The 131,845-nt window shown below is 41.5% G+C and overlaps 1 protein-coding gene and 1 pseudogene across 5 annotated transcripts; one reads left to right on the top strand and one right to left on the bottom strand.

The window, feature by feature from the left end:
* The first annotated feature begins 50,696 nt into the window (after positions 1-50,696).
* RUBCNL (rubicon like autophagy enhancer) lies at positions 50,697-130,579 on the top strand. Of its 5 annotated transcripts, none has more exons than XM_070407482.1 (14): positions 50,697-50,846; positions 81,258-81,871; positions 84,878-84,960; positions 85,675-85,885; positions 101,916-102,017; positions 102,514-102,574; positions 103,138-103,270; positions 105,332-105,477; positions 108,411-108,475; positions 120,184-120,422; positions 121,377-121,438; positions 126,789-126,942; positions 127,905-127,995; positions 130,085-130,579. In XM_070407482.1, exons 2-14 carry the CDS (start codon positions 81,352-81,354, stop codon positions 130,195-130,197), a joined length of 1,980 nt encoding a protein of 659 aa, XP_070263583.1. In that variant the 5' UTR covers positions 50,697-50,846; positions 81,258-81,351; the 3' UTR covers positions 130,198-130,579. The 5 variants fall into 5 exon arrangements, with proteins under 5 accessions (XP_070263583.1, XP_070263585.1, XP_070263586.1 ...); XM_070407483.1 differs by lacking the exon at positions 50,697-50,846 and adding an exon at positions 55,380-55,436; XM_070407484.1 differs by lacking the exon at positions 101,916-102,017.
* Positions 72,705-75,220, bottom strand: LOC139006254 (F-box only protein 31 pseudogene; annotated as a pseudogene).
* Positions 130,580-131,845: the final 1,266 nt, after the last annotated feature.

Here is a 131,845-nt window from a genome sequence, read left to right as displayed (position 1 = left end):
TCTTAAGGGAAACGCTTTTAGTTTTTGCACATTGAGTATGATGTTGCCTGTAGGTTTTTCATAAATGGCCTTTATTATGTTGAGATATGATGTCTCTATTCCCACTTTTCTGAAAGTTCTTATCATGAATGGGAGCTGGATTTTATCAAATATCTTTTCTGCATCTATTGATGTGATCTTATGATTTTTATCCTTCATTTTGTTTATGAGCTGTATCATGATTATTGATTTGTGAATATTGTACTAACCTTGCATCCCTGGAATAAATCCCACTTGATCATGCTATATGATTTTTTAATGTATTGTTGTATCTGGTTTGCTAATATTTTGTTGAGGATTTTAGCATCTATGTTCATCAGAGGTATAGACCTATAGTTGTCTTTCTTTGTTGTGTCTTTATCTGGTTTTGGAATTGGGGTAATATTGGCCTCATAAAAAGAGCTTGGAAGTTTTCTCTCTATTTAATTTTTTGGAATAGTTTGAGAAGGTTATATGTTAGTTTTTCTTTAAATTTTTGGTAAAATTCACCTGTAAAGCCATCTGGTCCACAACTTTTGTTTGTTGGGAGTTTCTTACTATTGCTTCAATTTCATTAGCTTTACTCAATCTATTCAGGTTTTCTGATTCTTCCTGATTCAGTTTTAGAAGACTATATGTTTCTAGAAATTTATTCATTTTCTCAAGGTTGTCAAATTTGTTGGTATACAGTTGTAAGTAATATTTTCTTACAATCCATTGTATTTCTCTGATGTCAGTTTTTTTGCTTTTTGTTTTTTGCCTCTTTCATTCTGTTTTTATTCATTTGGGTTCTCCCTCTTTTTTTCTGGATGAATCTGGTTAAGGATTCATTAATCTTGTTTACCTTGTCAAAGAATCAGCTCTTAGGTTCATTGATTTTTTTATTTTTATTTTTTGGTTCTATGTCACTTATTTCTGCTCTGATCTTTATTGTTTCCTTTCTTCTATTTAATCTTGGCTGTTCTCTATTCTGTTAGATGTAGGGTTAGATTATTTATTTGAGATTTGTCTTGCTTCTTGAGGTAGGACTGTAATGATATGAACATCCCTCTCAGGATTGCCTTTTCTGTGTCTCACAGGTTTGGGGTTGTTGTGTATTCATTTTCATTTGTTTTCAGCTAATTTTTTGTTACTTCTTTGATATCATTGGTAACCTATTCATTGTTTAATAACATTCTATTTAGCCTCCATGTGTTTGAATGTGTTTCAGTTTTTCTATTGTAGTTGATTTCTAATTTCATGCTATTGTGATTGGAGAAGATGCTTGATATGATTTCAATCTTTTTGAATTTGTTAAGACTTACTTTGTGTCCTAACATGTGGTCTATCTTTGAGAATGCTTCATGTGCACTAGAGAAGAATATATATTCTGCTGCTTTTAGACAAAATGTTCTGTAATTATCAATTAAATCCATTCAATCCAGGGTCATTTAAGGTCTCCATTTCCTTGTTGAATTTTTGTCTGGAAGATCTCTCCATTGATGACAGTGGGGTGTTAAAAACATTCTACTATGATTGTATTGATCTTTCCCTTAATGTCTACCAAGATTTGCTTTACATATTCAGGTCCTCCTATGTTGGGTGCATAAATGTTTAACAGGGTTATATCCTCTTGTTTGATCATTCTTTTTAGTATTATGTAGTGATCTTCTTTGTCTCCTGTTTTTGCATTTGTTTTGAAGTAATTTTGTCAGATATAATTACTGCTACCCCAGCTTTGTTGTTTGTTTTCATTTGCATGGAATGTTTTTCCCATCCCTTCACTTTCAATCTTTTATCTTTTGTTCTGAAGTGCATCTCTTATAGACAGAATAATGTATGGGTCACGTTTTTTATCGATTCAACTACCCTATGTGTTTTGTTTTTAAGAGTTTATTTATTTGTTTATTTATTAATATATTTTATTGGTTTTTTACAGAGAGGAAGGGGGAAGGATAGAGAGTTAGAAACATCGATAAGAGAGAAACATCGATCAGCTGCCTCCTGCACACTCCCCACTGGGGAGGTGCCAGCAACTAAGGTACATACCCTTGACCAGAATCGAACCTGGGACCCTTCAGTCCGCAGGCCGACGCTCTATCCGCTGAGCCAAACCGGCCAGGGCTACCCTATGTTTTTTTATTGGAGCATTTAATCCATTTACATTTAAGGTTTTTATTGATAGGTACTTTTTTATTGCCATTTTATTCTTTATTCCTATGTTCCCTCACTCAATTTTTTCTTCTTCTTAAAGCAGATCTTTTAACATTTCTTACAATACTAATTTGGTAGTAGTGAAAGAAATGCTTTAGCTTTTTTATTATTTGGGAAGCTCTTTATTTTTCCTTCAATTTTAAATGATAGCCTTGCTGGATGGTGTAGTCTTGGTTGTATGTCCTTGCTTCTCATCAGTTTGAATATTTTGCTTCTCATCAGTTTGAATATTACATGCCAATTCATTGTGGCCAGCAGTGTCTGTTGAGAAATCAGCTGATAGTGTATGGGAGCTCCCTTATAGGTAACTAACTGTTTTTTTTTTTCTGGCTGCTTTTAAGATTCTCTCATTATCTTTTACCATTTGCATTTTAATTATGATATATCTTTGTGTGGGTTTCTTTGGATTCATATTGATTGGAAGTCTCTGTGCTTCCTGAACTTGTGTGACTTTTTTCTTCACCAGGTTAGGAAATTTTTCAGCTACTATTTCTTCAAACAGGTTCTCTATCCTTTTCTCACTCTCTTCTCCTTCTGGTACCCCATATGATGTGGGTGTTGTTATGCTTTATTTTATCCCAGAGATGTCTTCAACTTCCCTCATGTTTTAAAATTCTCTTTTCTATTTGTTGGTCTGCTTGTGTGCTTACTGTTATCTTGTCCTCTAAATTGCTGATTCAATCCTCTGCTTCATCTAGCCTGCTATTGATTCTTTCTAGTGTATTACTTATTTCAGATAATGTATTCTTCATTTCTGACTGGTTCTTTTTAATAGTTTCTATGTCCTTTTTAATGGTTGCTATCTCTTTGTTTAAAGTCTCACTGAGAAAATCCATTCTTTGCCTAAGGTCCATGTGTATCCTTATAACCATTTTTAAAAAATCCTCATCCAATGATATGTTTTTATTCATTTTTGAAAGTGAGAGAGAGAAACATTGATATGAGAAAGAAAATCAATTGGTTGCTTCCCATACATGCCTGACTGGGATCTAACCTGCAACATTTTGGTGCACAGGTTAGATTCCAATCAACTGAGCCACCTGGCCAGGGCATAACCATTGTTTTAAACTCTGCATATGGTATTTTTGTCAATTCCATTTCATTTAATTTTTTTCTGGGGATTTCCCCTGTTCTTACATTTGAGGCATATTTTTTTTTTGTCTCACCATTTTGTCTCTGTGTATTATGTCGATCTGATATGACTCCCAAACTTCTTATTATGGCTTTATGATGAAGGTGTCTTGTTGGGCTCAGTAGCACAGTCTTTCAGATCACCTGATCTCCGTGCTCCAGAAATGATTCTTGTGGGTTATGTGTACCCTCCTGTTGCAGTTGAGTCTTGAATGCTGTTGGCCCTTTTGTGGGTGGTGTTAACCCTTCAGCCTGGCTGACTATAAGGGTAAACCTCAATCACTATTTATGAGACACTGTGCAGAAGCTACACCCTAAAGCAGAATTGTTCCCAGCAAGATCTGGTGCCTGCCAGAATCTTCCTTTGGGTATGCTATTCATGTAGCTAGTTGGGTAAGGCTCTGGTGTGGTCTGAAGTCCAAGACTGGTTGTGTTGGTTCTGGGTTCACTTGGGTGGAGTTCAGGTACAGGTCAATGTCAGACATTGTGTGTAACCAGCCTTGGGCTACCTGTTTGGAGCTACCATCTGTTCACTGTTTGTTGCTGTGTCCACTGGGCCTGGGTGTACATTAGAGGGACCAATCTGTGTGTAAGGGTCAACTTCCTCGAGCTTAGAGCTGGGGGCAGATCTATAAAAGAGCCAAGGCGCCCTGATATTTGCCTCCACCTTCAGCAACTGTGCCTCCCTCTGAGGTTGTCTTGTCTTTCTGAGCCTTCCAAAGAAAAGTATAGATGCAACCAGGCTTGCTGAGACCTACAGACTCTTTCACAGGTTAGGAGTTCAATTAGGGTGGGGCAACCTGATTCAGCAGGATGGGACCAGAGGGTCCCCTTCTTAGGAATCATGCATTCAGGCACCTAATGAGGGAAATATGACCCATGGCCCCTACTTTAGTGCCAAACTCCTCAGTCTCTGCCAGCATCTCCAACTCTAGTTCCCCCAGGGGGGTGTACCACAGGTTCAGGTTGGGTCCAGCCAGCTATCCCCTCTGCAGGAGCAAGCTCAACCTGGCAAAGTCATTGGACTTAGGAGAACAGATCAGAAAAGCCTACCATTGTAGGTGATGTGGTCCCAGCCCACAGAAGGGGGCTAAGCACTTTATTCTGGTCCTAGACAATAGCCTCACAGGCACTCACACATTGGATGTCCTGTCTCTGAGCTGCCCTCCCTTCCTCTCACAGAACTGAACTTGGCGGTGGGGGCAGGGCGGGGCAGGGGAGCAGGTTCTAGGACTTGGCAAGACTGATCCAAACACTATCCCATTTGGGGTGGTGCCCACAAGCCTGTAAAAGGGTGGTAGTCACTTAATCTCCTTCCCAGGATAGTAAGAGTTGAGCTTGCAGGACAGATAGGGTTGTCCCCCCTCAATGTAGCCACCCAACCCAGCATCCACCCATCTGATTCCCAGACAAAAGCTTCCCTGGGAGACATGTTCAAAAAATCTTACCTCTGCATGGTAAGGCTCCCTGAGATCTGCCTCCACCTTCAGCTACTGTACCACCTCTGAGATTGTCTAGTCCCCATGAGGGTCTGAACTCAGCAGTATAGGGCCAGCCAAGTAATTCAAATATATAGTGGGATGCCAGCTGTGTGCTTGAGGTAGGGGATCCTAGTTCCCTTTCCAAAGCCACACACTTTATTTTTTTTAATTTTTAAAACATTTCAAGAAAAACTATTTTAAATATAATAATATCACATGCCATAAACATTAATATTTCAGAAAAATATTTTAAATATAATATTACCAAAACTGTACTAACATAGTATATCACAAAAGTTGTAGGAAATATTAAAAATATGCAAATAACAGGATTACTTCTATTATATTCTAAAATATTTTTTTTCCTCTGGCTCTATTTTTGTTCATCAGTTTATGTTGTTCATTATATCCCACAAATGAGTGAGAGCATGTGATACTTATCTTTCTCTGGCTGACTTATTTCGCTTAGCATAATGCTCTCCAGATCCATCCATGCTGTTGCAAATGGCAAGAGTTCTTTTTTTACCGCAGCATAGTATTCCATTGTATAGATGTACCACAGTTTTTTAATCCACTCATATGCTGATGGGCACTTAGGCTGTTTCCAAATCTTAGCTATGGTGAATTGTGCTGCTATGAACACAAGGGTGCATATATCCTTTCTGATTGGTGTTTCTGATTTCTTGGGATATATTCCTAGAAGTGGGATTACTGAGTCAAATGGAAGTTCTATTTTTAACTTTTTGAGGAAACTCCATACTGTTTTCCACAGTAGCTGCACCAGTCTGCATTCCCATCAGCAGTGCCCAAGGGTTCCTTTTTTTCCACATTCTCATCAGCACTTGTCATTTGTTGATTTGTTGATGATAGCCATTCTGACAGGTGTGAGATGGTACCTCATTGTTGTTTTGATTTGTATCTCTTGGATGATTAGTGACTTTGAGCATGTTTTCATATGTCTCTTGGCCTTCTGTATGTCCTTTTTCGAAAAGTATCTATGTACGTCTTTTGCCCACTTTTTGATTGGATTGTTTATCTTCCTTTAGTTAAGTTGTATGAGTTCCCTGTAAATTTTGGAGTTTAAACCCTTATCGGAGATAACATTGGCAAATATGTTCTCCCATGCAGTGGGCTTTTTTGTTGTGTTGTTGATGGTTTCTTTTGCTGTGCAAAAGCTTTTTATTTTGATGTAGTCCCATTTGTTTATTTTCTCCTTAGTTTCCATTGCCCTATGAGCTGTATCGGTAAAGATATTTCTATGACATAGGTCTGAAATTTTGCTGCTTATGGATTCTTCTAAGATTTTTATGGTTTCCCATCTTATGTTTAAGTCCTTTGTCCATTTTAAGTTTATTTTTGTGTATGGTGAAAGTTGGTGGTCTAGTTTCATTTTTCTGCATGTATCTCTCCAATCTTCCCAACACCATTTATTGAAGAGGCTCTCTTGACTCCATTGTATGCTCTTGCCTTCTTTGTCAAATATTAATTGAGCATAATGGCTTGAATCAATTTCTGGGCTCTCTTTTCTGTTCCATTGGTCTATATGTCTCTTCTTGTGCCAGTACCAGGCAGTTTTGAGAACAGTGGCTTTGTAATATAGCTTGATACCTGGTATTGTGATCCCTCCAACTTTGTTCTTCTTTCTCAGGATTGCTGTGGCTATTTGGGGTCTTTTTTTTTTTTTCTTTCATATAAATTTCTGGAGAGTTTGTTCTAGGTCTGTGAAATATGTACTTGGTATTTTAATGGGGACTGCCTTGAATCTATAAATTGCTTTGGGTTGTATGAACATTTTAATGATGTTCATTCTACCAATCGATGAACACGGTATGTTCTTCCATTTGTTTATGTCTTCCTCTATCTCTTTTTTCAATGTCTTGTAGTTTTCCCAGTATAGTTTTTTTGTTTATTTTTTTTTACCTCATTAGTTAAGTTTATTCCTAGGTATCTTAATTTTTTTTGTTGCAATGGTAAATGGGATTGTTATTTTAGTTTCTCTTTCTGTGAGTTTATTATTGGTGTAAAAGCCATAGATTTCTGGGTGTTAATTTTGTATTCTCCTACATTGCCAAATTCATTTATTAAGTCTAGTAGTTTTTTTTATGGAGTCTTTAGGGTTTTCTACCATATGTATAATATCATGTCATCTGCGAATAATGACAGTTTTACTTCTTTTCCAATTCGGATACCTTTTATTTCTTCTTGTCTGATCGCTATGGCTAACACTTCTAGTACTACTGGTATGTCGAACAGGAGTGGTGAACATGGGCATCCCTGTCTTGTTCCTTATCTAGGGGAAATGGTTTCAGTTCTTGCCCATTGAGTATCATGTTGGCTGTAGGTTTGTCATATAAGGTTTTTATTATATTGAGGTATTATCTTTCTATTCCCACTTTGCTGAGACTTTTTATCAATAAAGGGTGTTGGATCTGTCAAATGCTTTTTCTGCATCAATTGATATAATTACGTGATTTTTGTTGCTCAATTTGTTTATGTTATGTATCATATCTATTGATTTGCAGATATTGTACTAGCCTTGCATCCCCGGAATAAATCCCACTTGGTCATGGTGTATGATCTTTCTAATGTAATGCTGGATACAATTTGCTAGAATTTTGTTGAGCATTTTAGCATCTATGTTCATCAAGGATATTGGCCTGTAATTCTCTTTATTTGTAGTGTCTTTATCTGGTTTTTGGAATTAGGGTAATACTGGTTTCATACAAAGAGCTTGGAAGTGTGCCTTCCTCTTGAATTTTTTAGAATAATCTGAGGAGGATAGGTTTTAGTTCTTCTCTGAATGTTTAGTAAAACTCCCTTGTAAAGCCATCCAGATCAGGGCTTTTGTTTGCTGGAAGATTTTTGATTTCCTCTTCAATTTCACTGGTAGTTATCGGTCTATTCAGGTTTTTTGATTCTTCCTGATTGAGTTTTGGAAGCTTCTATTTTCCTAAGAATATGTCCATTTTGTCTAGGTTGTCCATTTTTTTGGAGTAGAGTTGTTCATAGTATTTCTTTACACTCCTTTGTATTTCTGTGGGGTCTGTTGTTACTTCACTGTTTTCATTTCTGATTTTGTTTATTTGGGTCCTCTCTCTTTGTTTCTTGGTGAGCCTGGCTAGAGGCTCATCAATCTTGTTTATCCTTTCAAAGAACAAGCTCTTTGTTTTATTCATATTTTGTATTGTTTTCTGCTAAGTTTCTTATCTCCATTTTCTTAAGCTCCTCTTCTAGAGAAACCTCTTGTTCTTTCATTTCAGGCTTATTTTTTGTCTTCCCATTTTTGTGTTTGTGTTTGATGTATTAGTTATATCTGCTATGCCTCCCACACTCTAGTGCAGGACAATGGCAGAAGCTGTTTCTGACTGGCCCTGATCCCCTGTTTGAAGTTGTTAGCTATCCACATATTGTGGCTGCCTCTGCTGGGGCTGGGTAACGTTGGAAAGGACCAAGGTGTGCACCAGGCTCTGCTTTTCCTTGCCTCGGGCCCATAAGGAGATCAGGCAAAGATTCAAATCCTCTAGAGACCTGCCTCTACCTGCAATCTGATTGTTATTATCAGAGTCATAATTTCTCTCAGGCTCTAGACCACAAGGAGGGGTGAGAGGTCTTCCAACAGGGTTGGACAACTGCCTTTCTCCCAGGCAAAAGCCTCCTAGATAGCATAGGTTTACAGCCTGAGAAAGATATCCTCTGCAGCATGAGGGAATGACTCACCACATGAAATGGGGTGCCTGCCATCCAAGCTCCAGCCCCAGAGTCCCCAACCCTGGACTCTCCTCACACAGCTCCAGTCTATTCTGCCCTCCCTCTGCTGGAGCCTAAGGTGAATGGCTGCACACAAAATTTTGTGTGTTGGCCCTTTAAGAAGCCTGTATTTCCAGCCTTCTCTTGCTAGCAGACAGTAACCCTGCTGCTTTCCACAGCTCATTGTTCTCTGGGCTCCTTTCTCAGTTCTGGTTCTTGTGGCTGGGGAGCCAAGCTTGGGATTTAGACCCCAGAGTTCTCAGTGGGAATACCCCTCAAGGAAAATTGTGTTTCAATAGAACCTATAACACACAGTTGTAGATATTAAACTATAGTTCATTTAATTATCTGTAAAATATTATTTTTCACCTATGAATTAGACTGGATCCTGAGTTTTTCTAGTTTTCTAAAATATTTTGGCTACAACCTCCTAACTTTTATGGAAATGGAAGAAAAATTGACAGTGGGGAATTGTAACCCACACCATGATTCTTTTGACATTATTTCTATAAATGCTGATGCTGACTAATATGTAGCTTATAGATAAACAACATGTCTGTATAAGAATCCTAGGAACTAACTTCTGAAGATGCAGACCCCACCCTTCAGTCATCCAGTTCTGGGAGAGTTGCTGACTTTCAACTGTAGAACCAGGATAATGTAGATCCAGGATGAGGAAGACCAGGATGACACACACCAAACTATCACTTAACAAGTTTCAAGGTTCTTATCAGAATAGACTGTGCTGTCCTGCATGTAAAATCCCCTTGATTTTATTGTTCTGATTTCCGGTTTTCCTCTTATGAAAACCTCTACCTGCACTGAAATGGAGAGATGAGCTTTGGACAAGAGTCCCCCTTCTTCTCAGGTGGCCAACACTTGAATAAACCTCTTTCCTTTTTCACCAGCACCTGTCTCCCAGTTTGGTTTCTGTGGCAGCAGGCAGCCAAACCTGGATTTTAGTTACAACCCCACAGAGCAAGATTTATTTCATTGGGGCACTAGTGCCTGCTGAATCTTCCCCTTTAGTGTGTCCCTTTTGGAGGAGGTTGAGTGGTGCTTTGATGTAGTCTGAAGCTCTCCACAAGGTGAGCTGGCACTGGGGCCTCCTGGGAAATGCAGGCCAAGGAAAGCTGCCATCTGTGCCCAGCCCAGGGCTACCTGAGATGAGCTACAAAGTGATATTCAGATAGCTCCTACTTGTCCTGGGTTTGGAGGTACCCAGTAGAGGTCAAGCTGTGAACCAATGCTGGCTCCCATAAGTGTCAGGCTGGGGGTCACATTGCAACAGGCATGTGGTAGGCCAAGGTCAGATGCTGCTTCTTTTAGAGATTTTAGGAAAGTCCGAATCATGATCCATACAAATCATGACCATTTGTATGGCAAAGCCACTGGAAATGTCTTGGGTTGGGCCGCAAGTTGGGTGGTGCAGGGTCTCAGGGAATCAGGTTAGGGGACAACAGTTTTAGCCATGTTGATAGATACTCAAATATGGTGCTTGCCTGTTGGCTCTTTTGGAGGAGGGCCCAGGAAAGAAGCAATTTTCTCTGCTAGCATGTCTGTCTGAGAAGTTGCCCTCCACCTCTCCTCTTATGCCAGACTACAGACTACTCAGTTCCTCCTTATATGTCCTGGTGCTCCAGTACTGGAACTCAGAGTGAGTGAGTTTGAGTAAATCTGTGCTCAAACCTTTTAAGAGGAAAGCCTGAGACTCTAGCAGCCCTTGTCTCACCTAGCCACAATCTGAGCTGTCTGCATCTCCAGCCTTTTTACCATCTCAATGTGGCTTCTTTTTTATATCCTTAGTTGTAGGATTTCTGTTCAGCCATATTTCAGGAAGTTCTGAATGGTGGTTGTTCTGTAGTTTAGTTGTAATTTTTATGTGGTTGTGGGAGCATTAAAGTACTGTATTTACCTATGCCGCCATGTTTACCAGAACTCTGTACTGTTTTTCAAAGTGGTTGTACAATTTTATCTTTCCACTAGCAGTTTTTGAGAATTCCAGTTCTTTCACAAATGTACCAGCACTTTGTATGTCAGTCTTTTTAACTTTTGCCATTGTAATATGTGTTGTTTATGAAATCTGGCAATCAAAATGTTTTGATAATCTTTAGAAAGTATTTCCATGTAGTTGTGGGTACACAAGCCAGACTGCAATGAGCAAAAAGGGCAGAAGTTAAGCAGTGGAGTCAATGAGTTTAGGCTGTTTTCAGAGACTTTGGGCTATAAGGGAAGGCTCCAAGTTCATGTGAAATTCATGATCATATAATCAAAATAGGTCTACACTATACCTGAATTACAACTTTTTAAAGTTTATTATTTGCCCAGTATACCATGTGAACAGTTAACTGGGGTATTACTGAATAAAACATTTCTTTTGAATTTTACCAGATCACAAGGTAATGCTGGTTCTCAAACAATATCTAAGTGTTAAGGTTAAATAAAAATCAGCTGGAATTTCTCACAGTCCTTTAATCAAGCTTTAAATATGTCACAAGTGTCTTTTTCCCTTCCAACAGGAAGACAAATAGAAGACAAAGAAGCTGGAAAAGGGAGACAAAGACAGAGTGAGAATTACATAGGGTGACCATCTGTCGCAGTTTGCTGGGGACTATCCCAGTTTTATCATAAAATGTCTTGAGTCTGTGAGTGTGTGTCTCACTTTAGTCAGAGCTAAAGAAATTCAAATCAATGAAGCCTGAAGACTTGGGTGGAGGAAATAAGATATCACACAACCTCAAATTGGTTTTGAGAATATTTCTTACTTCTCTCTAACCATGGGAAGTATAACTTTACAAATCAACAATGTGGTACGTGTGGAAGAGTCATATAAAAACTAGGGGTCTGTAAGGTGGAAAATATTTCAGAGCTGCACACTGAAGTGAATAGATCCATTAAAAGCAGGCACAAGGCCAAGATGAATTCAGGACTCCTCCCCCCTGCCCACCTCTTTTTATTCCGTGGCCACCAGCTTCTCCTACCTTTTGGGATGCCGTTGTGTCCCACTCCCTCAAAAAATATATTGAAGTCCTAACCCCAGCTTCCTTTGAATATGACCTATTCAGAGATGGGTCTTTTGATGTCATCAAGTTAAAATAAAATCATACTGGATTAGGGTAGGCCCTAATCCAATGAGTGGTGTCCTTATAAGAAGAGAGAAATTTGGACACAGAAACACATACAAGGGAACAAGGCCATGTGATAATGAAGGCAGAGATTGAAATGATGTATTTATAAGCTAAGGAATACCCAGGATTGCTATCAGCCACCATGAGCTAGGAGAGGGGAAGATTCTCCCTCAGAGCACCCCAAAAAGAAGCAACCCTGACTAACACCTGCATTTGGACTTCTAGCCTCCAGAACTGTGAAATAATAAATTGCTGTTTTGTTAACCCACCCAGTTTATAGTACTTTGTTATGGCAGCCCTAGGAAACCAATACAGATGCTTTCACATATGTATCTCCAGTGTTCATTTATGTTCTGAATATTTGTTTAACAAAAATTTATTGAATAACTATAATGTTCCAAGGTTCTGAACCATCTCTCTGGGCATCAAGAATAACCTGAATGGCTTTTAAAACATACTAATGTTCTGCTGAATTGAGATTCCGAGTCCATGAATTTATGGTAGAATGAGGGCATGTTGTAAGTTTCACAAGTGATTCTGACATTCAGGGTAGGGACTCTCTGGAAGGGTACTTCTCCTCCTTGGAGTTTTCACGGCACCCTGTGACTACTTCAGCCATAGCACCCTCAGTATACTATTGAACTGAAACTGATGTGCTTCTTCTTTTTTTTAAATCCTCACCCAAAAATATGTTTATTGATCTTAGATAAAGAGGAGGGAAGAGATGAAGGAGAGAGAGAGAGAGAGAGAGAGAGAGAGAGAGAGAAGCATTGAATAGTTGCCTCCTGTACATGCCCAACCTGAAACCTAGGTGTGTGCCCTGCTTTCAGAGAATCAAACCCACAATCTTTTTGGTATATAAGATGACACTCCAGCCAACTGAGACACCTGTCTGGGACTGATGTGCTTCTTTTTTTCTACTAGAAGAACCTTTCTCAACTTTGGCTCCACAATCAAATCACCTAGGCAGTTAAAATTTCTCATGTACCTGACCAATCCCAGACCAATTGAATCAGAATCTCCCCAAGTGACTGCAATTTACATCCAAGTTTGAGAACTACTGTACTAGATCATAAACTCTTTGGGGGCAGAATTCTGAGAAGACACTCACTCTAGGAAAGGCCCACAGTATTGGAGATCCACTGAGGGGAAGAGTGACTAATTAACTCCAGCTCTGCTTTCTCCTAAATTCAAATGTAAGTGCTATTTCCCTCACTACTTTAATTGTATGCTCTCCCTTTTGGCCAAAAACATATAATAAAATCTTATATCCTATATAATAAAAAGATAATATGCAAATTAACCCTCACACCCTCACAAGATGGCTGCCTACGACCAGCCTGGCAGGGGGGGTTAGTGAGGGACGACCACATGATTGAACAAACAGGCTTGTGGGGTGACCAGGCCAGCAAAAGGGTTAGTGAGGGATGACCAAACGACTGAACAGCAGGCTGCGTGGGGTGACCAGGCCAGCAGGGGGGGGACAGTTGGGGGCAACCAGGCCAGCAGGGGGGGAAGTTGGAGATGACCAGGCCAGCGGGGGGGGGGGGGGCAGTTAGGGGTGACTAGGCTGGCAGAGGGGGCCAGTTTGGGGCGACTAGGCTGGCGGGGGTGGGCAGTAAGAGGTGACCAGATTGGCGGGGGTGGGGGAACAGTTAGGGGCGACCAGGCTGGCAGGTGAACGATTATGAGCCAGCAGTCCAGGATTGTGAGAGGGATGTCCCCCAAGGGATCCCAGATTGGAGAGGGTTCAGGCTGAGCTGAGGGGAACCCCCTGCACGAATTTTGTGCACCGGGCCTCTAGTGTGTATATAATTCCATTCCTCTGTTACAGCAAACAGCTTTGTGAGAGAGAAGAAAAAAGCTTACTTATTGTGAGATAAAGGATTGCTTTTCGAATGGGAACAGGGTTAGAGCTGCTATTGGGGTTAAACAGTCATGGAAACAAAGTCATGACTCTCAAAGCTATTTTTTATTTGTGTTATCAATTGTTTTCTTTCAGCCTTCTCCATACATTAGAGTTAATGGCTACCAATGATTTAGAACACCTGCTTATAGTTTTATTTCTAAACTAAAGGGAATATAAAACTAAAGAAAACATAAAACTTCTTTAAGTTCCAATTTGGAAAACCACAAAGGAATGACACTGGCTGATCATTTTGGGTTTTTTTGGTAGAGGATAGGTGGCATACTGTGGTTGGTAGCCTTCTTCATAGGTAAAGGATTGGAGCAGAGAGAAACAGCCACCAAAAGACAAAGGTGGTCTCCCTGAAAGATCATTAAAGCCTGAATGACACTCATGCAAATAAGTACAAAAGAGAGAAACTCAGTAATTAATTGGGTGAGAATTACTAGAGAAAGGGAGGCCTTAAAAATGACTTGAGAGTTCAAGTTTTGATGACTGGTAAAGCCATAGTGCCATTATGATTAATGGAGGCTGCAAGAGGAGAAACTCGTCTGAGGATAAAGCAAAATGTCTGATTCCAGATGTGCTGTTTGAATTGATGCTCCAGGACATAGATGATGATTTGTGCACTGATGATTGAACTAGGAGGCTAGTGTCAACATTAAAAGAGAACTATAGAAAGAAAAAAAAGAAGAAAAGGCTGAACCTTGGGGGAGCCCCTATATGTAAAGAGTCAGAAGAAGAGAAATATGCCTAGAAGGAACAGTTGAGGGAGAAGGACTGTGTGATGCTGAAATATCTGAAGGTGTGACTGATTTTTGAACCTTGCCCAGGAGGAGGATGTGGTATGAGTAGATTTCATGGACTTCAAAAGAGAAGCAGGATGATAGATGTTGATGGGGTCCACTTCTTTCTAAGCTCCTCCCATGCCTTCCCCACCCCTCCCTAGTCCTATTGCTCTTTTCCCAGCCTATGTATTGACAGGTAGCAGCAGGTACCAGCAGATGGTAAGAGGATGGGACACATGTCTTCTAGCCCATAGATACCTGAGCCTTCGTTATCCTTTCTCTGGCTTGTTCCTCTGATACTTATTAGCAATATAGCTGAGATCATGAACATAATCAATTACAATTATACTTAGTGCCAGTCTTCATAAAGATGTAGGCCGCTATTTATTACAGGTACAATTTCCTGTGATCCTACTTAACTTATAGCGGATGCCTGAATTCCACTATTGAAGTTAAATATTGTTAGCTTTGTTCCTTGTGGGGACACAGATCCCATTGGGGGAACAAACACATGCATCTGCTATCAGTACATGATTCTGTTAGAGTATTTGTTATACTACTTCACAGTTCTTTACTTGATTGTCTATCTCTTCAACCAGTCCATGCATTAGTCTATAAGGGCATGAACTGTGTTTTATTTACCTCTGAACCCCAGTCCTTAGCCCAGCCAATGATGTGTCAGCTTGCACCCTTGTGCTCTTCTCTTCCCAGTTCTGTGTTCAATAGCATCACATTAGTAGCTGGATATCACCCATGGTGGGAGTATTTGCACAAAAATTGGTAAATGCTATAAATAGAGCTTTTGGTTTGTTAATTACCACTACACCATTCCCTGTCCTTTTATTTTTTCTTAATCCTTACCTGTGGATATGTTTTACTGATTTTAGATAGAGTTGAAGAGAGAGAGAGAGAGAGAGAGAGAGAGAAAATTGATGTGAGAGAGAAATACTGATCACTTGCCTTCTGTACTGGCCCCAACCAGGGATTAAACCAGCAACCTAGGTATATGCCCTGACTAGGAATTGAAACCACAATCTTTTGTGGTATAGGGGCGATGCTCCAACTGAGAAGGAAAATAGGAGGCAACTTTGGAGGCTTACAGCCTAGTTCAGTATCTAGTTAAACAGTAATCTTACAAGCCCCATTCTAACTGACTTGAGGGGAACTCCGAAGCCCACCCTGAGGGGCCTGCCACAAGAAGATATATATTTATATCCCCACATTGTCAGTTCAGGCTTTGGAACAGAATCCCCTGGACTAGCAGCACTGTGTAATAAAGATTTTACTTTCCTGATTCCTCTGAGTGCTGACTGATCGTTCTCCTGGGCCATTTGAAGACTTGCTGCCACAACTCAACCAACTGAGCCACTCGGCCAAGACTCCCCTGTTTTTTAGACTAACAGCTTATTTTTCCATTGAACTTGTGGGCCTACAATAGATTGATTATAATTTGTTCTTATTATCTATAATAATAAAAGGGTAATATGCTAATTAGACCGGACATCATTCCAGACGTCTTTCCTGACGAAGCTAGGGCCAGAGGGAAGCTAGCTCAGGTCCCAGGCACCGGAGGGCGGCTGGAGGAGGGAAGCAGCCTGGGTCCCAGGTGCCAGAGAGAAGCTGGTGCCGGCAGCCTGAGGAAGGAAGACCTACTCTTGCACGAATTTTCGTGCATTGGGCCTCTAGTAAAATAATAATAATGATCGCTGACATTTCCATAAAACTTTATAGTTAATCTCTATGTTTCATCATCTGGCCTCTCTAACTCTAAGGTAGGCCAGGGAGATTATTGAGTTGTCTGTTTATGTGGGGATCTTGTCAGGAATGTGACAAGCTGAGTCAACTCTCAATGCAAGAGGGGAACTCTCCAGGGTGGCAGGATAGGAAGAACAGGAAGGCATCTCTCCCAGCCTCTCAGAGAGCAGGTCTGGCCATTGAGCTGCAAACATCCTCTTTGCTCCTTTTCTCAAATGTTTTTAGCTTTTAACATCTAAGAACAAAAGTTGGCTTCTGCTTTGGACTAAGTGACACTCCCAGAATGCATACTTGAACAGTTAAGGGATCACTTTGAATATGCAAAAAAGCAGGCCACAGGGTAGACAGGATGTAAGAAATTACCAACCTTATCCTGCATGATTCTATGGCAGTGATGGCAAACCTATGACACGCGTGTCAGAGGTGACATGCGAACTCATTTTTTTGGTTGATTTTCTTTGTTAAATGGCATTTAAATATATAAAATAGGAGAAACCAAGATGGCAGCATAGGTAAACACCAGAAATTGCTGCCTCCCACAACAACTTCAAAAATACAATGAAAAGACAAAACGGACATCATCCAGAATCACAGGAAGGCTGGCTGAGTGGAAATTCTACAACTAGAAGAAAAGAGAAAAGCACACTGAGACTCAGAGGAGCTGTGGCAGTAAAGTGCAGAGGTATGGAGGCTCAAGCGAGCACGAAAAGGGGCTAGCACCTGAGGACGCAGCTGTCTTTTTGAATCGGGAGGTAGTCACAAGCCCCCGAGTGCTCTGAACTCCAGTTCTGGGAAGTCTCTGGGGACCCAGGACTCATACGGGGAGAAACTGGACTGTCTGGCAGTGGGAAGAACTCAGAACTTGAGGACAGCTTTCTCTCAGAGGTGCTTGCATCGATTACCAGGACACTGAGACGCTGGGCCACTTAGGGCAGGACTGAGGATCAGCCATAGCTGTTTGCTCTGCCCTGTTGATTCCCTGAGACCACGCCCCACCCAGGCTGCAGCAGAGGCTTTTGCATATGAATGCCCTGGCCCTTTGCAATCTGAAAATTACCTAATAAACTGCAGCTGGGCCAGACAGACCTAGAACTTCCAAGAGAAGGCCCAAGGCCCCACAGCAGCTTGCATTGCTTCACAGCTGGGCCTCATTTAGGCACCTCCAAACTCCAAACAAGGAAGGGGAATCTGCAGATCTCTTCGTAGCTCCTGCTGTGTAGCCTCAAGCAGAGGCTAAATTAGCACCTCCCTAGATCTAAGAGCCAGTGTACCCAGTGGTCAGAGTGGCACCATCCAGATTAAAACTCCTCAGATCCATAAGGGACACACTCAGGGGACAGACTCAGTGAGCACCAAAGCCGCACTGAAGCAAGTCTTGCCCCAGAAGGGTGTCTTCAGCACAGAAGTTCTCCCACTGCAGACACAGCTGATTCTCACAGCCAATTGGCCTGGAGGTCAATTCCTCCCAGTGATACCTACAGCAATCATGGCTTAACTACAATAAGACTACAACAAGACTGTGCACAAAGGGGTGCACCAAGAGTGTCCACCTCAGGTGATTGGGGAGGCTGAGCCACTGGGCCCTATAGGACACCTAGCACACAAAGCCACTCTACCAACACAGGGAAGCATAAAAAATGCGGAGACAAAGAAACCGGTCACAAATGACAGAAATGGAGGAAAGCAAACAGCTGGATATAGAGTTCAAAACCACACTTTTAAGGTTTTTCAAGAATTTTCTGGAAACCGCCGATAAATTTAGTGAGACCCTGGAGGATATGAAAAAAGACCAACTAGAAATTAAGCATACACTGACTGAAATAAAGAATAATATACAGAGATCCAACAGCAGACAAGAGGATCCCAAGAATCAAGTCAAAGATTTGAAATATGAAGAAACAAAATATCCAACCGGAAAAGCAAAAAGAAAAAAGAACCCCAAAATATGAAGATAGTGTAAGGAGCCTCTGGGACAACTTTAAGCGTACCAACATCCAAATTATAGGGGTGCCAGAAGGAGAGAGAGGGCAAGATATTGAAAACCTATTTGAAGAAATAATGACAGAAAACTTCCCCTACCTGGTGAAAGAAATAGACTTACAAGTCCAGGAAACGCAGAGAACCCCAAACAAAAGGAATCCAAAGAGGACCACACCAAGACACATCATAATTAAAATGCCAAGAGCAAAAGACAAAGAGAGAATCTTAAAAACAGTAAGAGAAAAAAAGTCAGTTACCTACAAGGGAGTACCCATACGACTGTCAGCTGATTTCTCAACAGAAACTATGCAGGCCAGAAGAGTGTGGCAAGAAATATTCAAAGTGATGAATGCCAAGAACCTACAACCAAGATTACTTTATCCAGCAAAGCTATCATTCAGAATTGAAGGTCAGATAAAGAGCTTCACAGTTAAGAAAAACTAAAGGAGTTCATCACCACCAAACCAGCATTATATGAAATGCTGAAAGGTATTCTTTAAGAAGAGGAAGAAGAAAAAGGTAAAGATAAAAATTGTGAACAGCAAATACATATCTATCAACATGTGAATCTAAAAATCAAGTGAATAAAAAATCTGATGAACAGAGTAAACTGGTGAATATAATAGAACCAGGGGCATAGAAAGGGAGTGGACTGACAATTCTTGGGGGGGAAGGGGTGTGGGGGTGCAGGAAGAGACTGGACAAAAATCGTATACCTATGGATGAGGACAGTGGGAGGGGTAAGGGCAGAGGGTGGGGTGGGAACTGGGTGAAGGAGAGCTATGGGGGGAAAAAAGAGGAACAATTGTAATAATCTGAACAATAAAGACTTAATTAAAAAAAGAAATAAAAGTTATATGAAAAACTCAAAAAATATATATAAAATAAATATCAAAAATATAAATCTTTGTTTTACTATGGTTGCAAATATCAAAAAATTTCTATATGTGACATGGCACCAGAGTTAAGTTAGGGTTTTTCAAAATGCTGACACACCGAGCTCAAAAAGTTCGCCATCACTGTTCTATGGCTTTCAATGATCAGTGTTCCAGAAGGTCTGTCATATCAGATGACTCTAAGTTGGCTATTGACAAATACAATGTGTTCCAGACTTCTTTTGTGGCTGAGGCAGTTTCTCTGCATGGTAGGTCTTTGTGTACTACAACCTCAAGACAATTAGAATGAGGCAGCCATCTTAAGCTAGGAAGAGAAAATCCAGTAGCATTCTCTATCTTTGATGTGCTTCAAGTGGTATGTTATTAATCATAGTAAAGGATCCAAACCAGAGATCTGAGGCTTCCTTGGGGAAAAGGCACTTGACTCAGAAAATTGAATCATGTGTTTTAAATGAATAATTTCTGGCTCTGCTGCCTGGCTCTGACTTCTGACATTCCTGGGATCAAACTCCAGGTTGGCTCCACTTAGACTTAGAGTCATGTCCTCTGATGGGTTCTGCCAAGCCTGCACCACTGTGATAACAGGTCAGGTACCTCAGCCCCTTAAGGACTGGGCTGTTCCCTGTCTTCCCAGTTTTCCCTGGTCCTGAGCCATGTCCAACAGCTAGACCTTAATCACAGGCCTCATTTCTGCCTTTTTCTGCACTTGAGAGCTCCTTTCAGACTGCTGGTAACTTCTCATTTTGAGGTCTTTCTATTTTTCTTTCTCTAGAAGAGCATCTCTCATTATTCTTAAACAGCACCCCTCCCAAGCCACTCTTAATTATCTTGTCTTATTTTCTTGATAATACCATGTGGAATTACCTGCTTCATTGTATAATTACTAATTTATCATCTGTCTCTCCTGCCTCTTCTCTTCCTCCCAGAATGTAAATTCCAGGAAGATAGGGACTGTTTTGCTTACACTGGATTTCCAATTCCTAGGATAGCATCTGGACCATAGTACCTCTCAATAAGTATTTAAAAGAATGAATCCTTAGACAACTCTGCCCAGTCACTTACTCTGTCACTTCTCACATTACCTTCATTTGGGACTCCAAGTCCTGCTGCCATCATAGTAGGTGTGTGTACTTTTGAGTTCCCATTTGTCTCTCCTTCCCCAGCTCAGTTAAGCCCATGCCAGGAGACTAAACTTCACATGTTGTAAGCTCTAAGTTTCCATTCTGAAAATTTGCCAGTATTCATAGATGTCTACATTTAAATTTGCCTGCCTTATTTTGACACATAGTCTTGTTCTTACCACCAATAGCTCTGCCTACTTTACCTTTGGCTCCCACTATGACCTCTGGTCCCCCTGGCCTGCACTGTATCTTCCCCCTCTCCTACCTTGCTCCCCAACCTTTTGTCCAGCCCTCCTCATTCCAGCTCCTGTCCTTGCCACCTATTGTCTCAGGAATAACAGGAGAAGCCAGCATCAAGGTCAGTGGCTCTCTCAGCTGCTAATCCTAAATTGAAGGACTTCAGGGATCTTCAAGTGAGAATTTCACTCTGGTACAACCCAGAGTATGCCAGTCACTAAATAGTCAATGATGCCCAAGTCTCATCCTTGAGAAAGTGTTTCTCTTCCTAGGGAAGATTAGTGTATACATTTTTAAAGTAATTTTTTTAAAATTGTGAAATAAAGCATGTACTCAGAGAAAAAAATGTATAAAATACTTGTGTATCATATAATGAATAATTATATAGCAAACACCTATATTGCCACCACACAGATTAGTTTTACCCAAGCATAACCTGTTCCCACCTCATTTTCTAGTGGAAACCATGACACTGACTTTTGTGTTTATTTCATTTTTTCTTTGTAGCTGTACAACTTATGAATATATCCCTAAAATATAGGGTTGAGTTTTATCTACTTTGAACTTTATAAGCATGAAAACAAAACATATATATCTTTTTATGTCTACTTCTTTGATGGTGACTATTTTTTTTATGAGAAAGTTGTTGTTTCTGTTTTTGTGTATGTGTTTTTTGTTAATCCTCACCCAAGGATATTTTTCAATTGATCTTTTGCAGAGAGTGGAAGAGAGGAAAAGACAGAGAAACATCGATGTGAGAGAAACACATCTACTGGTTGCCCTCTGCATGCCCTGACCAGGGAGGAGCCTGCAACCACAGTATGTGCCCTTGACCAGAATCCCTTTGGTCCACAGTCCAATGCTCTATCCATTGAGTCAAACTGGCTAGGGAGAGAAAGTTGTTTTTAAAACACATTCTTCTTTTTGGTCATCTTGCCTATTCCAGCAGGATGTAGCAAGAATCATTATTGCTAAGGCTACCCTTTTCTCATTCCAGGCTTCCTTGGAACGTGACTTGCAATTTCCGGGCAGGGTTATAGCTACGTTTCCAGATAGCTTGGTAGTAAATCCAATTCTGGTGTGCGGACCCTTAGTCACTCCTAGCTACCTACTAGCTTCTCATCAAATAAAGCAGTAAGATGCTTTTTTATCTCTACATTTGCACATTTATGATAGAGATTCAAATGCTCCATGACTTGCATTGGTGGCTAGTATGCACAAGCTCTTATTCTACAGAAAAATGGAAAGATAATGACTGAGACCATTGTCCTGAAGTGGGAAAAGACTGTTGAAGAGTTGGCTAATCTTGGATAAAAATAATCAATTTGAAGTAGCTAACCACTAAATCCCTTGTAAAAAGAAACTTTTTATTTAGGGCTTTCAAAGGGGAACAAACTATATACTTTAAAGTATCCAATTCTACAGTACATTCATATCACTTAAAGAATGTTGCCCAGTTGGCATGGCTCAGTGGTTGAGCATCGACCTGTGAACGAGGAGGTCATGGTTCCATTCCCAGTCAGGAAACATGCCCAGGTTGCAGACTCAATACCCAGTGTGGGGCAGGCAGGAGGCAGCCAATCAATGACTCTCTCTCATCATTGATGCTATCTCACTCTCCCTTTCCCTTCCTTTCTGAAATCAATAAAAACATATATATTTTAAAAAGTTGAGCCTGACCAGTGCGGCTCAGTGGTTGAATGTCAACCTATGAATCAGGAGGTCATGGTTCAATTCCCGGTCAGGGTCATGTGCCTGGGTTGTGGGCTCAAGGCAGCCAATCAATGATTCTCTCTCATCATTGATGTTTCTATCTCTCTCTCCCTCTCCCTTCTCTTCTGGGGGGGGAAATATATATATATATATACCCCAATCCTGATGCCCTGATTGTCCCTCAGGAGCAGAAGGAGGTGGGGAACCCTCAGGGGCGATCAGGGCCGGCAGCTACCGCTTGCACCACTGATGGCACCGAGTGATCAGGACTGGCACCAGGCACCGGCAGCGGGTGCAAGTGCCAGGTGGGACTGTGGCGTATGGGAGCAAAGAATTTTCAGTAACCACCAGAGGCTCGCCCCAATGACAGTGACCAGCGCCCCATCTTGGTCTGGTGCCCCCGTTCACCTGCTCCACCATCCTGCTGCGGCCAATGCCCACCATGTTTTGCATATGCCCCCTGGTGGTCAGTGCACGTCATAGTGACCGATTATTTGGTTGTTCAGTTGTTCGGTTGTTCTGGTTATTCCACCATTCCATCTATTTGCATATTAGCCTTGCACACACACACACATATATACTAGAGGCCCGGTGCACGAAATTCGTGCACTGAGGGGTGGGGTTCCCTCAGCCCAGCCTGTCCCTCAGTCCGGGAGCCCTCAGTGGATGTCCTACTGACGGCCACAGTCTGGCAGCAGAGGCTCAGAGCAGGCGTCCCGTGTGTGTATGTGTGTGTGTGTGTGTGTGTGTCTGCTGGGGCCTGCCCCCAGCCACACCATGGAGCCTTGGAGCAGGCACCCCTCTCTGTTGATCTCTCAGGCTCCTGGCCTCCACTGCGTGTTGTACTCTCCCTTGAGCTGTGGCCAGGGTGGGGTGCTGCCTTCAGGCCGCCCTTTCCTGCTCTGGGATCGCCATGGCGACCCAGCAGCAGGCGCACATGGGGGGGCTATCTGCAGGCCGCCCTTTCCTGCTCTGGGATCGCCATGGCGACCCAGGAGCAGGCCTTGCTGTGTGCTGCCTACTGACCGCACTTTCCTGCTCACCGATGGCTGGATCGCCAGGGCACCCAGGGTCAGGCCCTGCTGGGTGCTGCCTGTGGGTGGCACTTTCCTGCTCTCTAATTGCCATGGGGTCCTGGCTGGGGGCGGGGCTTAGGCGGCCCGGGGCTTAGGCAGCACACAGAAGTCCGGGATGGGGACAGGGCTTAGGCAGCACACGGGGGTCCCGGCTGGGGGCGGGGCTGCACACAGGGCCTGGATGGCGGCTCGCACTGTCCTGCCCTGCCTGCAGTATGCAAATTAGCCGCCATCTTTGTTGGTGGCTAATTTGCATATCGTGCTGATTAGCCAATGGGAGGCATAGCAAAGGTACAGTCAATTACCATCTTTGTCTATTATTAGATAGGATATATATAATAGACAAAGAATGTTGAGATCATCTCATTCTAGAATATAGCATTTAAAAAAATAGTGGTATGAGTGAGTCTTTTGATTCAAAATAAAATTTTTAGTAAGCCTATTTGTGCAATTGTGTTTATGTTGCACCATTTTGTAAATAAGGCCTGAATGTATTCTCTGGGTTAAAATGAATCATGAAATTTATGCCTCTTATTGTTGTTCCAAAGTAGCTTTTTAAATCAGTGGTGTCACCAGAACTGACTTATATGTTGACAGTGGTCATGCAGAGGCAAAGAATGAGAGAAAAAAATTTCATTCTGGCAATCAAGTCAGAAGCTCCCATTGTGGTTCTGAGAAACTGCATAAATCCACTCACTGTTCTGAGCTCATTCATACTGTGCACTAGGGTAGTTTGGCCCACTGTGGAGTAATTACAAAGGGCTGTGTCAGCAGGTTCTATTTCTTACCCATGCTCCCAGCTACTAAAGTGTGTGTGTGTGTGTGTGTGTGTGTGTGTAACAAAAAGAAACTTCACTGGTACATTTTGATGGGGAATCTTAGCAAAATACTCTCTTACTCTCAGGAATAAGTCCCTGAAGCCCAGAATCCTCAGGTGTACCCACACACCCCAGTTGCCTCTGTGTTTATAGCCCTGGAACAAATATTCTCTTACCAATAGAGGAAGAAGGAAAGTATGAGATTAACTTTCACATAATGATCTCAGGGATATCAAATATAGGAAAAAGAAGGAAATAAAATGTGAAGTTTATGATGGCCTCTTGGTGCTCAGGCCACACTTCCTTAGTGTCAGGACCTCTCCTTCCTAGATTTCTCTTATCATTGGGTCACTCCATACTGAGGGAGATTGGGTGACTGCAAAACAGAGCTGAAAATTGTCTGGAGCACCCACAGAGAGAAAAGGTCCCATGGCTGCTGGAAAGCCACAAAGAGTAGAATTTAGTGTGAAAATACCCTTCAAAGAGTCAGTGCAGGGAGTTCAATTTTAGAGATGATTTTCCTGTGCAATTCAGGAACATACCCAAGTGGAGCTGAAAGGGTGTTCTCTGTCCTCTCCCTGGCTACCATCATACTGAAAAAGAAAAGTCCTATTATAATGTTAAGTGATTAGAGTCCTACCTCACCCCTTCTTGCCTTCTTCTCACCCCTCTCCCAAACAAAATTTCACTTCATTTCCATTTGCCCTCCTTAAAATCAGTCCATATACATCCACACCCCATCAGAAGGTAGTGTGGCTTGGTACACTACTTCTTTTGAGTGCATTGGATAAATATTGAGATTCTTATAGTTATTAGTATTTTATAGTCAATTATTTTTACCCTCAACCCCTCCATTAATAACATGGGTCTTGAGACTAGCATTGAGCAGAAGGCCCCTCAGAAACCCATCTCCAGAGGGCCCAGTGGTGCTCACAGCTGGGATGGCGGGGTATGAGGGGTGGCATAGACTAGTGAGTGTAGTCGGCTCAGGGTGAACTTGTACAATGCCAGTAAAACATTTTTAATGGAAGAAAATCAGTTGACACCTCATCTTTGAAAATAAAAAACAGAGGTGGGGGTGTTTAAGATTTATGAGAAGAGTTTATATTTAAATTAGTGTGACTATCCCTTTTATTTAACTGTAAATATAGCTCTCCTCTCAAATTAGATTTTATTTTTCCACAACTCAGACTGGCCAAGGGGAACAGCAATACATGGTAGGAGTTTAGTTTATCAAATGAAAAAATAATTTATTCACCACCAGGGCTTTTACTTCTTTAGTATTCTCTGGGAATATGTGAGTAAAAAACTAAATATAAGGCTCTAAGTAAAAACTTAGCAAGTATTAATTTCCTTTGGCAAACATATCAGTCACTATATGACCCCCTTCAGCCAAACTTTAGAGATCATGACAGAAAGAAACTCAAAATTCTTATTTGCTGTCATTTCTTACGTATCTACATTGCAGGTATAAAACTCTAAGGTATTCTTTTGCCTCGAACTGTATAAATAGAGCTTGGCCCACCCTTTGCATAAAGAGTAAACTATACCCCAGGAAGATAATATATATTAGACACTACTAGAGATGCAGTTTTTTCTTTCTATAAGATGGAACCCTGTGGTTGAAAGATAATTTTATCATCTGAAGCAGTGAGTGTTACTTAAATAAATAAAATAAATCATGGCTCATTCATATAATCGACTATTACACAGTCACTTAAAATCAACTTTTTTAAGTGAACAAGAAATAGAAATGCTGATGCTATAATGTGATTGTAAGAATAGTGTTTTTTATTTATTTTTAAATATATTTTTATTGATTTCAGAGAGGAAGGGAGAGGGAGAGAGGGATAGAAACATAAATGAGAGAGAATCATTGGTCGGCTGCCTCCTGCACACCCCCCACTGGGGATCGAACTCGCAACCAGGGCATATGCTGTTGACCGGAATCAAACCTGGGACCCTTCAGTTCACAGGCTGACATTCTATCCACTGAGCCAAACTTGCCAGTGCAATAATGTTATTTTTAAAAGCCAGGTAATACTGAAAATTTAGAATATTTTTCCATTCCAACTATTCTACAATGAATATATTTTATTTAACATCAGAAAAAAATTCCACATTTTAAATATTTTTAAGAATTATAACTCCCAAAGTATCTAAACTATTTTCTGGTAACTACATTGGGAAAATAGGACAACTTTCTTTTTTATGATTTGGATATTTTAAAGAGATAACCAGTTGTTTAAAGAAAGAACAGGATTGCATTCAATATCCATATTATCTACTTTAATTTTCATAACCACTCAGACTGAGGATCTATAAAGACCTTAAATATTGTGTCCAAGGTTAAATAAACACATAATTTATACTCCACTGCTTCATGTTATTGACATACACACATGTGGAAGGGGGGAAATTTATTGAGTAATTTATTATATTTAGCTGCTTGAACAAATGCCTCTTGTTAAAAAAAGAAACTTTAATTGGGACACATTACCACATTACCAAGTTACTCATAAATCTAAATATGAAAGTCTGTCAGAAAAGGATGATATCTGATTCACTGAAAGGAAAATGACCTGAGAGCTGATGGATTAAGACAAAGACTGTAGAGAGCACCTGGAAGAGCACCTGAGCAAAGGTCATCAGCTGAATCCAGCTGTGTCCGCAGAGCCATTTCCTGGAAACATACCTCACCAAGGCAGGAATGTTGTGAGTACTGACCTTTAGCTCAGGCGCCAGGGGGTGGGTGCCATTAAGTAGGTCCAGCCAGGCCTGACAATTATGCGAAGCCACAAGAATGAAGAATGTAGACTGATCTTTAAGCATGATTTAACATAATTCCCTTTGTCTTAAACTCTAGTAAAAGTTCTTGGTATCATGCTGTATATAATAAACGCACAGCACTAGCTCTGAGTCATTGTCTCTCCATCCAAGAACAGTGTCCCACCTGGTCCCAGCTTTACTTACTGTCTCTGTGTGTCTGTCTCTTTCTTTTTCTCAATCCCCAGACACCCTTACTCAGGACTTGTTCACTCTCTAGCTGCGCTGGACATGGTTAAAACCCATAAAGACCAGTTGGGCTTTAGGGCAATTAGTGGAGGAGAAAGAACAACACTATAAGTGATTTTTTATGCTTCAGATTATATAGCTTATAATTTCCATTTGCATTAGAAAAAACAAATCAATGGACCCAGGATAAATAGCATATCCCCCCTTTCCCACCTCACCAAGTAGAATTTTAGTCAAAGAAAAGGATACATTAAAAATAACACTCATTTTTACCTGTCCAATAAGTTTGATTGTGCAAACCTCTATGGCTGAACCTGAACCTTTCAGAAGACCTGAAGCACTGCACAGGTTCATGAAAGAATGTATAGATTTTTCTCCTTATTTAATAGTATCAATGCTGACTAAGGGAAATCATGCATGTATGAGTGTGTGTGTGTGTGTGTGTGTGTGTGTGTAGGGCTAATGAAGCAAACAACTTACAGACATTTGTTCAAAAAGCTAAATTTATTAAGTTCTTACTATGTATCAGAAAGTGTACCACACATTTTAAAATATATCTCATTTAATCTTCATAAACACCTATAGAATATGTACTATTATCCTCTTTTATAGGTAGAAAAATTAAGTTATAATGAAATTATCAGCATTATTAATAAATACTGTTTTGAGTGTTTATTATAGGACAGGCTATACTATATATACACATTATCTATTTTAATCTTCATAATCACCATATTGAAATAGATACTCCTATCAAGCAGCATACTATACAAATAAGCAAACTGAGGCTTACAGACCTTAAATATCTTGTCTAATGTCAAATAACGTACATAATTTATACTATCTATAGCTTTGTGTCCTTGACAAAGTACAAAAATTAGTCCTAAGCATATCTCAGAGAAACATATACCAATACCAGATAGACAAATTTTGGAAAGTTATTTTTTCATTTATGATAATTGGTGAAAGGCTGGGATAAAGAAGGTTTTATGTCTTCAAACTTGCATCTCAGTCTATTAAGGGTGCCTATTTTTCCTTAGTTTCCATAAAAATGTGATGTGCACAGGTATTTGGGACACTAGGAAGCTTAGATGCTGGGAGTCAAGAAGAGTTTGATTGACCATAAAGCATTTGAGGGTTGATCCTTAAGAAACATAAATGTAAGGCAAAAAATAGAGTGCAGTTCTGCTGTATGAGAGCCATGTTCTTCATACAAATAGTTAACTTCATGCCAGACCCTGTGCTAAGATCTGGATGTCTAACCCCATGTGCTGGATGTTATTAGTATTATGTCCATTTTATAAAGAAGGTAACTAAGACTCAGAGAGAAGTATCTTACCCGGGGCATATAGCTGGTAAGTGGCAAAAGGAGGATAAAAACCTCCAGAGCTATAGCACTAAACTTCAGCTCTACTATATTTCAGAAAACTAAACTGAGGGAAGGCTGCTGGTTAAAAAAGAGAGACTGGATTTATAAACCAATCTTGTTTTAGTTTGTTCTCATTGTTAATTTTGAAAAGGAGGAAACCAAAAACAATAAGAGGAAGATGAGGACCTATGGAAGAAATCAAAATGGGTAAATAGTATAAAGAAGAATCATGGTGTCATGAAAATTCCAGAAATTTTCTACCTTATTATCCTCTTTTCTGATAGTATAATCTAATGTATAATTGCACAAATGATGGCCTTAAGTTTGATGGTGAATGGCCTGCTGAAAAAGGTTTGAAAAAGACATCAGTGCTATAGCTAGGATGGTCACATGACTCAAAATAATGCTGAAAACTTCATTATGAACTGAATCCACTTACAGCCAGTTTTTGTTCTATCCTATTGCTTTTTAGGGAGGATTCTAAAAATGATTTCAGGTACTTTCCCTGTAGTATCTTTGCCATAGACATCTTTGCTGCACATATTTTCACCACACAACTCATTGGCCATGAGGCCATTTTGCCATAAAAGGGATGAAATAACTGGTTGACAGTTTGGATTTTTTTGTTTGTTTGGTTGGTTTCATTTCTCCACTGATAAATTAACCAACCACCATGAAAAAAAATTAAAAACTGGTTGACAGTTCTTCATTTTTTTTTGTTTTTTGTTTGGTTTCATTTCTCCATTGATGATCAACCACCTTGACTGACTTAATATATTTAAGTTAGTTGTCAGTTTGGTTTCATTTCTATATTGATGAAATTCTCACAGTAACTCTAATTTTTGTGTTATATATAAATCTTAGCTACTCCTCATAATAGTCTATATATAAAGTGATGAATAGACTATTGGTGGTGATGATGGTTTTAAAACAATTAGCCTTTCTTCTAGATTATAAGGATTTACCCCAAGAGTTGGTTTATTATCTTGAAACACATTACATGGAAAGAGAAGGAAAAAGAGAGGCCAGGATCCTCATTGAAGGCACAGAGTTGAACCCACATTTTCCATAGAATGAAGACAGGTGCTTAGGTACAATCCACAAAATAAAATCAGCTATTTGTTTAGTACTGCCATGAAGCTAAAGCACAAATATTTTATTTTTTCTTTCTCTTTATTCATTTATTTCCCCATCAGCATTTATGCTCCATATACCCTCTTCCACCTCCACACTTTCCTTCTTCTCCAATCACCACACTGTTTTCCATGTCCATGAGTTCTGCTTCTTGCCATAATTCTATTGTCATAACAGGGAATAGAAGTTCATCAAAATCATATCCTCTTCCTTCTTATCATCATCACCATGATAGCTATGGTGTGTTCAGCATCTACCATGTGCGAGGGACTATTCTAAGTGCTTTACACGAGTTTCTTTACTTAACTCTCTCAACCTCTCTATAAAGCATGTAATCCTATATAATAAAAGGCTAATATGCAAACAGACCAAACAACAGAATGACTGGTCACTATGACATGCATTGACCACCAGGGGGCAGATGCTCAATGCAGGAGCTGCCCCATGGTGGTCAGTGTACTCCCCTGCTTAGCCAGAAGCCAGGCTCATTGCTGGTGAGAGCAGCAGTGGTGGCAGGAGCCTCTCCCACCTCAGTGGCAGCACTAAGGATGTCCGACTGCCAGACATCCCTCAAGGGTTCTCAGACTGTGAGAGGGGGCAGGCCAGGCTGAGGGTCCCCCCCACCCCGAGTGCACAAATTTCATGCACCAGGCCTCTAGTATGATAATAATAGCTACCATAAATACTAATATCTAACAAAATAGACTTTAAAACAAAGGCTATCATAAGAGACAAAGAAGGACACTACATAATGATAAAGGGGGCAACCCAACAACAAGACATAACCCTTGTAAAAATTTATGCACCCAACATAAGAATACCTAAATATGTAAAGTAATATCTTGATGGATATCAAGGGAGAGTCTGACAGTAATACAATCATAGTAGGAGATTTTAGCACTCCATTGACATGAATGAATAGATCTTTAAGACAGAAAATCAACAAGCATATGGCAGCCTTAAATGACATACTAGATCAAATGGATTTAATTGATATCTTCAGAGCATTTCACCTCAAAGCAGCAGAATATACATTCTTTTCAAGTGCCCATGGAATGTTTTCTAGGATAGACCACATGTTAGTACACAAAACAAGTCTCAATACATTTAAGAATGTTGAAATCATATCAAGCATCTTCTCTGACCATAATGCTATGAAACTTAAAATCAATCACAAGAAGAGAACTGGAAAACTTACAAAGACATGGAGGCTAAATAACATGTTACTAAACAATGAATGGGTTAACCATGAGATCAAGGAAGATATCAAAAGATACCTTGAAACAAATGAAAATGAGAGCCTAACAACACAAAATCTGTGGTACACAGAGAAAGTAGTCCTAAGAGGGAAATTAATAGTATCACAGGCCTATCATAAAAAAAAAGAAACAAGAAAAAGCTCAAATAAACAATCTAACCTTACATTTAAAAGAACTTGAAAAAGAACAACCAAAGACCAGAGAGAGTAGAAGGAAGGAAATAATAAACACCAAAGCAGAAATAGAGTGTAAAAAATACAAATAAAGTAGAGTGTAAAAAACAAATACAAAAGGTCAATGAAACCAAGAGCTGGTTTTTTAAAAAGATAAACAAGATTGACAAATCTTTAACCAGACTCATCAAGAAAAAAAGAGAGAGGACCCAACTAGGTAAAATCAGGAATGAAAGAGGCAAAGTAACAACTGACACCACAGAAATACAAAGGATTGTAAGAAAATATTATGAACAACTATAAGCCAACAAATTGGACAATCTGGAAGAAATGGACAAATTTCTAGAAACATAATCAGGAAGAATCAGAAAATCTAAATAGACACATTACAAATAGTGAAATTGAGGCTGTAATAAAAACAACTCCCAAACACAAATGCCCTCAACCAGATGGTTTTACGGGTGACTTTTACCAAACTTTGAAAGAAGAACTAACAACCTATCCTTCTCAGACTATTCCAAAAAATTCAAGAGGAGGGAAAACTCCTAGGCTCATTTTCTGAGGCCAGCATTATCCTAATTCTAAAACCAGATAAAGAAACAACAAAGAAAGAAAATTATAGGCCAATATCCCTGATGAACATAGATACTAAAAATATATTAGCAAACCGAATCTAGCAATACATTTATGTGTGTGTGTTTTTATGAATTGCATTTTTCATTTATTCAATACTGTTAATTTTCAGTGTTTTGTTTTGTTTTTAATCCTCACCTAAGAATATATTTCCATTGATTTTTAGAGAGAGTGGAAAAGAGAGGGAAAGATGGAGAGAAATATCGGTGTGAGAGAAACACATTGATTGGTTGCCTCCTGCACATGCCCCACCAGGCCTGGAAGGAGCCTGCAATGGAGGTACGTGCCCGTGACTATAATAGAACCTGGGACCTTTCGATCCACAGGCCGACACTCATTCCACTGAGCCAGACCAGCTAGGGCTCCAGCAATATATTTAAAAGATCATACACCATGATCAAGTGGGATTTATTCTAGAGATGCAAGGTTGGTACAATATCTGCAAAACAATAAACATGATACATCACATAAACAAAATGAAGGATAAAAAAATCACATAATCATATCAATAGATGCAGAAAAAGCACTTATAAAATTCAGCACCCATTTATGACGATAAAAACTCTCAGCAAATAGGAATAGTGGGAACATACCTCAATGTAGTAAAGGACATATGACAAACCCACAAGCCAACTCATATGCAATTGGTAAAAACTACAAGCAAATGGGGAGAAAGATAGGGATATCTGCTTTCACCACTCTATTCAACATAGTGCTGGAAGACCTAACCACAGCAATCAGACAAGAAGAAGAAATAAAAGGCATCCAAACTGGGAAGGAAGAAGGAAAACTGTCATTATTTGCAGATGACATTATACTGTATACAGAGAACCCTAAAGATTCCACCAAAAACTGCTAGAGCTGATAAATGAATTCAGTAAAGTAGCAGGATACAAAACAAATACCCAGAACTCAGTTGCATTTTTATACACCAATAATGAACCATATAACGGGAAACTAAAAAACAATCCCATTCACAATTGCTTCAAAAAGAATAAAATACCTAGGAATAAATTTAACCAAGGATGTAAAAGTCCTGTAGTCAGAAAATTATAAGACTGAAGGAAGAAATTGAAGAAGATACCAATAAGTAGAAGCATATACCATGTTCATCGGTAGAAAGAATTAACATCATTAAAATGCCCATATTGCCCAAAGCAATCTGCAGATTCAATGCAATTCCTATCAAAATATCATTGGTGGCCCTGACTGGTTTGGCTCAGTGAATAGTGTGTTGGCCTGCGGACTGAAGGATCCCAGGTTCGATTCCGGTCAAGGGCATGTACCTTGGTTGCGGGCACATCCCCAGTAGGAGGTGTGCAGGAGGCAGCTGATGGATGTTTCTCTCACATAGATGTTTCTAACTCTCTATCCCTCTCCCTTCCTCTCTGTGAAAAATCAATAATATATATATATTTTTAAATACCATTGGTGTGTTTCACAGAACTAGAGGAAATATTCCATAAACTTATATGGAATCACAAAATACCCCAAATAGCAACAGTGATCTTGAGAAAGAAAAACAAGGAAGAGGAATCATGTTACCTGATATCAAACTATACTACAAAGGCATAGTAACCAAAACAGCATGGTACTGGCATAAAAACAGGCATATAGATCAATGGAACAGAACAGAAAGCTCATAAATAAACCTATGCCTTTATAGTCAATTAATATTGGACAAAGGAGGCAAAAATGTACAATAGGTGTATGATAGCCTATTCTATAAATGGTGTTAGAGAAATTGGATATATGTGTGTAAAAAAATGTAACTAGACCACTTTTTTTTTTTTTTTTTTTTTTTTTTTTTTTACAATGCACACAAGAATAAATTCAAGCCCTGGCTGGTTTTGCTCAGTGGATAGAGCATTGGCCTCTGGACTGAAGTGTCCTGGGTTTGATTCACAGTCAGGACACATGCCTGGGTTGTGGGTTCAATCCCCAGTGGGGGGCATGCAGAAGACCCATTCACAATTGCTTCAAAAAGAATAAAATACCTAGGAATAAATAAATAAATTTAAGCAATGATTCTCTCTCATCATTGATGTTTCTATCTCTCTCTCCCTCTCTCTTCCTCTCTGAAATCAATAAAAATATATTTAAAAAAAATAAACTCAAAATGGATTAATGATTTAAGACTTGAAGCCATAAAAATCCTAGAAGAAGATATAGACAATAAAATCTTGGTCATTTCTTATAGAAATATTTTTTCTGATATATCTCCTCAGGCAAGAGAAAAGAAAGAAAAAAATAAACAAATTGGACTACATCAAACTAAAATGTTTTTGCAATAGTCCTAGCTAGCTGATTTGGCTCAGTGGATAGAGCATCGGCCTGTGGACTACAGGGTCCCGGGTTTGATTCTGGGCCTTGGTTGTGGGCTCAATCCCCAGTAGCGGGCATGCAGGAGGCAGCCAATCTATGATTCTCTCATCATTGATGTTTCTATCTCTCTCTTCCTCTCTGAAATCAATAAAAATATATTTTAAATAAATAAAATGTTTTTGCAATAAAAGAAAACCATCCACAAAATAAAAAAACAACCAACTGAATGGGAGAATATATTCACCAATACATCTGATATGGGGTTAATATCCAAAATTAATAAACAACCTATAAAACTCAACACCAGGAAAACAAACCATCTAATTAAAAAAAAAGATGGGCAAAGGCTTGGCCAGCATGGCTCAGTGGTTGAGCGTCAACCTATGAACCAGGAGGTCACGGTTTGATTCCTAGTCAGGGTACATGCCCCGGTTGTGGGCTTGATCCCCAGTGGGGGTTGTGCAGGAGGCAGCCAATCAATGATCTCTCATCATTGATGTTTCTCTCTCTCTCTCTCTCTCTCTCTCTCTCTCTCTCTCTTCCTCTCTGAAATCAATAAAAAAAGGGCAAAGGACCTAAATAGAGACTTCTCCAAATAAGACATACAGATGGCAAATAGACATATGAAAAGATGTTCAATGTCACTAATCATCAGAGGAATGGAAATTAAAACCACAATGATATATCACCTCACATCTGTCATAATGGCTATCATCAATAAATCAACAAACAACAAATGTTGGCAGGGATGTGGAGAAAAGGGAACCCTTGTGCACTGTTGGTGGGAATGCCGATTGGTGTAGCCATTTGGAAAGCAGTATGGAGATACCTCAAAAAATTAAAAATGGAACTGCCTTATGACCCAGCAATTCCACTTTTGGAAATTTATCTGAAGAAATTCAAAACACTATTTTGAAAGAATATGTGCACCCCTATGGTCAGCATTATTTACAGTATTCAAGATTTGGAAGCAGCCCATGTATCCATCAGTAGATGAGTGGATAAACAGCTATGGTAGAATTACACAATGGAATACTACTTGACCATAAAAAGGATGAAAATTGTACCATTTGTGACAGCATGGATGGACCTGGAGAACATTATTATGCTAAGTGAAATAAGTCAGTCAAAGAAAGACAAATACCATATGATTTCACTCATATATAGAATTTATTGAACAAACTGAACTAACAAGCATAATAGAGACAGACTCATAGATAGAAGACAGGCAGACAGCTCTGGCAAGGAAGGAGGTGTTGGAGGCATGGAGGAAGTGAGCAAAAAAAAGAGAAAGAGCTCATGGACACAGAGAAGAGTGTGGTTGTGAGAGGGAGGGTGGCAGTGGAGGTGGATGGGGGTGTAGGGGTGATAAATAGTGATGGAAAAATAGAATAAAGATAATGATAGCTACCATATACTGGATACTTCCTGTGAGCTAGACACTGTGCTAAGTACTTAACATTTATTATTTCATTTATACTATACAATGGTGTATTATATATGCTACTAGAGGCCCGGTGCACAAAAATTTGTGCACTGGGGGGGGGGGGGGGGTCCCCCAGCCCGGCCTGTGCCCTCTCGCAGTCTGGGACCCCTCGGGAGATAACGACCTGCTGGCTTAGGCCTGCTTCCGGGTGGCAGAGGGCAGGCCCAATCCCTAGGTGCAGCCCCTGGTCAGGCTCAGAGCAGGGCCGATTGGGGAGTTGGGACACCGCCCCGTCATGCACAGAGCAGGGAGGATCGGGAGCTTGTGATGCCACCCTCAGTCACGCTCAGGGTAGGGCTGATTGGGGGGTTGGGGCACCGCCCCCATCACACTCAAGGCAGGGTCGATGGGGAGGTTGCGGCGCCACCCCCTGTCATGCACAGAGCAGGGCTGATCAGGGGGTTGAGGAGCTCCCCCCTGTCACTCACAGAGTAGGGCCGATAGGGGAGTTGGGTCACCACCCCCTGTCACACACAGAGCAGGGCGGATCAGGGGGTTGGGGTGCTGCACCCTGTCACACTCAGGGTAGGGCCAATGAGGAGGTTATGGCTCTACCCTGTCACACACAGAGCAAGGCCCGTGGAGGGGGGTTGGGGCTCCACCCTCTATCACCCACAGAGCAGGGCCGATCAGGGGGTTGGGGCGCCGCCACTGTCACACTCGGGGCAGGGCTGATGGAGTGGTTATGGCTCTACCCTGTCACACACAGAGCAGGGCCCATGGGGGGGGGGGGGGTTTGGGGCGCCGCACCCTTTCAAACACAGAGTTGCAGGGCAATCAGGGGATTGGGGAGCTCCCCCTATCAGGCACAGAGCAGGGCAGATAGGGAGGTTGTGGCCCCGCCCCCTGTCACACACAAAGCCGCAAGGCGATCAGGGGATTGGGGAGCTTCCCCCTGTCACACACAGAGCCACAGGGCAATCAGGGGGTTTGGGCGCTGCCCCCTGTCACGCTGATCCCGGTGCCGGGAGCCTCGCTGCTCCGCTGATCCCGGTGCTGGGAGGCATATTACCCTTTTACTATATAGGATAGAGGCCTGGTACACGGATGGGGGCCGGCTGGTTTGCCCTGAAGGGTGTCCTGGATCAGGATGGGGGTCCCCACTGGGGTGCCTGGCCAGTCTGGGTGAGGGGCTGAGGGCTGTTTTCCGGAAGTGAGTGACTGAAGCTTCCAACTGCTCCTTGTTTTCTTTTTTTCTTTTTTTATTCTGGGCCAGCTTTAGCTCTGAGGCCTTGCCTCTGAAAACATCAATACAATGTTGCTAAAGCCCGGCTGAATGAAAGCTGGTTTCTGGAGTTTTGTTTTAGTTTCTTATTTGCAACATAGTACATAGTTGCTTAGAGTTGCAGCTGAGAGGCCAGCAAGTTAGGCGGGGAACGTTGGAGTCCGCAGTCACTGAAGCAAGCAAACCTCCCTGCTCGCTTCAGTGCATGACTGCCGGCCTCCATCTTGGCTGACAGTTAATTTGCATATACCCACTGATTAGCCAATGAAAAGGGTAGTGGTCGTACGCTAATTACCATGTTTCTCTTTTATTAGTGTAGATATTGACAAAACAAAGACTAGAAGAATCCTGTGTTTCTTCCTGCAACATCAGTTTAAAGGAACCTAATTTATTGATTTGCAACCTTCCTTCAAATCCTCTCCTGGGAGCTTGTTGCAGCATCCAGGGGCTCCAGCTGAGAACTACTGGATCAGAATCCGCATTTTATCAAGGTTTACAATGATTCTTATGCACTTTAAAGTTTGAGAACTTAAGAAATACTAATTGTGCCGTGCCAGCACAGCCAAGGGTTTGGTGAGCCTGAAGGGAGGTGGCAAAGGATTAAAGAAAAGACAGCCAAAGAGAATATAGCTGGGGCTCAGTGGATCAACTGTGCCTGGATGAGGCCACAGAGAAGGATCCAGCCAGCAAGCTGAGGCTTTATTTTATAGTCAGAGAAAAACAAGGTAGTAATCAACATAGTTACAATGTTCTTGTGAGTTTCACTTGTTTTGGCAGCACTTGCTGCATCTCCCACAGCCCATTAGCTACCTCGGAAGGAACTAGGGAGCAGCCATAAGGTCAAGCTTAATAATGCTAAGAGGGCTCTGCCCTCTAAGCTGGGACTTGTTTGTGGCTCTGCCACAGGTCAATCAGAGGCTTAACTCTAGAGCAGCTTCCTACACTAATCATCAAGAAAGAGACATACAAACATTAGTAGGCTCCAAATTTGATCATGTCCAACTGTTCAGAACCCTTCAGTAGCTACCACTGCCCTCAAAATAAGGCTCCAACTCCTTACTACAGCTTTAGACTCTCATGTCTAGCTTCCTCTCCTTATGCTTCTTCCCTCTCATAGTCCAGTCAAATGCAACTTAGAGCAGCAAAACATTCCAGCCAGGCTTTCTTTTCGCCCTTTGTGTTGCACATATTTTTGCTGACTGAAATAGGACTGTTTTAAAGCTAAAGAAATACATCATTTGTTAGGAATAGTGAGCATTTAAAAAAAAAGGTGTCATGGCCCACAAGGCCCAGTAATGTGGCTGGATCAGTGCATCAGCTCTGCTCACAGCTAGCTCAATTGGAGAGGCACATCTCTTCCCAAGAGGGTTTTTAAGTCAGCAACTCTCAACCAATGGCGTGTTTCAAGGGACCTTTTTATTTACACTTGGTTTGACTCTCTGACAGCAACTCCAAAACTACAGAATGACAATGGGACCCTTGGGAGGCCTTCTGAGCTGACCAAATGTTGTAATGATTCGTTGAAATGTTCTATTTGTCTTTCCTTATTCAAATGTGCCTAGTGGTTAGTGTTGTACATGATATGGTGTCAGCTGTGTTTGCAAGAATGTCGCAAGCCAGACTAAAGAGCTTCTGATCCCCTCAGAATAGAAATGAAGCTTCCTCTTCTATGAGGAAGTATTTACTGGCAGTAAATACTATATGCTAAGACTAGGCATTGACTTTTAAACTAAATCGACATTTTCCCTGTAAGTAAAAAAGAGAGCCAGGTATTAGCATCACAATTTCTCTGCTACTTTAAGTCCATATAATTTAACTACCAATTTCTTGATAGTAAAGACATTCATTCACAACTAGTTAGAGAGAGAGATAGTTAATACTTAAAGTTTTTAGACTACAGAAAATATACCAGTCATGCTCACAGTCTGTATATTTTGCCAAAACTCATTTATTCAATATATATATATTTAAGAACCTATATTATGTTCCAAGCATTTTGATGATTAGAAAGAGAAAAAACTGAGATATTTCCAAGGGATTCCAGGAAGCCAATTGGCAGAGATACTACATTGCAGTTCCAGGAACTACATTTCATCAGTGCATTCTCTTGGGATTTGTACTAGTTTTCCATTGCTATAATAGCAATAGTTCCTTACTATATAACTATAACTAGAGCCCAGGTGCACGAAATGCGTGCATGGGGTGGGGTCTCCTCAGCCCAGCCTGCACCCTCTTTAATCCCAGACCCTTTGGGGGATGTCCGATTCTTGGTTTAGGCCTGATCCCAGGATAGGGCCTAAACTGGCAGTCAGACATCCCTCTCACAATCCTGGGCCACTGTCTCCTAATCACTCACCTGCCTGCCTGCCTGGTCGCCCTTAACTGTCCCCTCCCCCCCGCCGACCTGATCACCCCTCACTGCCTCTGCATGCTGACCTGATCGCTCCAACTGCCCCCTCTCTGTCGGCCTGGTCACTCCTAACTACCCCTGCCACTGGCCTGGTCACCCCTTACTGCCCCCCCTGCTGGCTTGGTCACCCCCAACTGCCCCCCTCTGCTGGCCTAGTTGCCCTTAACTGCTCCCCCCTGCTGGCCTGGTTACCCCCAACTACTCCTCCTGCTGGCCTGGTCACCCCTCACAGCCCTCACACTGGCCTGGTCACCCCACGCAGCCTGCTTGTTCAGTCATTTGGTTATCCCCCACTAACACCTGCTGACCTGGTCACCCCACGCAGCCTGCTTGTTCAGTCGTTTGGTTGTCCCTTACTAACCCCCTTGCCAATCTGGTTGTAGGCAGCCATCTTTGTGAGGGCATGAGGGTTAATTTGCATATTACCCCTTTATTATATAGGATGGTTTCCTATTGCTGTTTCATATTACTTACTATGAATTTGGTGGCTTAAAGCAGTACAGATTTATTATATAGTTCTGGAGGTCATAAATCAGAAATGGCTCTCACTGGCTAAAATCAAGGTGTCAGCAGGGCTGTGTTCCTTTTGGGGGCTCTAGGAAAGAATCTAATTCTTTATCTGTTCCAACTTCTAGAGGTGCCTGCATTCTTTGGCTCATGGCCTCCTTTTATCTTCAAAGCTAGAGATGATGGCTGCTAGAATCACTCACATGGCATCACTGACTCTCCTGTCTCCTTCTTTCACTTATAAAAACCCCTGTGATCACACTGGGTCCATGTGGATCATTGGGGAGAATCTCATCTCAGTGTCAGTTGATTAGCAACCTTAAGTCTATCTGCAAACTAAATTCCCCATTGCCAGTAATGACACAATTATAGGTTCTGGGGATTAGGATGTGGACATCTTTGGGGACTCATTATTCTCCCTATCACAGAATCTGATTTACTCTGACCAAACTTACTGGAAATTAATATATAATATATAAGCAAGTATAATAATTTATTACTCTTTACCACGAAAAATATAACTTTGGGGGAGTAGAGTAGGTGGAAATGTCCTTGTTGGCTGGTCAGCACCTTCTTTTTCCTTAAGCAAATTGATACAGAAAATCTATTTTTAAATAGAAGATATCTTGGAGAGCATGAAATCAGAGCATAAAATCAAGCTGAATGCCTGTAAAGGCTGGTGAATTGAGTCAGTGAGAGAAAAGCTGGCCTTAACTGGTTTGGCTCAGTGGATAGAGCATTGGCCTGTGGACTGAAGAGTCCCAGGTTCGATTCTGGTCAAGGGCATGTACATTGGTTGCGGGCACATCCCCAGTAGGAGGTGTGCAGGAGGCCGCTGATCGGTGTTTCTTTTTCATTGATGTTTCTAATTCTCTATCCCTCTCCCTTCCTCTCTGTAAAAAATCAATAAGAGAGAAACCAAGATGGCGGTATAGGTAAACACCAGAAATTGCTGCCTCCCACAACAAATTCAAAAATACAACTAAAAGACAAAACAGACATCATCCAGAACCAAAGGAAGGCTGGCTGAGTGGAAATTCTACAACTAGAAGGAAAGAGAAAAGCACACTGAGACTCAGAGGAGCTGCAGAAGTGCAGAAGTACGGAGGCAGGCACACGCGGCAAGGGCTGGCACCTGAGGACGCTGCTGTCTTTTTGAATTAGGAGGGAGTCACAAGCCCCTGAGTGCTCTGAACTCCAGTTCTAGGTGAGTCTCTGGGGACCCAGACTCATACAGGGAGAAACTGGACTGTCTGGCAGTGGGCAGAACTTGGAACTCGAGGGCGGCTTTCTCTCAAAGGTGCTTGCAGCGATTACCAGGACACTGAGACGCCGGGCCCCTTAGGGCAGGGCTGAGGATCAGCCATAGCTGCTTGCTCCACCCTATTGATTCCCTGAGACCCCGCCTCACCCAGGCTGCGGCAGAAGCTTTTGCATATGAATGCCCTGGCCCTTTGCAGTCTGAAAATTACCTAACAAACTTCAGCTGGGCCAGACAGACCCAGAACTTCCAAGAGAAGGCCCAAGGCCCCACAGCAGCTTGCATTGCTTCACAGCTGGGCCTCATTTGGGCACCTCCAAACCCCAAACAAGGAAGGGGAATCTGCAGATCTCTTCGTAGCTCCTGCTGGGTAGCCTCAGGCACAGGCTAAATTAGCACCTCCTTATATTCAAGAGCCAGTGTACCCAGTGGTCAGAGTGGGACCATCCAATTAAAACTCCTCAGATCCATAAGGGACACACTCAGGGGGCAGACTCAGTGAGCACCAAAGCCCTACTGAAGCAAGTCTTGCCTCATAAGGGTGTCTGCAGCACAGAAGTTCTCCCACCATAGACACAGTTGATTCTCAAAGCCAATTGGCCTGGAGGTCAATTCCTCCAAGTGATAACTACAACAATCAAGGCTTAACTACAATAAGACTACAACAAGACTGTGCACAAAGCCCACAAAGGGGTGCACCAAGAGTGTCCACCTCAGGTGATTGGGGAGGCTGAGCCACTGGGCCCTATAGGACACCTAGCACACAAAGTCACTCTACCAACACAGGGAAGCATAAAAAATGCGGAGACAAAGAAACCGGTCACAAATGACAGAAATGGAGGAAAGCAAATGACTGGATATAGAGTTCAAAACCACACTTTTAAGGTTTTTCAAGAACTTTCTAGAAACCGCCGACAAATTTAGTAAGACCCTCAAAAAGATGGGTGAGACTGCCGATAAATGTAGTGAGATCCTCAAGAAATCTAGTGAGACCATCAACGGTATGAAAAAGGACCAACTAGAAATTAAGCATACACTGACTGAAATAAAGGATATTATGCAGAGTTCTAACAGCAGACTAGAGGATCACAAGAATCAAGTCAAAGATTTGCAATACGAAGAAGCAAAAAACACCCAACCAGAAAAGCAAAATGAAAAAAGAATCCAAAAATACGAAGATAGTGTAAGGAGCCTCTGGGACAGCTTCAAGCATACCAACATCCGAATTATAGGGGTGCCAGAAGAAGAGAGAGAGCAAGATATTGAAAACCTATTTAAAGAAATAATGACAGAGAACTTCCCCTACCTGGTGAAAGAAATAGACTTACAAGTCCAGGAAGCCCAGAGAACCCCAAACAAAAGGAATCCAAAGAGGATCACACCAAGACACATCATAATTAAAATGCCAAGAGCAAAAGACAAAGACAGAATCTTAAAAGCAGCAAGAGAAAGACAGTCAGTTACCTACAAGGGAGTACCCATACGACGGTCAGCTGATTTCTCAATAGAAACTTTGCAGGCCAGAAGGGAGTGGCAAGAAATATTCAAAGTGATGAATGCCAAGAACCTACAACCAAGATTACTTTATCCAGCAAAGCTATCATTCAGAATTGAAGGTCAGATAAAGAGCTTCACAAATAAGGGAAAGCTAAAGAGTTCATCACCACCAAACCAGTATTATATGAAATGCTGAAAGGTATCCTTTAAGAAGAGGAAGAAGAAGAAGGTAAAGATACAAATTATGAACAACAAATACACATCTATCAACAAGTGAATCTAAAAATCAAGTGAATAAATAATCTGATGAACAGAATAAACTGGTGATTATAATAGAATCAGGGGCATAGAAAGGGAGTGGACTGACTATTCTTGGGGGGGAAAGGGGTGTGGGGGACTCGGGAAGAGACTGGACAAAAATCGTGCACCTATGGATGAGGACAGTGGGGGGGGGTAGGTGAGGGCGGAGGGTGGGGTGGGAACCAGGTGGAGGGGAGCTATGGGGGGAAAAAAGAGGAACAACTGTAATAATCTGAACAATAAAGATTTAATTTTAAAAAATAAATAAGCAATAAGATATATTTTTTTTAAAAAGCTGTTGGTTGGACCTATTGGTGATATAATTTCTATGGAGACAGGAGACCAGTATCCGTTGGTATTCATTGTATTGGTGCATTAAAAAATTTTAACTTATTGTAGCAAAAAATTTATTGACAAATTCATTTGTATCTTGTCGCTGATTATTTATTGAGTATTTCATTTATTTTGTTTTTATTGCTTTGTAGACAAATTTGAATAAATGAAAGCATTTTTCTCTCACCTCCCTGAGGAGGGCTAGCAGGACTTTGAGTTCCCTAGGGCAGAGCTGAGATTTTTGTATTTAACTAAATTATAGTTCTGTGGCATTGTAAGCAAAAAGGCAGAAGTTATCAGAGTGGAAAGTACTTTCTTCAAGTAGGAGCTAAGAAAAAGGAATTTTTTTCTTATGGAAAGGGTGAAGAGGGTCTGTGAGAAAGGGGTAGACTCTCTGAAAGGGCAGCATTTGGATGCTGAATGACTGAACATAAGAACCGGGTGAAGGATGCCTGTACCCACACTTGGCATAGACCGATAGAACTATCCACATTAATAGACTTCATAAATGAGAATCTCAGCAGTGACTATGATGGAACAAAGACCAGAAATATTTCCTCAGATGTTATATAAACACCTGGGGAGCGGGGAAGGCCCTTCAACACATGACAGATTTTTTTTTTTCTTGTCACTTATTCAAGTACGGAGACCAGGTCAACTTAATTTGATTTTGAAAAAAATTGAGAAAAATAAGACAATATTTTGGCACCAGAGTTGCAGAGGAAATTTCATACTAGCCACACAGGAGTTTATCTAGGTGTTTCAACTTTTCCTTACTAAGCAGTCCAGGTGGAAATGACTGGGGAAATTGTTTAAACTGGGCTAGAAGTCTACTGCAAAAACTAATGAAATGTAGACATGAAATGCTGAAGCACCAGGGAAGATGTAAAAAAAATGTATATAAGACAGTGATGGCGAACCTTTTGAGCTCAGCGTGTCAGCATTTTGAAAAAAAACCCTAACTTAACTCTGGTGCCGTGTCACATATAGAAATTTTTTGATATTTGCAACCATAGTAAAACAAAGACTTATATTTTTGATATTTATTTTAGATATTTAAATGCCATTTAACAAAGAAAAATCAACCAAAAAAATGAGTTACCCACGGGGGAAGAAAAGACAGTCATGTGTCATAGGTTCGCCATGACTGATATAAGATGTAGTCAATGGCATAAAGGTATAAAGGTAGGGAAATGTGAAGAATGTTCCAAGAGCAATTGGTGAGCCATTGTGTGTTTTAGGGTAAATGAGGCAGGAGTGAAAGAAAAAAATGAAAATTGCGTTGAGATTACTGTAATGAACACTTTATCTGTGAAGCTCCTGATTTCACCTTCAATTTTGAATGATAGCCTTGCTGGGTATAGTATTATTGGATTCAGTCCTTTGCTTTGCATCACTTTATATATTTCATTCCACTCCTTTCTGGCCTAATGTGTTTCTGTTGAGAAATCAGTGGATAGTCTAATGGGAGATCCCCTGTGGGTAACTTTCTGTCTCTCTCTGGCAGCCTTTAAGATTCTTACTTTGTCATTGATGTTTGCCAATTTAATTATGATGTGTCTTGATGTGGGTCTTTTTGGATTCATCTTGTTTGGGACTCTATGTGCTTCTTGGACTTGTGTGGCTTTTTTCTTCCCAACATCAGGGAAGATTTCTGTCATTATTTCTTCAAACAGGTTTTCTATTCCTTGCTTAGCTTCCTCCCCTTCTAGCACCCCTATTATGTAGATGTTGTTTCGTTTCATGTTGTCCCAGAGCTCCCTTAGGCTCTCCTGCTTTTTAAGTTTTTTTTTTTCCCAGTTGCTGCTCTGCTTGGGTGTTTTTCTACCTTGTCTTCTAACTCGCTGATGTGGTCCTCAGCTTCGTCTAGTCTACTGTTGAAGCCTTCCATTGTGTTCTTTATTGCAGCTATGTCATTCTTCATTTCCTCTTGATTCCTTTTCATGTTGATGACATTCTCATTCAGTTTTTTATAATTCTCATTGAGTTGTGTGTATTTGTCATCCAGAGGTTTGAGCATCCTTATAACTATTACTCTGAATTCTTTCTCTGACAAGTTACTTGCCTTCATTTAATTCCTTTTCTGGTGATGTCTCTTTTTCTTTCCTTTGGGGATTGTTTTTTTTGTTTGTTTGTTTTTTTGTAATGTTTTGTTTCTATGTCTTAAATCCAACTGCTTTGCTACCCTGGTTCTTTTAGGGGGTGGTCCTATGTAGATGGTGATTTTTGGGACCCAGTCGTGCAGTCTCTCAGATCTCCTGAGCTTGGTAATCTAGTGGAGCCCCCTACTTGAGCTATTTGGGTTCTGCTGATGTAGTTGAGTCTTGAATGTTAGTTTCTTATTTGTGGATAAAGTCTCACCATGGATTGTCTGGCAATGTGACTCACCCCAGCCTTGTTGTGCATGCTGTTGTGGATTTGATCATGGTTCCAGCTCTTGTGGAAAGGGTTGCCTGAGGTCTCACTGGTATGTGCTCACTATGAGATACCAGAGTTCACGGCCTGGGAGGAATGGGTCTTGGGGCCTTGAGGCTCAGGAACTATGACTGTGGCCAGTGTTGTGAGACTCTTGCTAAGGTAGTGTCACTCTACAACTCACTATGAGGGTCCTGGAGCCCGTGATGGTGGGAGGCATCTGTCTCATAGTCTGCGGTTGAGGCAGTGGGACTCTGGACAGAGTGCTATCCCTCTGCGAATCATGAGGGGGTCCAGAAGCCAGCAGCTGGGGATATGGGAATCTCAGAGTGTGTGGCTGAAACAGCATGACCTTGCTCAGGGAGACGAGTCCTCAGTAACTCACCAAGGTGTCCAGGAACAGGCAGCCAGAAGCGGGGATGTCATGGATACTGCTGAGGGAGCTATGCGTCCTTGGCTGAAGAGGCACGTGCCCAGTGGCAGCTCACAGAGGGGCCCAGGAGCCATCTGCTGGGGATGTGGGCTCGCAGGGCCCACATGCTGGAGCAGTGCCACTGTGGTGTCTAGAAGCCTGCTGATAGGGAGGGGGAAGTCCCAGTTTCTGCTTTGGGAGCTGCACATCCTTGGTTGGGTACACTTGCTCCTTACAGCAGCTCACAGAGGCACCCAGGAAATGCCTGCCAGAACATATGGCTCAGGGCCCCGTGCGCTGGATTGGCATGACTGCGGTGTCTGGAGGTCAGCAGCTGGGGAGGGGGAAGTCTCAGTTTCTGCTGTGGTGGCCATGCACCCTTGGAGGTGGACATCCTGGGGTCTGAGGTGAGGCAGCACAACTTGGGCTGGTGTGGCTGCAGGGTCCCAGGCAGTGTCCAAGCCAGTCTGGGTGGTGGTGATGATGGGTTCCTAGAGGAGGCCACTCTCCCCTTCAAGATGGCGTGGGCTCTGTTCCCAAGTCCCGCAGCCCAGGGAGCACCCACAGCGGTGGCAGGGACTCCCTATCCAGGAGAGCCTGGTCTGCCAGCCCCTGATACTCCTGCAGAATCTAACTGTCCTTCACTCACACACACACCACACACGTCCACATACACCTCTTACTCACTCATACTCTCTCCCTCACCTTTATCCCACCAGGTGCCATCTTCAGTAATGAAACTAAATGCTAGATTGAAAAACTGAGCAGCACAATTCACCATAGCTAAGATCTGGAAACAGCCTAAGTGCCCATCAGTAGATGAATGGATTAGAAAACTGTGGTACATCTACACTATGGAATACTATGCTGCTGTAAAAAAGAAGGAACTCATACCATTTGCAACAGCATGGATGGAACTGGAGAGCATTATGCTAAGTGAAATAAGCCAGTCAATGAAGGAAAAACACCACATGATCTCACTCATTCATGGATAATAAAGACCATTACAAACTTTTGAACAATAATAGATACAGAGGCAGAGCTGCCTCAAACTGATTGTCAAACTGCAGTGGGAAGGACAGGGAGGGTTGGGGGACAGGAGGGAGGGGAGTAAGAGATCAACCGAAGGACTTGTATGCATCTATATAAGCATAACTAATGGACATAAGACACTGGGGGGTAAGGGAGGGCAGGGGTTTGTCAAGGGTGGGGGGGATAAAAAGGGCACTTATGTAATACCCTTTGTAATACTTTTAGCAAAAAAAAAAAAATTAAAAAAAAAAAAGAAAAACTGAGCTTTGTATACATTAACTGTTTCCAAACATGTAATAATCTTAATGTCTCCCTCTTTGTAGGATGGATTCAAATCACCCCAAAGCCATGTGAGCAATTAAAAATTGTATGAAACACCTGAAACATGTAAAGTACAGGGTTAGGTCCTGGGGCAGGGAGTTGTAGGGGAAGGAATTCAGAAATGAGTAAGGTCCTCCTAGGTCCACAATGTAGAGGACAAGACAGAATACAAACAACTTGCTATTTGAACTTATTCATTCAAATATCAGATTACTGTTTACCATTGCACTCATGCAAGATCCCAAATTTGTATGTATGCCATCTTGCTGATCATGAAAATAGACCACAGAACAGGTGCAGCTTCTGATTTCTACTAATCCAGCTAAAGACATCTTCAAAGAGAAAATGTGGGAACTGTGTAATGAGAGGAGGAGAACTAAGGACAAGGTTTACTTATCTGTCAGACGAAAGGCACATACTCCTGGCCCTATCATCTCTATGGGAAAGGCTGACCCTGGGATCAGCATTTACCTGAAGCTATGGGGTTGTATCTCTGGCATTCCTAGATGGTTGGAAGTAAACAGTATTTTTGCCTAGGTCCACAATCCTTTTGTGTTAACTTTATCTCTTCAAGGTAAAGAGCCTCTTTCAGAGCATGGCATCTCTGAATATGCCTCATACACCGCAAACTACCTATCACCAGCAGAAGCAAATAGTAAAATGGCAGAACTATTCTTCCTTGTGAATGGGGGAGTGCACCAACCCAAAAATGGGCTCATACATCCCTAAAGGCAGGCAAAATAGGGCAAAATTTGTTAATATTCAAGGAAAGAATTTTTCTTTCCTATACTCCAAAGAAGTATTACATCATTAAAATGCATATATATTATTATAGTAATATATATATATAAACAAGTTCACTATTTTAACCCTTTTTAAGCATACAATTCAATGGCATTAAGTATATCACCCAGGACTTTCTCATTGCAACAGACACTCTGTGCCCATAAAACAATAACTCCCACTCGTCCAGTGTGGCTGTGTTTGAGGCTTGACCTATGAACCAGGAGGTCATAGTTCAATTCTTGGTCAGGCCACAAGCCTGGGTTGTGGGCTCAATCCCCAGTAGGGGGTGTGCAGGAAGCAGCAGATCCATGATTCTCATCATTGATGTTTCTCTCTCCCTCTTCCTCTCCCTCTCCCTCTCCCTTCCTCTCTGAAATTATATATATTAAAAAAACAAAAAACAAAAAACAAAAAACCCAGTAACTTCTCATTTTCCCTCCCCCAGCCCTTGGTAACTATCCTATTTTCTGTCTCTATGCATTTGCCTATTCTAGGTTCCTCATGTAAGTGGAATTCAATTTGTCCTTTTGTGGACAACGGATGTTTCAGACTGACAGGAAGGAGGAAAAGAAACTGAGACAAGCCAAATGCAGCTTCCCTTAGTTCTTTCACGCTCTGAGGCATGTCTAGGCTTCCCTTCTCTGGAGAGCTGCTTGGTAATGATGCCAAGAGGCTCCTTCTTGTAGCTTGTTATGCAGTTTATCTCATCTCAGTTCCGTCCTCTTTTGTACAGAGACTGATTTTCCCTTTGCTGACTCCATCAGTTGAGGCCCCAAACAGGGTCACATATCTGCTTATGGCACAAATTGCTTCTTGTGAAGCCTGAGGGAGGGCAGCTTCTACTCTCCTAAGAAGCTGTCGTGGCCACAATGGAACTTTGTGTATGACGAACGGGTGCTGGGTGTGAGCCAGGCTGGATGAAGTGGTGAGTTGTTCCTGATACTCAAGCCCTGAATTTTGGAGGGTACTCTGATCTGGAAGATGACTTTCCTCATGAAAAATAAAATGAAACCAGCCTCTGCTTTTCCTGCATGGTGCTTGGTTTGCAATTACCAATAACTTACTCAGAACTGACCAATCAACTTGACAATCTTGGAAAGCCCGTCCATCAGCATTTAGCACTTGGGAAATTCTACTTCCAGATCCCACTGGAGACAAAGCAGATTTCCCATGGGTATTCCTAATTCGAAAAAGTCTGTCCTCGAACTTCCTTAGTTTTAGAGCTACCTTTCCAGAATGCGAGCCTCCTATATCTGTGGATAGATGTTCTATGTGTATGTTTAAATATATAGGATGCCACACACAATAAATAGTTCACAGGCCAGACTATGGCATTTTTGGTTAAGATAGTTTCAAATTGGCTTCAATGGGAACTAACTAGATCTTACAGTCATGCTCCAAAATCTCTTAGTCTCCTTATAAGAATGCTTTTCTTGCATTGGACTATGTCCAGTCTGCTATGTTGCTACAGGTTGTTGTTGGTTGGCTAGTAGACTCAGTGATGTACTTTGCATGACATTTGCTCTTATTTTAAGACTAGAGGCCTGGTGCATGATATTTGTGCACTGGCGGGGGGGTGGGGGGGGATGTCCCTCAGCCCAGCCTGCACCCTCTCCAAGTTGGGACCCCTTGAGGGATGTCCCACAGGGATCAGGCCTAAACCAGCAGTCGGACATCCCTCCCACAATCCAGCACTGCTGGCTCCCAACCATTCGCTTGCCTGCCTGCCTGATTGCCCCCTAATCACTCCCCTGCCAGCCTGATTGATGCCTAACTGCTCCCCTGCCAGCCCAATTGCCCCCAACTGCCCTCCCCTGCCAGCCATCTTGTGACCACATGGGAGTGGCCATCTTGTGCCAGAGTGTGACATTCAATTTGCATATTACCTCTTTATTATACAGGATTCTTTCTCTTGGCATCTTCTTGATTCCTCTTCTCTTTTTCATATCCTGAAACAGGCTCTTACTTGGTCCCTTCATTTCATTATTCTCTGTCTTGCTAGTGGAGATAGGTGTCTTGCTTTGGTGTTAGATACATCTGCTTTCAAAGCCTGACTCTGCTACTTACTAGTTGTGTGACCTTGGGCAAGTAACTGAACCTCTCTAAGCCATAGATTCCTCCTCTGCAAAACAGGAATAAATGATTTGCTATTCTCAGAGATGTTGATAGGATTGCCTAAGATAATTAGGAAAAGTACCTGGCACATAGCAGATACTTAACAAATATTAGCACACATCCCACACCCACTTCTTTTGATTTAGTTTAATGTAAGCCCTTCCCAGTCAGTCTGAACTCCTGAGACAGAACCCCAAATGTCCAGAGTTCGTTTAGGTCTAAGCTACACACAGCTGCTCTCAACGGAAGCTGCGTGATTGACAGTTACTATTCACCTGGCTTTGCGATATTGGTTCCTGCTGTCTTCATCCGAACCAGCAGCAACTACGCAGTGCTGCGCCTTAAACTCCCCGCCAGGTTACGCCAGGGAGGGTGGTGTTCCACCGGTAAATTTACCCCCAAATACTTGTGATGTGGTTCCACATGTGAAAGTGACAAAGAACAAAGCTAAGGAACCATAGTTAGTGCGATAAGGTGTGTTTTCACCAAGTTGAAGGGACGCTTCTAAGCAAGCCAGGACTGGCTCACCTGCGCTTGTCACGGGGCAGGTAACTGGGAGATTCTTTCTCCAAGACAGGCGAGGGCGCTTCTGCAGCGCGCTGAACGCCCTGGGGGCGGCGGATGGCGTGCGCTCAGCTTTACTAACAGTAAGGGCTTCGGTTTCTGTTTGTGAAACTTTCTGTATTGTTTGGCAGCTTCTCCCCAGCACCCACCCGATCTGGACGCTCTCCGTGGCACAGCTGTGATGGGATTCCAAACCTTCGCCGCCAGTGGACAAATACTGACAGTGCAGTCCTCGGAATGGGGCTCCGGGCCAGCTGAGGTCTGAAAACACTCGGCTCCGTAATGGGTAAGTCCTAGCTCCCTGCTGGGCCCATTGATGTCGGTGCAGACTTTAACCCAAATTACTCACGAGGATCATTATTCATTTCAGGCAATTGTACCAAATGCTAAACACTGCTGCTTGGGGCGTTTTGGGTTGGGAATTTATGTCTTCCACGTCTACATACCGCTCTTTTCGACCTCTGAAAGCGCGGTCCCGTCTGGGCCCCCAGCGAGGGCAGGGCGAGATTTTGGGAGGGAGGACGACAAGAGGGGAGCACAGCTGCTTCCGGCTGTCCCCTGCCCACGTCGTCCAGGGCCCTGGGGAGGGACGAGGCAGAGGATACAGCAGCGAGGGGAAGGGGAGGGAGATGGGGGCCCAAGTTCCTTCCAGCTCTTTCCCGGCATCTCCTCGTGCAGTCAGCGCCGCGCTCCCGGGGAGCTTCTGGGGTTGCCTCGCAAGCCCCGATTCCCTGGGCTGGGGGAGGGGCGTGGCGGAGCCCCGGCTCCGCTCCTCGTTCCCGCTGTCTCTACAGCCGGGGAGCGCGGGGCTCTCGCTCCGCTGCTGGACCCGCGCGAGCCAAGACCAACGCGTCGCGCACAGGGAGCAGCTTTCCATCTCCCGGTGGGTCGCGCGGTGCGGGTGGCGAGAGAAGTGGGATGGGTTGGGTGGGAGGTGAGGGGGGAGGATGGGCGCCAGAGCCTCAGGGATCTCAGGGTAGGTCTTGGCAGCTGTGCGGGCCCTTGCAGAAGGTAGGAAGCGGCTCCCCTGCAGGGGTGGCGGATTTTTTTGTATTGACTTGCAAAGGGAGGGTGACTCTGCTGGCCTGGGTCTGGAAGGGCCAGAACGGGACCTCAAAGCACTTTTGCGGGGGACGACTATCGGCACAGAGCCTGCGCCCCGCTTGGTTCCAGGCGCCGTGTTCCGGATTCGATGGCTTTTCTCGGTTCCTCAAAAGTGCGCCCGCAGAGGACCCTCTCCCGAACTTAAACTAAGCCAGGCTGCAGCATGAAAGCACCAAGTCCGCTTTGGTCTGAGCGCACCTGCAGAGACTGCCCAGGAAAAAGCGGGGTTGCTGCATTTTATCCTTGCCCCACCCACCTGACCGGGACTGCGAGGTGGGATGGGATTTGCTACAGACCCCTGCGAAATTGATAGTTTATAGAACGAGGAGAACTTTCGGAGGAGGGGTTATTTAGCCCTAATAGGAATTAAGACTCAAAGGAAAGGGCGTACCCAGTAGCTGCCCTTTGGAAGGAATTTGGAAGGATCTTTGAGTGAAGTTGTGGTGGGAAAGTGCAAAGAAGTGAGGGGTCGGGAAACGAGTTTCTTAGACTCTTTCCTAAGGCCGAATAGCAGTGAACTTCGGTTTGCTCTTGAACTTCACTTGCTGTTGTGAGAAGTGGGAAAGGAGGATAACTGGAGGGAGGGTAGTATTTTGAAAAGTATAAAGTGTGGTCTCTACACATTGCTGTCCACACCTTCCTCTTGGCTACCAACAGAACCTGTTGAGAACACAGAGTTAAGGCAGCAACCCCCCGGCAGTGCTGGAGTTTTCCATATTACCTGTCAAAAGTGGCCGGATGTGCCTGTTTCTCAGTCTCTTGCTTCAGTTCCTCTTCACTGCACTACCATGTGAAACTGCCCATCATGGCGTGTCACCAGGGGAGGAGAACTTTGCCCTTTTTTTAAAATTTTTTTTTTGTCAGCTTCTCGAGGGCCTGTACAAAGTGGGGGAACTGCTAGGATCCTAGATGAAAACTGAGAGCCGTGGCCTCTGGGGAGTTAGATTTGATTAGACATGTTGTTCGGGAGACCTGTTTAACTCTGAAAATATTGCTTGCTTTCTAAAGTTGGAGTTCTTGATTTCTGACATGGAAGATTCTGTCAGAGCCAAGGATAAATATCAAGAATGTCATTTTCATTTGAATGGTCTTTAGAGGAAGATAAGTCAAATGCTCCAGAAAGAGTATTACCCGCCCCCCCCCCATCTGAAGGCATACAAATAATAATAGCATTGACAACTTTGAATAGTTTCCCTCATTACTAAATTTAGATTGATATGGAAAAGAGATGCACATGGTTGGGTGTGTTACTGTTAAAATTTAAGCAATTATTTTTAGATAAGCATGTCCAGCCTGCCAGAGATTATAATCATGAGCGATACTAGTGCCTGTGTGTCATATTGTATCTTACCATGATTCCAAATAAGGCTTCTGATTGTTTTTTCCATTTTAATTAACAAACAGGAGTTGAAGGATCCCTCAGTTAAGAGGTTGGAAAATAAACCTAGATCTCCTTAATTATGCTGACTTAAACTAAACTATAAGTCTTTATAAAATCACACTGATGGTGATGATAAAGCTAAATTTTATAGTATATTGTGTGTCAGACTGAGATATGCATGATACAATTCATCTAGTTCTCACAATAATCCTGTAAAGAAACTGAAGCAGAGAACCTTGCCCAAGATGACAGGGCTAATAATTCATTTCTCTCAGACTGGTATAAAAATTAAAATTGGGACTTTTTTTTAACTTCTGTATTGTGTTTAATCCCACACATAGGGGTGGACTGAGGGGTGCCACTAAAGGCTCTGGAACAAAGTTCCAGAGTTTGTACCCTGAGAATGCCACTGGGTTGCTATGTGGTGTTTACTTTTCTTCCTTTTTCTTCCCCTCCATTTTTTTTTCATCTACAAAATGATGATAATGATTCCATATTGACTGAATGCTTTATTTCTCACTAGAAGTATGAACTGTGGAAGTGAAATAATTCTGAGAGATAAAAATCAAGAGTCACATATTTTTGTCATCTATAACATTAGGCTGGAAAATGGCAAATGAATAGAAGGTAAAAATTGTTATGGAGCTGAAGGGGTTTGTTTGCCTGCACACATCAAATCCCAATAAAATGCCAACAGGAGTTTGCAGCAAAGAAAGTAAGGGTTTATCTAAGGAAGTGGCACCAAGCCCAGAGACACAGGTGAGCTAGTTCTCTAAAACCTGGCTCCCCCGTGGTTTCTAGGGGATGGGTTATACAGGGGAAAACAATAATCATGATGAATAAGGGAGTTAGGGTCATGCATTTGGTCCTGATGTCAGCCATAGGACCATTCTGCCTGGCCTAGCAAGGGTGTGGTCAGTAGGGTTGTTCTGCCTTTCTGAGTGTGGAGCTGAAACACAACTGGGCCTAGATGTTATCTTTAGTTTGACTGAAACTCTGTCTCTATATCAGAAGACCCAGCCTTTATTCCTAGACTGTTAGATGCCAACCAGAATCTGGTGTCCTAAGGGCTAAATGACTAAGAGAGTAGACAGGCAAGGAAAGAGGGAGGCAGGTGAGTCATGGTGCTCCTAGACTGGACAAGGACATTTTGAATCAAGAGGAAACAAAGAAGAAAAGGTCATATTGAAGAGAGGAAATTGCTGCAGTTACAAAATTACCAACACACTTCATGTGATTTGCCTGAATTAAGTTTGAACATTGTTGATTCCCCTCCCCCCCAAAATACCTTGAGTTTTGTTCTTGAATCATCTGCCCTTCATTTATTAAAAGAGTTAAATATAAATGAAACTTCAAAGGTTTTGTTGTTGTTGTTGTTTTTGCTTTGTCAAAGAGGAGGCATTTCCTCTACCCGTTTAGGTTCTTCTGGCTGGTCTAATAGTCAAATTGACATGAGACAGATTAGCAGGAGAAAAACAAGTTAAAGTTTAATAACATGTCTACCTCTTGTATAGATGGGAGAGACCCAGGAAAACGAAATAACTTATCAAAATGTCAGAAGCCACCACCTTAAATACCACTTTCAGCTAAAGACAAAAGAAATTGAGAGTAAAGAATCAGATATGGGAGGTTAGCAGGAATAGCATAGCAAACAGTAAGATTATTATGTAGATTTAGGTCCTTGCTTTCTTCATTGACAACTTATTCTAGAGATTTAGATAGCCTCTGCTTCCTGGTACAGTGAGAGAAACACTTTTAAAAATTGAGATTTCCTCTACAAATGTCCTTAGATAAATCTCCTTTTACAAAGGGTAACTTCTGCTTGGTTTTCAGAGCTTCTCTATGTCTGTTTTTTTTTTAAATTAACCAGTCTAAAATAATCAATATCCCAAAGAAGCATATTTTGGGATGGCAATTCTACTTACTCCTCTTCACAGGTAACATTGAAAAGCACCCACAGTCAGCAGGTGCTTTTCTCTAGTTTATTCAGGTGATGAAAATTGGAGGGTGGAGTTTATATTTTTATCTTTACACTTTTTCCTACCTTCTTGTGTTCTAACAAAGTATAATAGATCAGAAATCAACTGAGTCCTGAAAATATATATAAAGTACTTTCCTATTCTCTCTTTATTTGAAAACTAGAGGCCCAGTGCATGAAATTCATGTGCTTGGGGCAGCGGGGGTCCCTCAGCCCAGATTGCAAGAGGACACAGTCCAGGCCGCGGGACCCCACCAGTGCACAATCGGGGCTGGGGAGGGACGCAGGAGGTTGGCCAGCTGGAGAGGGACCATGAGAGGGCTCCAGGACGTGTCTGGCCCATCTTGCTCAGTCCTGATCAGCCGGACCCCAGCAGCAAGCTAACCTCCGGTTGGAGCGTCTTCCCCCTGATGGTGAGTGCATGTCATAGCGAGATCTCTGGATCTATTTTTGTTCATCAGTTTTTGTTATGTTTATTATATTCCACAAATGAGTGAGATCATGAGCAACCTTAGCATATCAGCATATTACTCTTTGATTGGTTGAATGGCTGACCGGATGACCAGACACTTAGCATATTAGGCTTTTATTATATAGGATTGTTCTTAGAAGACAGCTTTTGGTACATATGGCCACTTTAAATCTGGTAGGTGAGGAGACTTGAACATTTGTGAATGCATATTTTAAGAGTGTTTTAAACAATATTGCTCAATTGTTAAATTATTTTGAGGAGACTGAGGGAAGCTAGATAGGGACTGGGATCATGGAGGAGGAGGGAGGGGAAAGACAGGAACCCAACTAGATGGAGTTACTAAGGCACCCCAACTTGGTGGGGATGGAAGGGCACATGCAAGAGGCATGAACTTTATGACAGGCAGCTTGCAGGTAACCAATCAGAAGACAGTGAGGCATCTAACCAATCCCAAGAATGTTATTAAGGCAGAATTCTTTGAAAAGACCAATCAGGAACTAGTAAGGCTGCCTCTCCTCCCCTGCATGCTAGGTTCTTGAGTTGATGGCAGTTGTGGCTTATGGCCATGTGGGACTTCGCACGTGGACTTAGACTTTAATTAGCTTGGATGCTGAACTACTCCTGACTGTAACGTGGAAAGGAAGCTCTGGACACTGGCCTGCTCTTGGTACCCCAGCTGCACCTTTTCCAGGACTGGCTTTTCTCAATAAACTTCCGTACCACTGACTGTTTTTGTCTGAGACTTCATTCTTTGATTTTGCAAGATAACAAATTCAGACTCAAATGCCATATTTTGGTTTCAATTTAAACTGCCCTAGTACCTATATAAAATCTTTGGGGTTTTTTTAATGCAGCATTTATTTTTATTTTATTTTCACATGTAAAATTATGATTTTATTTATTTATTATTTAAAAAAAATTTTATTGTTTAAAGTATAACATATGTCCCCTTTCCCCCCCCCATTGACCTCTTCAAGCCCGCCCACACCTCCGAGCCCAGGTCTTCACCCCCCTATTGTCTGTGTCCATTGGTTATATTGGTTATGCTTATATGCATACACATTCTTTGATCTCTTACCCTTCTCCCTCCCAAAGACCCGCCCCCCTCCCGCCCAGACTCTCTCCTGCATTCCCTCTTGAGGTTTGATGATCGGTTCGATGTTTCTATGTCTCTGGATCTATTTTTGTTCATCAGTTTATGTTATGTTTATTATATTCCACAAATGAGTGAGATCATGTCATACTTATCTTTCTCTGACTGGCTTATTTCACTTAGCATAATACTCTCCAGGTCCATCCATGCTGTTGCAAATGGTAAGAGTTCTTTCTTTTTACAGCAGTATAGTATTCCATTGTGTAGATGTACCACAGTTATTTAATCCACTCATCTGCTGATGGGCACTTAGGTTGTTTCAAAATTTTAGCTATTGTAAATTGCACTGCTATGAACAACGGGGTCATACATTCTTTCTCATTGGTTTTTCAAGTCTCTTAGGATATATTCCTAGTAGTAGGATCACTGGGTCAAATAGGAGTTCCATTTTTAATTTTTGAGGAAACTCCATACTGTTTTCCATAGTGGCTGCACCAGTCTGCATTCCCACCAGCAGTGTAGTAGGGTTCCCTTTTCTCCACATCCTCACCAGCCCTTGTCATTTGTTGATTTGTCGATGGATGGTAGCCATTCAGACAGGTGTGAGGTGATATGTCATTGTAGTTTTAATTTGCACCTTTCTGATGATTAGTAACTTTGAGCATTTTTTCACATGTCTCTTGGCCTTCTGTATGTCCACTTTCAAGAAGTGTCTATTTAGGTCATTTGCCCATTTTTTAAATTGGATTGTTTATCTTCCTTTTGTTAAGTTGTATGAGTTTCCTATAAATTTTAGAGATTAAACCCTTATCAGAAGTAACATTGACAAATATATTCTCCCATGCAGTGGGCTCTCTTGTTATTTTGTTGATGGTTTCTTTTGCTATCAGAAGCTTTTTATTTTGATGTAGTCCCATTTGTTTATTTTCTCCTCAGTTTCCATTGTCCTAACCGTGGTCGACAAACTGCAGCTCATGAGCCACATGCAGCTCTTTGGCCCCTTGAGTGTGGTTCTTCCTAAGCCTTAGAAGTACCCTAATTAAGTTAATAACAATGTACCTACCTATATAGTTTAAGTTTAAAAACTTTGGCTCTTAAAAGAAATTTCAATCATTGTACTGTTGATATTTGGCTCTGTTGACTAATGAGTTTGCTGACCACTGTCTAGGAGATGTATCGGTAAACATATTGCTATGAGATATGTTGCTGCCTATGGAGTCTTCTAAGATTTTTATGGTTTCCCTTTTTATATTTAAGTCTTTTATCCATTTTGAGTTTATTTTTGTGTATGGTGTAATTTGGCAGTCTAGTTTCATTTTTTTGCATGTATCTGTTCAATTTTTCCAACACCATTTATTGAAGAGACTGTCTTGACTACATTGTATGCTCTTGCCTCTTTTGTCAAATATTAATTGAGCATAATGGCTTGGGTTGATTTCTGAGTTCTCTGTTCTGTTCCATTGGTTTATATATCTGTTCTCGTGCCAGTACCAGACTGTTTTGATTACAGTGGCTTTGTAATATAACTTGATTTATGTTATTGTGATCCCTCCAATTTTGCTCTTCTTTCTTGATTGATGCAGCTATTTGGGGTATTTTTTTTTATTCCATATAAATATTTTGAGAGTTTGTTCTAGGTCTGTGAAATATGCTGTTGTTATTTTAATGGGGATTGCATTGTGTGTATAGATCGCTTTGGGTAGTATGAACATTTTAATGATGTTGATTCTACCAATTCATGAACACAATATAATCTTCCATGTGTTTATATCTTTCTCTATCTCTTTTTAAGCATCCTGTAGTTTTTCAAGCACAGGTCTTTTATCTCCTTAGTTCAGTTTATTCCTAGGTATCTTAATTTTTTTGTTGTAATGGTAAATGGGATTGTTTGTTTAGTTTCTCTTTCTGTGAGTTCATTATTGGTGTATAAAAATGCCATAGATTTCTAGGTGTTAATTTTGTAACCTGCTATGTTGCCAAATTCATATATTAAATCTAGTAGTTTTTTGATGGAGTCTTTAGGGTTTTCTATGTACAATATCATGTCATCTACAAATAATGACAGTTTTACTTATTCTTTTCCAATTTAGATGTCTGTTATTTCTTCTTGCCTCTTCGCTATGGCTAGCACTTCCAGTACTATGTCGAACAGGAGTGGTGAAAGTGGGCATCCCTGTCTTATTCCCGTTCTTAGGGGAAATGGTTTTAGTATTTACCCATTGAGTATGATATTGGCTGTAGGTTTGTCATATAAGGCTTTTATTATGTTGAGGTATGATACCTCTATTCCCACTTTGCTGAGAGTTTTATCAAAATAGTGTGTTGGGCTCTGGCTGGTTTGGCTTAATGGATGGAGTGTCGGCCTTCGGACTGAAGCGGTCTAGGTTCCATTAATGCAAGGGCACATGCCTGGGTTATGGGCTTGATCCCCAGTTGGGGGTGTGAGGGAGACAACCGATCAATGATTCCCTCATCATCATTGATATTTCTATCTCTTTCTACCTCTCCCTTCCTCTCTGAAATAAATAAAAATATATTTAAAGACAACAATAAAAAAAAGGGTGTTGGTTTTTGTCAAATACTTTTTCTGCATCAATTGATATGATCATGTGCTTTTTGTCTTTCAATTTCCTTATGTGATATATCATGTTTATAGATTTGTGGATATTGTACTAGCCTTGCAGCCCTGGAATAAGTCCCACTTGGTGATGGTTTCTGATCTTTTTAATGTATTGCTGGATGTGACTTGCTAATATTTTGTTGAGGATTTTACCATCTATGTTCATCAGGAATATTGACCTGTAATGATCTCTCTTTGTAGTGCTTTTATATGGTTTGGGGATTAGGGTAATACTGGCTTTATAAAAAGAGCTTGGAAGTGTTCCTTCCTCTTGAATATTTTTGGAATAGTCTGAGGAATGTAAGTGTTAATTCTTTTTTGAATGTTTGTTCAAACTCCCCTGTGAAGCCATCCAGACCAGGGGTTTTCTTTTCTGGAAGTTTTTATTTTATTTTATTACTGCTTCAATTTCATCAGTAGTTATCAGCCTATTCAAGTTTTCTGATTCTTCCTGATTGAGTTTTGGAAGATTGCACTTTTTTTTGGAATATGTCCATTTTGTCTAGGTTGTCCAGTTTGTTGGTATAGAATTGTTCCTCATTTTTTTTTTTTTACATTCCTTTGTATTTTTGTGGTGTCGATTGTTACTTCACCTCTTTCTTTTCTGATTTTGTTTATTTGGGTCCTCTCTGCTTCTTAGTGAGCCTGACTAGAGGTTCATCGAACTTGTTTATCCTTTCAAAGAACTAGCTCTTGGTCCTATTTATCTTTTGTATTGCTCTTTTTTTTTTTAGTCTCTATGTCATTTATTTCCACTCTGATCTTTATTCTTTTTCTTCCTTCTAAAGGTTGTCCCAAAATTCATACAAGAAGTAATTTTGATAGAAAACACAGGTTTATAATTAAAAATTGTAAATTTTTTATTGATTCATAAAGGAGACAGTATAGGGTTATATATGGAATAGCATATCTGGTAAATGGCCTCCATGGCTTTGCTGGCACAAATGCACTCTTTTGTTGAAATTTTCCATGACCGAAATGCGGCTGTTCCGGCAATAACAGTTAATGGTGCTTGCTATCGCGACATGATAATCCAGTTTTGTGTGCCTAAATTGCAAGATATGGATGTGGATGACATATGGTTTCAACAAGATGGTGCCACATGCCATACAGCCTGAGAAACAATTCAATTACTGCATGAGTCATTTCCTGGTCGTTTAATTTCCCAGAATTGGCTGCCCAGATCATGCGATTTAACGCCATTGGACATTTTTCTTTGGAGTTTTTTGAAGTCTAAGGTTTATGCCAACAAGCCCACGACTACTCACACCTTGAAGGAGGAAATTGAGTACTGTATCAACGAAATTCAGCCATATTTATGCAAAACAGTCATGGAAAATTTCAACAAAAGAGTGCGTATGTGCCAGCAAAGCCTTGGAGGCCATTTACCCAATATGCTATTCCATATATAACCCTATACTGTCTCCTTTATGAATCAATAAAAAATTTACAATTTTTAATTATAAACCTGTATTTTCTATCAAAATTACTTCTTGCATGAATTTTGGGACACCTTATACTTACTCTGGGCTTTTCTTGTTGCTCTCTTTCTAATTCTTTAAGTTGTAAGGTTAGATAATTTATTACCAGTTTTTCTTGTTTTTTGAGGGCTGCTTTTGCTGTGTCACAGAGAGTTTGAGTTGTGTTTTCATTTTCTTTTGTTTCCAGGATGTTTATTATTTCTTCTTTGATCTCCTTGGTAACCCATTCATTGTTTAATAGCTTGCTATTTAACCTCTATGTGTTTGCTTGTTTTTACTAGTATTGTAGGTGATTTCTAATTTTATGCCATTGTGATCAGAGAGTATGCTTGATATAATTTCAACTTTCTTTAATTTGTAGAGACTTAGCCTCTGTCCTAACATGTGGTCTATATTTGAAAATACCCCATGTGCACTTGAGAAAAATGTATATTCCGTAGCTTTGGGGTGAAATGTTCTGAAGATGTCAATTAGTTCCATTTGACCTAGTGAGTCATTTAGGCTTGTTGTTTCCTTGTTGATCTTTTTGCCTAGAAAATTTATCCAGTGGGGTATTAAAGTACCCTACTATGATTGTATTGTTATACATCTCACCTGTGATCTCTTCCAGAATTTTATTTTTAATGTATTGGGGTGCTCCTCTATTGGGTGAATATATTTTATCATAGTTATATCCTCTTGTTGTATGGATCCCTTTTATATGAAATGGCCTTCCTTATCTCTTGTTATAGCCTTCACTTTGAGGTCTATTTTGTCAGATATAAGTATTGCTAGCCCAGCTTTTTTTTCATTTTCATTTGCCTGAACATTTTTTTCCATCCCTTCTCTTTCAGTCTGTGTGAGTCCTTTGTTCTGAGGTGTGTCTCTTATAGATAACATATATATCAGTCATGTACTCTTATCCATTCTGCCACTCTATGTATTTTGATTAGGGTATTTAATCCATTTACTTTTAAGGTTATTGTTGATAGGTACTTATTTGTTGCCATTTTTCTTCTTTATGTCTGTGTTTCTCCCTCTCTTTCTATTCCTTCTTCTTACACCAGTCCTTTTAGTATTTCTTGCATTGCTGGTTTGGTTGTAATAAACTCCCTTTGCCTGTTTTTATCTATGAAGTTCCTGATTTCACCCTCAATTTTGAATGATAGTCTTGCTGGGTATAGTATTCTTGGATTCAGTCTCTTGGTTTTCATCACTTTGTATATTTAATTCCATTCCCTTCTGGCCTGATGTGTTTCTGTTGAGAAATCGTTTGATAGTCTAATGGGAGATCCCTTGTGGGTAACTTTCTGTCTCTCTCTTGCAGTCCTTAAAATTCTTTCTTTGTCATTACCATTTGCCATTGTAATTACATGTCTTAGTGTGGGTCTTTTGGGGTTTATCTTGTTTGGGACTCTCTGTACGGTGTCATTTTTTTCTTCCCCAAGTCTGGGAAGTGTTCTGTCATTATTTCTTCAAATAGTTTTTCTATTTTTTGATCAGCTTCTTCTCCTTCTGGCACTTATATTATGCAAATGTTGCTTCTTTTCATTTAAACTCCTGCTTTTTAATCTCCCTTCCCCCCGAATCCTGTTCAGATTGGGTGATTTTTTCCTACCCTGTCTTCTAACTTACTGATTTGGTCCTCAGGTTCTTTTAGTCTGCTGTTGAAACCTTCCATTTTGTTCTTTATTGCAGCTATGTCATTCTTCATTTCCTTTTGATTCTTACACATGTTGGTATATTTCTTTCCAGACATTTGTGCATCCTTATAACCATTACTCTGAATTCTTTCTCACAAATTGCTTGCCTCCATTTCATTTAGTTCCTTTTTGAGCGTTTTCTCCTTTTCTTTCCTTTGGGCATTGTTTTTTTGTCTCCACAATTTTGCTGTCCCTTTGTATTTGTTTCTATGTAATGTGAGTAGCTCTCTCTTTCTGGCCCTGGGCAACCTGCTTGAGGTCCGAGAGGTTGAAGCCCCTAGTGGTCCAATGGTCCAGGGATCCTTAGCCCAGAGGTTGGGTCTGCCTTGAGTCTCATGCCTTTGTTGTCTCTGCTCTGAGTTTTACTCCCTTCCTCCACATGCCTGGTCCCTCAGTTGTCTGTTGCAGATGCTGGGGATTTGTAGGGGCTCGTGCACAATTTCTCTGGTGTGAGATTCCCTATGAGGTCCCAGAGCCTTCTGGCATGCAATTCACTGCACAGAGCTGGCACCCAGGAAAGGGTGGTGCCCTAGGTCCTTCAGGCTCACACCATCAGCATGGTCCTGGGGCCTGAGCAGGGTCCTGCACCCGGTGCCTCGTCTCACACCATCAGCTCGGTCCTGGGGCCTGGATGGGGCGCCAGGGGCCTCTGGCTCACACAATTAGCATGGTCCTGGGGCCTGGGTGGGGTGCTGGGTGCCTCTGGCTCACACATTTAGTGAGGTCCTAGGGCCTGGGTGGGGTGCCACGCTGGGTACCTCTGACTTGCACCATCAGCATGGTCATGGGGTCTAGTTGGGGCACTGTGCCAGGTGTCTCCAGCTGGATTACCAGCACAGGCCTGGGCAGGGGGGACGTGGGGTCTCCCTGGTGTGAACTCAGTGTGGTGTCTGAAAGAGCAGGATCCTGGAGCACAGGGTCCTTTAGCGCAGTGCAGGGAGGTGCAAGAATTCTCTCTGGTGTGCGCTCACTGTGAATGTCTGGGAGCCTGAGGCAAGGTAGCATTCCACTCACTGCAGGGGTGTGGCAGTCATCCCTTGCAAGTTATGGCTGACCAGCAGCTCACTGCATGAGTTTAGGGTGTTGTCCGAGGACAGTATGGGTGTTGGTGTGGCTGTGTTCCTGGCTTTTCCAGCTCCCCTCTTCAAGATGGCCTGGGCTCCCTGCCAGAGCTGTACTGGTCTGGAAATGCCTGTGGCAGTAGCAGGGTCTCTGCATCCAGGAGAGCCTGATCTGCCAGCCCCTGAGACTTATGTGAGATCTAACTCTCCCTCACTCTCCCACACACACACCACATATGCCCACATACTCCCCTCTTGCACCTTCACTCACTCATACTTTCTCCCTCCCTGCCATCCTGCTGGCCACTATGTTGGGATCTCCTGGGGTTATTTTTGTTTGTTTTTTTGTTTTGTTTTGTTTTTCGTTGCTCACTCTTAGTTTAGACTTGTTCTCTGATATTTGGGCTGAGTGAGATAAGCATGTCAATGTCAGTGATATTGCTAGATTCTCAGCAGCTACTCTGTGCTTGGTGCTTTTTGACATTGTCTTTGCTTCACCCCTGTGCTGTTTTGGGTAAGACTGTAGACTTGGGAGCAAGACTAGCTGGGTGTAAACTGTCCCCACATACTAGCTGTGCCTCAGTTTCTTATCTATAAAATGAGTATAGTGATATCCTAGGTTGTTAGGATCATAGGTTGTGTGTATATAGAAAATTTAGAACAGTGACAGACACATAGTAAATGCCATGTATCAGTTATAAATTGATGATAATGGGTAAGATACTAGAAGATGAGTGCTATAAAAAATAAGGCATAATAAAATAGATAAAGTAAATGAGGATAGTGTATATCTGTAGGGAAACAGTTTTAAAAAGGGTGATGGTGAATCTCAATCTGAATAAATTTGAATAAAGATGGGTGGAAGAAGGCAAAAGGGGTTGCAGGAGGGGTATAGAGATGGAGGAGTGTAGAGGTAATAGATAAAGAGGTCAGAGAAGTAACTTAAGTATACATGGACAGATATAGTAAATGTTGTGTTTTGTCTTTGTTTTCTTAAACTTAGGGAATTTTCTAATGGAAAATTTCAAGCTGAAAAGTAGACAGAATAGTAAACAAGTACCCTTTTCCCATCTTCAACATTTATCAATATGATCAATTGTGTTTTATCCATATTCACCACCAGAACTTCTCACTGTGTTATTTTAAAGCAAATTCAAGAAATTCTGTAAATTATTTTTAAATACTTCTGAATATATTTCTAAAAGATAAGCACTTAACCAAACAACCATGGTACTGAACCTCTTTGACTTTGTTTCCCATCTACAAATCAGGACCAGCAGAACCATCTTTGCAGTGCTGGTTTCAAGGTGAGGAAGGATGCTTGAAGCCCTTAGTGTAGGGTTTGGCAGTCAGTGCCCAGTCACTGCTGGCCATCATGCTGATAATCTATCTTTACCAGCCCTTGTTTTTTATTTTTATTTTTCTAGATGGTGCTGTTGTGGCATTTTCACTTCTATTTCCTCTCGCTTCTCTATACCTATGTTAGGCACATTTATTAAGTATTCCTTTGTATATCAAAATTAACCTTAGACTATAGTCCTATATAATAAAAGGCTAAGATGCAAATTGACCAAACAGTGGAACGACTGGTCACTATGATGCGCTCAATACAGAAGCTGCCCCCTGGTGGTCCATGTGCTCCCACAGGGGGAGTGCCTCTCAGCCAGAAACTGGGCTCATGGCTGGTGAGTGCAGTGGTGGTGGCGGGAACCTCTCCTGCCTCCACGGCAGCGCTAAGGATGTCTGAGTGCTGGCTTAGGCCCGCTCCCTACAGGGAGCCGTCAGTTGGGCATCCCCTGAGAGCTGGGCTGAGAGACACACCCCTCCCCCTCCTCCCCGTGCACGAATTTCATGCAACAGGCCTCTAGTAAAGAATAAAAAGCATTTATTTGAGGAAAAGGAGCTATAGCTCAAGATTTATGTAGAAACCTAAATTGCATTCAACCAAGCCTTTTATAACCAAAGTTCCCAATTAGGTCTGTTTTTGGTAAATGAGGCATCCAGAGTGTGCTGTTCTGTTTGGATGTGGCTGGTCTAAGTCCCTTGGTCATAAAGAGGAAACTAGGAACTACCTTATAATAGTTGAGTCATGTGGTGTAAACAAGCAGGGCATAGTGTGGGAATCAAGGGTTCAGTCTGAGGGTCTTCCTGGTGTAGAGAGTGCATGAGAATCCCTTGTCAGCAAATGGCTCTAGGCTCATATTATTCACAAAATTTGGGCCCTCGATTGACCTTAAGAAGTCCATCTCAGCAGATAAATTCCTTCTTGGGGTTCATATCAAATGAATCTTTCTTCTGAAGTCCGCAGCCTTCATTTATTCTCTATTTCCCCTTTTAACTTTCAATGCTTTTGTTCACAGCCTGATTTACAGCTTATGCTCCATTGATATCTGTAACTTATGAAATACCAGTGCTTGCTAGTCTTCCTAAACTGTTTTGAAGGGAGATGGGTATTTCTTCCCATTTTATTTATTTATTTATTTATTTATTTATTTATTTATTTATTTAAACATATTTTATTGAATTTTTCACAGAGAGGAAGGAAGAGGGATAGAGACTTAGAAACATCAATGAGAGAGAAACTTCGACCAGTTGCCCCCTACACACCCCCCACCGGGGATGTGACTGCAACCAAGGCACATGCCCCTGACCGGAATCGAACCTGGGACCCCCCAGTCCATAGGCCGACGCTCCATCCACTGAGCCAAACCGGCCACGGCCCCATTTCATTTTTTGACAGCATTATTGAGATTCAGATAGAACTCACATAACATACAATTCACCCAATTAAAGTGTACAATTCATTGGTTTAAGTACATTCACAGATATGTGCCATCATTACCAGTAGTTTTAGAACATTTAGAACCTCAAAAAGATATTCTGTACCCTTTAGCAGTCACTCCCTATCTTCCCATCCCCCTCTCCCTGCCCTAAGCAAAAAATGATCTACATTTTGTCTCTATGGATTTGCCTATTCTAATGCATATTAACATTTATGTACAGCCCTACCTGGTTTGGCTCAGTGGATAGAGCATCGGCCTGCAGACTGAAGGGTTCTGGGTTCGATTCCAGTTAAGGGCACATGCCTAGGTTGCGGGCTTGTTCTGCAATAGGAGGTGTGCAGGAGGCAGCCAATCAATGATTTTCTCTCAACACTGATGTTTCTATCTTTTTCTCCCCCTCCCTTTTTCTCTGAAATCAATAAAATATATTTTAAAAAAATTCATGTACAAATTTTTGTGTAAACACATGCTTTCATTTCTCTTGGTATACCATGGTATACCCAGGAGTAGAATTGCTAGGTCAAATGTTAACTGTATGTTTAACCATTTGGGGAACTGCCAGTCTGTTTTCTAATATGGCTCCTCTTTTTATTTTTCCCAAACATGGGGATTTAGCCATCTTTCAAGTGTAAGTACCTACCCTTACTTTAGGTAAATTTTTGTATTTTCTAATTTATAATTTTTCTAAGTCTTAGTTATCTAATCATATTCATATATACCATTTTTAGTTATTACATTTTTATGTATAAGGTTTTAAGTTGAACTTTACTTAAGCAGTGGTCTCCAATGTGGAGGGTATATACCTTTAGAATACAAGATGATTCACTGTAAGTGAGAACAAATGCTATTTTCATGTATGCTTTATAATTATACTAGAGGCCCAGTGCACAAAATTCGTGCATGGGGAGGTGTCCCTCAGCCCGGCCTGTACCCTCTCGCAACCCGGGACCTTTTGGGGGATGTCCGACTGCCGGTTTAGGCCCAATCCCACTGCGGACATCCCTCTCACAATCCAGGACCTCTGGCTCCTAACTGCTCACCTGCCTGCCTGATTTCCCCTAACCACTCGCCTGCCTGCCTCATCACCCCTAACCACCTCTCCCTGCCTGCCTGATTGCCCCTAACCACTCACCTGCCTGCCTGCCTCATTGCCCTTAACCGCTCCCTGGGGGCTGTGGTGTTCTGGTTGTTCCACTGTTTTGGTCACTGGGCTTTTATTATATAGGATAATGCATTAGAATAGCTTTGCATATTTAAATATTATAAATAGTTCTGTATTGGAGATGTATGTACAAAGATTTTTTTTTTATAAAAAGGAGGCATAATCATAAAAGTCAGGAGAAAACTGTTCTAAATACATGAAACCAGAATAGCTGTGTGGTTCGTAATCCTTTTTGTGACAAATCTGATGGGAGAAATTTACAAATTACTTTGCTAATGAAATAGAAAATTTCATGCTAATTTTAGTCCAAATGGAACATGTAAATACCAGTGGAAAGAGCTTTGGGTCAGGTGTCAGACTTTTGTTTTTGTTCTACTTTTGCTAATTAGTAATGGTGAGACTTTGGGCAAGTCCCCTAATGATCTCCGTTTCAGTTCTCAAATAGGCATAATAAAACCTGAAATATCACAAGTTATCATTGTGTAGAGTGAGATTGGAAAGCATGACATATGTAATGACCACAGGATGTTAATTATTTATGTGTCTTGGGCAACCATGCAGTATTTTTAGATAAAATACCTAGTGTTCCTTAATCTTTGCCTTCATTGGGTTTTTCCCTTCTTACCCCACCCACCCCACCTATTTCTCTTAACTATTTTCTGTGCTTCCTTTGTGTTGTTCTCACAACAGACCTTCAAAACTAAGAGTCATTGCTAAAGGGTAAATTGGTTGTAGAGAAGTCCATGTGATGCCACCCTTGCAATATGTTTCCCTCCTGGTGCTTTATTAGAACAGAGTGTTCAGCATGTACTGTGGTGAAGGTGCAGTTGTGTGAAATTCCTGGCCACTGTGATGGAAGCTGTGGCATCACATTATTGAACATCTTCATGGTTTCTGTTTGATATGTGATAGTTTGAGTCTATCAACATCTTTGGGAATGTGAATCTTTGTTTAAAGTCAAAGCATGAAGGGAAGTGCTTGGTTACAAAAAGAGGTGAAGAGGTTCTGGGGAACTGTGTTAAACAAAGAGCTCACATGCTATGGTTAAAGATCCATTCATTTTTTTTGTTCACTTGCATTAAGACATCATAAAATTGATAGAAATAGATTTTACTTTTTATCCTCACGTCTTGTTTGTAATTCCTATTCTCTAACATTCTTTCTAAGGAAGTGGTTGGCAGACATTTCAGGTTATGATCTCTAATTTTTTCTAAAGGGTGACATTTTTTTTTTACTTTCTTTTTTGGGCAACAGAAATTATCAACATAACCATACTTAGATACTGTTCATTTGTTTGTTCATTCTTTCATTTATATACTCAGAATATATTTATTGACTACCTACATGTGCCTCTTTCTAGTTCAGGGAACAAAACAATATCTAAAATAAAAAATGTTTAAAACTTGCTCTCAGAGATTTTACATTCTAGTGGTTATTAGTCACTGAGCTGCAATTTAATAGGGATTAGTGATAAGGAGTAAAGAGAAAAATAAGAATTGGGAAGGGGAGAGGAACTTTTAGGGAAAGGAACAGTTGCCATTATTTATAGGGTAACAAGGGAGGTCTCACTGAGGAATTAACATTTAAGATGAGTTTTTGCTATTATGGTCCTATTTGTGTTTTCAGTTAGTAGTGCTGGGGTAGAGAAATTCTAAATCCTAAGTCTGACAATTCATGGAGTAACTTCAACATTGTTAGGGAAATTAGGAGCTAAAGCCACTCATCTGCCAACAAAGTGCTGGCTGCTTATGGTCTGAAAGATTTTGTGAGGTCCCCATAAAGGTCATGGTGGCTCATGCCCAGCCCTCTTAAAAAGGTTGCATCTTTGCAGCCAATAATGTGGCTCTGAAGCAGCCATAGTGATGTAGTCTTTCTTGACAAGACCACTGACCAATGGACAGGGACCCATCTATAATGACTTGGCTGGGGAGTTTTAGGGTCTCTCTTTGTCTCTAGGGCCTTGGCAGCTGCCTGTGTAGGAAAATCTCAATAGAAATGACGGTAAGAGACTCAGAGGAGGTGCAGTGCGGAAGTAAAATACAAAGGTGCAGAGGTGCATGCAGAGAGGGCTGGCGGCTGAGGACACGATTGTATTTTTCAATCGGGAGGGAGTCTCAAGCTCTGAGCTCCAGTTCCGGACGAGACTCTGGGGACCAAGACTCATAGGAGAGAAATGGGACTGTCTGGCATCGGTCGGAACTCGAGGGCAGCTTTCTCTCAGAGGCGCTCGCAGTGATTGCCGGGCCCTCTGAGGGCAGGACTGAGAGCAGCCATACTGCTCGCTCTGCCCGCCCTGTTGATCCCCTGGGACCCTGCCCCGCCCAAGCCGTGCACAGAGGCTTTTGCATATGAAAGGCCCGGCCCTTTGTAATTTGAAAATTACTTAACAAACTGCAGCTGCTCCAAGGCCCCAGGGCAACTTGCATTGCTTTACAGCTAACTTCTGCTGGGTAGCCTCAGGCAGAGGCTAGATTACCACCTCCTTAGATCCAAGAGCCAGTGTACCTAGTGGTCAGAGTGGGACCATCCAATTACAACTCCTCAGATCCATAAGGGACACACTCAGGACTTCTGTACCTTTAAAATGTTTTTGGAAATTGATTTTATCTTTGTACCTAACCATCTCTTATTCAAAGGACCCCATTTATGACAGTGGGAAGCACTTTGAAAAGATGTCACACATTGCTTAGAAGCACATTACCTACTGCCTATCAGTACCTGGAATATATGAAAGTTTGTTTAGTCACTATCTTCCCTCCATCAGAATGTAAACAACTGGAGGGCAGGAAGCCTATTTTAGTCACAACTGTTAACCCAGTGCTACCAAAATAAAAACAATGTAGTAGATGATCAAGAAATATTTGTCTAATTGAATAATTAACAGACTTCAAGCAATGTGGCAACAAGCAACACAACTAGCAACTATATGATAGTATTTATGGATTACCTAAAGATCAAGAAATGGACATGTTGACCTCTTATCAGTAGGGCCTGGACTTATCAGTAAGGCCCAATCATTACTCTCTCTTCTATGTCAATCTGCCTCTCAGAGAAACTCATGCTCCTTAATGAGTGTTCAACCTGGCTTGTCATCCTCTCTCTGCCAATACCCAGTTGTGACCTTAGACATGGCTTTGATCTCTGTGGGCCTATTTCAGCTCTCAAAGATTCTCATTTTATAACCTGGAAAAGCCAACACCCATTTGTGTGAAGCAAGAATACCTTTCTAAAGGAAGTGGAGCAAGCACCTGCTTCTGAAAATTACTTTTTATAAAGAAGTCTGTTTTGCTCAAGGCAGTTAAGTCAGTTCTGTACCTGGGAGGTTTGTAAATAATATTCTTTTTGAATTATTGACTTTAATCTGTTTATAAAAAATACAGGGATTTGTTTGAGGCTTTGTATTTTTCATATGATTTTATATCTGTCACCTCCCATGTTGTAGAAGACCAAAGAAACTCAAGTGACACTTAGAGAAATGGAGTTACACAGCTTTATTACACTGGCGGTCTCAGAGAAGTTGCCTCCAAAGTCTGAGCAAACAAGTATGGTGGAAGCCCTTCTTTTATTCCCTTTGGTTTCTTTGACCCCCCAAATATGGATGGGGACTTCCGGACCTTCTGTGGGGTTTGCAAAAAGCCCCATGTGTTGGAATGGGGGCCTTGAGGCCTGGCGCCAGCGCTGATAACCTCCTCTGGGGGTTCATGGTTTATGGCCTTTGTAAAATGTGAGCATTTAGGTAACAGGTCTTACAAGAGCAGATTGTGGGAAAGGGGCAGTGACTTTATTATAGGTTATCAAGAATGTACATTAGGTTACTGCACAGATTCAGATTGCTAGCCCCCCAAACATCAGGGTTACATTAGAATTAGCCTTTTAGCCTTCTCAGCCACACACAAAAACAGATATGAAGTATAGAGAATTGAGAGTAAAACATGACTTAAAACATGACATCATTTTCTTGGAAATAGAGAATGACATCATGAACTATGGAGGCAGAATTAAAATTGGAACTAGTAACAGAAGAGATTTGGTAAAAGAAAGTCAACAAGAAGCAATGTGAGCAAAGATGTTCATTGCTGTATATTTTTTGTAGTGAAAACTAAAAATAAATTTCCATCAATAGGCATCTAAGTAAACTATAATGCATTTATACTATAGCAAGTGGTAAGACAGTTAAGAAGAATGATATGATATATACCCTCAAGACGTAGTATTGAGAGAAAAAGAAGGTAGGTTATAGAATATGGCAGTATAATCCCATGTGTGTATATAGAAAAGAAAACAAAGCATATTTCTGATCTGACATATGTATGTTAACTCATAAGAAAAGGTCTCGGAGGAATAAAATGGTTAACAATGTTATGTCTGGGAATGAAGTACGGTTGGTGGTGCTTGGTGCAATCAGAGTTTCACTTTCTGCTCTTGGCTTCTGTGCTTTGGACATTTTATTAAAGCACAGTCATGGTTTTCTTTTGAAACTATAACATTTAAAATTATTGGAGAGGAAAAGATGTGACAAAGAGCAACTGAGATACAAGGTAAGATTTTAGGTTAGGAGAAGGAAGATGAAGCACTTCAGGGTAGCAAGTTCTGCCAGTTATCCCCGTATTCTGTGATATTTTCTGAGTGATGATTTGGAGATTGAACAGTGATTTCAGGTTGGCATATAAACATATCTACATTACTCCAAAAGATGTGACCTCGAGCAGAAGATCCCCCAATACACAAAAGCCAAGGATTTTTCATAGCATTTTCATATGTCTTTTTGTCTATTTGCTGGGTGAGAAAATTTTCATATATTTATGAAACATGGATTATTCCTATCTCCGTATGAATAATTCTGTCACAATAATAAAGCAGTTATATCTATCACAGAAATTGTTTCTCCGGCTTGTGACTTTATTTCCACTTCGTTGAATTTGTTCATTTAGTCTGTAATTTTTATTGAGTCTTTGTATACAACTCTGTGACCTGGCAGAGAACAGACAAGGCCTCTACTCTCATGGAACTTATAGTCAGGTGATGGAGGTAAATGACAGTAAGAGCTAATAAAAATACCAGGAAGTGAGAACTCCTCTGATGAAAATTAAGCAAGGTGATGTGATAGGGTGTAATGGGGGAACTACTTTAAGATAGGTAGTTAGGAAAGACTTCTTGAGGAAGTAATTCATAAACCAAGGCATGCAACAAGACATAAAGGAGCCAGATGAGTGATCATTTGGAGGAAAAACATTCCAGGCAGAGGGACTAGGGTGTGCAAGAGTTTATAGGACTCAAAAGTTTGCTGCCTGGTTTGGACAAAGATAAATGAGAAAGGCAGGAACATGTCATGCTGTAAGGACAAGGTAAGGATTTTAGATTTTATTCCCGATTTAATGGGCAGCTATGGGCAGGGTCTGGGGGGAGGTTAATTACAGGGATCTGATATAAGTTTATAAAAAAAATCTCTCTGAATGCCTTTTGATTATAAATAGACAAGAGTAGAAGTGGGGAGACCCATTGGAAAAATAGAGGAGGGCCAGGTGGGAGAAGATGGTGACTTTTAAAATAGGGTAGTAGCTATAGATATAAACTTGCTAGGGAAATATAGGATCAGAGATAACTCCTAGATTTTGTAGCTTCAGCTATTGGAAGGTGTGCTTCCTGAGATGGAGCAAATCAGGGAGAAACAGGTTTGGGGGAAATCAGTGTCTTTTTTGGATGTATCATGTTATGATGCCCACTGGACATATGCCAGGCAGTAAAATATGCTAGCCTGGAGTTCAAGGAGAGGTCAGGAATAGAGATCCATGTGGGAGCCAATTTCAATACATAATGATGGTATTGAAAACCCTGGAAATGACTCCAAACTCTCATACTCACCTTGTGCCCCACCCTTTATTTAGGTAAAACTCACCTAAGCCGAATGCTTGCTTCTAGGTCTTTCCCTTTCTGGCCTTGTTTTTGCTGTTGATGGCTGCTTTGAAGCCTTACAGTGTGAAGGACAGTGGGAGAAGGGTAGAAAGACACTGTGCTGGGCCTGTAATTACAGTGATGAGCGTGCTTCTCATTTGTGAAGCTCTTGACATTTTAATCATTACCTCATTTACCAAAGCTAAAAACTGAGCTTAAAGTGAGCAGACTATATTTTAGATAGATTCTAGATTTACACTATGTTCTTTTTTTTATTCATAGCAGCATTATTCATAAAAGCCAAAAAGTGCCAACCACACAAATGTTCATCAACTGATTTAATAGATAAATCAACACTAGTTTATCTATATAATAAGTTGATTATACTTCAATACAGCTGTTTAGAAAAGATTTTGTTTTAATTTTATAAGCACATCCTGCAGGTTCGGGGGTAGTTCTGGTCATTTGAGCGCACGCCCACAGGCAGAACAAACCGGACAGGCTGCTCCTCCGAAGCTGCAGCCCCGGACTCCCGGACGCTGGGCTGGGCAGGGCTCTGCCAACCATGGCCCTGGCTTTCCTCAGTCCCGTCTTCTTGCTGCTGCTGCTGCTCCCGGGTCACCTGCTCGTCAATCTCCTGGACCACTCGGGAGACCTCGTTGAAGTTACGGAAGATCTCGCCATCTCGAAGCTGGATGCGGCGCATGAGGTGGATCTCTAACGCCTTCGTGCCTATTCCCATGAGCCTCGTAACCCTGGCATACTTCCCATGGAAGCTGAGCATGACAGTCGTTGGGCCGAAGGCATTGTATTTGCCGTGGAAGAGGCCTGGCCTGATGAGGTCGTCCGGGTGGCGTGGCGGGAGGTAGAGGCGGCGGTAGGTCAGGCAGTCATACTGCTGTCGGTCCTCCTGCACCAGCACCCGCTCCCGTTCTCCCCTAAGCCGCGCTGGTGAATCCGCTCGGTGGTCTGTCTTCTTGCACTGGATGGTGAGCCTATCCTCCTGAATCTGCATGTGGCCGTTGTGGGGCCTGCCGAGGAGGCCTGCCATGCACTCCACCGCGGCTGATGTCCTCTCCGTCAGGCGAATTCTGAACGAGGGCTTGAAATGCATTGGGCCATCCACATGGGTGTTAAGGGAAGGCCTGTACGGCCAGCCAGTAATGCATAAGCCGTCCACCACGACATTCAGCAGTATTCTATAGCTATAATTTAGCTGCCACAATCCCAAAATGTGTCTGTATGGAAACAGCTTCGCATAGACTTCTCGGTAAGACATACAGATCATCTCCAGGTTCCGCAAGTTTTCACAAACGCCAAACTCCTCGCGGCAGCGCCGTCTCCAGATGCTGTCGATGTGCAGGATGTGGTGGAATTTGGTGCAGGCCTGGGCCAGGCTGGGCAGGTCGGTGCCAGGGAGCAAGGTGAAGATCTCCACCAGCAGGTCCTGCAGCGAGCAGTGCGGGGGCGGCGGGGGCGGCATGGGGCTCGTGATTCCTCCACTCCCCGCACAGCACAGCGCTGCCGTGTCCACCTCGACGTGCTTTTCTGCCGGGGACGGCTTGCTGTGGGCCGCTGCCTTCTCAGCTGGGCGCTGGCGCTTCTGATGACACCGATGTCCCCGCGAAGAGCCCACGCCGCAGATGCAAGCGCACTCCTCCAGGCCTCCACCTGTAACCTCCACCACAGCTTGGGCCTCTGCTCCTCAGCAGGGCTTTAAGCTGGCTCAATAAGTCCTAGAGTCCAGCCACGCCCCCAGGGCCTAGCCACGCCCCCTCAGAGAGGAGTCAATTGTAGGACTTTAGCAACACTTCTTTTTTTTTAATTAATTTTTTTTTATTGCTTAAAAGAATTACAAAGAGTATATATGTCTCCTCCCTCCTCCCTTAACAATACCCCGGCCTCCCCTACCCGCCAGTGTCTTATGTCCATTGGTTATGCTTATATGCATGCATACAAGTCCTTCGGTTGATCTCTTACCACCCCTCCCCAAACCCTCCCTGGGGTTCCCGCTGTAGTTTGATAGTCTGTTCAGTGCTGCTCTGCCTCTGTATCTATTTTTGTTCATAAGTTTATAATGGTCTTTATTACCCATAAATGAGTGAGATCATGTGGTATTTTTCCTTCATTGACTGGCTTATTTCACTTAGCATAATGCTCTCCAGTTCCATCCATGCTGTTGCAAATGGTAAGAGTTCCTTCTTTTTTACAGCAGCATAGTATTCCATCGTGTAGATGTACCACAGTTTTCTAATCCATTCATCTACTGATGGGCATTTAGGCTGTTTCCAGATCTTAGCTATGGTGAATTGTGCTGCTATGAACATAGGGGTGCACAGATCCTTTCTGAGTCGTGTTTCTGGTTTCTTGGGATATATTCCTAGCAGTGGGATCACAGGGTCAAATGGGAGTTCCATTTTTAGTTTTTTGAGGAAACTCCATACTGTCTTCCAGAGTGGCTGCACCAGTCTGCATTCCCACCAGCAGTGCACGAGGGTTCCTTTTTCTCCACAACCTCTCCAGCACTTGTCGTTTGTTGATTTGTTGATGATAGCCATTCTGACAGGTGTGAGATGGTACCTCATTGCTGTTTTGATTTGCATCTCTCAGATGATTAGTGACTTTGAGCATGTTTTCATATGTCTCTTGGTCTTCTGTATGTCCACTTTCAAGAAGTGTCTATTTAGGTCATTTGCCCATTTTTTTAATTGGATTGTTTATCTTCCTTTTGTTGAGTTGTATGAGTTCCCTATAAATGTTGGAGATTAAACCCTTATCAGTGATAACATTGGCAAATATGTTCTCCCATGTAGTGGGCTTTCTTGTTGTTTTGTTGATGGTTTCTTTTGCTGTGCAGAAGCTTTTTATTTTGATGTAGTCCCATTTGTTTATTTTCTCTTTAGTTTCCAATGCCCTAGGAGCTGTATCGGAGAAGAGGTTGCTTCGGCATATGTCTGAGATTTTGTTGCCTTTGGATTCTTCTAGTATTTTTATGGTTTCCCAGCGTATATTTAAGTACTTTATCCATTTTGAGTTTATTTTTGTGTATGGTGTAAGTTGGTGGTCTACTTTCATTTTCTTGCATGTATCTGTACAATTTTCCCAACACTATTTATTGAAGAGACTATCTTGACTCCAATGTATGTTCTTGCCTCCTTTGTCAAATATTAATTGAGCATATTGGTTCGGGCTGATTTCTGGGCTCTCTATTCTATTCCGTTGATCTATATATCTGTTCTTGTGCCAGTACCAGGCAGTTTTGAGAACAGTGGCTTTGTAATATAGCTTGATATCTGGTATTGAGATCCCACCTACTTTGTTGTTATTTCTCAGGATCACTGCAGCTATTCGGGGTCTTTTTTTATTCCAGATGAATTTTTGGAGAGTTCGTTCTAGGTCTGTGAAATATGCTGTTGGTATTTTAATGGGAAGTGCGTTGAATTTATAGATTGCTTTGGGTAGTATGGACATTTTAATGATGTTGATTCTACCAATCCATGAACATGGTATGTTCTTCCATCTCTTTATGTCTTCCTCTATCTCTTTTTCCAACGTCCTGTAGTTTTCTGAGTAGAAGTCTTTTGCCTCTTCAGTTAAGTTTATTCCTAGGTAGCTTAATTTTTTTGGTGCGATGGTAAATGGGATTGTTTTTTTAGTCTCTCTTTCTGCAAGTTCACTATTGGTGTATAGAAATGCCATAGATTTCTTGGCATTAATTTTGTATCCTGCTACATTGCCGAATTCTTTTATTAAGTCTAATAGTTTTTTGATGGAGTCTTTAGGGTTTTTTATGTATAATACTATGTTATCTTCAAATAAGGACAGTTTTAATTCATTCTTCTTTTCCAATTTGGATGCTTTTATTTCTTCTACTTGTCTAATTGCAATGGCTAAGACTTCCAGTACTATGTTGAACAGGAGTGGTGAGAGTGGGCATCCCTGTCTTGTTCCTGTTCTTAGGGGAAATGGTGTTAGTTTTTGTCCATTGAGTATGATGTTGGCTGTGGGTTTGTCATATATGGCTTTTATTATGTTGAGGTATGATCCTTCTATTCCCACCTTGCTGAGAGTTTTTATCTAAAATTGGTGTTGAATTTTGTCAAATACTTTTTCTGCATCAATTGATATGACTATGTGGTTTTTTTCCTTTAATTTGTTTATGTGATGTATCACGTTTATTGATTTGCGGATATTGTACCATCCTTGCAACCCTGGAATAAATCCTACTTGGTCATGGTGTATGATCTGTCTGATGTACTGCTGGATCTGATTTGCTAAGATTTTGTTGAGGATTTTGGCATCTATGTTCATGAGGGATATTGGCCTGTAATTCTCTTTCATTGTGTTGTCTTTACCTGGTTTTGGTATTAGGGTGATGCTGCCTTCATAGAATGAGCTTGGAAGTGTTCCTATTGAATTTTTTGTAGTAGTCTGAGGAGGATAGGTTTTAGTTCTTCCTTGAATGTTTGGTAAAACTACCCTGTGAAGCCATCTGGTCCTGGGCTTTTGTTTGCTAGAAGCGTTTTGATGACTGCTTCAATTTCTTCCATGGTTATTGGCATGTTGAGATTTTTAGATTCTTCCTGATTAAGTTTTGGAATGTTTCATTTTTCTAGGAATATGTCCATTTCCTCCAGGTTGTCTAGTTTGTTGGAGTAGAGTTGTCCATAGTATTTTTTAACAATCCTTTGTATTTCTGTGGGGTCTGTTGTTATTTCACCACTATCATTTCTGATTTTGTTTATTTGGGTCCTCTCTCTTTGCTTCTTGGTGAGCTTGGCTAGAGGTTCATCAATCTTGTTTATCCTTTTAAAGAACCAGCTCTTGATTTCATTGATTTTATGTATTGTTTTTTTTGGTCTCTATGTCATTTATTTCTGCTCTAATCTTTATTATCTCCTTCCTTCTGCTCACTCTGGGCTTTTCTTGTTGCTTTCTTTCTAATTCTTTGAGATGTAGATTTAGATGATTTACTACCATTTCTTCTTGTTTGTTGAGATAGGCCTGTAGAGTTATCAACTTCCCTCTCAGGACTGCTTTCATTGTGTCCCATAGGTTTTGGATTGTTGTGTTTTCATTGTCATTAGTTTCCAGGATGTTTTTAATTTCTTCTTTGATCTCATTGGTAACCCAATCAATGTTTAATAACATGCTATTCAGCTTCCAAGTGTTGGAGTATTTTGAGTTGTTTTTATTGTAGTTTGTTTCTAATATTATGCCCTTGTGGTCTGAGAAGATGCTTGGTATGATTTCAATCTTCTTGAATTTGGGGAGTCTTTGTTTGTGACCCAATATGTGGTCTATTTTTGAAGATGTCCCATGAGCACTTGAGAAGGACGTATATTTTGTGGCTTTGGGGTGAAGTGTTCTGAAGATGTCAATTAAGTCCATCTGATCTAGTGAGTCATTTAGCATTGCTGTTTCTTTGCTGATTTTTTGTCTAGAGGATTTATCCAGTGGTGTATTAAAGTCCCCTACTATGACTGTATTGTTGTCGATCTCTCCCTTGATATCTTCCAGGAGTTTTCTTATGTATTTGGGTGCTCCTGCATTGGGTGCATATATGTTTATCAGGGTTATATCCTCTTGTTGTATTGATCCCTTCAGTATCATGAAGTGGCCTCCCTTATCTCTTATTATGGCCTTCACTTTGAGGTTTATATTGTCCGATATAAGTATTGCTACCCCAGCTTTTTTTTTTCATTTCCATTTGCCTGGAAGATATTTTTCCATCCCTTCACTTTCAGTCTGTGTGAGTCCCTTCTTCTGAGGTGGGTCTCTTGTTGACAGCAAATATATGGGTCATGTTGTTTTATCCATTCAGCCCCTCGATGCCTTTTGATTAGACCATTTAGTCCATTTACATTTAAAGTTATTATTGAAAGGTACTTGTTTGTAGCCATTTCCATTTTTTTGTGGCTCTTTTCTTTCTGAGCTTTTTATTTCTTCTTTTTACACGAGTCCCTTTAGCATTTCTTGCATTGCTGGCTTGGTGGTGATAAACTCCCTTAGCCTTTTTTTGTCTGTGAAGCTTCTTATTTCCCCTTCAGTTTTGAATGATAGCCTTGCTGGATAGAGTATTCTTGGATTCAGTCCTTTGCTTTGCATCACTTTGTAAATTTCCATCCATTCTTTTCTGGCCTGATGTGTTTCTGTTGAGAAATCATTTGATAATCTAATGGGAGATTCCTTGTATGTAACTTTCTGTCTCTCTCTTGCAGCCTGTAAGATTCTCTCTTTGTCCTGAACATTTGCCATGGTAATTATGATGTCTTAGTGTTGGTCTTTTCGGGTTCACCTTGTTTGGGACTCTCTGTGCTTGAGTGACTTTTTTCTTCCCCACCTAAGGGAAGTTTTCTGATATTATTTCTTCAAATAGGTTTTCTAAGTCTTGTTCCTCTTTCTGTTGTTCTGGCACTCCTATTATTCGTATGTTGTTTCATTTCATGTTGCCCCAATAGCTCCCTTAGGCTCTCCTCCTGTCTTTTAATTTTTTTCTCCAATTGCTGTTCAGTTTGTGTGTGTTTTGTTTCCCTGTCTTCTAATTCGCTAATTCGATCCTCCACTTCTCCTAGTCTACTGTTGAACCTTTCAATGGTGTTTTTTATTGCAGCTATATCACTATTCATTTCTTCTTGGTTCTTACATAATTTGTTGATTTTTTCATCCGTTTCTTTTTGATTGTTACATAAGTTGTTGATTTTTTCCTCCATCCGGTTTATGCACTCTAGGACCCTTAATCTGAATTCTTTTTCTGTCATGCTGCATGCCTCGGTTTCACTTTGCTGCTTTTCTGGCGAGTCCTCCTTTTCTTTCCTTTGGGGTTTCTTTGTCTACCCATGTTTGATCTCACCGAGATATCTAGATGTTGAGTCGTTCAGTGGCTGCTCCCTGGGTGGCAGTGGCTTCTTGGGCTGCGGTTGCTCCTCGGGCGGTTGTAGTAGGAGCTGCTCCTCAGTTGGGAGCAGCTCCTGTGGTGGGTGTGTTCACTGCTGTGGTGGTTCCTCTGGCTGGTGCGGGGAGGCTTCACACACAGCTGCTGTTCCTCGGACAGAGGGTGTGGTGAACAGGAGGCTGCTGTTCCTTGTTGTACTGTGTTCTTTACTTATGATAAACTAATCATAAATTTATATTTCTATTATAATATAAACATTATATGCTAATGTAAATTACATGAAACAAAGTTTTTTTAAAATATATTTTATTGCTTTTTCACAGAGAGGAAGGGAGAGGAATAGAGAGTTAGAAACATTGATGAGAGAGAAACATCTACCAGCTGCCTCCTGCACACCCCCCACTGGGGATGTGCCCGCAACAAAGGTACATGCCCTTGACTGGAATCGAACCCGGGACCAATGCTCTATCTGCTGAGCGAAACCAGTCAGGGCTGAAACAAAGTTTTTAGTGCTATTGATTGTTCAGAATCTCATGTGCCATTGTCTACTTTGTTGAAATACAAACACAATCTAAATAAAAAGAAACTATGAAAATGTGCTTTTACTTCTAGATAATATTCCCAATTTTGTTTTGACATTTACTTTTATTGGAATAATGCATGGGTGTTTTACATTTTTATCTGTTTTATCAACAGTATCATTATACAACTTTATCCTTATAATATTTGTTTCAGTTATTTTTATTATTGAAAATAATATTTCAATTATTTTTATGTTTAGAAAACCCTTTTTTACCCCCATGTTTTCTGCTAGTTTATGACAGATTTTATTTTATTTTTTTATCTTTATTGTTGAAAGTATTACAAACATCCCCCTTTTCCCCCATTGTCCTTTTCTAACCTGCCTCTGCTCTGCACCCCAGGCCTTCACCACACTGATTTTATTTTATTTTTTGACTTATAGATCCAAATGGATTAACTGTGTTATTTAGGGTGAAGTACAAACTCTTTATTTTTTACATCCTCAATGGAAATTGCTTTTAACAATATGGTTGAGCCCTCATTTATCTTGAATGATTCTTACTCACTGCAGATAAATCCTCCAGCCCTCTTGCTGGCACATGGTGAATTCAAGGCCCTGATCTAGTACGATAAAGGAATTTCACATCAGCCCTGAGCCTGGAAAGATGGTGTCACAGTCCTCGAGCCAGCAGGGTTTTCCTGTGGAGCCCTGGGAAGGGGTGAGTGATGACTCTGGTGACACTGATGGTTCACCCCACCTCCTGGACACTGACTACCCCTCTTGCCCATCAGATGTCAGGTTCACGAGGCACAAAGCTGCCTGGATTAACCCCCAGGATCTGCAGCCTCAGCTGCAGGACTTGCCGCTTCAGGTGCCAACAGTGGCGAACATTGGCAGCAACTTTGTGGGGGATGCTACCTCTCCCTTGGGCACTTCACCATTGTCTCTCAAGAACTCCATGGTGGAGACATCATTGTGGAAGGACACTGTGGGCTCCATGGGAAGCTCAGGTAAAAAGAGCAGTGACTTTTCTTTTAACCCCACACAAGAGCGGGCAGTGCCCCCAGGACGCTCTCTTTGGATGTCTCCGTGCACAAGCTCCAAGATTTTGACTGCTTCCCTATGTTCTGAAGCTGACAGTGCTTGTTTCAAGCCTTCTCACCTGACAGCTTCCACTGACGAAGGTAACTTTAGTCAGGGACTTTCCTCATTCTTGTCCATTCACACACTTGCTTTGTCTTGGTCTAAAGGTCTAAAGCCTGCCCCACTGTCTTCCTCATAAAAAAAAAAAAAAAATGTTATGGGTTTACTCTTAGACCAGAAGCCAGTGCATTAACTCATTTAATATTGTTTTTGGCCCATCTACCTGGACTGTTACAGCTGTGAAATCAAGTATTTCCTTTCTCCTTAAACTGCAGGGAAATGCCATCCTAGCTCAACGTAGTTGATAATCAACATCACCAGTTAATTTTGAGCTGGTGTGTGCCTTCAGGGACTTCCAGCTTATGAAATTGCCTGCTAGGCAGGGCATTGGAAGTACTCTCAATCCACTGTGCCGGTGTTTCCAGAAAGAATGGGCTCCATTGCACACCACCAAACCAGTACTTACTAGGAGATGGACTTGCCTTTCCTGTTATATTTACTTGGATAGAGTGTGACTAGAAAACAGTCAGTTTTAAAAATAGTAACCACATGTTCCCAAAGGTTATACAAATTAAGGGCTCCCATTGCTATGAGGTAATGCACATATTCCTAAAATACTGAAATTCCTAAAAGGAGATAATCCATGCAAAATGCCACCGAGGAGACAATAAATTAGCTATTGTTATAATTTATAGCATGTTTACTTTACTTTAAAATATTCACTATTTTATATTCATGCTTTGCATTAATTTATATTTCTGTTAGAACTCTAGTTCAAGTAGTCAATGAAGTTTTGTCTGTCAAAACAATTTTAAAAGCTGCCCATGTGTTGTGTGTAAGTTTGTATGTGTGTATGCTTGTATGTATTTATATCTCACTAGCAGGAACCAGTCCTCCCCTTTGCTAAAATATGGGGTTTATTTGTTCTATTGGAAACTTTGAAAAGTCAGAGATAATGATAGTCTTCAACACATTAATCATTGCTGAAGAATAGCAGATTTTGGGCAATCTTTCAATGGACTAACTGAGTAAGAACCAAATTTGAGCAAAATAAAACACTTTGATTATTGACTTTTTTCTGTCTTTTTGCTCACCTGCTGGGATAGTTCTCAGGCAAAGAGTAATTTGCAATTTTAGTGGTTGCCAGATAAGAGGTTAGTCTCCTACTAGATTGCCTCACAGGGGAGAGTGAGGAGAACATGGAGAAAAGGGAAAGCCCTCTCCCCTGCAAACCACCACCACTATGACAAGTTATATAGTGACAGGAGGGTCTCTTTAGGGCCTAGTGTACCCGTGACCCAAATAATTTGTTATATCACTGCCTAGAAGTGGTTCTGCAATTTTAAATTATCCTGTAACTTTGTCTTTATAGAAAATAGGTACCCCAGCCCAAACAATCTCTCTAAGTACCTTTAAAAAACCACTCTTTCTTTTAGGAGTATTTCTTTAACTTGGTTAAGGGATTCATTCCATGGGATTAAAAAAAAAAATCCTGAGTGATCAGGTTCTTTCTGGCGTGGGTGGCAGCAATGGGGAGAACAGGCATTTGCCTCTACGACGTGGGATTTTCCTGTGACTGTTGCATCTCCAGTGGCAGCAGCAGGGTTTTCCTTTGCTAGATAAAATGGTAGGGAAAGACCCCTTGAGCTGTCAGAAACAATTCCCCAGTTTCTTCATTTGCATAGGATCTACACATTTACAAAGCACTTTCACATTCTTTACTTTTTTAACTTAGTAGATAATTACCCCAGTTCAAGGGATGAGGAAATTTTAATGCATAGACACAGCTGGTGCATTGAGAGCTGGAACTGGAATCTACACTGTCTGATTCATCTCTGTGCTTTTCTCTATGTTCAGGGTCCAAAAACTATGACTGGGTCAAATTCGGCCAGCCTCCTGATTTTACAAATAACAACTTTGCTTGTTTTGTCTATAGCTGCTTTCTCACTACAGTGAAAAAACTGAGTAGTTGGAACAAATGCCATATGGACCTCATATCCTACAATATGTACTAGCTAGTTGCTCTTTTCTGGAAAAATTTGCCCACTCCAGATGGCTTCTGATTCTAAGAGGTTCAAAGTTTTCCATGGCCCCGACCGGCATGGCTCAGTGGTTGAGCATTAACCTAAGAACCAGGAGGTCACGGTTCGATTCCTGGTCAGGGCACATGCCCAGGTTGCGGGCTCAATCCCCATTATGGGGCGTGCAGGAAGCAACCTATCAATGATTCTCTCTCATCATTGATGTTTCTAGCTCTCTCTCCCTCTCCCTTCTGCTCTAAAGTAAAAAAAAAAAAAAGTTTTCCATGGAACAGTGGCTTCCTTGAAGATGCGGCAAGGGATTTGAGTGATCCTGCTTGTCTCTCTGTCACCCTGAGAGCTGTATAATCATTAAGACATTGGCAGCATTTTCTTCTAATTTAGTGGATTGGGACAAGCCAGCTTTTATGGCTCTCACAAAAATGTTTTGACTTAAATGCTACAATAAGAAATCACATGTGTTTTGCTGGTGTTCATTGCCAGTAATGGAGTTGCTTAAGAGTACAGACTAGATGAGTCAGCTGAATATACCTTCTGCAGTTTCTTCTTGTTTTTGATTGGAGGAAGACCATTTTAGTGAAACAAAGCTGACATTTTTCAGATACTTTGTTTTTGCAAACAGGAAGTTTGGTCAATTTCAGTGAGTTAGAGAAGTGATTCCATGATTCTTATGGCTGTTTCTAGACTGTTTCTTCTCACCTTTCTTCATCTCCTTTAGGTAGTTTCCATGACTCTCTTCTCTTTCTGCCTCATTGGTCTCCTCCATGCCAGGGTTCTTCCATGTGTTCTTATTGTTCCAATGGCCTCTTGTAGAATGATAACCTTTAAGACAATATCTGCAAGCCTTACCACCAGAAGGTTCATTCTTCTTTTGTCATCCTAATTTACTCTAGAGTTGTGCTAATTAAAGCAACAATATTTAAAAGCCACTCTCTAGAATTATTTTGTTTTCTTAAATAATCGTTGGACTTCTTTTTCTCTATTTTTAATAACTTGCTGTATTGTCAGGTGCTGTTCAAATCAATAGAAGAAACATTTCATTAAATTCCTTCTCAGCAGAAGCATTTGTGCATCCAGTTGATGTAGAAAAGGTGAATATTTTACTTTTACTTTTTTTTTTTTATGCCACAAAGAGTGTTGTTAATCCTTTAGATAGTGCTGTTATAATTTAAATTTGGAAATTTCACTTCATGAGGCATGGCAAGTAGGTTTCATTTCAGCATTTGATTGATAGAGGTGGAGGCTGCCAAGAGCCCCAAGCTGAGAAGGGTTCTGAGGCAGTGTCTATGCTCAGCTGGAAAGTCTGCCATGATTGATGAATGATGTCAACCATTGGGCCATCACCAACCTAGGGTTTTATCTCACAAGAAATTCAAATTGGGTTGTTTATTGATTGCAGTGGACTAAGTCTTATGTCTGGAAGATATGGGCTATACTTTACATAATAACCTCTAATTAACTCCATTTAAATATGGCTTCTTGATTTTTATTTTTTTTGTAAGAGAATATTTATTTGGTAAACTACAGAGGTAGAAAAAGTAATTCCTAGAAGAAACGGGCTTAGGAGAGAATTTATGGAGGTAAAGGAAGAGCTCTTGGAGCTTGAGAGTGAGAAACCTAATGGTAATGTGCCTGGAGTGGGGAGGGAGGGTGGTGTGGGAGAGGGAAGGAAAAGGAAAGGGAAAGGCACAGGTGTGACCCTGGGAAGGAGAGTGCCGGCTTCTTGATTTTTAAAAATGTAATATACCTCAATGAAAAAAAGTTGATTATCCTTTTGTATTTTAACTGATGATTTTTTTCTATAGGAAAATGCCCACTTTTATGCTGCAGATATGATTATATCAGCAATGGAGAAAATGAAGTGTAACATCCTGAGTCAACAGCACACAGAGAACTGGAGTATAGAAGAAGCCAGTGGGTCACTTGGGAATGATCGAAGTGACTCTGAAGTGACCTTTTATACCAATATAAAGCAAGAATCCGGGTCTTCCACTTTTTCAAACAGTGGCTATGAAGGCAAGTGGGGCAAATATGAGAAAGCTTTTTGCTGTAATCTCTACACATATTTATCTTCTCTGTCAAATCTGGAACTATGTCTTTAAATCCTTTGTCTAAAACTTCTGAAATAACCTACTAGCATATAATCCTCATCATATGTGCCATTTGGTTTTGGGACTGGTTAGCATACTCCACTTCATGGTTAAATCGATGTGTTGTTGTTTTTCTTGGACTTCATCCTAATTTTCCTTTTGGCAGTGGCTGAAATTTTCCATCTTCCTTTGCTTTCTGTCACATAGCATTCTCTTAACTCTTCTTCCTTTCCAAGTCCTCTTTCATTCATTCCACAAACAAGGAGCCTGAGAGGTGCTGGGTGCTGGGCATCACCAGGCAACAGATGTGCTCCTTCCCTCCAGGAGCTCTTGTGGTGGAGCCCAGGCTGTGTGGGATCATAGGCAGGGACCCAGTGCAGCGGGTCCCAGAGTAGAAGGAGCTCCAGGGAGTTCTTCCTGGAGAGGAGGGTAAATAAGCTGAGAACTGAAGATAGAATTTGTCATCTTCTTACCATTTCTTAACTGTGAGTCCTGCTTCAGTCCTAGATTCTTCTCTTTCTACCTTGAGATTTTATCCACTGCAACATCTTTCCATTCCCTCTCCGTTGACATCTCTCACATCTGTGTTTTTAGTCCTGCAACTCTTTTACGTGCTTGCTCAATATTGCTGGGATCTGTGGAACATGTCCACCTGAATGGCCTCCCAGGATCTCTAACTTAACATGTCTAAACCAGTCATCTCTCTATCACTCCCTCACAAGCCCCTTTCAGAAAAAAGAAAAAAAAAGATTAAAGCCTAACTGGTTTGGCTCAGCGGATAGAGCGTCAGCCTGCGGACTCAAGGGTCCCGGGTTCGATTCCGGTCAAGGGCATGTACCTTAGTTGCGGGCACATCCCCAGTAGGGGGCGTGCAAGAGGCAGCTGATCAATGTTTCTAACTCTCTATCCCTCTCCCCTCTTCTCTGTAAAAAATCAATAAAATATATATTTTTTAAAAAGATTAAAAATGAATGCTTGCTTTTCCTTTTGAGTTCCTTTACCTGGCATTTTAATCAGGACCCTTTCAGGAGAGAAGAACTCACTCCGCGTGGTACATATATAACACAATGCCTGGCATAAAATAGGTGTGTAATAAATTGTTGTTGAATCCACTACCTAGCTCAAATTAAAAGGAACATTATTTAGGAAGTATATGGAGCATCCTCATTGAACCCAGTGATGGGAAATATAAAACTGACCAGTAAAGAGGCAGCTCTGGCATCTGTTTTTTCTGAGGCAACAAAATGCAATTGCTACTCTTCCTGCATGTAGTTGCTTCATTCCCCCTTTTCCACAGCCTGACTTCTTCATCCATACCCACCCCTTAGCCCTTGTTTTTGTCTGCCATCTCCTTGACTTCTCAGTCAGGGCCTCACAGCTCAGCCTAGTCTTGCTGGACCCCAAGTCTAGGCTACCAGAAAGAGCATGTGGTGGCACCTGCTTTAATTGGGTGTCCATAGCTGGTCAGCTAACTGTGTGACCAGTTTGGCCATGGAATGCAATATAGATTGTGATCCCCTCTGAGGCCACCGGTGGAGAGAAAAGGCATGTGGGTTCATATTTCAGCACACTATTTTTGACTCTTTCTTCTTCCTTGTGCCTGTACCTCTGTCCAGTCTCTAGTTAGTGAACAAATCAATTCTGACTTCTCAGTAATAGTGACATCCCCTCCATCCATTCTCCATTCCTGCCTTTTACCTGCAGCAGCCCTCTGGCCAGTCATTTTCTAAGAACTGCATTTAGGTCCTCCATATGTATCTGCTGCCTTTAATTTTCTCTCTTTGCTTTCACACTCTTTCCCCTTATTATTGACCCTACACACATCTGTCTCTCTAGTCCTCTAAAATGGCCTGCTGAGTTTGTTCCATATTTAATCCTGGGATTTTTAGCCTTCTGGGAACCAGCTTCTCCCTACCTTCTCAGCAGGCATATCCCGCTATTTCTGTTGTAACATAGGCTTCAGTTATACTAGCCTGTTATACTTGTTTGTAGACATTTCTCATAAGCTCCGGCCTTCTTCCCTTTACTTCAGCGAGGCTCTCTTGGAACACACATTAGTTCCTTCATCATTCCCATTCTTCAAAAGCATTTTTTTGCCACCAGCACTGTGACGTGTTCCCTGATTTTCATCAGGAGAGGAGTACCATTCATATGGGATGGAACATAAGTTGTGCTCTGGAATGCTCTCTAATTGTCTAGGCTCGTGTCTCCCCCTGGAGTTGTGCAATGTGGATCTCACCTCTAAACTTCTTAAAGCCCATGGCACACAACTGTGTTTCCTTAAATTCTTTGATAGATGAGATTTATCTTATTTGTATTTGCATTCAGCATAGTGCCTTGTTTGAAATAAGTTTTTAAAAAATGTATTAAATGGTTGAATACTAATGTTTAGATGAAATTTTAAAAATATATATGTTAAAGAAATTTAAAAATATTTCTACCATCCAAATAAAATATTTATCTTTTACTAGTATTAAGTATCATTCTTTAAAAATTTCTTTATTATTCTTATTTTTTATTGTTGACAGTATTTTAGCTATCTCTTGTTTTCTCCCTTTTTGACCCCCTCCACCCAACCCCTGCCCCACCCCAGGCCTTCCCCAAACTATTATATGTGTCCATGGCTTATGAATATATGCATATATGTTCTTTTGTTAATCTCTTCCTGTCCCCTCCCAACCCCACCATTAGAGATTTATTATTCTGTTTCATGCATCCATACTGCTGTACCTATTTTGTCATCAATTTATTTTGTTCATTAGATTCCACATATAAGTGAGATCATGTGATAATTTGTCTTTCTCTAAATGGCTTATTTTGCTTAACATAATACTCTACAGGTCCCTCTATGCTGTCTCAAAGGGCAAGAGATTCTTCTTTTTATAGCCACATAGTATCCCAGTATGTAAATGTACCACAGCTTTTTTATCCACTCATCTACAGATGGGCACTTGGGCTGTTTCCAGATATTAGCTATTGTAAGTAATGCTGCTATGAACATAAGCATGCATATATTTATTCTGATTGTGTTTCGGGATTCTCAGGATATACTCCGAGAAGTGGGATTGCTGGGTCAAATGGCAGTTCCATTTTTTTGAGGAACCTCCATTCTCTTTTATAATGTCTGCACCAGTCTGCATTTCCATCAGCAGTGTACTAGGGTTCCCTTCTCTTTACATCCTTGCTAGTAATTGCTTGTTGATTTATTGATGGTACCCATTCTGCCAGGTGTGAGGTGATATCTCATTGTCATTTTAATTTGCATTTCTCTGATGATTAGTGACATTGAGCATTTTTTCAGATGTCTATTGGCCATCTGTATGTCCTCTGCCTATTTTTAAATTAGATGGTCTTCCTGGTGTTGAGTTGTATGAGTTCTTTGTATATTTTGGAAAATAAACCCTTATCATATGTATTATTGGCGAATATGTTTTCCTATTCAGCCATACAGTAGGTTCCTTTTTAATTTTGTTGATGGTTTTCTTTGCTGTACAGAAGCTTTTTAGTTTGATGTAGTCCCATTTGTTTATTTTTTCATTTGTTTCTCTTGCCCTAGGACAATGGTTGGCAAACTACTGCTCGCGAGCCACATGCGGCTCTTTGGCCCCTTGAGTGTGGCTCTTCTACAAAATACCACGTGCGGGCGCACATGTATAGTGTGATTGAAACTTCATGGCCCATTTGCAGAAGTCGGTATTTTGTGGAAGAGCCACACTCAAGGCGCCAAAGAGTTGCATGTGGCTTGCGAGCCGCAGTTTGCCGACCACTGCCCTAGGAGATGTTTTGGTGAAAATACTGCTACATGAGATGTCTGAGATTTTACTGCCTATGTTTTCTTCTAGGATTTTTATGGTTTCATGACTTACATTTAAGTCTTTTATTCATTTTGAGTTTATTCTTGTGTATGGTATAAGTTGGTGGTCTAGTCTTTCTTTTTCTTTCTTTCTTTCTCTCTCTCTTTCTTCCTTCCTTTCTTTCTTTCTTTCTTTCTTTCTTTCTTTCTTTCTTTCTTTCTTTCTTTCTTTCTTCCTTCCTTCCTTCCTTCCTTCCTTCCTTCCTTCCTTCCTTCCTTCCTTTTTTCTTTTTTGCATATACCTATCCTATTTACCAAACACCATTTATTAAAGAGACAGTCTTTACTCCATTGTATGCTTCTACAGACTTTCTCAAATATTAATTGACCATATTGGCATGGGTTGATTTCTGGAGTCTCTGTCCTGTTGCATTGGTCTATATGCCTGTTCTTGTGCCAATACTAGGTTGTTTTATTACAATGGCTTTGTAGTATAGTTTAATATCTAGTATCATGATCTCCCTAACTTCGTTCTTCTTTCTCAAGATTTCTGTGGCTATTCGGGGTCTTTTTGGAGTATTTGTTGTAGATATGAGAAATATGCTATTGATATTTAAATAGGGATTGTGTTGAATGTGTAGATTGCTTTGGGTAGAATGGACATTTGAATAATATTAATTCTTCTAATCCATGAACATAGTATATGCTTCTACTTGTTTGTTGCCGGGGTTCTTGTCCCAGCATCAAGAAGGGTTCAGTAATCTGGAGAAGGGGCTGTGCGTAGATGACATAGGAATCCAGAGGCTAATAAAGAATCCGGAGACGAAATATAATTTTGAAAGGCACTGGGGGTCAGAGGAGCTTAGCTAAAGGAGCTAAGATCCAGGTCTTAGGTCTAAGGTCTTAGGTTCTCTCTGTCCCCAGGACCCCCTGCTTTTTATTAACACAACTTGTCCTGAGGCGAGGTGGAGATATACACTTCAAAGGGTCAGGGTTTGTTACAGAGTCCATTGTCAGAATGGGGGTATTAGCCTACGGCTGTTCAGGCGTTTGGCCAGTAGGAGGCAATAACATGTAGATTAAGATGCCCTTTAACTGCCTGGCAGCCACAATCAATTTAATGTATCCTATTCAGGTTTGGGGAAATGCCTTTAGCCATTCTCAGCTGGTGACTACATGTGTGACTCAACCCTGTTGAGTCCCCAAGTCTCATCAATCTTTTGATGAAACTCTTGAAATTATGACATGCTGGAATTGGTTCCCGGCAGTTTGTATTTCCCTCTATTTCATTTTTTAATGTCCTGTAGTTTTCTGAGTACAAGTCTCTTACCTCATTGGTTATGTTTATTCTCAGGTATCTTATTTTCTTTTGTTGTAATTGTAAATGGTATATATATTTTTTTACTTTCCCTTTCTGAGGGTTTATTACTGGTGTATGAAAATGCCATCAATTTCTGGGTGTTAATTTTGTATCTTGCTACTTTGCAGAATTTATTTATTAAATCTAGTAGGTTTTGAGTGGAGTCTTTAGGGTTTTCTATATACAATATCATGCCATCTGAAAATTATGACAGTTTTACTCCCTCCTTTCCAATTTGGATGCCTTTTATTTCTTCTTCTTGTCTGATAGCTATGGCTAGAACTTCCAGTACTATCTTGAATAAGAGTGGTGAAAGCAGACATCTCTGTCTTTTTCCTGATCTTAAGGAAAATGCTTTTAGTTTTGCCTGGCCACAGTGGCTCAATGGTTGAGTGTTGACCTATAAATCAGGAGGTCACAGTTGGATTCCTGGTCAGGGCACATGCCCGGGTTGTGGGCTCGATCCCCGGTGGGGCGCAGGCACAAGGCAGTCAATCAATGATTCTCTCTCATCATTGCTGTTTCTACTCTCTCTCCCTCTCCCTTCCTCTCTGAAATCAATAAAAATATATTTTAAAAAGAATAAGAAAATGCTTTTAGTTTCTGCCCATTGAGTATGATATTGGCTGTAGTTTGTTATATATGGCTTTTATTATGTCAAGGTATGATCCCTCTGTTCCCACTTTGCTGAGAGTTTTTATCATAAATGGGTGCTGTATTTTGTTGAATGCTTTTTCTACATCTACTGATATGATCATATGATTTTTATCCTTCATTTTGTTTATGTGGTCCATTATGTCTATTAATTTGCAAATATTAAACCATTCTTTCATCCCTGTAATAAATCCCACTTAATATATTGTTGGATCTGATTTGCTAATATTTTGTTGAGGATTTTAGCATCTATGTTCAGCAGGTTATTGACCTGTAATTTTCTTTCTTTGTAGTGTCTTTATCTGGTTTTGGAATTAGGATAGTGCAATCCTCATAAAAAGAGCTTGAAAGTGTTTCTTTCTCTTGGACTTTTTGGAGTAGTTTGAGAAAGATAGATGTTAGTTCTTTGAATATTAATAAAACTTCCAATTGAAGTCCTCTGGACCAGGGCTTTTGTTTGCTGGCAGGTTATTATTATTATTATTATTATTACTAGAGGCCCGGTGCACAAAAATTTGTGCACTTGGGGGGGAGGGAGGGTCCCTCAGCCCGCCTGTGCCCCCTCGCAGTCTGGGACCCCTCGGGAGATAATGACCTGCTGGCTTAGGCCTGCTCCCGGGTGGCAGAGGGCAGGCCGAATTCCTAGGTGCCGCCCCTGGTCGGGCTCAGAGCAGAGCTGATTGGGGAGTTGGGGTGCCCCCCCTTGTCATGCACAGAGCAGGGCGGATCAGGAGGTTGTGATGCCACCCTCAGTCACGCTCGGGGTAGGGCTGATTGGGGGGTTGGGGCGCCGCCCCCTGTCACACTCAAGGCAGGGTCGATGGGGAGGTTGCGGCACCACCCCCTGTCATGCACAGAGCAGGGCCAATCAGGGGGTTGGGGCACTGCCCCCATCACTCACAGAGCAGGGCCAATCAGGGGGTTGGGGCACTGCCCCCGTCACTCACAGAGCAGGGCCCATCAGGGGGGTTGGGGAGCTCCCCCCTGTCACGCACAGAGCAGGGCCCATCGGGGGGTTGGGGAGCTCCCCCCTGTCACGCACAGAGCAGGGCCAATCAGGGGATTGAGGAGCTCCCCCCTGTCACTCACAGAGTAGGGCCAATAGGGGAGTTGGGGCACCGCCCCCTGTCACCCACAGAGCAGGGCCGATCAGGGGGTTGGGGCACCGCACCCTGTCACACACAGAGCCGCAGGGCGATCAGGGAGTTGGGGAGCTCCCCCCTATCAGGCATAGAGCAGAGCTGATCAGGGGGTTGGGGCTCCTTCCCCTGTCACGAACAGAGCAGGGCGGATAGGGAGGTTGTGGCCCCGCCCCCTGTCACACACAGAGCCGCAGGGCGATCAGGGGGTTTGGGCACTGCCTCCTGTCACGCTGATTCTGATGCCAGGAGGCATATTACCCTTTTACTATATAGGATAGAGGCCTGGTGCACGGGTGGGGGCCGGCTGGTTTGCCCTGAAGGGTGTCCTGGATCAGGGTGGGGGTCCCTACTGGGGTGCCTGGCCAGCCTGGATTAGGGGATGATGGCTGTTTGCAGCTGGTCACACCCCCTTCAGGGTGGGGGTCCCCACTGGGGTGCCTGGCCAGCCTGGGTGAGGGGCTGAGGGCTGTTTTCAGGCTGGCAGGTGACTGAAACTCCCAACCGCTCCTTTTTTTCTTTTTCTTTTTTATTCTGGGCCAGCTTTAGCTCTGAGGCTTGCCTCCAGCTCTGAGGCCTTGGCTGCTGAAAGCAGGTATCTGGTTTGTTTGGGTTCTATAATCGAAACACTGTTTCAACTCCAGCTCTGAGATCCCGGTTGGTTTCTGGGGTTTTGTTTAGCTTCTATATTTATAACAATGCTTCAAACTGCAAGCTCAGAGGCCGGCAGCGGCAGGCGGGGAACGTTGGCTTCCTCCGTCACTGAAGCAAGCAAGCCTCCTGTTCGCTTCAAGCTGCCTGGCTGCCGGCCGCCATCTTGGCTGGCAGTTAATTTGCATATCGTCCTGATTAGCCAATGGGAACGGTAGCGGAGGTATGGCTAATTACCATATTTCTCTTTTATTAGATATGATTATTATTGCTTCAATTTCACTAGTTGTTTTTGGACTATTCTGGTTTTCTGATTTTTCCTGATTGAGTTTTGGCAGATTGTATGTTTCTAGGAATTTATCATTTTGCCCAGGTGGTCCCCTTTGTTGGCATATATATGTTCAAATTATTTTCTTACAATCCTTTGTATTTCTGTGGTGTTGATTGTTACTTTACCTCTTTCATTTTTTATTTTGTTTATTTTGTTTCCTGATAAATCTGGCTAAAAGTTCATCAATCTTATTTATCTTTTCAAAGAACCAGATCTTGATGTTACTGATCTTTTTAATTTTACTTTTTTCAGACTCTGTCATTTATTTCCACTCTAATCTTAATTATTTCCTTCCTTCTACTTTCTTTGGACTTTTCTTGTGTTCTCTTTCTAATTCTTTTAGTTGTAGGTTTAGTTGTAGGTTTGAGTTTTTCCTATTTGTTGAGGTAGGCCTGTAATGCTATGAACTTCCCTCTCAGGACTGCTTTCACTGTGTTCCATAAATTTTGGGTTGTTGTGTGTTTATTTATTTGTTTCCAGGAATTTTGTGATTTATGCTTTGATCTCACTGGTAATCTATTCATTGTTAATAACAAGCTATTTGGTCTCCATGTGTTTGATTGTTTTTGAGGTATTTTTTTTTATTGTAGCTGATTTCTAGTTTCATGTCATTGCAATCCAAGATGCTTGATGTGATTTAAATCTTCTTGAATTTGTTAAGACTTATTTTGTGTCTTAACAGGTGGTCTATCTTTTGGAATAATTTATGTGCACTTGAGAAAAATGTGTATTTTGCCCCTTTGGGATGAACTATTCTGTAAATGTCAATTAAATCCATCTGATCTAGCATGTCATTGAAGGCCATGGTTTCCTTGTTGACTTTTTGTCTAGAAGATTTATCCAGTGATGTCAGTGAGGTGTTAATGTCCCCTACTGTGACACTGTGACTGTATTGTAACACATTTCTCCCATATAGTCTTCCAAGAGTATATATATATATTATATATATACTACTTTATTGGGTGTGTATATGTTTATCAGTGTTATGTAGGGTCCTTCCTGGCTTCTTACTATGGCCTTTGTTTTGAAGTCTGTTTTGTCAGATATGAGTATTACTAACTCAACTTTTTAAAAATTTCCATTTGCATGGAATATTTTTCCCATACCTTCACTTTCAGTCTGAATGAATCTTTTGTTCTGAGGTGGGTCTCTTGTACACAGCATATATATTGGTCATGTTTTCTTATCCATTTATCTACCCTATGTCTATTGATTGGAGCACTTAGTCCACTTATATTTAAGGTTATTGTTGATATGTACTTACCTATTGTCAATTTTTTAAATACTTATGATGTTCCTCTCTCACTTGATTTCTTCTTCTTCTTAAAGCACTTCCTTTAACATTTCTTGTAGTGCAAGTTAGGTGGTAATGTACTCCTTTAGCCTTTATTTTGTCTGGGAAGCTCTTTATTTTATCTTCAATTTTAAATGATAACTTTACTGGATAGAGTAGTCTTGGGTTCAGTTCCTTGCTTTTCATTACTTTGAATACTTCATGCCAGTACCTTCTGACTTGAAGTGTTTTTGTTGAGAAATCAGCTCACATTCTAATGGATACTCTTTTGTAGGTATTTTTTTTTTTTTTTTGTCTCTCTCTTGCTGCTTTTAAGATGCTTTGTCTTTAAGGTTTTAATTATGATGTGTCTTAACTGGGTCTCCTTAGGTTTATCTTGATTGGAACTCTTTGTGTTTCCTGAACTTGTGTGACTTTTTTCTTCACCAGATTAGAGAAGTTTTCTGCCATTATTTTTTTAAAATAGGTTCTCTATACCTTGCTTATTTTATTCTCTTTCTCTTACCCCAGTGTTGCAGATATTGTTCTGTTTCATGTTGTCCCAAAGTTACCTTAAACTATCCTCCTGCTTTTTAATTCTTTTTTCTTTTTGCTGCTCTAATTGAGTGTCTTTTTCTACCTTGTCTTCCAAATCACTAATTTGATCTTCTGTCTCATTTCATCTACTCTTGATACCAGATATGTTAGTCTTTATTTCTGACTGGTCTTGTTCATGATTTTTATTTCTTTTTTTATGCTGTTGTAGTTCCCACTTAGTTCCTTGTAATTCTTACTAAGTTCCTCAAGCATCCTTATAACCATTACTTTGACATCTATGTCTAATAAATTGCTTGCCTCCATTTCATTTAAATATTTTTCTGGAGTTTCCTCCTTTTTTTATTTGGGGTTTGTTTCTTTGTCTCCCCATTTTTGCTGTCCATTTATATTTGTTTCTATGTGTTCAAACTGCTGTGCTTCCCCATCTTTGTGGGTTGACCTTATGTAGTGAGTGTTCTGTGGTGCAGCCTCTTTAATCTTCTGAACTGGATGCCCCAGGAATGTCCTTTGTGTGGTTTATTTGGGCTCTCCTGTTGTAATTGGGCCTTGATTACAATTGTTCCATTCATGGCTTAGATCTCTTCTCAGGCTGGCTGACTGTGAGGTTCATCCCAGACTACCTTGTGCGAGCTATTGTGACAGGACAAAGCAAAACACAACACAACAAAACAAGAAACAAAACAAAAATATACAATATGCCCCTACAACAACAACAACAAAAGCAACCATAAAAGAAAAGAGAATTAGGAAAGAGAACAAGAATAATAATTAAAAAAATCTACAAGAAGGAAAATGAAGGGGAAAAAAGGGATATGAAAGTGCAGAGGTGAAAGAAAATAAGAATAAGGAATAGGGGAAGAAAATGGTATAAAATAAAAAAGGAAAATAAATTATAAAAAGGAAAAAAAGATGAGAAAATAGAAATACAAAAAATAAGAAAAAAGAAAAAAGAAAGCAGGAGAAAGAAGAAAAGTAGAGTAAGAAAATGAAAGAAAAATTAAATATATGAAAGAAAAAAGAAAGGATAAAATAATAAAGCAATAAAGAAGGTAATGAAGGGGGAAAAAAGTGAAGTGGCACTCATCTCAGCAGAGTTTACTGACTCCTGGGAGCTCCCTTTGGATCCTGCTCTTCTGTTGGCTGAGGCTGACTGCTTTGTCTCCCAAGTCTGGACCTCTTGGGAGGTACTTTGGTGCTGACCAATGTCAGAGCTGTCCACATCTAACTCTCAGCAATCTGTTATAAGCTTTAAGTGATCCAGAGTTTGTGTCTGTCCCCACAGTACTTGACTGCACATGGCAGGGTCCAAGCTGCACTCTCAGGCCTGTTTGTTAGCAGCACAAGACCCAGTTAGCAAACTTCCTCATTTCCCTGCACTCTGCCTCCCCCGGAAAGTGGTGGGTGTGTTTCCCCAGAGCTACTCCTGTGAGAGAGTTCCAGAATATTTCACTGTCGTGGCTGGGTGGAGATCCTTGTATGCAGTCTAGTGGGATCTGCTAGAAAATGGGAGTTTCTATCAGCTCTCCTGTGAGGAGTGAGAATCAGTCAGGTTCCCAGGATGGTGGGGTGGACAGCTCCACCCCCAAACCAATCACTGAGGCTCCCTGAGACTGTTTAAACCCACAGGTTTGGCCTCTGCTGCCATCTCCTCGACAGTGATTGAGATGCAGAGTGTGGAAGCAGGTTTCCTGAGGGTGGGGCGAGCTGTATCCCCTAGGGTGGGATATTTGACTTGTCCTGAACTGTGGCTTCTGGGAGGGGTCTACACATCTCAGGAAAAATGGCCGCTTCAATTTGGGGGATTATGACAGATTGCAGATCTCCTGGCTGCCACTTTTTCACATCTACCCCCAATGCTTCCCACCCAGCCTCTCCTCAGGCATCTCCAGTCCACCTTGCACTCTCTCCATTAAAGCCTCATGAATAGCTACAAACAAAAATCCTGTGCTCTGAATTAAAACAAAAAAATGTGGCTTTATCTTCAACCAGCTCTGGTCTTCCCAGGAGATAGAAGCCCCCCACCTTTCATGGCTAGATGTTCTTGGCTCTGGTGCTCTGGACAGAGCCGTAAGACAGATTCCTCCTCACTCTTGGCCTACCGCCTGTGGAAGCTAGGTCAGCCTCTCTTGTAACCTCGCCCATCCTTCCAGGCTCCATGTGTTTTCTGCCCTTCCTTATTATGTCTTCTCTTCAGCGGGACTTCAGTTGGTAATTCCAGGTGAATGTTCCCCAGTTTAGTTTTATTTCCAGTCTGGCCCTGGGAAGAGGTACAGGAAAGATTTGCCTACTCTGCCACCATCTTCTCTTCCTAATCACATTATGGTGATAGATGCTACTCCATGAGGTAGGTCAGCATTCTTTAAATTGCAGGTTGGGCCCTGCTGGCACGGCTGTGGTTGAGCATTGACTTATAAACTAGGAGATCATGGTTAGATTCCCGGTCAGGGCAAATGCCCAAGTTGTGAGCTCCATCCCCAGTGTGGAGCATGCAGGAGGCTGCTGATCAATGATTCTCTCATCATTTATGTTTCTATCTCTCTCTCCCTCTCACTAACCTGATATCAATAAAAATATATTTAAATTGCAGGTTGGTCATGAGATCATTAAATTAAAATAAAGAAAAAAGAAAAGAAAGTATCAGTCTGCACGTCAGATTAGTGAGGATGAGCAAGGAATGCTTCTTGGAACTTTTTAACAGTTAAATATATTTTCGTGCTTACACTTAGTTGCAATGTAAATTGTATGTTACTGTGGATCATGGTCAAAAGATTGTGGGAAAGACAGGAGTAGGTGAAATTGTCCCCATTTTATCCATGAGGAAACCAAAGCTGAGAAGTTTATTGCCTATTGTCTCCTGGCTGGGATGGGGCAATGCAGTGTTAAACTGGCCTGTCAACTATGAAACCCACTCACATAACCTCTCTGTAACATATGGACTACACTATTTCCCTAAACACCTGTATTCATTTCTATGTTTATTCAAGTGAATTCAGTTTTACAGTAATTATACACTCATATTAATGTAATTACATCACTAATCTACATATATAAAAGGCTAAGTGTCCATCTGTGTGACTGGTAGCTATGATGCGCACTGGCCACCAGGGGTCAGACACTCAACGCAAAAGCTTCCATGATGCCCACTGGCCATTTAAAAACAAACGCTGTGGCACCGACAAACCAACACTTGGCTTCCCCCAAGAGGGACACTGGCCCCTCCAACACCCCGGAGCAACACCCCACCAAATTGCAGCCAACACTGCCAAGACCCTATGGCGCAAAATGCAGCCCGCAGCCCAGCCCAGAAGCGGTCACTGTGGGTGCTGGGTAATGACGTCACGTAGCAGCACCCTGCTTCTTCTTCCTAGCAACTAGCCTCCTTGGAGTTTCTTCAGCCAAGGAACCCAACTTGCTTTATAGAAAGGTGCAAACATTTTACACTTTACCAAATGTTTGTGAAGCTTTTTCAAGTGCCTCATCTCATTTGATCCTCACAGAAGTCCTGGACTAGATAGATAGGAGACTTGGTAGAATCCTATTTTCTTTTCATTAGCAAGACACCAATAGAGATATTAAAATATTTCTTCTAATTAATTTCCTTTCAATGTGCACTGCCAGAAGCCGGTCCACCCTTGCTGCTTGACACAGTCGCTGCAGGGAAGAAACATCTGCACAGCATATGTTTCAAGGGACCTGGGGTATATGGCATACTGTTCTTAATATGTTTGCTTCCCCCTCTTAGCGCTATGTGTTTTAACCAAGGCCACCTCCCCGAGAAAGGTTGTTTCCCCAGGTAGGGATTTTTCCCTGGAGTTAGGGATTAACAGGACTAAGGAAGGGAATAAATCAGTAAAACCCCTTAACTAAGTGCCATGCGGGCAGTTAATCACCTTAACTACAAACAATTATGCTTAAGCTACATAATCTCTACTTAGGATAATCTCCTTCAGTTACTTCCTTGTATCTTAACAGAACAGTAGAGTAGTGACCTTGGAATGGAGATAACAAACTGTCCTAACCTTTGGAATAGAATGGATAGGATTAAAATCAAATGGTATAAATACAGATGTAACAGGAGACTAAAAAGAGAACCTCGCTATACTGATCAACTGAATGCTGCCTCCATGTCATTCCTTCTTCGCCAACTCTGTCCACACCTTTGGGAACCCCTGGACCTGCTGGGGCAGGACCCCAACAGTGCACAAATCCGTGCACTGGGACACTAGTATGATTATATTAACAGTATTTCATATCTGGTTTTTCAAGTTGTTATGACTTTCACATTTTTCAATCATGTTATTTCTTGAGTTAACAGAGTGATTTACAATATCAATTCCCTATTCCTTGACATTAAAGTAGCTTTCAGTATTTTAAATAGACTACAAATAGCACCTTAGTGATCAAAGCCTTCTTCTTTCTTTAAAAAAAAAAAAAAAAGTATTTATTGATTTGAGAGAGAAAGAAGAGGGAGAGAGATTGATTAGTTGTTCCACTTATTTATGCATTCATTGGTTGCCCTGACTGGAGATAGAACCTGCAACCTTGGTTATCGGGATGATGCTCTAACCAACTGAGCTATCCAGCCAGATCCCCAAATCTTCCCCTTTCATTAAATTTTCTTTTTAATGACGTTCTTAGGATAATTCCCCAGACTGGTATTAGGGATAGAAAAGTATGTACATATTTTATTAGTTTCCTAGGGCTACTGTGACCAAATACCATGAATTAGGTATCTTAAAATAATAGAAATTTATTGTCTCACATTTATGGAGTCCAGAAGTCAGAAATGAAGTTGTGGAAGGGCTGGATCCTTCTGGAGACTCTGAGGGAGAATCTGCTTCATGTCTCTGTCCCAGCTTCTGGTGGTTGCTGGTAATCCTTGATGTTCCTTGGTTGGTAGACACATCACCCAATTCTCTGCCTCCTTCTTCACATGGTGTTCTCTCTATATATATATATATCTGTGTCTGTGTCCAAATTTCTCTCTTTTTATGACCAGTCATTAGATTTAGGGTTCACCCTACTCCAGTAGGACCTCATCTTAACTACATCTGCAAATACCCTAATTCCAAATAAGGCTACATTCACTGTTTCTGGGTAGACATGATTTTTTTGGGGGGGGCAGGGGCACCACACTATTCAACTCAGTACAGTGTTTATGTCACCTATATTCTTTCCCTCACTGTGAAGCTGAAATTGCTTTCCCCGCTACCATTTTTTAAACCTTTGTATTATTGGAATTTTCAAACATATGTAAAAGCAGACAGATTACTTTTATGAACTCCCACATACTCAGTGTGTTTCACTTAGTGATGGTGAATGTAAGAACAACACAGAAATAATTCTTTGTGTCGTAGGCAGTTAGACATGAGCAGAGCAAGGACAATGGGTCAGGTGCTACAGAAGGTCACCAGGGTGAAAAGCTCTGATGTCTAGCAAAGGATAAAACTGGGAAAACAACCTCATCCCCAGGGTGACCTTTTCTTCCTTAGCATATTGCTGGTCATGCGATTTAGACCCTCTGACCTTTCATAACACTGGTCATGCGGTTTGGGCCCTCCCCTGACCCATCCTCCCATGGCATGTTGCTAGGCATATGGGCTAGACACCCACTCCTCAGAAGGAAAACAAACAAGAGGGACAAAGAATAGCCCTTAAGCATTAAGCTCCCAGGACAATGAGGTTTTGACCTGCATCAAGTTCATCTAGGCCTCAGTTATATTTCAGCTCCAGGCCCAGAGAAGCAGCAAAACCAGACAATCAACACCAGTGCCTTTCCCCACTCCCTCCCACTCTTCTTCCCCCAGGCTCATTTTCCTGGCTTCTCTCTTTCTCCTAAGCTCCAAGGACCCTTCTTTTTCCTCTGTAACTTGTTTCCTGAGCTCATTTCTTCTACAGCTCACTTCTTCTACCTCTATGACTTTCTAAATAAATTTTCTCTTGTAATTTGAGTCTTGGTTCTGAATTCTTTCCTAGCCAGAATTCCATTACCGAAGTTGCTGAATGAAGGTTTGTTCTGACTCCACTGATCTAACACCTGGTGCCATTCTCGCTGCTTACTACACTTGCTTTTCTGAAAATTCTTGAAGCTGAATTTTAAAATTCTTAGCCCTTTTTATTCCTAACTTCTATATAGTTGCATGTTACAGATTGTGTACTTTTTTTCTTGTTGGTGAAACCCCCTTTTCTTTCTCTAGGTTGTGCTGTGTTACAGGTCAGCCCAGTTGTTAAAACACCTACTTACTGTGATGTGGTGAAAGAGGCCTGCAAATGTGACTTTGATAAATTTGTTATTGTAGGTAAGATTTAGATACTCTTCAGATATGACTAGATCCCTCCCTCCTGCCTCCTTTCTGTCTCTCCCTCTCCCTTCCTCTCTGAAATCAATAAAAATATATTTTTTAAAATGCTATTTTTTTTAAAAAAGAAAAGAAACATCAGTGATGAGAGAGAATCATTGGTTGGTTGCCTCCTGCGCACCCCCCACTGGGGATTGAACCCACAACCCGGGCATGTGCCCTGACTGGGAATCGAACCATGGCCTCCTGGTTAATAGGTGGACAATCAATCACTGAGCCACACTGGCCAGGCTAGGTGAGTATATTTTGAAATTCTGTCTTTGGTTATTAGCTGTAGCCTCATAATAGAAACTCAAAAGACACTGAAGTATGAAGATGCTGAATAAGTGGTGCTTTCTGAAATGCAGGGAGCTATTTTTGTGTGCTTATAAAATTGACTGTGATTAAGTGAAACAGACTAAAAGACCTCTCTACTCTTTCTTCTATTTTTCCACAGAACTTGGAAAGTTCAGCAATACCACAGAAACCTGTGGATGTTCCTGTAGCTCCTCTAAGAGGTATCTCTCTTTCATGTCCTCCTTCACATAGGCCCCTGGGCCATCACTTCTGAGACACTGAATTCCAGGCCTCTGTGAACATCTCAGGCCAAGTTCAGTCAGTTGAAATGCAACAATCACCACTCAAGTTTCTACAATGTTTTTATAGTGTTTAAAAGACTTTTGTATACATTTGTATACATTCTTATGTGATCCTCATGGGTAGGCTTTTTTAAAACCCCATTTTAAAGATGTAGAAACTAAGGTTCAGACACAGTGTGCCTCAGGGCACAATGCTGCTAAATAACAGAGGTATGATTTGAACTTAGGTCTTCTAACTCTAAATCCAGTGCTCTTTTCAATATACCTCTCAGTCTTGGTACCCTCAATAAATAAAGCTACTCTGTTGAACATGGAGGAATTGTGTTGAGTAAGATAACCGTTGGTACTGTGGTTGATGCATGGTCTCTTCTATGATGCCTCCTCTGAGTTTTTGGAGAGGGAAGGATAGTTGAAAATCTGAAGAAGAACCTTATACTCCTCATGAATATAATTGTTAATCTTTTGCATCTCTTACATTTCAGTGTTATTTATGAGCCAAACTTCAATTCAGCTGAGCTAATAGCCAAAGAATTGTACCAAGTGTTCCGTAAGTGCTGGATGTTGTCAGAAGTTAATTATCAGCTGGCAGTTTCCCTCAATGCATCTGGCTCCATAGTAAGTATCAAAAAAAGTTGACTTTGAATGGAAGTTTCACATTCCTAAATTCACATTTTGCCTGCTATTCATTTCAGACATGTATGTGTTTCCTTTATGGTCACTGGGTGTTGGGGGAGGAATTGAAAGGAAGGATGAATCTGAAATTTGTTGAGTATTTATTATGCACCCGAAATTCACATTTTAATTCTCATGTGTCCTATTAGGTAGATGCTATTATCATTTTTATATCAAGACATCCAGCAGGGCTGGTCAGTGTAGGTAAGATTTAGATACTCCTCGGATATGACTAGATCCCTCCCTCCTACCCCCTTTCTATCTCTCCCTCTTCCTTCCTCTCTGAAATCAATAAAAATATATTTTTTAAAATCTTATTGTAGGTAAGATTTAGATACTCCTCATGTATCAGCAGGAGTTATGCCTCATGCTGCCTAATTTGAAAGTCCAGGCTGGTTCTGTTGTAGGAAGTGGGAAGGCACCAGCTATCTGACTGGTGGGGTCAGACCAAACCTGGGTTCAGCAACCTCAGTACTTGGGTTCTGGCTAGGAAAGAATTCAGAGCCAAGACCCAAACAGTTTTGGGGTGAATTACAGAAGTAGAAAAAGTAATTTCTAGAAGAAATGGGCTTAGGAAACAAGTTATAGAGGTAAAGGAAGGAAGGGCCCTTGGAGCTTGGGAGTGTGGAAGGAACAGTAAGGTGCCTGGGGCAGGGAGAAGGAGGGGAAAGGGAAATGAGAAGGAGGGAAAGCATGCCCTTCTCCGTCCCTGAAGGGCGAGAAAGCACTCTCCCTGGAGTGGAGTCCCTGGAGTCCCTGGAGCTGCCAGCGTCCTCTGTCCTGAGGGTTTTGAGGGTGATTTTAGGGGAGGTCCCAGGGGAAGATCTCAATAGAATATTCAGCAGTTTTCCAGGTGTGTCCTTTCAGGGTCTGGGTTTCCACTGATTGACTGGCAAGGACCAGGGCAGGGGTCATTATTCAGTGCAGCTTGTCTTGAGGACAGTTGTGGCTGGTTTTTTGCTTATCTGGGCCTGGATCTGTAATACAACTTTAGGCATAGATGTTATCTCTAGGGAGGGAAGGTCTAGAGGTACTGGTCCAAATCTCATGACCAGATACATGCTAGGGAAGGAACGGTCACCCTGGGGGCAAGGTTCCCACCCTACAATTGTCCTTTGTTAGGCACCTGGGGCTCCCCGAACCCCCTCCTGTACCTGGCCCATCCTCCTCGCTCTGCTCATGTCTAACTGCCGACCACAGTTGCCTATAGAACACTCTGCCCTCTGGCAGCATGCAGCTCATGGGGAACAGAGAACTTTGTGGCAAAGGCTAAAATAGAAGTAGTCCCCCTATACTCAATAAATTTAATAAAAGGAAATAAATAAATAAACTAGGGGTAGGCAAAAATCTCTCTGGAAATGCAAAGGAGGCAAAGGCCAGCTGGAGCAAAATTGACACTGAGGTGTGTGAGGTATTTATTGAGCAGAATGGTTCGGTGTGGTTGAATAACATGTGTTTGCTTGTCTGTGTGTGTGTTGGTGGGGTTGGGGGAGGGCAGTGGTGATCCTGGGAAATAAGGCTTGAATACTAGTGGCCCAACTATGGAGGACCTAGAATGCTGATTTGAGGAGTTTAGATTTTAAATGATAATAGGTTCAGAGGGGAGCCAAGCAGGGGAATGGTCTTGAAAGATGTTTCTGGGGAAGTCTGACAACCATAGGAGATTCTGATTGGCAGCATCTATCAGCCTATTTACTAAAATGCTATCCATAAAAGCATTGCAGGTCACAGTGACCTACTTGCAGTAATTTGAAATCTGGAAACAAATGAAATACTAAAATAACTAAGAAACAAAGAAAAGTGACCTCAGCTGGGTGGTGTTTGAAACAGTTTTTCTCCAGATGGCTTCAGATACATGAAGGGCTCTTGCCATGTCCTTTCGTTCGGTTGAAAGCAGTTTTAATTTATCATGGTAAATTTTAATGTTGGAAATACAGTTGAGTGCTCTTTTAATTTCAGTTCCTGAAATAGGCTTAAGTTCCTAAATTCTCTGTTGTTATGCAGGTTGTAAATGAAGAGCGTGTCCGAAAAGACTTTGAATCCAGTGTGGATTTAGGAGAGGAAATTAAATTTAACTCAAGGATCAGAGGGACAGAAGACTGGGCACCCCCTAGATTTCAAGTCATAGTTAATGTTCATCCACCACATAAGTAAGTTGGGGTTGCTGTTTGGGCTTCCAGTCCAGTTAAAACAAGTTAGTTCTGTTACCCACATTGGGTTTCTTGGGTTCCCCAATATAGAAATTGAGAAGAAACCCCTGAGAAATTATCAGACGTGTCAACGTAAGAAACAATCAAACCTATAGAAAATTTTGAGTTTATTTGAGCCAAACTGTCGACAATTGCCAGAATGCAAATATCAATGGATTGAGATAATACTCCAGAGAATGGCAGTTTTGCACCTTATTTTATACATTACAATCAAAAGAGAAGAAGCAAGTGGGTTACATGAAATCCATTGGTGATAGATTAGGGAGGTGGGATGTTGGGGTCCAGCCCCAGCAGGTCCAGGGGTTCCCAAAGGTGTGGACGGAGTCGGCGAAGAAGGAATGACACGGAGGCAGCGTTCAGTTGATCAGCATAGCGAGGTTCTCTTTTTATTCTCCTGTTACACCTGTATTTATACCATTTGATTTTAATCCTATCCATTCTATTCCAAAGGTTAGGGCAGTTTGTTATCTCCATTCCAAGGTCACTATTCTACTGTTCTGTTAAGCTACAATGAAGGAGATTATCCTAAGTAAAGATTATGTAGCTTAAGGGTGATTGTTCCTAGTTAAAGTGATTAATTACCCGCCTGGCACTTAGTTAAGGGGTTTTATTCCCTTCCTTAGTCCTGTTAATCCCTAACTCCAGGGAAAAATCCCCACCTGGGGAAACAACCTTTCTCAGAGAGGTGACCTTGGTTAAAACACATAGCGCTAAGAAGGGGAGCAAACATATTAAGAAATGTATGCCATATACCCCAGGTCCCTTGAAACATATGCTGTGCAGATGTTTCTTCCCTGCAGCGACTGTGTCAAGCAGCAAGGATGGACCAGCTTCCTGCAAATTCCCCCTTTTTTATTTTTTAAATGATAGCGCGTGTAAATCAGCGGCCACCTTTTGGATTGGGTTGTTTAAGACTCGGAAGACCTGTTTGTGACTTTGCCAACAGGTCAGTCTGAGGCTTAACCCTATATCGGCTCCCCACAGTGGGAGAAAGCAAAGCAGGGGTAACTGCTGGTATTGAATAAAAAGTAAAATGATAGACTCATACATCTTTTACACAGGTGGGTATAGGATAGTTAACAGTTAACAATTAACATGATAATAATAACAATGAGAGGATTTATTGTCTCTGCCCTGGTGTATTGGTTGTGTCTGAGGGGCCTGGAAGAACAGGGGGAGTTACCGTGACATTTCAAAGGTCTGTTATCATAGATGCAAAATACAATAGACAGCTTTAGTTAAGGTAAAGATTGACTTTTGTCAGGAAAGAGTCTAGCTTAGGACATGACTATCTGCCATAAATTGCTTTTAAAAAGTTTTAATTTCAGATCATCCTTTGGGGTTACTTTAAGTCTCTGAGTTTGCAAGGCTGCCATGCAGACCTTCCCTGAGCTTGTCAGGTTAGCATGTGGCCCCTTTTCATCCACAGGCAGATTTCATTAAGCTTATGTTGGAGCACAAAGGAGGCAGCACAGAGTAAAGGAAGGTCATCTGAACTGGCTCTAAGGGCTGGCTCTGCTTGGCTCCTTTTATGAGCTGAGGACAAAGCAGGCTTGTGCAAAAAGGCAGTTCTTCTTGAAAAAGGCCGGCTTGCGAAATTTCTATTTCAGGGTGGAGTGATTTCACTTTCCAGCTGAGTTGTCTGGTAACTATGTTCCCACCTGAGCTGTGAGGGTGAGATGGCAGACTGCTCATTACCACCACCTTAGGAAGGCCATACAGCATTCAAACCTTGATCAACTGAGTGTTGTCAGTAGTTATAACACCTGCAAGAAGCAGGCAGTTATAAGAAAATAAAATCAGCTACCTCTGCATTTTTAAGTAGGGGGTTGAGGGGTGGTGACATTCTTGCAGTCAGCTTATTTGGTGTTCCAATGGCCTTTTGTCTTCCTAGCCACCTGGTATTTTTTCTGTTCCTGGGCCCAAGTCCCTAAACGGTCTCAGTTCCTACCTGACTCTGAAAGTAGGAAAAGGAAAAAAGTAATACACTGAGGGACAAAGAAAAAATTTTTTTAGGAAAAGGTAGGTTGGGCATATTTTTCTGAGTTAGCTTTCTGGCACCCTGCTTTTGAGGGGCTCTGTAAGGTTTGACAAGTTGAGATTTTCACTGTGTGTTCTTAATTACAGACATTACATAGCCACTGAAATAGGCTAAAAGGACTATTTTTAGTGGCTAATATTGAACCTAAAAAATCATATACAGTAATTTTAAAAGATTGGATCCTTCTATTTTTCAGTGCAATATGAAATAAAAATCAGTGACTTTTTTAAAATAGAAATTTAATCTCGAGGAGAGCTCCTGTAGTTAAGAAAAGGCACATGGGTAGGGTTCTGCATATTTTTACCATGACCAATTTTGCTGACCCTAAACTATAATAAAATTTTATAACTTATTTTGTATTTCCAAATCACATGTGAAGTCATGGCACCAACAGTTCAATAGAAAACACTTCACTAGATGGTTTCTCACCAGAAATGTATAGTTTTGTCTTTCATTATCCTTATTTGTCTAAATTTCTTTGGATCTATTTGTGGACTTCCCAAATACAATCACCTCTTATGTCTGGTCTACCTGAACTTTCTCCCTGCATTGCCTATCTCTAGTTCTCTCTGGAGAGAGGATCCTGTGCATGCGCAGTGTGAAGTCTCTAAAGATTTTGATGGAAGTGTTATTCGTGATACTAACTTCTGCTTTAGTGACCCAGGGATTTCAACTAGAAAACTCTATTGAGTAATTCTATTTCTTCACAAATGGAAAATGACAAAATTAAGGCCCCAAGACAAGAAAAGTATCATCAGTTTGTTTTCCAATAAGTGAAAACTGCTCCATTGGCCTTTTCTGAAATGTAACTGTTACTGTTTTCTATACCTAGGAGGGATCTCGTGGTAGCAGCCCAGAATTTTTTCTGTGCTGGCTGTGGAACTCCAATAGAACCTAGTAAGTATGGAAATTGACTGACTGCTTATTACATGATGACAGGGCAGAGAATAACAAAATTGGGCACTGCATTGATTGTGTGAGAGAAGTTAGTATGAGAACTTCATAACATTGCCCTCTCTTTCATAAAGAGGCCATTGTGACCTACAGGGTTATGTGACTGGCTTCTCAGACTCATCTCCTAGTTCCCTTCCCCTCGGGGACTCAGCTCCAGCCACAAGGCCTCCCTGTTGGTCCTTGAAGGTGGCAGGCTCACTCCTGTCTTAGAATGCCAGACATCCCCAAAGCTGGTTTCCTTACTTCCTTCACATCTTCACAGCCATGAAGTTTTCCCTGGCTGCCCCATTGGAAATGTTCACCTTGCCACAAACATACATGTGTATGCATTATGCATTCCTTCTTATTCTAGCACTTATCTGCCTAAAATATTTTTTTAGATTTTACTGGTTTTTCTTATTATTGACTTTCTTCCTCACTAGATTCTAGGTTCCATTAGGTCAGATGTGTTGTCTCTTTTATTCATTGCTTTAGCCCCTGCTCCTACAAGGTGCCTGGCACACAGCTCAAAAGATAAGTTTGTTGAATGATTGGACAGTTTACCAAGGAGCTAGCCAAACTCCTCTGAGAGGGTTTGAGGGGATCATCCCTGGGCCAGCTGAGGCCTAGAAAATCAGGGTTCCCCCAGTCAGAAATTCAAGTTGCCCACTTGAGACTAGGAATCACTTGTTCTGCTGTGAGAGTGTCCATGGTGTGACCCCCACAAAGACTGGGAAGAGGAGCTTTATGGGAAAGGGTTCCCTTGACTTTTGATAGGCAGTCTTGGAAGGAAAGAGACTTTGAGGGCCTCCCCCTCAAGAAATAAAAATAGAACACAGAAATCTATCTGGACATCCTTCTACAATGTTGAATGACCATTCCTGCCATGCATCACAGTTGTAACTAATTTTATTTAAATAACTCATCTTCCCAGTCTAGTAGGAACCGTGTATATTTGACTAACCACTGTATTTTGGTGCCTCAGTAAATATTGAATGCATGAGTCAGAAATTATGAACACATGACTATGATTCCACCAACTTTTCAAGTACTTCCCTAAATTTATTCAAATATGAAGATGTTTGCCCACACTGTTGATACAGTAGTGGTCCTTCCCTTATAGTCATCAGCCAAGTAAATAACAAGAACAATGTATGCAAAAAAAGAGAAAGCCAAGAGTGCTATGGGATTTACAGCAAGGGAAATTAATCTGGGCTTAGGGGTGGGTAGAATGAGAATTTTTGTAAGGAAGTGATTATCCCCAGAAGAGTGTGTTGGGGGAGGGGTGCGGAGACTTACCATGTGCAAAGGGCTCGAGGCTATTGCAAAGAAATTCTGTGTTACTAGATACTATGAATAAGAGGAGAAAACATGCTACAGTGATAGGCAGTGCACAGACCCTAGAGGCATTACCAACCCAACCGTGTAAACAATTTTGCACTTTTCCTGTGAAATTCCTGTAGTTCTTATGCTACCAAAGAGCCCTCTGAGTGGGCTCTCCCCTCCTCAGCTCTTGAGAAAGAATTCAGATGAGTGACAGACAGCAGTGTTGAAGCAAAGCAAGTAAATTCATTTAGGAAGAAAAGTAAGTAAATTTTCTAAGGATGCAAAGCAAGTGAATTTATTAAGAATATAGTTGGCATAAAGATAAGTGGGCAACTCAGCTAGTCTGAGCATCCTGCCTGGTGGGGAATCAAAGGGTTTTATACCCTTCACCCTATAGGTTTCAAAGTTACCCTGCCAAATATTTTGGGAAGCAGATTAAGTTTTAAAGTCTCCTTCTATATTGTGGCTTATCTCAGAATGTTTATACATACATCTGGTCATCTTGTTTAGCAAGACCTAAGACAGCTGACTTCTTTGTTTAGTGGGTGAGATAAACTCCCCTTTTTCTCCCCTTCCCCCCTCCTGCTCTAGCACCCATCTTTCCTGCCTAATATCCCCCAAGTGATACCATCCCAAAGTTTTTGGGATTTTGTTGTTTGTCCCCCAGACTTTATCTGTCCTTGTGTTTATCTGGTACAATGACATTATTTTGGTCTTGGTTCTCTATTTTCCCAAGCAAGGGTGATTTAAGCTATGTATTCTCTGGTTAGGGAGGAGCTGTCTAAACCATTTGCTCTCAAGTGTCCTTGGTTGGGGAAGATAAGGTCATGTGATTCACAGTCTGGCTGCAAGCTGCCAAAACTATTTGGCCTTGTTTAATTTTCTTGTCTCAATTTTCCCATTCCACTTGCCCAGAAATTTTCCCTAGCTTCTTACTATCCTGCCGCACTTAAAACAATTTTTTTAAGTTTTTATTTTGAGATAATTTTAGACTCACAGAATAGTTACAAAAATAGTACAGATATCCCATATACCCTTTACCTAGCTTCCCCTAATACTAACATAATAATCACAGTATAATTATTAAATGTGAGGGATAAGTATTGTTACAATCCTGTTAAATAACTACACAGACTTTATTCAGATTTAATTATTGTTCTTTATTTGTTCTAGGGTCCAATCAAGAATTATACATTTGAATTTAGTTGTCATGTCTCCTTAGTCTCCTCTAATCTCATATCCACAGAGACATTTAAAAATTGAGCAACAGACATGACATTTTGCCCTTTAATACTTAAGCATCTATATATATAAAAGCCTAAGCGACCGTTACAACTGGTTGACTGAACAACCAGTTGACTGGTCCCTATGACGTGCACTGATCACCAGGGGGCAGATGCTCAATGCAGGAGCTTCCCCCTGGTGGTCAGTGCACTCCCACAGCCAACCTCGTGCAGTCCCTCCCCCTGTCTAGTTGGCCCCAATCGGCCCTGATCGCCGGCCAGGCCAAAGGACCCCACCCGCGCATGAATTCGTGCACCGGGCCTCTAGTATTTTAATAATAAGAATTATGAGTAGTTATCACACCAAAGAAAATAACAATTGTTGATATTGTCTAATACTAGTCCATATTGTTGTCCTTAAGATAGCATTTATAACTAATTTTTCTATCCAGGTCTTAACCAAGTTTCATCCATTACATTTAGCTAGTATTTCTCTTTAGTCAATTTTCTTCTAGAATTGCAGTTTCCAGAATAGTAGCCACTAGCCCAGCCGTGGGCAAACTACGGCCCGCGGGCCGGATCCGGCCAGTTTGAAATGAATAAAACTAAAAAAAAAAAAGACCGTACCCTTTTATGTAATGATGTTTACTTTGAATTTATATTAGTTCACACAAACACTCCATCCATGCTTTTGTTCCGGCCCTCTGGTCCAGTTTAAGAACCCATTGTGGCCCTCGAGTCAAAAAGTTTGCCCACCCCTGCACTAGCCCCTGTGGCTACTTAAAATTAAATTAAAATTAATTTAAATTGGGAGAGTGACATCAGAGGAATGGCAGCGTAAGGGCACATCTATCCTCTTCCCCTAACATTTCAACAAAATAATCACCTATCATTCAACAAAGAAGTCCCTGCTCAACACAGATGCACACCTGAGAGACCTGCACACTGAAACAACTAAGGTGGGCTCCTTGGAATAAGTGGGGAGACGAGAGAAAGGAGGGAAGCCGAACATGGCTACAGTGTGTCCACAGCGCAGCTGGGAACTGGCCTCAGCAGTCATGGGCATTTTCCTCAGCTGGTCGGACCAACAGAGAGCTAACCCAGCAAGTGGCTGGCTGTTGGAATAGCCACTAGAGTGGCGGCATTGTGTGGTCGCACACAAACAGTGAGAGAGTGTCTGAACCGTGGGGGCATGTTGTGAATTAGATCTGAGTTCCATGTGTGAGCTGTGAGCTGTGAGTCAGCAGACAGCCTCCCTACAGAGTCGCTCCCCGCTCCCCACTGCCTGGGCCTGGCTGCTGGCTTTCAGGCAAAGAAAGTAGATGGCAGAGCCCTGCCACTGATTAGACTCCCATTGCTCTTGGATTGTTTCCAGGAGTGTATTGTCTGTAGGCCAAGAGCTGTTGCAGTAGAAACACAGTTTCCCTCTGTGACTGAGCCCCAGGAGGGGTGCTTGGGCTAGATCAGTGGTCGGCAAACCGCAGCTCGCGAGCCACATGCGGCTCTTTGGCTCCTTAAGCGTGGCTCTTCCACAAAATACCACGTGCGGGTTCGCACTTACAGTGCGATTGAAACTTCGTGGCCCGTGCCCAGAAGTTGGTTTTTGGCCTGGGCGAGTCTATTTTGAAGTAGTGGCATTAGAAGAAGTGGGGGTTGTCGGTCAGTTGGGCTACAGGAGACGCAGCTCCGGGGAGGTGCGTGTGCACGATTCATGCATGAGTTGGGGATGGGAGAGTTGGAAGGGGTCGACCTCAGCGAACGTACCTCAATCAGATTGAGGACGTTTTTAGCAAAGGCCAGCTTAGGAGTACCCTAATTAAGTTAATAACAACATACCTACCTATATAGTTTAAGTTTAAAAAATTTGGCGCTCAAAAGAAATTTCAATCGTACTGTTGATATTTGGCTCTGTTGACTAAGGAGTTTGCCGACCACTGGGCTAGACCCTTGAAGGTCAGGGACTGCCATTACCATGAGGGAAAAACAAAATTCACTCCCAAGCAGCAGAGGCAGTACAACCTTAGGGAAGCCACAGCGGCTCAAAACTGTGAGGCCACAGAGTTGGGGGGGGCGGGGGTAGGGGTGGTGGTGGGGGGGAATCTTGCAATTCAGCGCCATCTACTGGAACAGAGATAAATGGGAAAACAAAGGAGAACAACCAATGCCATGAACAACCACAACAATAATGCTCAGAAAAAAAGAAAGAAAAAGAAAAATCCCCAGAAAACAGGCTGTAACACACAGAATTATACGAGTTGAATGACAGATTTCAAGATTGCAGTTCTGAAAATACCCAATGAGATATGAGAAAATACTGACAGGCAATTCAGCTCACTCAGAAAACAAATCAATGAACAGAATGAGTATTTCTCCAAAGAAATTGAATTGTTAAAAAAGAATATAGCAGAAATTCTGGAAATGAAGCAGGCAAAGAAATAAAGAGTGAACTGATGAGCATAGAAAACCGAACCAACCAGTTAGAGGAAAGAACTAGTGATATTGAAGATAGGAATCAAGAAATGATGCAGAGGGAAGAAGAGAACAAAGAAATACAAAATAGCCCTACGAGACCTCTCCGATTCCATAAACAATAACAACAAAAACAAAATCAGAATCATGGGCATAGCGGAGAAGGAAGAGAGAGAGTATGGAATGGAGAGTCTATTAAAACAAATAATGGATGAGAACTTTCCAAACCTATGGAAAGAACTAGATCCTCAAATCCAAGAAGCAAACAAAACACCTATTTACCTCAATCCAAAGAGGCCCTCTCCAAGGCACTTGGTAATGAAGCTGTCAAAAATTAGTGACAAAGAAAAAAATCCTCAAAGCATTCAGTGAAAAGAAGGAAGTGACCTGCAAAGGAAAACCCATCAGAATTTCACCCAACTTCTCAGCAGAAACTCTATAAGCAAGAAGAGAGTGGAACCAAATATTCAAATGCCTGAAAGAGAGAAATTACCAGCCACACATATTATTTCCAGCAAAATTATCCTTTAAATATGAAGGAGAAATAAGAACATTCCCAGACATACAGAAACTGAGGGATTTTATCACTAGAAAAACCTCCATTGCAGGAAATATTCAAGGGAGTTATTCTACATGAAACAAAGAACATAAGGTCATGACACTACCAGTAGGATTGTCAAAAACTCACAGCATAAACAGGGATAATTTGTGACAATAAAAACATACAAGGGGAAGAGGGACAGGTATGGACAGGCAAAGGAAGATGAAGATCAGATGTACTCAAAAGGGAAAAAATTATGGTATATATGCAACTTCACTTTTTATAAAACTAATGGCAACCACACACACAAATTCCCCAAATAAGACATATAGCTTAAAAAAAGAGGAAACAGAGGAAAGATGTATGGAATACCACAAAACAAAAACAACAGATAGAAGCATAAAGGAAAAGAACCAATGGAGGCACAGAGTTACCAGAAAAAATTAATTTAAATTTAAAATCCAGTTCTTCAGTGATGCTAGCTACATTTTAAGTGCTCAATAGCCACATGTGGCTAGTAGCTACTGTATTGGACAGCACAGATATAGAATATTTCCATCCTCACAGAAAGTTCTATTGGATAACACTGTTTTAGATTTTTGCCTCCTTCCCCCTCCGCGCCCCCCCCCCCCCCCGGCCTATAATTTTGACTTTTCCTAAGATGACAACAATTGTGGTTTAGAGCAGGGTTTCTTAGCCTTAGTACTATTGACTTTGTTGGGGGTTGCTGTCTGATGCACTGTAGGATATTTAGCAGCATCACTAGAAGCCACTAGCAGCTATGCATTGTAACAACCATAAAGTCTCTAGACATTTCCAAATGTCCCTTGGGGTAAAAAGTCACTCCTGGTCAAGCACCAGATTTTAGGGCTTTGTTTTGTTCTGTTTTAATTAAAGGATTGAAGAAACCAGAAGAAATGGACATAATTTATTCTGTATTGATAATATAATGCTTAGTATATATTCCATGAAATTTGATGAATGAGTGATTGGTTATTGAAATATAAGTATTTTAGGTGTTAGGGAAAGATGAATTATATCCAGAATTTATAGGCACTTTGTTTTTTCCTTCCCATCTTGCTAAGTTTGATTAGAAATGTAGAGTACAAGAGCCAGGGTTTCCTCCTTTTTTGCCCATCCTATATAATAAAAGGCTAATATGCAAATCAACTGAATGGTGGAATGACCGGTCGTTATGATGCTCACTGACCACCAGGGGGCAGATGCTCAATGCAGGAGCTGCCTCCTGGTGGTCAGTGCACTCCAGAAGCCGGGCTCACAGCTGGTGAGCACAGCGGTGGTGGTGGTGGGAGCCCCTCCCGCCTCCGTGGCAGCGCTAAGGACCCCTCAGGGGATGTCCACCTAAGCCGGCATAGGGACATACCCCAAGGGGTCCTGGACTGCGAGAGGGCACAGGCCAGGCTGAGGGGATTCCCCCTCCATCTCCCTGCCCCCATGCATGAATGTGGTCCACCAGGCCTCTAGTTTAGTATAAAATGTATTGGAAACCTGTCATAAGTAAAATAATACTCATTATCTGCTACACCAGAGATTTTAATCAGGGTGGGGAGATAGATGCAATACAATAGACTTTTCAAAGTTTCAAGTTTGAGAACTCAGACATAATTATTAGCTACTTAATAAGTTTTTAACAAATAATTTGCCAACCCTAGAGAGATGTCACATAATTAATTAAGAGTTTAATAATAGTGTATGGCCTTGCCAGCATGGCTCAGTGGTTGAACATCAACCTATGAACCAGGAGGTCACGATTCAATTCCAGGTCAGGGCACCTGCCTAGGTTGTGGGCTCAGTCCTCGGTAGAGGGGTGTGCAGAAGGCAGCTGATCAATGATTCTCTCTCATCATTAATGTTTCTATTTCTCTCTGCCTCTCCCTTCCTCTCTGAAATCAATAAAAATACATTTTTTAAAAATAATAGTGTATGTACATATATATGTACAGTGGGGCCTTGACTTACGAGTGTCCCGACTAACAAGTTTTTCGAGATATGAGCCGTCTGATTTGCGAGCTAAAATTCGGGTTACAAGCCAGCTTCAGATACCCCACCACTAGTTGGCACAGCGAACGTCACAGTGAACGCCACAACATCAGCCCAGCATCACGTGTCTCACTCGTTCATTTTTTTATTTGACATAAGAGTAATTTGAGTTACGAGCTCCGTCACGGAATGAATTAAACTCGTAAGTCAAGGCCCCACTGTACTTACCATTATCCTCATTATTCACAAATTCCATTGTTTGTGAATTTGCTCGCTCCCTAAAATTTATTTGTAACTCCAAAATCAATGCTTACCATGTTTTAGTCATTCACAGATATGCACAAAATACTGAAAAATTTGAATTGCCTGAAATTTGTTTCCTGTTGCACACGTTCCCAGCTGAAGCTGAACAAAGCAATGCTTTGCCTTCTTCTTTTAGTGCATACAATAAACAAGTTCTTTCAACAGTCTATTTAGTACCTTTTAAAAAAATATTTTATACTTTTTGTTGGTAGTTTTGCTATTTAAAATACCCTCAAGCATAGTGCTGATGTGTTGTCTAGTTTTCCTAAGCACAAGAAGGCTGATGTGCCTTACAGAGAAAATGTATGCATTGGATATGTTTCTTTCAGGCACAAGTCACAGTGCTTTTGGCCCTGAATTGAATGATATGAATCAGCAAAATATATTGAATAATGTGTCTTTAAACAAAAAACACACATAAAACAAATTTATGTGTTGAGCGGTTGATGAAAATGCTTTTCCCAGAGACTCACGGGAACTTAACCCTGTATTTCCCTCAGGAGCAATGCTTCAGTATTCAATTCAGTGTTCATGGCAACTTTCCAGAACATTAACTATTACAGATAATAAGAATCACGTATTTATTTGTTTATATTTAAAAGTCAACTCTGAGTGTGACCTGGGTCTGAGGATAATCTGTGCAAGTGCAAAGACATTCGTTTTTTTGCCCTTCCCATCCATGGAATGTGGCAGATGGGAAGTGGGATATGATGGCTAAAACCTGGTGCTTCCCCAGTCCAGACTTGGGTTGGAATCCTGCTTGCCTGCTTACTGTTTTGTGTCTCTGGCATGTGGTTAACCTCCCTATATTGTGCTTTCATTGGTGAAATAGGGGAAGTATCAGTCCTCACCTCATAGAGGTTCAAGCACAAATACAGGCATGCGTAAGACATTTAACCAGTGCATGACACAGACTAAATGTTCAATGAAGGTTTGCTTCTGTGATCACTCAGACCTTGATATTTGTAAATTCCTTCTAGGGAAACTATATTCAGAATCTACAGTGTGCTCTGTACTGTGGGAGATCTTTTGCCATCATTGTTTCATTTAATTCTCACAATATGTGCCAACTAATAGGAGTCAAATGGTGAATGATAAATATGAACCTCAGCTCATGTTAGACCCTACTGTTGACGAAGGGGCACAGAGGAGGCTTAACTGAATCACTGTTTTCTTTCTTAAGGCTGGGTGATGGGTACCCAGGTATTTGTTACATTAGTCTTTACCTTTTTCTTGTCAGTATATTTTATTGAAGATGCTTCCAAGAGCAACACATGTTTATTTCAGCAAATTAAAAGTGCAAAAAGCAAAAATCCTTACACTTACCCTTCATAAGTATTCGCTGTTAACTTTTTGGACTGTGCATGTATTATTTTTTAAAACAAAATCAAGATCATGTGCTACATACCTGTAACTGGATGTTCACTGCCTGTGCTCTTCCATGTATTGTATAGGCTCTCTTACATTTCACTGTGGAGTGCACCATATTTATTTAGCCAGTAGCTTCTTATGGATGTTTAGATTGCTCCCCACTTCATTATAAATATGCTGTAACGAGCACCATTCTATATCTCCACTTGTGCACATTAGCATTTCTGTTGGATGTCAGCATTAGGATTCATGCTGCATGGTTAAGAATTAAAGTATATCATGGAAATGCCCTCAGGGGTAGTGCTCCTGTCAGCACCTGAGTGCATGCCCACTCTCTATGCCTCAGCAGCTCTGGATTCTCCAAATTTGTGACAGTCTGAGGCAAAACCAAGTATTTCAGTCTTTTAATATGCATGCCTTTGATCATTACTGAGATGATGTGCTTTTCACATTGTTACTGGTTAAATGCATTTCTCCACTTCGTGTATTGCCTGTTCTCATCCTTTGTGCATTTTTACATTTGTTTCTCACTGATTTATCCAGGAATTCTTTTGGATACTACTTTTTAAACATGTATATATAATGCTTTATAATTTATAAAGCACTTTTCATATGTATAATCCTATCTAATAAAAGAGTAATGCAAATTAACCCTCGCTCTGTCACAAAGATGGCGGCAGCCACGGAGCTGGAGCGAGCAGGAGGCTTGGGTTGCTCCCGGCGATGGAGGAAGCCAAGCTTCCCTCCTGCCCTGACTCTGGGCTCCGCTCAAGGCTACAAAGTTTCAATTATAGAAGATAAATAAATCCCAGATACCTGCTTCCAGCTGGCCTGGCCTCCACTCAAGGAAGCGCTGGGTTGCCAGGAAGCTTCTAGCCAGGCCAAGGCTACAAAGTTTCAATTATAGGAGTTAAATAAATCCCAGATACCTGCTTCCATCCTGCAGCCCTGGCCAGCCTGAAAACAGCCCTCATCCCCTTACCCAAGCTGGCCAGGCACCCCAGGAGGAACCTCCACCCTGAAGTGGGTGTGACCAGCCTGCAAACAGCCTTCAACCCCTCAGCAAGGCTGGCCAGGCACCCCAGCGGGACCCCCACCCTGATCCGGGACACCCTTCAGGGCAAACCAGCTGGCCCCCACCTGTGCATCAGGCCTCTATCCTATATAAAAAAGGGTAATATGCAAATTGACCCTAACAGCAGAACAACAGGGAATGACTGGTCACTATGACACACACTGACCGTCAGGGGGCAGATGCTCAATGCAGGAGCTGCCCCCTGGTGTTCAGTGTGCTCCCACAGGGGGAGCTCTGCTAAGCCACAAGCCAGGCTGATGGCTGCCAGCACAGTGGTGGTGGCGGGAGCCTCTCCTGCCTCCTCAGCAGCGCTAAGGATGTCCGACTGCAGTTTAGGCCTGCTCCCCGCTGGCAAGTGGACATCCCCCAAGGGCTCCCGGGCTGCCAGAGGGATGTCTGACTGCCAGCTTAGACCCAATCCCCCAGGGAGCGGGCCTAAGCCAGCAGGTGGTCATATCTGCGAGAGGGCACATGCCGGGCTGAGGAACCCCCCCCCACCCCCCTGTGCACAAATTTTTGTGCACTGGGCCTCTGTACAAGAGTTCACGGCCAGCATGGCTTCCGCGGGTTCAAAGACTTGGGGGAGGGCTGACGTGCAAATGATACACAAGACGGAATATTAATTTTTATAATTACTGGGGGAACCAGAGAATAACTCAACTAAAGAAGTTGAGTTCTCCCTGTTGCTCCTTTCCCAGCTGCTTTTATTAGCTAGAATACACAATTGCCTTTAGGAATGCAAACAGACATATCAATGGTAATGTTTAGCAAACAGTGAGATTTCCAGGTGTTGGAGGAGTTTGCTTTAGGCCATTGAGTTAGCAGCAGGTAATAAAATGTAGATATTCACCCTATGAATATCAAAAGGAGTCCTAGTCAGCCTTCTGCCAGACTCCTCACATTTATATCAATTACTGTTGATCTTGGTCTCCAGCACCTCTAGTATCCTATAATCCCATTTTGAGTTTCTCTCTGTGGCCTCATGTCAGCCTGAAGAAATTCCAACTTGCCCACCTCCAAAACCCCTTAGCCTTCTGCTAATGAGAGACCCAGTCTGGACTCCCGCCAGATGGCAGACCCTAAGTCTCACTGCAGTTTACACCGCCCATCTTCCAAATCCAGCAGTACGTTGGGAGGGTTCCATTTTTCCGACATATGTTCCACAAAAGGAAAGCACATGAATGGCCATGATTTAAGACCTCCAGTCCCTGCCACCACTTTCCCAGCTGCTGTGAGGTTGAGTATGGCATTAGCAGCATGTAATTAGCAATCAGCAATGAGCCTTGCATGAAATTGGAGGTGGGGCCACCAAGGTATTTTTCAGCATCAGCTGATTGGTGCTCATCCCCTGTGTGCTCCACAGAGTTTGTGAAGCGGCTCCGGTACTGTGAATACCTGGGCAAGTATTTCTGCGACTGCTGCCACTCCTATGCGGAGTCCTGCATCCCTGCCCGGATCCTGACCATGTGGGACTTCAGGAAGTACTACGTCAGCAATTTCTCCAAATGGCTGCTGGATAGTATATGGCACCAGCCCATTTTCAATTTGCTGAACATCAGCCACAGCCGGTATGCGAAGGCCAAGGAGCTGGACAGAGTGAAGGTGAGCAGCAACCTTTTGGGGGAAGCCAGGCCAGCGGCTGAAAGGGTCCTGCTGCCGCAAATATACATTACGCCATCACGGGGACCCAATTCAGACAGACCCTCTGCGGGGCGGGTTTACTGGTGTCCAGTGGATGGAGTTTACGCCTCAGGGCCCCTCGCCTGCACTGGCTCTTGCAAAGGCACCATGTCAAATTTTATATTTATGCAGTTTTGCATCTATGCATAGCTTTTAAATTTTATTACTTTTAAATAAAATTGTATATGTTTGAGTGAACAACATGACTTGTAAAATGATTACTACTCAACATATCCATCTCCCACACAGTTACCTTTATGTATTTGTGTGTGTGTGTGTGTGTGTGTGTGTGTGTGTGTGTGTGTGTGGTGAGAGCACCTGGAATCTACTGTTAACAAATTTCCAATATTCAATACAGTATTGTTAACTATAGTCATCATGCTGTACATTAGACCTCCAGACGTATTCATTCTACATAACTGCAACTCTGTGTCCCTTAACCAACAGCTCCCATCTCCTCCACCTCCTTGTCCCCGAGAACCAGCATTCTACTCTCTGCTTCTATGTACTTGGCATTTTTAGATTCCACATACAAGTGAGACCATGCCTTTTTTTTAATGTCTGGCTTAATTAATGTCTTTCAGGTTCATCATGTTGTTGCAAGTGACAGGATCTCTTTCTTTTATACATAGTTGCGTATTTTTCTTAAAGAAAGCCAATGTTATGTAAACTTCAGGATCCACAAAAACTAGGTCCATCTTGAACCCTCTGCAAGTTTCAGGACTCAGTCTTGAACTCTTGCTGTATAGACTTTACTTCAAAAGCTTGTTTTATAGTGTTGTAGCATTTCAAGGTTAGAAATAACATTTAAATTTGACATACATTTCCAGTGTTATTTATTACATTATGAGTATCCCATTTTGTTTCTGAGTTTAGGAAATCCAGGAGCAGCTATTTCATATCAAGAAGCTATTGAAGACCTGCAGATTTGCTGAAAGGTACCACTGTTAGCTGGGGCTGTCTGGGCATGTGAGTTGGGAGGATAATAACCTGCACACATTTGCTAATCCTCTGTGTGCCTCCTGGCTTGGCCCCTCCGATACACAGGGCCTCTCCGTTTTCCTTCAGTATTGGGAGGGGGATTGGTTCCAGGAACACCAGGATATCAAGTGCTCAATACTCTTTTATAAAATGGCATAATATTTGCATATAACCTATATTTGTATATAGGCTACAGCAGGCTATGCTTATACATCATGTCATTCACATGGACTCAGCATAGTTCTTGGTGCATGGTCACTTCAAGTTTGGAACTTTCTGGTATATATTTTTTCTGAATATTTTTTTTATCTGTGTTTGGTTGAATCCTTGGATGCTAAACCCAACCCACAGATACAGAGGGCTGACTGTAATTACCTCATGTCTCTCCTTGGGAATGTAAACCTTTTTAGAGTTATTAAACCTTCTAGCTCAGTATTAGTGAATTTACTTTTTTAAGAAGAATGGGTCAGGTGAGACAACTCTAGCTAGTGGCCTTTTTATTATTTTTAAATTGTGGTAAAATAAACATAACATGAAATTTTCCATCATACGGTAACCACTTTTTAAGTATACAGTTCAGTGGGGTTAAATACATTCACATTGTTGTACAACCATCACCAACATCCATCTCCAGAACTCTTTTCATCTTGCAAAACTGAAATTCTGTGTCCATTAAACAATAACTCCCCAGTTACCCTTCCCCTCAAGTCTCTGGCAATAACCATTCTACTTTATGTACCTATGAATTTGACTACTTAAGTAACATATATAAGTGGAATCATACAGTATTTTGTGACTGGCTTATTTTACTTAACATGATGTCCTCAAGCTTTGTCTAAGTTATAGCATGTAGCAGAATGTCCTTCCTTTTTAAGGCTAAATGTATGTATACAGCACATTTGTTTGTCCATTCATCCATCTTGGGTTGCTTTCACCTTTTGTGAATGGTGTTTCTGTGAGCATGGGTGTACTAATGGCTTTTTAAAAACACCCTGAATGCTATGTCAAACTTTTATTGGGTATAATAGTATTCTTGAGTATGATCTGGGATAAATTTAAGTATTTTCCTATTAATGATAGATTTTTAGCCAAACAGATTTTAAATATCTTAATATTACATAAAATAGATTTAAATATCTTTATAGATATTAAACCTAATAGAGTTATAATATTTAATAGATATTTAAATATATTTCTTATCTTTTGTTATTTGAAAAACTAATTATTTAGCATAATATCCCCTAGGTCCATCCATGTTGTCACAAATGGTAAGATTCCATTCTTTTTATGGCCAAGTAATATTCCATTGTATATATATATATATATATATATATATATATATATATATATATATACCACATCTTCTCTATCCAGTTGTCTATTGATGGACACTTGGGTTGCTTCCATAGCTTGCCTATTGTAAATAGTGCTGCAGTGAACATAGGGATTCATATGTCTTTTCAAATTAGTGGTTTGGATTTCTTCAGATAAATACCCAGAAGTGGGATTGCTGGGTCATATGGAAGTTTTATTTTTAATTTTTTGAAGAACATTCATACTGTGAAATAAGTCAGTCAGAGAAAAACAAAGACCATATAATTTTACTTATATGTGGAATCTAAAATACAAAATAAACAAATAAACTAGACTTATCAGGGGATAAATAACTATGCTATACACCTGAAACTAATATAGTATTGAATGTCACTGTAATTGAAAAATAAATTGTTATTTTAAAGAAACCTAAGTTTTAGCTGAATCTCTGTCCACATTCATAGGTATGTCCTTAGGATAAACTTCTCAAAGTGAAATTTCAGGAAGCTATGGCCATAGAGGTATAGGCATGAATATTTTGACAGAGATAGAGATTTTTAAGTGGAAAAACAGTATGTTAAAGAGTTAAGATTATTGTAATAGGATCTCAATTAGAGATATATCTTTTTGTTTTGTTTTAAAGCTTCTTTCAGTTTTTTTTTTAATAATTAAATCTTTATTGTTCAGATTATTACAGCTGTTTCTCTTTTTTCCCCCATAGCTTCCCTCTATCCGGTTCCCAGCCCCCCTCTGCCCCCCCCCCCCACTGTTCTCATCCATAGGTGTACGATTTTTGTCCAGTCTCTTCCCGCATCCACCACACCCCTTTCCCCCCCAAGAATAGTTTGTCCACTCTCTTTCTATGTCCCTGATTATATTATACTAACCAGTTTATTCTGTTCATCAGATTATTTATTCACTTGATTTTTAGATTCACTTGTTGATAGATGTGTATTTGTTGTTCATAATTTGTATCTTTGCCTTTTTCTTTTTCTTCCTCTTCTTAAAGGCTACCTTTCAGCATTTCATATAATACTGGTTTGGTGGTGATGAACTCCTTTAGCTTTCCCTTATCTCTGAAGCTCTTTATCTGACCTTCAATTCTGAATGATAGCTTTGCTGGATAAAGTAATCTTGGTTGTAGGTTCTTGGCATTCATCACTTTGAATATTTCTTGCCACTCCCTTCTGGCCTGCAAAGTTTCTGTTGAGAAATCAGCTGACAGTCGTATGGGTACTCCCTTGTAGGTAACTGACTGTCTTTCTCTTGCTGCTTTTAAGATTCTCTCTTTGTCTTTTGCTCTTGGCATTTTAATTATGATGTGTCTTGGTGTGATCCTCTTTGGATTCCTTTTGTTTGGGGTTCTCTGCTCTTCCTGGACTTGTAAGTCTATTTCTTTCACCAGGTAGGGGAAGTTTTCTGTCATTATTTCTTCAAATAGGTTTTCAATATCTTGCTCTCTCTCTTCTTCTGACACCCTTATAATTCAGATGTTGGTACGCTTGAAACTGTCCCAGAGGCTCCTTACACTATCTTCGTATTTTTGGATTCTTTTTTCGTTTTGCTTTTCTGGTTGGGTGTTTTTTGCTTCTTCGTATTTCAAATCTTTGACTTGATTCTTGTGATCCTCTAGTCTGCTGTTAGAACTCTGCATAATATCCTTTATTTCAGTCAGTGTATGCTTAATTTCTAGTTGGTCCTTTTTCATAACCTCGATGGTCTCACTAGATTTCTTGAGGATCTCACTACATTTATCGGCAGTCTCACCTGTCTTTTTGAGGGTCTTACTAAATTTGTCAGCGGTTTCTAGAAAGTTCTTGAAAAACCTTATAACTGTGGTTTTGAACTCTGTATCCAGTCGTTTGCTTTCCTCCATTTCTGTCATTTGTGTCCTGTTTCTTTGTCTCCACATTTTTTATGCTTCCCTGTGTTGATAGAGTGGCTTTCTGTGCTAGGTGTCCTATAGGGCCCAGTGGCTCAGCCTCCCCAATTACCTGAGGTGGACACTCTTGGTGCACCCCCTTGTGGGCTTTGTGCACAGTCTTGATTGTTGTAGGTATCACTGGGAGGAATTGACCTCCAGGCCAATTGGCTGTGAGAATCAGCTGTGTCTACAGTGGGAGAACTTCTGTGCTGGAGATACCCCTCTGAGGCAAGACTTGCTTTAGTGGGGCTTTGGTGCTCACTGAGTCTGCTTCCTGACTGTATCCTTTATGGATCCGAGGAGCTGCAATCTGGATGGTCCCACTCTGACCACCGGGCACACTGGCTCCTGGATCTCTAAGGAGGTGCTAATCTCCTCTGCCTGAGGCTATCCAGCAGGAGCCAGGTGTGAAGCAATGCAAGTTGCCTGGGGCCTTGGGCCAACTGCAATTTGTTAGGTAATTTTCAAATTGCAAAGGGCCAGGCCTTTCATATGCAAAAGCCTCCATGCATGCCTTGTGGCTTGGGTGGGGCGGGGTCCCAGGGGATAAACTGGGTGGAGCAAGCAGCTATGGCTGCCCTCCGAGGCCCCGCTTCTCAGTGTCCTGGCAATCGCTGCAAGCACCTCAGAGAAAGCCGCCCTCGAGTTCCGACTGATGCCAGACAGTCCCGTTTCTCCCGTATGAGTCTGGATCCCCAGAGACTCGCCCAGAACTGGAGCTCAGAGCTTGAGACTCCCTCCCGATTGAAAAAGACAACCGTGTCCTCAGCTGCCAGCCCTCTCCGCGTGCACCTCCATACCTCTGTACTTCTGCACCGCACCTCCTCTGAGTCTTGGTATGCTTTTCTCTTTCCTTCTAGTTGTAGAATTTCCACTCAGCCAGCCTTCCTGTGGTTTTGGATGATGTCCGTTCCATCTTTTAGTTGTATTCTTGAAGTGGTTGTGCGAGGCAGCAATCTCCGGTGTTTACCTATTCCGTCATCTTGGTTTTTCTCTCGCTTCTTTCAGTTTTTAATCTTTACTTAATGATGATGTATTGCTTTCGAATTAAATTTCTTGGGGAGGAGCATGTCTTTAGTAGTCATTTAGGTTTGAGCTTTACCTCATGGCATTGCTGTGACAGGTTGATTATGCTGTGACCCTCAGTTTTCTTGTATGTAGCATGTAACAATACCCAAAATTCTTACCATCTACAACAATTTCTTGAATATCCATTCTGTGCTTCAAATGAACAAATCAACAGGACTCATGTTAAGTCCAGGGAGGGAATCAGCACAGTAGTCCATTGCTGGATTGTGTCTTAGGCACATATGTACAGAGCCCTGAGAATGTGGAGGAGCATTTTGTTTGTAAGGGAAGGGAGCTGACAAGGCTTCCAGAGATAAAGCCTGAGCTGGAAGTGGAAGCAGGCTGAGGGAGTCCCCAGGCTGGATGCAGAATTAAATATGGTTTGGCTTCAGGTCCAGGGTATGCAGTGGCTGCCTTGGGAATGCAGTGTGTGGTGATGCTTCTCATCACTGATTTAGGGAATTTAGGAGGAGGCGCAGAGGGTTTGGAGAAGGTTTTGTTCAGTTTGGAATGCCCTTGGTGCATCCAAGTGCCTGTGACCAGCTCACAGATGGATAGTCTTCAGCTCAGTTTTGAACTCAAGGATTTGGGAGTTATATGCCTGAGCAGTTATTTTTCTGCTATCTGGGGCAACTGTCAGTGACAGACTTGAAATTGAGCTGGAATCAGTAAGGTAGTGAGTTTTATCCCAGTACACAGTTTTAAGACTTGAAATAACATTCAATTTTCTTTTGCTTGGTCAGTCTGCAAGAAGCACATTTCTCTGCTGGTTCAGTTTTTTTGAAATCAGTATGGGATTTTACCTTGGCTTCCAAGTGAACTTGCAAAATCTAATGTGTTGAATGAGTAAGGTTAACTTGTTCTTGGGGCTCTTTTAAAAAATTGAGTTAAAAAGTAATTGTGAATGCCAGGAGAAAACAATTACCTGCTCACCCCTTTCCTTCTTCTCCCCCAGCCTGTGTGGGTGGGTTCTTGAATCCTCTTTGTTTTCTCTCTGGCAGTGCATTAAAAGAGTTTGAGCAGGTGCCCAGACATTTGACCGATGAGCTCTACCTGTTCTCCCTGGAGGACCTGGTCAGGGTCAAGAAAGGGTTGCTGGCGCCCTCGCTCAAGGACATTCTGAACGCTTCCCTTGCCCACGTGGCTGGCTGTGAGGTGAGGTTCACAGGGGGCAGGTGTGTCCCTGAGCTGTCTCTGGTGCATCAGGGCCTGTGCTAGGTGTTCTACACTTTATATCATCATTTAACTTTTACAAATCCTGAAGAAAGTGCTGGTAATACCCTCTCCAGATGGGAAAAATGAGGTTCACAGCTGTTAAACGAGTCTAGGTCAGTGGTTCTCAACCTTCCTAATGCTGCGACCCTTTAATACAGTTCCTCATGTTGCGACCCCCAACCATAAAATTATTTTTGTTGCTACTTCATAACTGTAATTTTGCTGTTATGAATCGTAATGTAAATATCTGATGCAGGATGTATTTTCATTGTTACAAATTGAACATAATAAAAGCATAGTGATTAATCACAAAAACAATATGTAATTATATATGTGTTTTCCAATGGTCTTAGACGACCCCTGTGAAAGGGTCGTTAGATCCCCAAAGGGGTCGCGACCCACAGGTTGAGAACCATTGGTTTAAGTAATCCTGTAGTAAGTATCAGGGCTGGGATGCAAGCCTGGGCCAAGCGGCTTCTTAGTCTGGGCTCCCAGCCCTGCTTGGGGTCTGCCTGGACTCCCATCTGTCCCATCTGTGCCAAATACAGCAATGTCAACTCAGGATCCAGTGGAGCAGGAGCTCTTTGTCTATAGGGACTGGAGAATTGCAGTGCAGCTATCAGAAACAAAATTAGATAATTTAAGAGTCCATGTTTAAAATCATGATCTTGCTCTGGTGCCTTAATCCAACTCAATGTGATGTTTCTCCATGCAAAATGAATGCACATTTATTGTTCTCATCCGCTCATTGCAGCAGAATATATAACATCTTGTTCCTTCCAGAGGCTGGAATTGTAGACATTTAAAAATGGCTACTTACCAAATACTGTAAAAGTAGTGACTAAGATTCTCCATCGAAAGAGACATTACCAATAAGGATTTTAACTTTTTGACTCTTACAGCTGTGTCAAGGAAAGGGCTTCATTTGTGAATTTTGCCGGAGTACAGCTGTCATCTTCCCATTTCATATCACAACGTGTAGAAGATGTTCAGGTATCTTAATAAATGAATAGCATAAGCTTATTAACATAATAAGTGCAGAGTTAACATTAGTTTAATAGCAAGCATGTTAACGTAAAAACCATTGAAACCTGTAAAGAATTTTTGTGAGTTTATTTGAGCCAAACTGTCGACATATGCTGGGAAGCAGAACCTCAACGAATTGAGATAGTGCTCCGGAGATTGGCGGGTTACATTTGCAATTATTCATCGCAATCAAAGGAAAGGGACATAGGTGGGTTACATGAAATTCATTGGTGACAGACTAGAGAGGCGGGAGAAAGCAAAGCTGGGTTGGGGGAGGGGAACCCCTGGGATTGGATAAAAAGTAAAATGATGGGCACATACTTAGGTGGGTGCAGGAACAATTAACATGATAAGGAATTTGTGGTATCTGTCCTGGCGCCCAGCACATTAGGTTGTGACCCAAGGGATCCGGAAAAAGGGAAGTTACAAGTTACCTAGACATTTTAAAGGGTATGTTATTATAGATGCAAAAAGACAGATAGGCTCAGTTAAGGTAAATGTTGACCTTGTCAATGAAGATACCGGCCTAGGAGGTGACTACCCACCATAACTGCTTTTAGTGAAAGTTTAATTTCAGACCATCTTTTGTAGTTACTTTAGGTCTCTGAGTCTGTAAGCCCCCATGTAGGCCTTCCCTGAGCTTGTCAGGTTAGCCGGTGGCCCCTTTCATCCACAAGCACAAAATTAGCTTAAGCGTGCCCTGGCTGGTTTGGCTCAGTGGACAGAGCATCAGACTTCCGACTGAAGGATCCCAGGTTCGATTCTGCTCAAGGGCATGTGCCCGGGTTGTGGGCTCAATCCCCACTAGGGAGTGTGATTCTCTCTCATTGTTGATGTTTCTATCTCTCTCTACCTCTCCCTTCCTCTCTAAAATCAATAAAATATGTATTTTTTAAAGTTAGCTTAAGCTTAATAATAGCTAAATAACATTTCTTTAAATTATAATGGTGCTGGTGTGTGCTATATGTTGAATTGGAGCTAGTAAATTTTGGGTGCACAGGAAGGAGTATTTGGGTGCAGCAGGGATAAAGGGTGATGTCTCCTAGTACAGAGTTTGAAGAGAGGAAGTTTCGCCTTTGCCCAATTCTTCTATACCAGGGTAAGCTACAGCACCACATTTTGTAGTTGGATCCATTTTGTAGTTGGATCGTGGTCATGCCAAACACTGAAGTGTTACCTCTGGCTTCATTTGTGCTACGATGGCAGAGTTGAAAAGTTGTTATGGAGACCATATGGCCCACAGGACCTAAAACATTTACTATCTACCTGTTTACAGAAAAGGTTTGCAGATCCTTGTTCTACTCTATTAGTGCCCCAGGAAATACTGTGTTCTCTAAACTGTTTCATGGGAGAGATGTGGTAAGAAATCTGCCTTCGCCCTTGATATGAGCAGGCCCTCCTCTTAGACCACTCAAGTGTTGTTTCCCTGACTCATTAGGCAGTGTTCTCTGCAGAGAAACTCTGAGGCAGGGATTTGCATGCAGGAAGTTCACTGTGGCACATTCTTAGGCTCAATACCCATGGGGGTGAAGACAGCAGGATTGGGTAGAGGGAGAAGCTGAGCTGTGATGTGGATGCAGTGAAGCTCAGCACATCTCACGGGGAGCTCTGAAGCAGGAATGGCCTTCAGCATTGTTTCAAATTGAGGAAAAGGGGCCAGCCAAGTCTTTAAAACCCACATTGAACAGTCAGTCACCCAACAGGCTGGTGCTAAAAAGGGGACATGACCTTGAGCAAGGCAGCTCTCTCCCATTAGGGCCATTTCCAGGGAAGGGACACCACCTCCTGAGCCATTGGCTAACAATACTCTCAGCAGCTGGGGGGATGTCCCTTGGGCAGATCTGGGGGGCACGGCAGCATCCACTCATCAGGCCCTCAGAGGTCAATGTTCATGACCTGTTGGAGACTTTATAATCTCTTTGAGTTTCAATCTGCCTGATTTCTTTTTGGAAGAATCTGGTTTCTGGACTCAGATCCTTTCTCTCCTGGGGATGAGTGTACATATGTGAGAAAACAAGATAGCCCCTTTGCTTACGGCTGTCCTTCTTGCTTGCAGAGTGCAGAGCTTGCTTTCACAAGCAGTGCTTCCAGTCCTCTGAGTGCCCCCGGTGTGCAAGGATCACAGCTCGGAGAAGACTTTTGAAAAGTTTGTCCTCTGCAGCGACATGATGCCCGAGTACTGTGAAAAAGACTGTTTAACACGCCTTATGACAACACCAATTTGTATCTATTATTGATAACATTATTTTAGATATTGAGTATTATATATTAAGAAGAAAAAATGGTCACTATTCTCTTTATTATATCTTTAGTATTTTAAAACAATGCAGATTTGTTGTCATTAAGTGAAGGGTTGTTACTGGCGGTTTTGTTTACAAGTAAATACTGCTACTGTCTATTCTAAGAGGTTTTTTAATACTAATAATGTATTTGAATAGTTGTATTTAACTAATTTTGGAGCTTATTTTTTTATGAATTTTAACTGACAGGATGAATTACTCCATTCTTCCTGTAAAGCTGTTTGTGAAATGGATTGGTACTTTCACTGATTAAAAATACAACCAAAAATCTCTTTGCTCAGGCTTTATTTTTGGCTTAAATGCCATTTTGTATTGTATCAGTCTTACAAACTTTATTTCAGGGTTTGCATAGAGAGTACACATTACTTGTGCAGTTACATCTATTTCAAAATGAGTTTGGGTTGCTTAACTGCCTGTGGAGATGCTGTTTTAATCATTTGCCTCTAGATGGCTCTCCTTCAGATGGCTCAAATCAAAAGCTGTTTTTGTCATCTCTGTTCAACACACTCAGTCAAGGGATGCATGGGTGAGTAGAAGCTTATCCCTGCCTTTAGGATGTTGTCTCATAGGTATAAAATTGAGCATAAGATATTTGAAGATGTAAATAAGGTGTGGGAAAATATTGCTAATAACAATGTGATAAAGTAGTACAAGTTGTTCCCTAACTCCATCCAGTCCTGTGTGTGTGTGTGTGTTTTATTCAGTTGGATAATATTGAGCACATGAAAGAAATTAGTATCTCCTATCAATGTGGTGTTTTCTCATCCTGTCACTTGTTTTCCCATCCTGATGCTTCTGCCAGATCTCTGCTCCCATTTATTATTTAAGCCATGTCTCTTTTAAAAAGAAATATTGTCACATGGGATAAGATAAATAAGATAAATAAAAAACTAAAAAATATTTTATTCTTACCCAGAGCTTATATTCTATGTTAGGAATCAAGGGTCAGAGTGGAATGCTGATATTCCTTATAACAGCTCTATGAGGTTCATGTCAATATCCCCATTTTGCAATAAGGAAACTGAGGCTTCAAAAAGAGAAATAATGCACTAGGGCCCTATGAGTAGTGCATGGTAGAGGTGGGATTGGCATTTTACTTGGCCTGCCTCCAGAGCCGTGTTCCTACTCCCTACTTCTGTGATATCCTTTTGAGGTAATACGAGCAAAAACAACCTTAACTTGTAAGTTTTGCTCCAATCTCGGTTAGTGGCACTGGGCTGAGTGGCTTCTCACATTGCCTTGCACTGATTTGAGGATGTTGCTGTGACTCATGCTTTGCTTGAAGGTCTCTGTGTCTGGTGCTGTGTCCATAAGGCACTGAGTGTGTGTATGGCACAACTTTGATGTTGAGGAAGAGTGCACAGCACCTCTCAGCAAGTGATGCTTTTGATTTCTTTATTTTGAGCAAGAATGAATCAATTTAACCATTCTATGGATTTGGCTGAGACAGGTTCTTCCCCATCATGGTCATAAAGGCTCCTTCCCAGTACGGCACCTGTTTGAACAGAAAGGTGGCT

The sequence above is a fragment of the Myotis yumanensis genome, unplaced genomic scaffold (genome assembly GCF_028538775.1).
Source record: "Myotis yumanensis isolate MYYU_CA2020_CCGP unplaced genomic scaffold, mMyoYum1.0.hap1 SCAF_3, whole genome shotgun sequence".
NCBI lineage: Eukaryota > Metazoa > Chordata > Mammalia > Chiroptera > Vespertilionidae > Myotis > Myotis yumanensis.
The sequence above is the reverse complement of the archived record's forward strand: the minus strand, read 5'-3'. Positions and strand labels throughout refer to the sequence as shown.

Bases quoted from the DNA above. Each gene is read 5' to 3' on its own strand.
- RUBCNL (XM_070407482.1), top strand. From the start codon at position 81,352: ATGGTGTCACAGTCCTCGAGCCAGCAGGGTTTTCCTGTGGAGCCCTGG. The intron at 121,439-126,788 runs GTACCACTGTTA...TCTCTCTGGCAG, and splicing joins ACCTGCAGATTTGCTGAAAG to TGCATTAAAAGAGTTTGAGC. The intron at 127,996-130,084 runs GTATCTTAATAA...TCTTGCTTGCAG, and splicing joins AACGTGTAGAAGATGTTCAG to AGTGCAGAGCTTGCTTTCAC.